Below are 144,179 nucleotides of genomic sequence, written 5' to 3' on the forward strand. Positions count from 1 at the left end.
GCTAGAGCCCGCCTCTTCTAAGCGATATCCCCACGCTTAGCCAATGATCCAACAATCTTGGAATCGTCACAATTTACAAGAGATACAACAAATAGATGTGAAAAAAAAGTGCTCTCAAATAGAGCTGATTAGTACAATTGAAAAAACTAATATACTTCAAATATCAAAAGAATGAAACAAGAAGCTCAATATAAATATCACTAGTTTCCTTCTCTTGAATGTAACCAATAATTCTATTTGTAAGCTTTAGAGAAGATGTGAAAAGCTCAGAAATTTCTCAAGAAAATTGCAGCAAGTCAGAGCTTAGAGCTTATAGCAAGATTGCTTTGAATAAGAGAGCTTTTGAAAGATTGTTCAATGCTTATTATTTTTGTGAAGATCATAAACCATGTATTTATAGGCATGAAATCCTTCTTAAACGTGCTGCCCAAGTTTACTTGGAGTGCCCCCCAAGTTTCCAAAAAAAAAAAAATAGGGTGCAAGTAATTTAATTTTTGAAATCAGGTATTTTCAAAAATCTGTCTGTTGTCGAACTTCGGTTGCCTAAAGTGCAACTTCAGTCACCTGAAGTCACTTCAGTAGCCTGAAGATATAGGGTCAGGCGCCTGAAGACATACTGTTTGTCTTAATTTTATTCAAAAAAACTTCGGTCGCCTGAGGTTTACACCTCGGTCCCCTGAAGTTATCTTTTTCTCATTTTTCTTTTCTTTTTCAAAGTATTTGGCTTCCCTGCTTTCTTGCTTTTGAATTATATTTTCTGGGGTTTTAAAATAAAGTCTTAAAATCCACATCAATTTCCTAATGAGCTTCTTTTCATTCACAGTAACATTTTTACCTTTGAAATACTTATATGAAGATTTCTTAAAAATATAAAAACTTCTTGTTCTTTACAAACTTCATGGTTATCTTTGAGTTTTGAGTTCATTCCATATTTAACTGTCTTTGAGCTTCCCTTTTTGATCACTTCATAACACATGATACACCTTTGAGCTATTGGTGATCTTTTGATAGTTCCTTCGAAGCTTTGTTGGTTTTGGCTTTTTGAGTTTCCTGAAACATCATTACTTAAACAAACAACACATTAAACATTTCCTTCATTTGTTATCATCAATACAAGAGGTGAAAGCCCTATTAGGCTAACAACGCTGGTGGAGATCAGCGAAGTTGATTAAGGAATAGAGATCTGATTAAGGAGCAGAGATCGGATCCAGTGCCAGTGATGTGGAGTCAATTCAAGGAGTTGTTCTTTGAGCAATATATCCCTGCTATCATTCAGAATGCAAAGGCAGTAGAGTTCATGCACTTAGCTAAAGGGTAGATGATAGTATCACAGTACACACCTCGATTTATTGACTTGTCTCGGTTTGCCCCACATTTGGCACCGGAAGAGGAGAAGAAGGTGAGAAAGTTTGAAGAAGGCCGGAGGCAGAACTTGTTTGAGCATGTTGTTGGATTTCAGGCTCAAACTTTTATGGAGGTTGTGGGTAGGGTTGCGGTTATTAAGAGTGGCATGCAAAGAGGCATCATAGCTCAGAATCAGAGAAAAAGGCCCACACATCAGGGTTTTTAGGCGGGTTCCATTTGGGACTCATGGAGAGGAGACCGTTATAAGGGAGGTCAGGGGCAGATGATGAGATCTCGTGAGAATTAGGGTGTACAGACCTACCCTGTGTGTCAGATGTGCTGTAGGCGACATTTGGGTGAGTGCAGGGCTGGGAGAAACATCTATTATCATTGTGGGAGGCCCGACCACATGGCATGAGCATGCCCAGGACCGCCGATCCAGGTTCCAGCTCTCAGACCCCTATTGAAAAGGTTATCAAGCGCCCCGTGGAGGCCAATAGAGGAATGTAGCCCAAGAGAGGGTTTATGTAGAGACCTGAAGGAATTATATTAATTAAATAATATAAGGATAAGAGAAATAGAAATTGAATTTGAAATGCAATAGGGATCTCGTTAACAAACGCAGCACGTTTGTTGACTAGCAAGCTTGAGGGGATCGTTGACGGGGACACGTGTCTCATCAACAAGAAGTTACCAAGAGGCTATTTTCAACTCTAAATTTCGTTGACAAGGAATAGCCACTTGTCGACGAACTTCCTTCGTGGCCTTGTCGACAAAGTGACGTGGCTCGTCGACAAGTGCAGGTGTTTAAATAGCCTAAACTTGATTTTCTCTATAGAAATCACGCGAAAACTTTCCCTCTCTCTCTCTCTCTCTCTCTCTCTCTCCCTCTCTTTCTCTCTCTTGTTCGTCCCTGCCCCCTTCTCTCTAAGATTTTGGGTTGGTTTTTTGCCGGTTCTACGATCCGAGGCCGCCACGACACTCTTGGGGAACTTCTCTTCAAACCTGCTGGAGTGGATCATTGGTGGGGCTAACTTGAACTCCATCCCAAATTCATGGTAAGACTTTTATTTAGTATTTGGCTTTCCAATAGTTGTAGAAAATGTTATACTCTAAGAAATACTGAAGTTTTGTTCAGGAAGATATTGTTTTTAGGGTGTTGAACGGGGAATCCTGCGGGTGTAAGACTAGACATTGTAGGGGCTTTTTAGTAGTCAGATAAGGGAGTAAATTAAAGTAGTAATTTTTCATGAAAATTATTATTATTTAATAGCATGTTTTTGTTTGGAAAGCATGTATTATATATAAGCATATTTGTGAAAATGTATATTTGGGAAAATATTGTTGTTACACAGGAATTTGTATTTTTAGTACGAAGAGTTAGGAAATGTGATTTTAGAACAAAATTCATTATTTTATTCAGTATTGTATGGCATGAATATTATTTTACGCATGTTGTATTATGTTAAGTCAATTTTACAGAAAAAGCATGTTTTAGTTATTTTCAGGAATAACATGATAAAATAGGAAATTATTATTTCAGAATATATGATAAACAGTACTTATGCTCAGTTCAGTATTTATGATATGTTCGGCACAAGGCCGTGATTGATAGCAGCCGCAAGTCCACAATTATGCATGTTTTTGGTGCAAGGCCACAGTTATGAATGTAATTTGCGCAAAACCGTAATTATTAATGTTATTATAGAATTCAAAAGTGCTATCAATCTATTTATGTTTAAACAATATATTATCATGTATTATATGTTATCAGAACTCGGATGATAGTTCAGATCAGTTATTAGGAGCACGGTACCGTAGCTATACAGTTTAGTTTAGTTCAGACTTGTGCTACTCGCCCCTGCTAGTAGAGGGGATGAGAGATGGATATTCGATGTGACTTTTAGTGTAGAGTTGTAAATGTCCACCTGACAATCCGGACCAGGGTGTGGCGTACCCATTGTACTTACAGACTTTTTTGACTCGACAGTGGTCAGCCAGCCATTGTCGGGTCCCGCCTTCAGGCTGCACAACCTGTCATGGGGGGTAATACATGACATTAGCTAGCTTTTCATCCCTGGTAATTTTCAGAATTACTAGTTATAGCAGATGATTTTATGAATAGTGGTCAGCCAGCCATTGTCAAGTCTCGTATTCAAGCTGCATAACCCGTCATGGGGGATAATACATGACATCAGCTAGTTATTCATCCCGGGTAAATTTCATAATTACTAGTTATATCAGATGATTTTATGGACAGTGAAATACAGTATGATTTAGTAAACCATGAAATTGTATGTTTACTCAGTTATGTTATTATTAGTGTTTCCAAGCATGTGTCATGTATAGTATATTTATTATAGCACGTAAATATTCATGTTGTCACATAACTGTATTTAGTTTATTTACCTTACTAAGAGATGTCTCACCCCAGCTTAAACCATTTCAGGGAATGACAAGCCGATCGAGCCCGCTGTTGAGGCAGTTTATTACTACCCGGTTATGAGGGTAACTTTTGAGCTAAGTTCAGTTGGTTTTTGGTATTAGATCCTAATTTCATATTTTGGTGATTTTGAGAATTGTATATTTAAACAGTATATGGTGGCATGTAGGTACTCTGGTATAATGTGTTATATGGTTGAGTGGTTGAAATTTATGTCTACTGCTGCTTAGGTTTCCACTATGTATGATAGGTGTATCCCCATTACCCATGGGTTCGGGTTGACTTTACTATGTTTTAAGTTAATGATGTTTAATATGGTTGATAATGTAGTAAATTAGGCGGGTCGTTACAGTTTGGTATCAAAGCCGAGGATGCTAGGTTCTGTAGACTCTAGAATGCAGTAGTAACAATACTAGAGTATAGGATAAGAGAATTTAAGGTTTGGTTTGTAGTCTAGATGCGGGACTTCTGTGATGGTTTGTGTATCTTTCTTGGGGTGACAATTTCAGGATAGCCATGGTAAATTATCATCGGGTTTGGTATCTAAGTTGCAGGATTGAACCTTGAATTAAGATCAGGGATGATGAATTAGTTAAGGATATAATATACTAACTAGATGGTATGTTATGGTAATATGATCCTAAGTTAAGTTTATTCTCTTTTCAAGATGGACCCTAGAGGTAGTAGCGCCCATGCTAGTGGTAATGAGGGTGTTGGGCCCTCGGGCATTGCGGGTGGTGATTCAAATGCAGTACTGCGCAGTGTGACTTAGCAAGTCATGGCTGAAATTGCTAGGGACTCTAGAGAGTAGGGTGGTTTGTCTACAAGTCACGACAGCCTGATTGAGAAGTTTATTAAAATGAATCCTCCGACTTTCTCAAGAGGAACTGATCCTGCAGTCACTGAAAACTGGATGCAGGAGATTGAAAAAGTATTTGCAGTACTACAGTGTACTGAGGAGTAGAGGGAACTATTCGCTACATAAAAAATTGACTAAGGAAGCCTAAAGATGGTGGACGACAGTGAAACTGCTTGAGCAGCAGAGGACAGTGCCTATAGAGTTGACATAGGAGCGATTTAAGGAGATATTTTTCAATAGGTATTTTCCAGCCTCATCTAGGGAAGCCAGGATTGAGGAGTTCTTGAATCAAAAGTAGGGATAGTAGACAATGCAGCAGTACACGGCGAGGTTCATTGAGTTATCTCGCTTCGCCCCGTACATTATTACAGAGGAGATAAAGAAGGTAAGAAAGTTTAAAAGAGGTCTGAGGAGAGAATTATATAAGCAAGTGTCAATACTAAAATTGCAAGATTTTGTCGAGCTGGTAGATAGAGCAACTATGGCAGAAGCTGGAGAGCGATTGGAGGCTAAGAAGCAGAGATAGAGGAAGAGATCCATGCTTTCTGGTTCCTAGCAAGGGTTTGGTCGTGGTTCATGGAAGAGAGGTGGCTACTATAGAGATCAAAGGTAGGAGTTGACGATTCGTGGGTTTCAGGGTATGTTATCTTTTTTAGCTTGCCCGACTTGTGAGAAGAGACACCCGGGTGAGTGTCATGCCGGAAGAGGTATTTGCTACCGATGTGGGGAGCCAGGGCATATGATAAGAGACTGTCAGACTTAAATTGGTGCCGCTCCTACTCCTAGACCTGCTCGGGGAGGCTATCAGGCGACACGTGGAGGCCAGTAGAGGAATATGGCTCTAGCCAGAGTTTTTGCTTTGATGCCAGGTGATGCTAAGATAGCCGATGATGTGGTGATAGATATGGTTAGCATGCTTTCGTTTAAAGTTATTGTATTATTTGATTCAAGAGTCACACACTCGTTTGTGTCTATAAAGTACACTAGACTATGTGGGGCAGAAACACAGTTATCAGACACCGAACTATTAGTAACTACACCGACCGGGTCAGCAGTGAGGTGTAGTAGGGTGCTCTGAGGCTATACAAACAATATCTAGGGGAGAATTTTGTCTACTGATTTGATAGGGCTGGACATGCACGGGTTTGATGTCATATTCGGCATGGATTGGCTAGCAACTAACTTTGCCAGTATAGATTGTCGTTTAAGAGAAGTGATATTTAGACCTCCAGGAATACCAGAATTCAGGTTTATAGGGTTGCGAGTGCAATCCCCGCCTCAGTTAGTTTCAACCATTCAGGCAAGGAGACTGCTCCTGAGTGGTTGTCAAGGGTTCATGGCATTTGTGAAGGAAATGACAGGGAATGAATTGAAGCTCACTAGTACTCCAGTAGTAAAAGAGTTTACAAATGTTTTTCCAGATGAGCTACTAGGCTTACTACCTAATTGTGAGATAGATTTTCCTATTGATCTGCTTCCAGGTACAGCGCCGACCTATAAAGCACCTTATCGAATGGCACCAACAAAGTTGGAAGAATTAAAGAATCAGTTACAAGATTTGCTTGATAATGGTTTTATATGACCTAGTGTATCTCCGTGAGGAGCTCTGGTGTTATTTATGAAGAATAAAGACAGGACCATGAGGATGTGTATAGATTATAAGGAAATTAATAAGGTGACAATGAAGAAAAAGTATCCTCTACCCCGTATAGATGATTTATTTGACCAGCTCCAAGGCACACAGATATATTCTAAGATTGATCTCAGGTTAGGTTATCATCAAGTGAAGGTAAGGGCAGAAGATGTATCGAAAACGGCTTTTAGGACCAGATATGGGCATTATGAATTCCTTGTTATGCCATTTAGCCTGACGAATGCTCCTGCAATATTCATAGATTTGATGAATAGATTTTTCCACAAATATTTAGATCAATTTGTTGTTGTTATTTTTATTAATAATGTACTGGTCTATTCGAGGAGCTATGAGGAGCATGAGACGCATTTGAGGCAGGTCTTACAGACGTTCAAGGAAAAAAAGTTGTATGCCAAGTTCAACAAATGTGAATTCTGGCTCGAGAAAGTTATGTTTTTGGGGCATGTCATCTCAGGGGATAGAATCTCTATGGATCCTAACAAAATTGATGCGGTAGTGAATTGGGTTAGGCCGAGGAATGTCCAAGAGATCAGAAGTTTCTTGGGGTTGGCTAGTTATTACTGTCATTTCATTGAGGCCAACATTTGCATGGCATCGTTTGAGGCGTTCTATGGTAGGAAATGTCATTTTCCTTTATATTGGGACAAAATGGGTGAGTGACGAATTGTGGGACTAGAACTAGTGTAACAAGTGTATGATAAGGTTCGGCTTATTTGAGATAGAAATAGTGCAGCCTAGAGCTGACAGAAGAGTTACGTCTATAACAGTCACAGGAAATTGGAGTTTGATATTGGTGATTATGTGTTTTTGAAAATAGCTCCGTTAAAAGTGGTTATGAGATTTGGAAGGAAAGGTAAACCTAGCCCTAGGTTCATTGGCCCATTTGAAATTCTAAAGAAAGTGGGGCCAATTGCCTACAGGTTAGCTTTACCACCTGTGTTGTCTAGGATACATGATGTATTCCATGTTTCCATTTTAAGGAAATACGTCCCAGACCTTTCTCATGTAATCAATTATGGTGAATTAGAACTCAGTGATTCACTAGTTTATGAGGAGGTACCAGTACAGATTCTGGACAGGAAATAATAGGAATTACGTAATAAGAAGATTACTCTAGCGAAAGTCCTGTGGAGAAATCATGTAATAGAAGAAACTTCTTGGGAGCTCGAGGAACATATAAGGCAGGAAATACCCACAATTGTTCCATGAGGTTCAGTTATAACCAGGTAAGGTGTAAATAGTTATGTAATATGTTTCTTTTGTAGATTAGTCAATGTATGTATTAGTTTAGTTAGTAAGTAATATTTTAGTTTTGGGTGAATTTTATTTTATATATGTAATCTCCTAGAACTTTGAATGTAACCATGATATTCCTTCGCCATAAGTGAGGGTAAGTAATAAGATAAGTAGACTATTCATCTTTAGGGGATGGTGAAGCATATGGATAGTAAATTTCGATGACGAAATTTTTATAAGGAGAGGAGAATGTAGAGAACCAAAGGAATTATGTTAATTAAATAATAGAAGGAGGAGAGAAAAGGAAATTGAATTTGAAATGCAATAGGGGTCTCGTCGACGAGAAGTTATCGAGAGACTATTTTCAGCTCTGAATTTCGTCAACGAGGGATAGTCATTCGTCAATGAACTTTCTTTGTGGCCTCATCGACGAAGTGACGTGGCTCATCAATGAGTGCAAGTGTATAAATAGCCTAAACTTGATTTTCTCTGTAGAAATCACGCGAAAACTTTCTCTGTCTCACTCTCTCTCTCTTGTTCATCTCCTCCCCCTTCTCTCTAAGATTCTGGGCCGGATTCTTGTCGGTTCAACGATCCGAGGTCGCCATAACACTCCTGGGGAAGTTCTCTTCAAGTTTGCTGGAGTGGATCGGTTGTGGGGCTAACTTGAACTCCATCCCAAATTCAGGGTAAGACTTTTATTTAGTATTTGGCTTTCCCACAGTTATAAAAAATGTAGTACTTGAAGAAATACTGAAGTTTTCTTCAGGGAGATGTTGTTTTTAAGGTGTTGAACGGGGAACCTTACGGGTGTAAGACTAGACATTGTAGGGGTTTTTTAGTAGTCAGATAAGAGAGTAAATTAAAGTAGTAATTTTTCATGAAAATTATTATTATTTAATAGCATGTTTTTGTTTAGAAAGCATGTATTATATATAAGTATATTTGTGAAAATATATATTTGGGAAAATACTACTGTTACACAGGAATTTGTATTTTTAGTATGAAATGTCAAGAAATATGATTTTAGAACAAAATTCATGATTTTATTTAGTATTGTGTGGCATGAATATTATTTTACGTATATTATATTATGTCAAGTCAATTTTACAGAAAAAAACATGTTTTAGTTATTTTTAGGAATAACATGATAAAATAGGAAATTATGGTTTCAGTATATATGATAAACAATACTTATGTTCAGTTCAGTATTTATGATATGTTCAGCGTAAGGCCATGATTGATAGCCGGCGCAAGACCACAGTTATGCATGTTTTCGGCGCAAGGCCGTAGTTATGAATGTTATCGGCACAAGGCCGTAATTATTTTTGTTATTACAGAATTCAAAAAGTGCTATCAATCTATTTATGTTAGAACAATATATTATCATATATTATATGTTATTAGAACCCGAATGATAGTTCAAATCAGTTATCAGGAGCACGGTATTGTAGCTATACAATTTAGTTCAATTCAGAATTGTGCTAACCGCCCATACTAGTAGAGGGGGTGGGAGATGGATAGTCGATGTGGCTTTTAGTGTAGAGTTGTAGACGTCTACCTGGCAGTTCGAACCAGGGTGTGGCAGGCCCATCGTACTTACAGACATTTTTTACTCGGCAGTGGTAGGCCAGCCATTGTCAGGTCTCGCCTTCAGGCTGCATATCCCGTTATGGGGGTAATACATGACATCAACTAGCTATTCATCTTGGGTAAATTTCAGAATTACTAGTTGTATTAGATGATTTTATGAACAATGAAATACAGTATGATTTAGTAAACCATGAAATTGTATGTTTACTCAATTATGTTATTATCAGTGTTTCCATGTATGTGTCATGTACAAAATATTTATTATAACATGTAAATATTCATTTTGTCACATAACTGTATTTAGTTTATTTCTCTTGCTGAAAGGTGTCTCACCCCAGCTTAAACCATTTTAGGGAACCCAAAATAACGGGCGGACTGAGCTCGCCGTTGAGGCAGTTTATTACTACCTCGTTAGGAGGGTAAGTTTTGAGCTAAGTTTAGCTGGCTTTTGGTATTAGATCCTAGTTTCATCTTTTGGTGAATTTGAGAATTGTATATTTAAATAGTATATGGTGGAATGTAGGTACTCTGGTATATCATGTTATATGGTTGAGTGGTTGAAATATAACTTTACTACTGCTTAGGTTTTCGCTGTGTATGGTAGGTGTATCCCCGTTACCCATGAGTTTGGGTTGACTTTACTATGTTTTAAGTTAATGATGTTTAATATGGTTGATAATGTAGTAAATTAGTCGGGTTGTTACAGTTTATGCTTTAACGCTGAGAGACACTGAGACTACCGTAGATATAGTGAAAGATACCTTTACTGTTTTACCATATCAAGTTATTGTCTTATTTGATTCAAGTGCCACCTATTCTTTTGTCTCTGTGGCCTATGTTAAATTGTCTAGAAACGAGACTTGGTTATTAGATGTGGAATTATCAGTAACGACACCATCAGGGTCAGTGATGAAGTGTCGTAGGGTGCTCAAAGATTACCCAGTAGAAATTCAGGGAAGAGTGTTACCAGCTGACCTGATTGTGCTAGACATGCAGGGGTTTGATGTAATACTGGGTATGGATTGGCTGGCAGCTAATCATGCCAGTATTGATTGCCATAAGAAAGAATTAATTTTTAGACCCCTTGGTGAGTAAGAATACAGATTTGTTGTTTCCCGTGTGCATGCCTCGCCACAGTTAGTGTCAGCTATGCAGGCGAGCAAACTGCTCTTGGACAGATGTCAAGGGTTTATGGCCTTTGTAAAGGATGTGTCAAAAAATGAATCTAAGTTTGACAATACATCAATGTTAAGGGAATTTTCGTATGTTTTTTTTCCAGAAGAGGTACCTAGGTTGCCTCCTAATTATGAGGTAGATTTTGCTATAGATTTACCTCTAGGGACAACGCCGATTTCTAGAGCTCCTTACCGCATGACTCCAGTTGAATTAGGAGAATTAAAGGACCAGTTATAGGATTTTTTGAATAAAGGGTTTATCAGACCTAATGTATCGCACTAGGGAGCACCAATGTTGTTCGTAAAGAAGAAATACGAGTCTATGAGAATGTGCATAGATTACAGGGAGATAAACAAGGTAACCATTAAGAATAGATATCCACTACTCCACATAGATGACTTATTTGATCAGATTTAGGGTACACGGGTTTATTCTTAGATCGACCTCAAGTCAGGTTATCACCAGGTGAAAGTCAAGGCGGAGGACATATCAAAGACAGCATTTCAAACTAGATACGGGCACTACGAGTTTTTAGTGATGTCATTCAGTTTAACTAATGCACCAGCAGTATTTATAGATCTAATGAATTGGGTGTTTCATCAATATTTAGACTAGTTCGTTGTGGTTTCTATTGATGATATATTGGTTTACTCGAGAAGTTTAGAGGAGCATGAGGCACACTTATGGCTAGTACTTCAGACGCTCAGGGAAAAGAAATTGTATGCCAAGTTCAGTAAATGTGAATTTTGGTTGAGAAAGTTGGATTTCTGGGGTATATTATATCAGTGGATGGAATTGTTTGCCTTACAAGGTTTAACATCCTATTTTGATGCTAACAAACAAGTAGAACTTAACATGCTTTGTTTAGTGATGTCTTTTCAGGACTCAGTGATGAATGCAATGTTAAAGAATTCATGAAAACTTGTACTTCAAAGAAGGATTATTATATCAAGCTTAAGGCATGGATTCAAACTTGAAGATCAAGAGATTATTGATATTAAAGAAAAAGCTTCAAGAATGAAAGCTCAAGTGATCAACATGGGAAGCTTAAAGATCAATGAAACTCAAAATCTAAAGCAATATATAAAGATCAATGAAGCTCAAAATCTAAAGTAATATTGAAAGTTCAAGAGAGATAAATCTTGAAAGCTCACATCAAATTCAGGATCATTGAAGCTCAACAATAAAGAGAACTCAAAGCAAAGAAGAGTCAAATGAGTCTTTAGGACAAGCTTTGTAAGTACTTCAAGTATGATTCAAGTATGAATTTTCATTTTGAAGCTCATCAAGCAAACGAGACTTAGAGACCTTAGTTTTAGATCTTGGAACATATTTTTAAAAGAAAAAAAATTGATATTCCAAGAAATAAGTAGGCAGAGAGAGAGAGAACAAAATTAAGTTTAAAACTAGATTTTTTACTTGCAAGACGACTGATTCCAGATGGACAGTCTATTGCTATGTTAAGAGTTTTAAATGAATAGACGGAAACATGACAGTCAACTGTATAGGACTTGACAGGCGACTGACAGTGTATTTTGAGATGACTGACTGAGTTTTGTTAGTCAACTATCACCCTTCTGCTTGTCTTTAAAAACTCAATTATTCAGTGACAGACGCCTGACCCCATGTTAATAGGCTACTGCCACCCTACTACCTGTGTATTTTATATGAGTAATGCATTGACATACGACTAACAGAAGCCTCACAATCAACTGCCATGCAGCAGAATTTAAAATGCATAATGGATATATTTTGAAAAATTCAATTACTCAAGGCTCAAACTTATTTAAATCTTGAACCCTACTCCAAGTAAACTTGGGGAACAAGTTAGTTACTTTTCTACCTCTATAAATACACCCAAGTTAAATTGATTTAATTACCAAGAATTGAATTCAACATTAAAATCTCTCTTAATTGCTCTCAAATTATCAAGGCTCTCTCTTGCTCTCAATTTGCACGAAGCTTACTGAGTTTTTGTTGATTCTCACTCACTGACATTGTGCTACAATACTAATTCTTTCATCCATTGAAAGAATTATACGCGAAATACTTTTAGAGCTTCAATCTGAATTTCATATTTTGAATTACATTGAAGTATATAGTTTTGAAATTGTACTAATCTGCTCTTTGTGAGAGTATACTTGTACACAGCTTGTATCTTGTGTTTCTTGTAGTTCTTTGACGTTCCAAGGTGTTTGGATGGTTGGCTAAGCGTGGGGTATCGCTTAGAAAGGTGTTGCTCTAGCCTAATTGAAGGAGTGACCGAGTGAGGGGATATCACTTGGAGAGGTAGGCTCTAGCCTATTGAAGGAGTATGTAAATGGTGTTGTTCCACCCGGAAAAGGAACTAGTTTAGTGAATCCTTTGGTGGTTTGCCAAAGGCGAGGACGTAGGCTAGGTATAAGCCAAACATCGTAAAAATCTCGGTCTCACTCCCTCTTTCCCTTACTCTCTTTATTTTCAGCACATATAAAACTGCGTGGATGTTTTAAATATCTAAATCATATACACTACATGGATTAGATATTAAATAAACTTAAGATTAATTTGTTTTTGGTATTACGGAAACCGAAAGGGAGTATGTTAGTTGATTAATCTTTTGTGGAAACTGTAAAGTAGTATGTTGATTGATTCAACACCCCAAGACTCTTTAACTTAAAGTTTATTTAAGGTCTAAGTATTTTGAAAGAGTGATTGGATGTTGTATTGGATATCAAATTAAGAGACAAATTTCATATATATATATATATATATATATATATATATAGGGCTTGATTCAAATTTATATAAACAGGGCTGCACACAAGTTGAAAAAGCTGAGAATTTCCATTAAGTTGCAAAACATATCTTGATTGAATGTTTTATGATTGATTGGCTTGGTTAAAAGAATTAAGTTGTTGTGCATTATCAACAAAAAGGTTAAGTTTTCATAAAAGGAATTAAAAGAAAATTTTAAAACCCAATTCACCTCCCCTCTTGGGACTACACATTTGTTTTTAGGAATTTCAGTGGATCCTAGTAAGATAAAGGTAGTGGTAAATTGGGAAAGACCAAGAAATGTTCTAGAAATTAGGAGTTACTTAGGACTAACGGGATATTGCCGTCGGTTTGACGCGACTGACTAGGAAGAATGTCATATTTGCATGGGATGATGAATGCGAGCAGAGCTTACAGAAATTAAAACAATGGCTTGTCACTGCACCAGTACTGACGATTCCATCTGGAGGTGATGGCTATGTAATTTACAGTGACACGTCTTTGAAAGGGTTGGGTTGTGTGTTGATGCAACATGGTAGGGTCATAGCTTATGCCTCCCGACAGTTGAAAGAATATGAAAAAAACTACCCTACTCATGATCTGGAATTAGCTGCAGTGGTACACACGTTAACGATTTGGAGGCATTACTTGTATGATGAGAGATGCGAGATATTCTCTGATCACAAAAGTTTAAAGTACTTTTTTATGCAAAAAGAGTTGAATATGCGGCAAAAAAGATGGTTAGAGCTCATAAAGGATTATGATTGCACCATCAGCTACCTCCCAGGTAAAGCAAATGTGGTGGCTGATGCACTGAGCCGTAAATTAGAGGGTATAACGTAGTTAGCAGCAGTAATTCAACACCCAATTCAGTTGGGACTTGGAAAGGCTCGGCATGGAGTTAATGGAGGATAGTCACCAGGCATTTATTGCCAGGCTGGTTGTGCAGCTTACACTATATGAAAAGATTAAAGCTGCTCAGAAAGAGGACCCAGAATTAGTAGAGGTAATAGTCAGAATGCTGGACAGACAGAGAGAGGAGTTCAACATTTTTATGACAGGGCTTTGAGGTTTCGCACCAGATCGTGTGTTCCTGCAGATAATGATATTAGTAGAACGATTCTAGAGGAGGCTCACAGATCTTTATACATAATTCATCCTAACAGTACTAAAATGTATAGGGATCTGCAAGAGAATTTCTGGTGGAGTGGCATGAAGAGGGAGATTGCTGAATTTGTGAAGCAATGCTTGACGTGCTAGCAGGTTAAGGTTGAGCACCAAAGTTTGAAGTATTTATTTGTATGGGGATAAGTGTGAGATTTTTGCAGACCACAAGAGTTTGAAGTATTTATTCACACATAAATAATTAAATATGAGGCAGAGGAGGTGGCTAGAGTTAATCAAATATTATGACTGCACCATCAGTTACTACCTAGGAAGAGCTAATGTGGTAACTAATGCTTTGAGTCGAAAAATCAGTGGGTTCATCAGTATCAGCAGTGGTGACTTAGCATCCGATTTAGATGGATTTAAAAAGGCTTGGTGTGGAGCTGGTTAAGGGAAATCACCAGGAACACATTGTTAATCTAGTACTTCAACCCAATTTACAGAGGAATCCATCACGCCCTTCTTGTCCCAGGTGTTATCAGAGGCATTGGGGTGATTGCCAACTCAGAGCGATTGTCTGTTACTAATGTGGTAGACCTAGTCATGTGGCATGAGACCGTTGTGCTCCGCCTATTGATGCGCCCACACCTAATCAATTATGGGGACACAATCAAGCACCCAGGGTGGCTATTAGAGGAATACTGTGTAACGACTTGCTATTCAACTTGGGGGTTTTTATTTTATTATATATATATACTGTAAAATTTACAATGCTCTGTTACCAAGCTGAATTAAACCCAACCATCAACCTAAGCAACGAGAAGCGAAAATCAAATAAACATGACCATATATTATTATATACAATACTAGAGTGCTAAAATGTTTCCCAAAATATACATATATGTCTATTTTCTAGAATACTCTTAATTAGCTAGAGCTATACAAAAATACTCCCAAAATACTCACACTACTGTCAGGCCAATGCTAAGGCCCCTCTATCTACGAGCTTGATTTGCTCGCCTACCTGAATCACTTGAAAAATGTTCAAGTATTGGGATGATCCAATGCTCAATAAAACGAAATATGCTATTGCTAGTGTGTGGCAAATGAGCTACAATACTATGAAAATCCGTTGCTATAAAAATCATGTATAACTGAACCTGTAAATACAGTACAAGTAATAGAAACCATTCCCATTTTCATGTTACTTAACATATCTATATTTTAGGTTTCTACTCAAAATACTTCCAATATAAATAAGTATACTTTCTGTCTCTGTAAATCTGTATATACATAATAGTAACTGAAAACTTCCCTATGGATAACTGCGTGTAACCCCTCATGACAGGGTTGTGCGGCTCGTAGGCGGGATCTACCCTAACTGGCCGACCAGGGTAAACCACTATACTCCCTCAATCAGATCGGCCACTCCTCAACCCATATCTAATAGGGAGCCTATCCACGTCTGGGCACGATTGACCTACTACCACGTATTATCTGAATAGGTGGTTGCACTCTGAAGTGAATATCTGTAGCTACGGTACTGTGCTCTGCTATATGGTCCAACAGGGTCTGATACTATATAATATATTTCTATATACAACTAACTGTTTTACCATGATTCTGTAATAACTGTATTAACCATGACACTGAAATAAATTGTAACTGTGTCAACTGTATCTTTGAACTGAACTGTAATTTGTAAGTCATGGTACTGAGAACTGTATAATCATGGTGCTGAAAACTGTATAATCATAGTATTCTATAATTACTATAAAACATATCCACTGATTATATAGTCTATAAAAACATATCCTGAAAATACTGTAAAATTTGCTTCTGTACTATATTTATATTCTCAAGCCACACAGTAATTTATTACATAATATTCATAATTAATAATCTGTATAATGTCTAGCTGAAAATAATAAACTGGTAAAAATAAACATTTCATAGTGGAAATCATTTTAGAACTACCTAGTATAGCATATTTCCCTTACCTTACTCCTGCTAAAATCCCCTACTGAGACAGGTCCTACACCCGCAGGGTTTCCTACTCGACACCCTGAAAATAATTTTCGCCAGAACAAAATGTCACTATTTCTACGTCGACAGCATTTTCTACAATTGCTAGAAAGCCAAATTCCGAATGAAAGACCTTACCCTGGATTTGAGATGAATTCCAACTTTGCCCCACCGACGATCCACTCTGGCAGACTTGAAAAGAACTTTGCTAGGAGCTTCGTGGTGGTCTCAAATCGTCGATCTGGCGACTGACAAGGTCAAAATCGAAGAGAGATGGAGGAGAGGCTGTAGGAGAGAGAGAGAGAGAGAGAGAGAGAGAGAGAGAGAGAAAAGAGAGCGGCGCTGATTTTTTGTGATTAAAATAAGTTTAGGGCTATTTGTACTGCGGGCTTCGTCGACGAGCCACATCATCTCATCAATGAGTCCTTAAGTAATTTCGTCGACGAACCTTACCCTTCGTTGACGAAATTCAGAGTAGCCCGAATTCTTCTCTCGGTATTTTCTCGTCGACGAGGTCCTAAAGAACCCTCGTCGACGAAACCTCTGTATTCGTCGACGAGGCCTGGAAATTTCTTGAAATTATTATTACCTCCAAAGTGCGATGTTGTCGACAAACGTTCCACGTTCGTAAACAAAGTCTACTACCTCCTTCAGTTCCTGTTTCCATTCTCCTCCCTTTTTATTATTAAAATACTATTATTCTTCGGGTCACTACATACCATCTAGGCGCGGGTGTATTCGCTTACACTAGGATATGCGGAGAACGCCAGCGATGTGGTGACGCATTCATTCATAACTCTAGAGTTTATAAAGTTATGTGGAGTAGAAGCTCTGGTATTGGATGTTGATCTATCAATGGCTACACCAACAGGAATTGTAGTGGTATGTAAGAGAGTACTTAGAGATTATCCAATCAATATTCAGGGAAGGACAATGCCTGCTAATCTTGTGGTCCTCGACATGCATAGATTTGAGGTGATTTTGGGGATGGACTGGTTAGCTTCTATTTATGCCAGAATTGACTGCTACAAGAAAGAGGTAGTGTTAATACCTATAGGTCATGTGTGCGCGCCTCTCCACAAATATTGTTAGTCATGTAGGCTAAAAGGCTACTCTTGGAAGGCTGTCAGGGCTACCTAACTTGTGTGAAGGAAGCACCAGAGGGAGAATTAAAACTTGGGGATATCCTGATAGTAAGGGAGTTCCCTGACGTGTTTCTAGAGGATTTGTCTGGGTTACCTCCCGAGCGTGAGGTGGAGTTTGCTACCAACCTATCTCTGGGAACGACGCCGATCTCGAAGGCTCCATACAGGATGGCTCCAGTAGAATTGAAAGAATTAAAGGAGCAGTTACATGAGTTATTGGACAAGGGGTTCATCAGACCTAGTGTGTCACCGTGGGGAGCACTCGTGTTATTTGTTAAAAAAAAGGACGAGTAGATGAGAATGTGCATTGAATGTCGGGAAATAAATAGGGTGACCATTAAGAACAAGCATCCACTTTCTCGTATAAATGATTTGTTTGACCAACTTTAGAGAACACAAGTTTTCTTTAAGATTGATCTCTGATATGGATACCATCAGGTGAAAGTTAAATAAGAGTATGTACCAAAGGCTGCTTTCCGAACCAGGTATGGCCATTATAAGTTTTTGGTTATGCCTTTCAGATTGACTAATGCTCCTGCTGCATTCATGAAACTGATGAACAGAGTCTTCCATAAGTATGTAGATCAGTTTGTCATGGTATTCATTGATGACATTTTTATTTATTCAAAGAGCCCTGAGGAGCATGAGAATCATTTAAGGATGGTACTTTAGGTTCTTAAAGAAAGGAAGTTGTATGTTAAATTCAAGAAATGCGAATTTTGGTTGGAACAAGTGGCATTTCTGGGATACGTAGTATTTAGGGACGATATTTCAGTGGACCCGAGCAAGATAGAGGCGGTAGTTGATTGGACAAGACCGAAGAATGTCCATGAGGTCAGGAGTTTCTTGGAATTGGTAGGATATTACCACCGATTCGTAGAAGGTTTTTCTAAGTTATCAGTCCATCTGACAAAGTTGACCAGGAAGGGTGTAAGATATGAATGGACAGATGAATGTGAACAAAGTTTTCATGAATTGAAACAATGACTCGTCAGTGCTCCGATTTTGACCATCCCATTAGGAGATGGTGGTTTTGTGTTTTACAGTGATGTGTTTAGGAAAGGGCATGGATGCATATTGATGCAATGGGAGAAGGTTATTGCACATGCTTCTCGACTGCTCAAGGAATACGAGAAGAATTATCCAACGCACGATCTGGAATTAGCAGCAATAGTTTTTGCGTTAAACATCTAGAGGCACTACCTATACGGTGAAAGGTGTGAGATTTTCACAAATCATAAAAGCCTTAAGTACTTTTTCATACAGAAGGAGCCGGATATGAGGAAGAGGAGGTGGCTAGAGCTAAGTAAAGACTATGATTGCACTATTAGCTATCACCCGGGGAAAGTTAATGTGGTAGCTGATGCGTTGAGTCAAAAGTCAGAGAATGCGTTAGTCTCGGCAATGATAGTTCAACATCAAATCAGGATGGATCTGGAAAGATTTGGTGTGGAAATAGTGGAAGGAAATCATCAACCTTTTATTGCTAATCTGGTGCTCCAACCGACCTTGTTAGAACAGATGAAGGCTGCATAGAAGAATGATGCAAAGTTGGTAAAAATTATAGGTAAGGTACGAAGTGGCCTAGGGATGGATTTTAATGTCTCAAAAGATGGAGTTTCAAAGTTTCACGCCCAATTGTGTGTGCTTAGTGGTATAGAGATAAAAAGGGCAATTCTGTAAGAGGCTTATCACTCTTTGTATACAGTGTATCCAGGAAGCACTAAAATGTATGGAGATTTGCAAGAATCCTTCTAGTGGAACAATATGAAGAGGGAGATTGCCCGGTTCATGAAGCAGTGCCTTACGTGTCAGCAGGTAAAGGCTGAACACCAGAGAACGGTAGGGTCATTGCAACAATTCCAAATTCTTGAGTGGAAGTGGGAGCATATATCCATGGATTTTGTTACGAGATTACCCTCATAACTACATGGGCAAAATGCCATTTGGGTAATCGTTGACCATCTAACAGAGACTGCCCATTTTATTCCAATCAGAGTCAGTTACTCCATGAATAGGTAGGCAGAGCTGTATGTGCGGGTGATAGTTAGACTCCATGGCGTACCAGTGTCCATTGTATCATATCGAGACCCACGGTTTACTTCCCAATTTTGGAAGAGTTTGTAGAGGGCCTTGGGATCTGAGCTTATTTTCAGTACAACATTTCACCCTTAGAGTGATGGAAAAATAGAGAGAACAATCAAGATATTGGAAGATATGTTACATGCATGTGTACTGGACTTCAAAGGAAGCTAGATTCAATATCTGCCGTTAATTGAGTTTGCCTACAACAATAACTACCAGACTAGTATTGGAATGGCCCCGTATGAAGCGTTATATGGTTGGAGATATTGATCTCTATTGTATTGGGATGAGGTTAGTGAACGAAGATTTTTAGGGCTAGAAATTGTTCAATAGACTTCTAAGAAAATCAAACTCATTCAGGATAAAATTAGAATAGCTCAAAGTCGATAGAAGAGTTATGTTGACACTCGCCGATGAGAACTAGAGTTTGATGTGGGGGATAAGATATTTCTATGGATTGCTTCAATAAAGGGGGTTATGAGATTTGGGAAGAAGGGTAAGCTAAGCCCTAGATATATTGGGTCATTCGAGATTCTGGAGAGGATTAGTCTACTTGCCTACATAATAGCTCTACCCCCAGCACTATCTAGGATTCATGACGTGTTTCACGTGTCCATGTTGAAGAAGTACGTCCAAAATCCTTCACATGTGATAAGTTACGAGTCCTTGGAAGTGAGTGATATGTTATCATATAATGAAGTGCCAGTTCGGATCCTAGACTGGAAGGAGTAAGAATTGTGTACCAAGAAGATCCTGTTGGAAAAAAGTACTCTAGCGTAATCATGCCATTGAGGAAGCCTTATGGGAATTAGAAGAGGAAATATGCCAGAGGTACCCACAATTATTCAACGAGACCCAACACTAGTCAAGTGAGTGTAACTGTTCAGGTAAGCTCTTGGTTTTTTAAATGTAAACATGTTTTGTGTAGGTTGTTTAGATAGGTTTGTTTGGTGGTAATCTATACGTTTTGGTTTAAACTTTGAGTGGTTCTAGGATAATTTTTAATTGATTACTTGTAATCTCCAGAGGTTGTTTATGTAACCACGGTATTCCTCTGCCATAAGTGAGGGTTATTAATAAAATTTGGGTCGGGACCACTATGTGAGTGGCCGCTGACTTTTCCTAGAGTCGGATAAACATTTCAGTGATTTCTTGATGTTGGTATTAGTGTTGGTTAGCAAATTTCGAAGACAAAAATTTTATAAGGAGGGGAGGATGTAGTGATATAATAATAATAATAATAATAATAATAATAATAATAATAATAATAATTTAAAATTAAATTAATTAATTAATATTAATTATTAATTAAATGATACAATATATTAATATAATATAATATATTATTATAATATATATATTGATATATATGTAAAGGAATGTCTTAGGAGCTTCCTGAGACATCCTTTCCTTAGAAATTAAATCCCCACCAAACTGTGAGTTCGCTCTCTCTCTCCCTCTCTCTTCAATTTTCTCGGCAAAACTTGTGCCGATTGAAGAACAAAAAATATTCTTGAGTTCCAATTTTGGTCAACATTTTAATCGATGAGATTTCGTGATTTGAGTGTCGTAGGCACCACTATTGGGATAAAGTAAAGGGAATATATTATGTCAGTTTTTTCTTAAATTTGAACTGATTAAACTTGAGTATATGGAATTGGGAATGTTATATATGATTTTCTTTAAGAATCAAACATGTGAAATTGACGGTTTTGATTATTATATGTATTTGGGGAAAAACCAAAGCGAGTAGGTTAATCATCTCTGTTTCCTAAAATATATATATATATATATATTTAGTCAAATAAAATTTTGGAGATGATCAGACCTAATTTCTAGCAAAAATATAATTTTCCATGCAGTTTATTGTATTACAACTTAATGTTCAAATTGTGTGGCATGAGTATGTTTTATTTTTATTACATAATTGAATTTGAGGATTTTTATGAAATTATACAGTGAGAATGTGTTTTATACTGATTTATGGAAAAATTGTGAATGCGGTGGAAATGTGAAATGACAATTTTATACCGAGTAGTGAAATGTGAAATGACAGTTTCATACCGGATTGTGAATGGTTGGAAATATTAGTATGAGATGTATGTTTTGAAAATAAGATTATGATACTATTTTTATTACTTAAATTGCACTATATGGTTTAAGAACCCTGAGGACCAGTTGTAATAAGAGTACGACACCGTAGCTACAGATAAGATAAATGAGTGCAACCACACTGTACTGCGAAGTGTTGGTAATGGAAGTCGATTTGGCCTACGAAGTGTTATGGACCGCCTCTGGAGTCCGGACCAGGCTGCGGTAGGCAAATCGTACTGCAGACAAGAAATTTTGACTTAACTTGGTAGTAAGTCAGCCAATGCTAAGTCCAGTTTTCGGACCGCACAACCCGATCATGGGGGTTTGTACATAATGATGATGTTGTTAGTCCAAAATGGTGGTTCCTTTATGCATATATGTGAATTTATGTAACTGGTATTATTTACTGAGCTGAACTATAATGTAAAGGAAAATGTGTATTTTCAACTGTATAGGTGTGAGTTATATTTTGCAAATGTCATACTTGTCAAATAAAGTAAATTAATGATTGTGCTAAATTTCACTGAAACTCATGTTAACTACACATTGACAATAATTTATTCCGTCTTACTGAAAAGTGTCTTACCCCAATAAATATATATCAACTTTTCAGGTCATACAGAAAATCAAGCCTAGGTGCTCCAGAGCGAGACTTAGATGATCTCACTGAGGGTGCGTGTTGGTGGGACCCTGGTTTGTTTATATGGATATTTTGGGTTTTCTGAGTTGTAATATAAATTTTGGGTATGGTAGATATAATAGTTGTGAGGTAATACTCTGGTATGTATAATGTATGGAAGGTTTATTTTTGCTTTCTTTGGCTGTTCAATGGTACAAATGTAATATTCTAGAATATTGTGAATATATGTAATATTGTGATAATTATGGAAAAAAAAAAATAGGGTCGTGACAACTGCTCCCGTGGACGTAGGCAGATTGTCAAATCACGTAAATTCTTTTGTCTTTTGGTTATTGCTTTCTTTGATTATCATCGTTGAGTGATTGTTAGGTTCGTATAGTTCATCATCAAGTATTTGCTTGCTTGTTCTATTAATTGTTTTCGTGAGAGTTCGTGTGAGTTCTTCTGTTGCGCATACTCGACGCCTACAATTAGTTTCTGAGCGCTGATTGTTGAGAACAACAATCAGTATCAGACTCAAGTGATTGTTGGCGTGTTGCACAATAAAAAAAATTGAAATCTACCCAAATTTCCCCTAACACTTTTGGATTGTTTCAAATTACATAAAACGATTAAAATTGGTAAAAAAGGAGTAGAAATGTCCAGAACGGGTAAGGAGATTTTTTCAATTTTCATGTCAAAATTTCAAAAATTTCCCAAGTTGCTCATAATTGTTTGAATATTTTGAAATCATGCAAAATGATCAAAATTGGTAAAAAGGTAACATAAATGCCCATAATGCACAAAGAGATTTCTCATTTTCGTGCCAAAATTCCAAAATTCTGCCCACATTGCTCCTAACCTTTTGAATTGTTCCAAATCAATTGGAATGATTGAAATTAGTCAAAAGAGAGAAGAAATGTCTAAAATGGGTAGGGGGATTAGGGCCAATCTCCAGTGCGAAACTCAGTTGATTTCGACAACTCAACAAAGAAATGACTATCTGTTATTAATTGGGATTGAGCCTTTAGCCTTATAATTCATTGTTGTGCTCCCAAATAAGAAGTTGATGGTTCAAGTCTATTGTCACTAAGGGACAAGAGAATAGTGAGAGGAGGGTGAGGTATTGCATACAATATGTTGAGTAGAGTTGTGAATCTATTTGTCTAGGAACATTAATTAAGATCAATGTGTAGGGTTTATTAAAAATGATATAGTAATACATAAACTATAATCATTTGACTCATTTTAATTAAATTCACTTTGAATTATATTAATGATAAAATTTTATATGTTAAATCATCTAATTTGAACTAGCTTCTTCTGGGCTTTTGATTCATTTAAAAGACAATGATCTCCATCTTGTGTTTTGTTGAAGCATTAATGCCTAAGTATTATTCATTTTGAAATGTCAATGATAAAATTTCAAATGTTAAATCGTCATATTTTGAATTGACTTCCATGCTCTTTGATTCATTTAAAATACAAGTATTTCCGTCTTGTATGGTTCTTTATTGAAGCATTAATGCCGGAGTATTATTCACCTTGAAATACATCATCAATAAAATTTTAAATGTTAAATCATCCTATTTTAAATTGGTTTATGGGCTCCTTGATTCATGTAAAAGAGAAAGATTTCCATCTTGTATCGTTCTTTGTTGAAGCACTAATGTCTAAATATTATTCACGTTCTTTTATCTTTTCATCTATTATACATAATTTGATTGCTTGGATAATATAATGATATTTATGTGTAATCATACATGATCTTGTGCTAATTCATTGATTAATCATACATAATTTGTGGGAGTTGATTAAAGTTTTAAAGACCCTTGGTCTTTATGCATGTATTGACGCAACATAAAAAATAATTAATGTGCTTAGAAGATGAATTAATTATCTTAATAAAAATTTTAAAAATAATACAATTAATACAAAAAATTTCTTTTTCACTTTAAAGATGAGCTAAAAGTAATTTTTAAACATAAATTTTTTTTAAAAAAATTAAAAACCATAAAGGTTCCATTTTGGCCACCAATTGCTTGACCTAGTGACCCAAGAAAATAGAGTTTTTTTTTCCCGTTTTATTAGTATTTTAAATTAAAATATTAAATAATACTTTATTTGGAAAAAAATTCCCCAATCTAATGTTTCAAATCTCGCAGGCTCGTAGGTTAGAACTGCGAGATTTAAACAAATCTCGCAGGTTGGTCTTGTGAGATTTGCATGAACACTTCTTCACGTTTCCTGCGCCTGCTCCATTGAGGCCGATATATGTTGAATGCCTGATACACATTTAGTTCTCTCCAAAAGCATTAATGAGAGAAGATCATTAGATATAGATGTGTCAGGGCAATGATGCAGAATGGGGGTGAGCTAGATTCCTAAATAGCTACAAGTAGGAAGCAGCATGATATGGGGTTTCTATTTTTTTTTTTTTTATTATTGAAAACATCATGTCAGCCATTAATTTCCTTTTCTCCAACCTCCACGACCATCAAGGAAGCCACATAATATATATATATATATATATATATATATGTATGTATGTATATAAAGAATTTGTATGAAATGTCAAAATAAAAAGAAAGGTATGATCATTTTATCATTTTTTGGGGATAAATAATCAAGTAATTAGTCAATTAAGTATATATTTTACATGTATGCCTGCTAGCTCCAGCTACATTTTAATTTCTAAGATTAGTGATCCAATGAAAGTTAATATATCTATCAATTAGTTTAGGCATATATATATATATATATATATATATATATGTTTTGTTGGTATATTATAAAATAGCGGAAGTAGAGAAGTAGAGAAACATATGCAAACTCTAGCTCTAATGATTTATAATTACAACAAACACATATGTATACGGTTTCATCTATTTCTTATATTTCTTACATGTTTTCATTTTTATTTTGGTTTTTTTATTCCATTTAATTTTCATGAATACATGGAGTAGGAGGTTAGATGTTTGAATGCTTGGTGTATTTTTAAAAAAAATTTTTTTAAATAAAATCTTTTATTCAAATGGATCTTTAAGTATACTTGGCGGCATTGAGAGATTAGTAAATTATACTATATCTTAGATAAAAAATTCAATTCTTTTTGTTAGTTAAATATAAAGTAAAGTATGATTAATTGGGCAATATCATTCATGTTAACTTCTACAACTCAATACCTAGTTGTAAAAAATAATTTTTTTTTTCATTTTTAACTTTTTCTATGACTATAAAATATCACTTGTTTTCATAAATTTTTAAAATTTGTGTAAAAAAATGAAAGTATGTTTTATTATCCTCCAAATTTTTTTAAAAATAATTTTTATAATCAGATCATAATTTTAAAATGAGAAAATAATATTTATAGTTGCTACCACAGCAATATCACTCCTGTTTTTGTGGGTGCAAATCCTTTGTTCCCTTCTGCTATTTCTTCCACCTTACTCCCTTGCACATACCTTTCTTTTTGTTTTGACTTTTCATACAAATTCTTTATATATATTATATTATTATATAGTTTCCTTGATGATGGTGGAGGTTGGAGAAAAGCAAATTAATGGCTGACATGATATTTTCAATAATAAAAAAAAAAAGTAGAAACCCCACATCATATTGCTTCCTACTTGTAGCTATTTTAGGAGTCTAGCCCAGGCCCATTCTTCATCATTGTCCTGACACATCTATATATCATTCATTGTATACTGAGAATGAGAGAAGAGACACAACCACACAGGGATCTTCTTTCATTAATGCATTTGGAGAGAACTAATTGTGCATTAGCCATTCAACATATATCGGCCTCAACGGAGCATGCGCAGAGAACATGAAGAAGTGCCAATGCAAATCTCGTAAGACTAACTTGTGAGATTTGTTTAAATATCGCAGCCCTAATTTGCGAGATTATGTAAGCATTAGAGTAAGAAATTTTTTCTCAAATAAAGTATTATTTAATATTTTATTTTAAAATAATAATAAAACGGAAAAAACTCCTAGTAAACATGCCAATTCCCACGTTTGGCCTCGGTACCAGGAAGTCGGCGAGCGTATCTAACCTCGCCCGAATCCTCCGCACTATCTTATCCTAATGTATTTGTTACCTGCTCACTATGCAAACCTATTTATATTTCTTCGATGTGTTTACTCTCTGGCTCCCCTGCGGCTACACCCGAACCCTAGAAACCCATTTGGTTCCAGAAAACCTGATTTACACCGGAAATCCTTTCTGAACCTGTAAAATTGAGCTCATGATATGTCGAGCGGCGTACCCGCCGTGTATCTCCACGTCGTCGATTCCGTTGTTGGTAAAATGCGGGACGCCTTCATCACCGAGAACGGTGACGACTCTGCTCTCGTGGAGCTTCAGGGGGTACTGTTTCTTGATGCTCTTCTTCTATTTTCTTTCCCGTTTTAGTGTTCATCTTCATCCGCATTTTGTTGCCAAGCTTGGACATATACATGAACTGGCTGTGGAAATGAAGATGAAACATGTGGAAATTTGTTGTTTCTGTGATTGCAATCGTTTTAGCCTAGCCTTTTGGACATATCAAGGTTCCGGAGATTATGATGTTGATATAAATGAGTTTTTGTAGTGAATGTTTTTCTTCCTCAGAAGAATCCATAATCAACTTGTGTGTGAGTTCTAGTTACTGGAATCACTTTATGTGGTCTATTGCTAAAATGCATGGGCATTGATGATGCATTGCTCTTTTGTCAGCATGGATTCTTGTAATTACATACATTTTAAGAGATGGAGGCGCCGCACATTCAATTATTGTAATTGTTCCAATTGTGGAAATTTGTTGTTTCTGTGATTGCAATCGTTTTAGCCTAGCCTTTTGGACATATCAAGGTTCTGGAGATTATGATGTTGATATAAAGAGAGTTTTTGTAGTGAATGTTTTTCTTCCTTAAAAGAATCCATAATCAACTTGTGTGTGAGTTCTAGTTACTGGAATCACTTTATGTGGTCTATTTCTAAAATGCATGGGCATTGATGATGCATTGCTCTTTTGTCAGCATGGAGTCCTGTAATTACATACATTTTAAGAGATGGAGGCCTCACACATTCAATTATTGTAATTGTTCCAATTTTGGTCATGACTAGTCTTGAATGGGCAATCAAAATAGCTTGATAACGAATCTAAATAATAGGGATGGAGGGACAATATGTAATGTTATGTTGTATGCGTAACTATTTTAAAGTGTTTATGCTAGAAAAATTAATTCCTTTCACCAAAGGTGGTCGAAGAAATACTTAACACCAGATTGGCAAGTCACAGCATGAAGGAATACACGCGTGTGGGGCTTCTGACTGGTTGGAAATTCAACTTACTTCACTTCAACCATGACCATAGTTACTGAATGATTAAGATTGAGGTGATTCCGTAATAGTTGTAAGAATTGAACATTCATGACTCATTTGGTTCGGTAGAATAGCTATTCATTAGAATAAAATGGAATATGACTTAAATTTTGGGAATCAAGGGAAAAGTTATTCCTTATATATTCCTAATATTTTTCATTCAACATATAATAAGAAGGGAATAAACATTGCCATGATAAAATTTGGGAACAGTTATTCCTTGTCTATTTCACGTTGTTATTTGCTTTAGAATAACAACATAATTTGTTATATAACTAATTGTAAGTAACCTATTAAAACTAATTTATTCTTGGGAATAGACATTCTACAAACCAAACGTAACCTTAGTGTTATACACTTTGGTGATTATCCTAAACTAGACACAAATGAACTGCTTGTAGGGGATATATTGCCAGCCTAGAACTAATTGACCAAGTTGGAGTTTCTAGTTATTACCTTGCTTTCTTTTCTAAAAGCTGTTTCTAATTCTCGTTTTTGATGGTCCGTCACTTAGCTGCATGGAGTGCTGTTTCTTTTATACTTTGCCTTGTGAACATGTAATTGTTCTACGCCCAAGTTAACCAATGTGATATTTAAGAGGATGGTAAGGCTTGTAGTGAAATACTCTCCCTCCCTTTTTTGAGAGGCAGACCTGGATGGATAGTAGATCTAGTGGCCCATCTTATGGTTGCCACAATGAATGGTAGATATAGTCTTTACAAGGTAGGGGAAAAATGGCATTGTACGGCACTGGGGGGTTTTTTAATTTTTGTTTATCGTTAAGGTATTTTATTGCAATTATATTTGTAAAATTCTAGGATATTTTTATCTGCGAAGCTGGCATTTGAGCTTATTTAAGTTTCTAAAATTAGTTTATTTATTTCCTATGTGACCCCATAAAAGGCCTCCTATGTATTAGTTTTATTCAGATTTAAATTAAAATTATTTTGGACGTTGGTCCTACATGGAGTTATATTAGAGATTTGATTCAACAGGACTATCATTCTTTGTCAGGGTTTGTGATTTTAACTCTAATTGCTGGGGCTGTCAGTGTTTGACAGGGTTGTTTGTGAATTTAACTTTCATTTGTGCTATGATTTTACGTTTTTAACTTAAATAAGCTTGTGTTGCTGCATCCACCATGTTCACCTTCACCAAGTTACCAACATCCATCTCTCCAGTTATATCCTTCATGATTGTTGGAATAAAAGAAAAGATCTTCATGCAGAAGCATAAACCCCTTCAATGGAGCTTCCTTGGCAAGCCAAAGCAAAAGAATTAAACAATAAAAATAAAACTCATTCAGCCCAAATACTGTGAACCCTAATCAGCCCCACATTGAACCCCAGCACATATGACCTTTAAATAAAAGTCAAGGTTGTTCGTGGTCCTTGTGTTTATCATAGTCATTTCTTCCATTGTGACACAGAATCAAAGCTCCATCATTGTCTTTGACGCTGGCTAGGAAATCATTCTTATTATGCAAGAGTTATCATTGTCATTCAACCACCGGTGTTCCTTCATGCACCACCTGAAAGCCAACCTGCAGCTGCTGTTGTAAAGTTAGAGATGGAGAAAAGAAGATAAAAAGAGATGAATAGAAGAGAAGAAGGAAGGAAGATAAAATATTAGGCAGTAATTTCCTGAAGCCTATGTATGGACCCAGGTCTGCTGTTGTGTATATTAATAATAAAAAATACCTCACTTACACAAGCTAATTACAAAAAAAACATATTCTCTTCTAACACTCCCCACAAGCTTGAGGTGTGTAAATACCACCTAACCCCAGCCTGTTACAACTATTAAACAAGGCAGGCTTAAATAAAGGCTTTCCAAAAACATTTCCACCATCCATAGATTTGATGAAAAGAGAGTCCTCAAGACCTTCAACACACATCTCTCACAAAATGACAGTCAACTTCATTGTGCTTTGTCTTCTTATGGAACACTAGATTCTATAAATGGCAGCTTGATTATCAAACATATCTCTTGGCTTTGTTACCAAGAATCCCATGTCTAACATAAGAGAATTTAGACACATAAGATCATTCATGGTGTGAGCCATAGTCTGATATTGTGCTACAATTGTTTGTTTCTTGTCATGCCAAGTAACAAGATTACCTCTCACAAATGTGAAGTATCCAATAGTAGACCTTCGATCATAAACACAACCAGCCCAATTTGTGTTAGAGTATCCTATGAGCTATGGGCAAATCCAAGTCATAGATGGATCTTTAGAACCAGAGATTGAAACAATGATGGGTAGAAGAGGCGGTTGCATGGTGGCAGTGACATCTGTGCTTGCTCATCATTGTTGTTAAACACTCAATTGTTTCTCTAGATTAGTAACTGATGGGTTTGGAAGAGGGATAAAATATTTCTCAAGAATGGCAAGGGTGGGAACACGAGGATCAATACCTGAGTGAGGGGTCTATAAATCCTTGATGGACTGAAAATAGATTCATCCAAGGAGGACCCAACACTAGATATTGCGGTATCCCCTTAAAAAGGGTGACATTGGCATATTCCCTATGAGTGTGGGATCATAACATCTATATTCGTTTTGAGTTCTCAAGTACTCGACAAAGAAACATTTAACAGGAGGAGAGAACTTGTCTTGATCAGAATGGGGAAGATGAACAAGACATGTGCACCCAAAGACACGAGGGACAGTAGAGCCCCATAGAACATTGCTGCATCTTATTGAGTAAAAAATATTCAGTCCAAAAGGTTTTAGGAATATGCATGTGAAGGAGTAAAGACTATGCAGTGTCAAGTAAATGTCTATTTCTCCGTTGTGCTACTCCATTCTTTGATGAATAATCCCTTTGGACAAGCAAATATTGAAGCTCATTTTGAACACATTCGAATGCATTATTAGATTGAAAATTTTGAATAGCAATGCCAAACTAGAGTTTAGTTTGCTGGTAGGATTCAGTAATACATTCAAAAATTCGAACTTGTCTTTTAACAAATAAATCCATGTCATAGGCGAAAAATCATCCACAAATATTGATGACCAGTCAAATTCTTGACTCTACATGGACCTTAAATATTTGAATGAATAAAAGAAAGCAATGATTTACTATGAGACTAGACTTTAGTGAGAAAAGATATCCTAATATGCTCTCCCAACTGACACATAGAACACTCAAAATGAGAAACCTACTTGAACATGGGAAAAACTTGTTTTAGTTTTGAAGGGATGGATGACCCAAACAAGCGTGCCATTGATCCAAAGAAACACCATGGATAGAAACTGAGGAAGCCGTATGACAATTGACAAGAACTGGATCCACCACGAGTCATCAAAATTGTGAAGGCCATACTTCTCAACCCCTCCACCAATATTCTTCTTGGTGTGAAAATCCTGAATAACACTTAAGGAAATAAGGTAATATAATGTTTATGAAATTTATATGATTGATTTATTGATAACAAGTCTTAAGGGAATTTAGGTACGTATAACATAGAGAAGAAAGGAATTGAAAGAAGATTGCTAAAACAGAAAGGTGTAATCAAACCATCAGCAAGAGTAATATTAGAGTGTAAATTATTTGGGTTCAAGGACTGAAACAATTTAGGGCTGTCTGTCATACGGCAGTCCCAAGGTGAGGAGGATGAAGAAACCAGAACCCTTGTACATCAATGGGCCACAGCAGCACTAGATGTAGAATACTGAGTTTGTAGTTGTTGGACCATGCAAACAAGATTGTTATACTTCTCTTGGGACATGGTTGATGTACTCAAGTGGCTAGGTGCATTTGAAGTATCAAAGGTAGAATCACCCTCAGCAAGAGACTTATTGGCCCAAGTTGGTTTCCCAAGGAGATCCCAACATCGATCAACAATATAGTTGTCCTTGCCACAATGAGTGCAAATGTGAGAATTGCCACGACGAACTTCCTGTTCTAACACATTACTGCTGCCATGGCTGCAATACAAACCTCATCCTTGTCCTCTTAAACTTCTCCTACCACGGTTAAGAGGCAGTAACTATGACTGAATTATCACAGGACAAACTTAAGAAGAAGTCAGGCAGCACATACTAGCACAAAACAGCACTGTAGAACTTCAAAGATCCAGAACTTACAGCACTTCAGAACTTCAATGATTCTGAACTTCAACAGGCAGCTATGACCATGGAACTGAGGCTACAATGTTGTAGGAGGAATTACTTAACCACGAAGAACAAAGCAGATCACAACAAAGCACTGCTGGTGCTTAATAAGCATCTTGGCTGCAGTACTGCCATAGGCAATTGGCTTGCAGCAGCTGGACGCCAGTGCAGGCAAGAAGAGTCATTGAACTCTAATAAAATGCCACCACAAGTTAAATACAAGATTGCAAGCAATCAATCACGAACACATGGAGCATCAAAACAGCATCATTAGCAATCCACAACCAGGGTACAACTGATTGCAGCCTGTGTGGAACAGCGAAAAAGCACAGTGTCACGGATCCCCAAAATGGGACTCAAGTAAGGGCCGTGTGGCACTCGTTGAGAGCTCTCCCTCGACAAGTTAGCCAACTCTCACACGTTCAAGCCTGCAAGCATGAGCACCAGGTGAGTCTCAATACTCAAGGAAAACAAGGAACAATAGGATGTCACATGAGCAATATATTCTTATACACCGAATAAGACTATAACAATCAGAGACATCATAATCCAAGGCAACAGAACACCACAATGAAAAGAACTACTTGTATTATTCATCTACAAGAGAATCACCATACAAGCGATAACACAGATATTCATATATTCATTCTAAATCCCTGAAGAATACAATTATAGCAGTATCTCACTCCCCCTTTTCCCCATTACATTGTCACACCCTAACATCCTCCCCCACTCAATTTATCGACGTCCTCGTCGATGTGTTGTAGACGGCTTTCTCACTCTTCTGATGTTGATGTAGATGTCGTTGACTACGAATTTCTGAAATCTTCAATCTTCTATATGGCATGCTGAAGGTTGTCTGCTGTTTCCCAACTATTCTCTTCTTCCTCCAGTCCTAATCACTGAACCAGAAATTGTTGTTGTTGACGACCTTCTAGATTGACGACTCTGTCTGCAATGATCTCCTGGACTTCTTTAGTGACAGGATGCCTTCTGGAAATTGTTGATCTCCTTAATTTTTGTCGGTGCGGATCTGCTTCATTTGTGTGGAATGGTTTTAAATTGCTTACATGAAACACGGGATGGACTGGACGTCTGTGGCTTTTCATCCACTCAGGTTGCTCAAGCCGATAAGATGCATGTCCCACCTTTTCGATTACTTTGATTGGACCTTCGTAACGACGTAACAGCCTTTTATCCTTGCCACGAAGAAAGCGAAATGTCTCCGGCGGCACTTTTACAAGAACCAGATCTCCAGCTTCAAATTGTTGTGGTCGTCTCCCTTTGTCAGCCCATTTCTTCATGCGCTTTGATGCTTTTTCTAACTGAGCATGGGTGACTTAGATGTTTTGCAACCAATTTTTCGTGAATTGGTAGGCTTTTGGGCAATTTCCTTTGTACGGACCATCCAGAGTGTGTGGGAGAGTCGGTTGTTGACCTGTCACAATCTCAAAAGGGCTTTTATTAGTTGCAGAAGATTTCATAGAGTTAAACAAAATTGTGCCGTGTCCATTAAAGTAACCCAATTCTTCTAATTGGAGTGAACAAAATGTCGTAAGTATTCTTCCAGCATCCCATTAAAACGTTCAGTTTGACCATTTGTTTGTGGGTGATAGCTCGTGGAAAGATTAAGGTTTGAACCCATCAAGCGAAAGAGTTCACCCCAAAATCCCCCCGTGAATCTAACATCCCTATCACTAATTAAGCTTTCTGGAACATCCCAATATTTCACCACGTGCTTGAAGAATAACTGAGCTGTCTTCTCTGCTGAATACGGCTTCGAGACTGGTACGAAAGTTGCATACTTTGAGAACCGGTCAATCACCACCAAAATTGTGTCAAACTCCTCTACTTTTGGCAACGAGGAAATGAAATCCAAAGAGACACTCTCCCATGGCCTAGCAGGAACTAGCAATGGCTCCAATAAACCTGAAGTTTTCTTTCTTTCTACCTTGTCTTGTTGACAGATCAAGCACGTTTTAGTATAACTCATCACATCATCTTGCATATTCGGCCAATAGTACCTCTGTGTAATCAAAGCATGAGTTCTTCGCCATCCCGGATGACCAGCCCACAACGTATCATGACACTCTTTCAGTAAGGTTTTCCTCAAGTTTCCAGCTTTAGGCACATAGACTCTCCTGCCTTTAGTCATTATCAGTCCATCTTCTACCCAGAATTGTCGTGTCTTCCCTTCGTCTATTAGTTTGCTTAGTGACTGCGCCTGCTGGTCTGTACTTAAATGTTCCTTGATAAGATTCTTCAAAGGTAGCGCCAGCCTACTAGTTGATAGATGACTGATGATTTTCAATGCTGCCAATTTAGTTTTTCTACTTAAAAGCGTCGGCCACTTCATTCGTCTTCCCCACTTTATATTTTAAAGCAAAATCAAATTCAGCTAGCTTCTCCTGCCAACGGGCTTGTTTTGACGTTAGTCCAGGTTGTGACAAAAAATGAGTAACTGCTACATTATCGGTTTTTACCACAAATTTGGACCCCAAGAGATAGTGCCTCCACACCCGAAGACAGTGTACCACTGCGAGAAGCTCCTTCTCTTGTGCTGTATAGTTCCGTTTGGCACCCGACAATTTTCTACTTTCAAAAGCAACTGGATGCCCTTCCTGCAAGAGAACTCCCCCTAATGCAAAGTCTGAGGCATCTACTTGCACTTCAAATGGTTTTGTCACATCAGGAAAGATTAGCACAGGATCTCCTACAATCTTTTCCTTTAATTCAAGAAATGCTGATTGGCACTCTTCTGACCACCCCCATGGTACCCCCTTCCTTAGTAAATTCGTTAACAATACAACTCTTCTAGAGTACCCCTCTATAAACTTTCGGTAGTAGTTGGCTAGACCCAAGAAAGATCGCAGTTCTCTAACGGATGTAGGTGCTCGCCACTCCTTGATAGTTTTTACTTTAGCTGAATCCATCCGAATCTGGCCCTCCTCAATGATATGCCCCTAGAATTTAATACGCTTTTGAGCGAAAGCACACTTCTCCCCTTTTACATATAACTGATTTTCTTTGAGTTTTGAAAAACCTTTCGAAGATGATCTTTATATTCTTCTAAGGATGCGTTGAAAACCTAAACAACCACAAACTGATCAAGGTAGTCCCGAAAAACCTAATTCATTAGAGAACAAAAGGTAGCGGGTGCATTTGTTAGCCCAAAAGGCATGACAAGGAATTCAAATGCTCCATACCGTGTGACACAAGTGGTCTTCGGTTCATCTCCCTCAACAATGCGCACTTGATGATATCCCGACCTCAAGTCCAGTTTCGTGAAATATCTAGCTGTACTTAACTGGTCAAAAATATCAGCAATCAGTGGAATGGGATACTTGTGGCGCACGGTAACCTTATTAAGAGCCCGATAATCTATACACAAGCGCAAACTACCATCTTGTTTCTTCTGAAATAACATTGGGGCCCCAAAAGGTGCTTTTGAAGGCCGGATGAACCCTGCTGCAATAAGATCATTCAGTTGCCTTCTAAGTTCAACTAACTCAGGCGGCACCATTCGATAAGGGGCACGTGCTGGCGGCTTTACTCATGGCAAAAGTTCAATTTCGTGGTCAAAATGTCGTCGAGGTGGTAAAACCCTCGGTAGCTGTTCCGGGATCACCTCCTTGAACTCTTCTAAAACTTCCTTAATCTCAAGTGGATATTTCCCTCCTTTTGCATCTTCTGAGACTATTGGTAGAACCACGAAAGAAGATTCTCCCCTTTTTACTCCCTTTTTGAATTGGAGGGCTGAAAGCAACTTCCTCTCATCGAAATTGTTGTAGGCTGCGGGGACCGCACAAGGTGCACTTCCCATTATCACAAGACAATCCGCAGCTGGGATCGGCATTGAGCGTGTCACTTTAAGAAAATCCATCCCCAATACCACATCAAAGTCGTCAAGGGGTGCCACAGTGAAATCAACTGTTCCAGACCATGATCCCATTTGGCATGCCACTTTAGGTACCACCCCCACCGTGGTTAATGCTGTAGAATTCACTGCTTTTATCTTGCCCACATCTTTATCTACTTGCAATTCTAACCGTTGAGCTTCAGAATCAGCAATGAAATTATGGGTGGCCCTTGTATCAATCATGGCCCTGATTTTCTTTCCATTCAAAAGTAGATCCACATACATTAGTCCCTTCTCTTGAGACTTGTTGTTAATTACTTGACGCTCTAATGCCCCCAAAAATCTCAAGGCTCTCACCATATTCGGTTGTTCTTCTGGAATTGCTGTCGAGGTTTCGGTTTCCCCTCAAAGGGCCTTTATAGCATTCAAAGCCTTACGATCGGGGCACTCCGCCACTCGATGTGGTCCTATGCAAAGAAAACAAGAGATCGGTCGACGCTCTCCACCATGGTTCGAAATCGCGGTCGCGGGTAACGTCGCGAAACGGTCGCGGGTGTCGCGGGTCGCGGGAGACGCGGGTGTTACGTAACGGGAAGCGGGCGTAACGGTCGTGAATTTTTTTCACACATGCACAACCATGCCAAATTTAAAAAATAAGCATGAAATCCATTAATACATGATTTTTAATGAATTTTGCAGGCTTTCATTCACTCTACAAATGCTTTTTAATAGGCATTATGATTTTTATATTAATTTTAGTGCGCTGTTTAAAAAAAAAATCATATTTTTTTATAGTTTACATTAGTTTAATGAGTAAAAAGATGTAGAAATGTAAGAATCAATTAATTAAAGTCATAAAGTTACTAAAAATGAATCAATACTCAATAGACTTAATACTCAATATACACATTACAGTGATTACATATACATGAATTTAAAAAGTGATTAATATCAAATATCAATAAATAGTTGAAAATACATGAATACAATATTACAAATTTATAACATAACTCATGTCACCACCAAAAAGAATGACGTGGAGGGTCTTCATAATTTGCATCTGTATCTTGAGATTGGGATGGGAAATTATCTCCCCATCCTTGTGGAAATACATAGTTAAATGAACCCAAGTTTGCGTCATTTTGTTGTTGCTCTTGAAAATGTACTGGTGATGAAAATTCTCCTGAATAATGTCTATAAGTTGGGGCAGGGGCTGGCTCTGGGTAGTGTGTAGAAGAAGACTCACTAGATCCTGAGATTCCTGATCCACTGGGATAAAAATGTGAGTCACGAGATGCATAATGTGGATATGCTGGATGAGATCCATATGATTGTGATGATGAACCATCTAAACCAAAGTCGCCAAAACTACGAACCACACCATATGAATCTTCAGTAGAATCGCTAGGGTCACCACGAGCACTCCTTCTCCTGGGTTGTGAAGATTGGTTCCCTGGAGGAATACCCAAGTCATAATTTTCAGGTATGTCATGTAGTCCATAAGGATCAGAAGGATATATATCCCTTCCAAATGATGTCCCTGTATCATATCCATAATTATATTCTACACCGCCGCCTCCACCACCACCACTGCCACCCCCCCCAACCCCAGCTCCAGCACCACTATTACCATCATCATCACTTGGTGGGCTCAAACCAAGATTGTCATCACTTTGTGTGCGTTCAGGACTTGAACTTGAATCATCATGCGCGTTTATTGGTGGTTGATCACCTCCTTCTGTAGTACCACCAACCTCTTCATTTAACCAATTTGAATTGTCCTGACCGTCGAGTAGTGGTGTCTCTCTCTCCTCTAACCATTGACTTAAAGGATCATCTTCTTCGAAAATGTAATCCAAATTGATAGGATTGAAACCCTCTTCAATTTCTCGTTGGCTTCTTCTCATTGTACGTCTTAACTTTAACCTCATGTTGTAATGTACGAAAACAAGTTTTTGTAGTCTCATGTACTTTAATCTATTTCTTGTTTTCGTATGGATGAGGCTAAAGGTGCTCCAATTACGCTCACAGTTCGAAGCTGATGTGGTCTGGCTAAGAACTCTAATTGCTATTCTTTGGAGCTCAGGAGCACACAAGCCATAATGAATCCACCATTCAGCTGCATGAATAATTAAAAAGAGTTTTATGTTAGTATAGCGTATTTCAAAAGTCAAATTTGAACACAAAGAGAGAAAATAGAGTAATTCTCTATTATTTAGCTATATAGCCATATTTACCAGGATTTGTTTGTTTTACTGCCCTTTGAGCCAACGGGGTTCCAAAAGTCTCTTGCCTATCTCGATATAGCAACAACTAAAAAAGGATGATTGTGAAATATAATTAATTAATTAGATATATTAATAATTATTCTTAAAAGTATTATTAAATACTAGAACAATTCATTATTCAATTTAATGGAACCAATACTTACTTGATTAATAGCCCGAATTTGAGTATCTATATCGGGTACCAACTTGGTTATCACTTTTTTAACTCCATCCATGACTTCTCTAGCAACTTCAGGAGAGGGTGGGGCACCATAAAGAAATTGTGGGTTCAAAAAATACCCTACAATTAAATTTAGAAACATATTAATCAATAGTTTTCTAATGCAACCATGCATAATTTAAAAGTTAAAATAATAAGAAATTGTATTTGATTTACACTTACCAGCAGCGTGCAAATCTTGGTGCAACTGAAAACTCCACCGGTTGTCAATAATTTTCCAATAGTCTTTGTAAAACCGGCAATCTTTTTGAATGGCCAACTTCGCCCTATCAATTGCCTCGTATATGAAGCCCATGGTTGGTTTTTCATCACCATCAACCAATTTAAGAACTTTCACCAAGGGTTCTTGCACTTTAATTATATCAGAGGCCTTTTGCCAAAACTCTTTGCCTAAGATAATTTTCTTCGAATCATATGCTGGGCCTGATTTTGCCATTCCAAACCTTGAGTTTTTCCAAGCATCAGATGTAAACATTTCCCTTAGTGCTTGTTTATGCCTGACAATAGTCTCCAAAGCAATGAAATTTGTGGCAAATCGAGTGATGGCAGGGCGAAGTAACTCTCTATTATTTGTGAATTTCTTCATGAAATTCACTGTCCATGTGTGGTTGTAAATAAATGAGGTTATTGTTCTTGCATCTTCTAAGACCTTCTTCACGTTACTTTTCTTACCAATATCTTCAAGAATAAGGTCTATGCAATGAGCTGCACATGCTGTCCAATAGAGATTGGGCCTCTTCTGCATTAATAATTTTCCTCCTGCCTTCATTGCAGCTTCATTATCAGTCACTACTTGGACAACATTCTCCTCTCCAATTTCTTCAACCACCTCATCCATTAATCTGAAATGAAATTATAAATTCAATAATTACTACTATTTAATTAAAAACATGCAAGTCCATAATACTATTTGCATATACAATTAAAATTAGAAAATTACCTGAAATAATATTCAGCTGTTCTGCTTGGCACATCAGAGGCATCAACTGATTTATGAAACACGGTGCCTCTATCGCAATAAACTAAAAAGTTTATAATGTGTTTTCTAGTTGGTCCTGACCAACCATCACACATAAGTGTTACACCTCTTTCCTTCCAAATTCCAGCAAAAGAAGCTATATAATTTTTCATTTCTTGATACTCTTGCTCCAAATAAATTTCAGATATCTCATAGGGTGATGGACCCTTCACCCCCTTTCCAACCTCTGCAGCAATATCAAGCATAGGCTGCATAAATGGAGAGTCAGCTACATTCGCTGGAATCCGATTATAAATTAGGAATTTTCCAACCGCTTTTCCTAATTTACTTCTTAAACCTTTCAGTAACTTTGTGTTGAGTTTTGGTTGTTTCGCACTCTTGCTTCTTTCTAAAATAGGATCCATTGCCTTTAGTCTAGCTTCAGGGGCATCAGGATTGATCCATTGTCGTCCACTACCTCCAGCTTCTCGACCACTATAAGATCGAGCTCCTGCTCTATTGAAACCACTGGTAGCACCACTGCCAGAGCCACCTCCCTCTTCATAAATATTACCCCTTCCAGTTGTTCTTGCTCGAAATCTTTGTCTCTCTTCCCATTGTTGTTGTGATCGCATGCTTTCTTGTCGAGCGAATCTCATACTTTCTTCTTCCAAGTCTTCTTCATCGCTGAAATTCTCAAAATCTCCTCTAATTTGGGCTTCTGCTTCTTCTTGCCTTTTTTGTTTATCTCTTTTCTTCTCAGCATACTGTTGTAGATGTTTCATCATTTGTTCTCTTACTTGTGTGGTCACATTTGAGCATCCAGCTACTTGACCCTTTTTATGTGCCAAGTGTTGTTTCAAGCGTGTAATGCCCCCTTTGATTATCTTCCCACATAACTTACACATAATAACATGTCTATTACCGTCTACCGCAGTACCAAAATGCCATCCAATATCTTCACTAGGTAAGTTTTCATTTCCTCTATCACGTGACATATTGATAGACTTAATTTGATGATCTCTACACAAAATATAAAGAAAATACAAAGTTACAACCTTCCTACAATGACAGGAATAATATAATTAGTAATTTAGTAAATATTAAATAATAAGTACTAAATAGTCCTAATTTTAAATACTTATTACGTAAAAATAAGTATAATATTTGATTAAAAATAATAAGTAATGTTTATTATTTTTATATATAAATAAACAAAATTATAAAATATTAGATATTTTATTACAAAAAAAATATATTCCTTTATCTTTAAAAAGATATTTTCATTATTTTTTATAGCTTGATTTTATTTTCATTTATAACTATAAGAAATTAACAGGTGAAAAAGATTTTTGCTCTACTTTCATATACATCATAGCATCACAAATAGAGATCCATACATTACAAATTGACTATTTAATTTTTTAAACATTTTCTCAGTATATGGATTAAAATATTAGATATTTTATTACAAAAAAATATATTCCTTTATCTTTAAAAAGGTATTTTCATTATTTTTTTAACTTGATTTTATTTTTATTTATAACTATAAGAAATTAACATTGTAATTTTAAAGGTGGAAAAACTTGCTCTACTTTTATATACATCACAGCATCACTAATAGAGATCCATACAGTATAAATTTTCTATTTAATTTTTTAAGCATTTTCTCAATTTATGGATTCAAATAAAATTTTTCTACAAATTCCAGTAGTAAACTAGTAATTAGCAAAAATCTGAATTATTAATATATTAACTATTAGGTTAAAATGTTTTTTATTAAGTTATCAATTTTTACTTTATTTGATAACTGAAAAACAAAAAATAGATCATGTAACGATTTATTTTACCTAATTTTAAATTTAACGTCAAAATGATATTTTAAAACTTAAAAAATATTTATAAATAGGAAATATGTGATAAAACTAAATTTTCCTAATTACCTTTCAAAAAATATAAGACAATTAAAATATTTATAAATTAAGAAAATTTTATTTTACATAATTATTACTATTTTTTGATTTTTTACTCTATTAAATTACTCTTTTTTTAATTCAATTTAACAAACATAATTTACAACAAATTATAATTAAAAAAAAAACATAATAAAAAGTTTAAGATGTGGGAGATTTCTGATCTTTGAAAAGAAAAAAAAAACAAGAGCTGCATCTATAGGCAAGGCATAAGACTAGAAAAGAGTATTTTTTGTACTAATGTTGTATCTTGGAAGTCTGTAACCATAATACTATTAGTCTATTTCTAATGGTGTCAGCTTTCAAAAAATGTTAATGCGATACCATATAAATGAAATTGATATTGTATATGAATATAATAATTTACAACAAAAAAAATGCTGTTAGGGGAAATAATTATGCAAAATGTTGTTTTACTCACAAATATAAAATTGCATAGAAATAGAACATGAGAAATTGTCCACTCCATATTTTTGGAATGCCATGTCATAGTCATTTATTTTAAAATAATATATATTTTATATGCAATGAAACCAAAAGGAAAGAAAGAATACGTAAAGAATGAATAAAAGTATGTTAATCAAAACAGAATATGACATGCTTGCATATTAAATGAATCTGAAATTTTAAAGCTTTTTACTCTATTAAATTACTCTTTTTTTTTTAATTTAATTTAACAAACATTACTTACAATAAATTATAATTAAAAAAAAAACATAATAAAATATTTAAAATGTGGTTGTGGGTGTTGAGTGTTATTGAAATAAAGCTTATCTCATACGCGAGATGAGCAGAGGGCAGAGAGTCTGAGACTCTGAGTGAGACCGAGAGAGGGGAGGCGACTCGGAGGATGGAGGAGCCTCGAAGCCTCGAAGCTTCGTGCGACGACTGGCGGAGGGCTGGCTGGTGGCTGCGAGTGCGACGACGCCGACGACTGGTAGAGGGCTGGCTGGTGGCGGCGAGTGCGACGACTGGCGGTGGCGGATGAAGCTGCCTTCGTTCGGCCACTCTCAAGCTTCGAAGAACTTTGTTAGGTTCAGGATTCAGGAAACGAAGGCTGCGAAGATGAGTAACTCAGGCTTCAAAGGAGTGAAGGCGTGAAGCCATCTTATAGCTTCAGCGGCTCGGCCAACAAAACTGCAAGTAAGTATTTTTGTTTTTGAATGTTAGATTTAGGTAGATTGAATGGTAGATGGGTGCTTGGGACTCGGGAAAGGGGGAAAGGAACGCTGCGCAGCAGAAAGCAGATTCTGCAAGTTGTCGGTATGTAACGGTCCGTAACGGACTGTTACGGAGTGTAACGTAGGGGTAACGGCTGTTACGGACCGTTACGGAGCCGTAACGGCCGTTACGGCTGTGAATTTTTTCCGAACCGCATTATCGGCCCGGATCGGTTTCGGAGTCCTTGATTTACGTTACGTATCGGCCGTTACGTTACGTAACGGCCGTTATTTAAAACCATGCTCTCCACCCCCCGTTCGTCCGCCCCTCCACTCCCTATTCATGGGCACTCTTTTATCTTTCAAAGAACTATTTGTCTCCCTATCCCTTCCCCCATTTGTGGGCTTATAGACTTTGTTGGGACGGGAATCATTGTTGGCGGATGTAGGGAAGTTTCGCTTCTCAAAATTATCTGAAAAATCATCCAACCGTTCAGCAGCAGCGAGGACAGAAGAGAGATCACCAGCACCTTGCCGACGTATTTCATTTCTTGGCCATGTCTTCAAACCCCGAAGAAAATGAATCAGTTTATCCGATTCAGTCATGTCTACAATGTCCAACATCAAGGCTTGGTATTCCCTTACATAACTCCTTAATGAGCCCGTCTGTTGCAATTCCATTATTTTGCACTTTGCTATATACTCCACATTTTTTGGATAGAATTGGGCCTTCAACGCCTGTTTCAACCCCTCCCATGTGTTAATGACACGTCTGTTGTGCTGAATATCATTCCATTTAGTTCTCCACCACAATTTTGCATCCCCAACCAGGTATACCGTTGCCATATTGACCCGGTCCATTTCTAAATCCACTCGGGAGCACGTGAAGTAGTGTTCCATATCAAAGAAGAAATTGTCTAACTCCTTTGCATCTCGTGTACCCCCAAAACTTTTAGGTTCTGGTACCTTCCATCGAGAACTCTCATTTGGATGTGCAACTGGCCATCGGGCTAACTGTGCCACTGTATTCACTTTCGCAGTGATCTCTTGTAAATCCCTCTGGACTTGGACCACCGCACTTTGGACATTGCCCATCTCCTTCAAATCTTCCTTCAAAGCAGTAATGGACACTTTAACATCTTCTGTAAGAAAATCAAGATTATCCGTTAGCTCCCGTAAGGAGGCCTCAAGCTCTATTGGCTGACGAAAGAGATGGCAATATGCCCTCAATATGTTGTAGCCTGCTCTCAAAGGCTTCCAACTGCTCGATACTCTTCTGGAAGGCCTCAAGCTCTCTTGGCCGTTTCTCCAGGGATTTCACACTTGGAATGAATTTTTCAAGTTCCTCAAGTCTCTCTACGACTTTTGATACCCCATCGAGATTTTCTCTAGGGTTTTCTTCGGCGGCCTCAAGTTCTGTTGACACGCCTTTCTCTTTTATCAATGTTGCCACCAACCCTTGGAGGTCACCGCACGTTGTCTCCAGGGTTGCAAGTTTTGTCTCAAGCGCCTCAATGCGCTTCACTCTTCCTGACTTATTTCTCATAATCCCACGCAAGGTGCTCGCACACACTGTGCTCTGATACCAACTGTCATGGACCCCCAAAATGGGACTCAAGTAAGGGCCGTGTGGCACTCGTTGAGAGCTCTCCCTCAACAAGTCAGCCAACTCTCACACGTTCAAGCCTGTAAGCACGAGCACCAGGTGAGTCTCAATACTCAAGGAAAACAAGGAACAATAGGATTTCACATGAGCAATATATTCTTATACACCGAATAAGACTATAACAATCAGAGATATCATAATCCAAGGCAACTGAACACCACAATGAAAAGAACTACTTGTATTATTCATCTACAAGAGAATCACCATACAAGCGATAACACAGATATTCATATATTCATTCTAAATCCCTGAAGAATACAATTATAGCAGTATCTCACTCCCCCTTTTCCCCATTACATTGTCACACCCTAACACACAGCAGTATAGTAGAAACAGAGCATAACTGACTTCACACCTGTAAATCACCATGAAAACACACAGATTCCTACCAAGGATGCTGCACAGGCTAACCAAGAGGAAGGGTGTCCCTAAATGACTCTTAAATTACCTGGAAAATTAGATTTGAGAACTGATTTTGGGAAGATTGGAAAAAAAATTGAAAAATGGGGTATCAAATCAATTCATATAAATCAGATTTGGGGGAGATCAAAGTACCCTGCTGTACAGTTAGAGATGGAAGAAAGAATAAGAGGAAAAAAGAAGATGAATTCATTAGATTGGGAAGAATGTGCACAAAGGAGAGTAAGAAATCGTCCTAAACAAAAAAGAAAAAACAATAAGAAAAAGAAATAATAAGATAAAACAATAATTAAATTAACAAAGCTAGCCGATAAGAATCTTGCTCCTTTAAAGCAACCAGCAGCAGCACACCAATGCAAGGCTAAAAAATGGATCTTATTTCATACCAGAAAGAGAAATTAAAAAATTTCCTCATAAATATTCTTGCATTTTACTCCAGCTGCACCCCCCACAGGGCTGCAAAAATTGCACATCTCCATGACACATCTGCAACTCTGCTTCTACCAAAACCAGAAAATGAAATGACCAATAAATTCTCCACTTATCCTGAACAAATCCAATTCTCTCCTAATAGACCCAAAATCTTATTCCAATTCTTCCAAGCGAAGGCACCGTGCAAAAACATTAGAGCAGCTGTTTCTAAAATATCAAAACATAATTAACGCACATAAAAAGAAAGTGTCCATGAAGGTATCCTCCTCTGCAAGTTGGTGTTAACTCAATTAAAAACAAACAACCAGATAAAACCCTTGATATTTTAAGGAGCTTTGGCCTTCCAAATATTTTTATGGGGCGGAAAGGAGATATTAAGGCTAGTTGAAAGATCAAAGAAATATTTGCAATAATAAACCCCCGAAGATCTAAGAATATGCAAGAATAAACCCCTGAAGAATCTAAGAACATGCAAGAATAAACCCCCGAAGAATCCAAGGACCAAGAATGTGCCCTAAAGGAAGGACGACAATTTTCCAACAACAATAACAAAGAAGAAAACTCTTCCACCGTTCTATCATTTAGAGCTCTATGAAAGTGGAGATCCCAAGAAGACGTATAACCATTAGAAATAAAAAAAGAGGAAAAAACATCATTATGCCCTAAAATCAAGCAATTTCCATGAGGAAAGATGTGGAAAATGCATTATTACGTGTCCAGATATCTTGAAAATGAATTCAAAACCATTACCCAAGAACAAAATTTGCATGAGGAAAGAGGGATATGACATTGCTGCTATTGTCATTTAGCGTCAAGAACTTGCAAACTTCACTATTTGATAGAAATGCTTGTGTGGAGTGCAAGAAGAATAAAACTAGTTGCCTAAGGCCTCACGTAAAGAAAAGAGCAAAAAGAATCAAATTGAACTGGTTAGCTCATATGTATGAGTGGAAAGAATGAGCGGACAGTAGATCCATGAATTAATATCTCAGGTAGCTTCTGCCAATTCTCAAGTTGCCACTTCTTCAAAATCAAATTGTCTCTAAATTTGGTAAAAGGTTTGATGCCCTTGACTCCAAGATTTCCACTTTCTTGAATACTGTTTAATTTATCATGGAAACAAAAAGGGACTTGTGGACGCTGATGTTCCTTCTTGTAGCCAAACACAATTCATAGTAAAAATAATGTTCCTACTCCGGAGCAAGTTTCTGGCAAGTTGGATTATGGAGTCAAGGTCACTTTGTTCAAGTTCACAGGAGATCTTTCAACTAAATAAAAATATGTTTCCCTGTCAAAATGTAATGTAGGATGAAAAGGCTGGCATGGCTGTTATTTGTATCTAGGACTTCACATGCACTTGGTTGCATTGTCTAGTTCATCAACACTGGCTTTGGACGGAAGCTCTTGTTGGGAAAATGAATTTGAAAATAGGATTCGATAAATAAAATTGAGAAAACTTATCAGTTGAGGCGTGTGTAGCATTGTCTTTAGGGAAGATTTTGCCCTTCAAATAGGGTGTAGAAGGCTCATTGGTGTCTACCCTAGGATACAATGACCCTTCTGATTGGCGTGCACTCACCAATCGGGAGAAAGAAATAGCATGATTTGCTTATCCTATGTTGAAATGTGGAAAAGAAAACTGAATATTCCACTAACTTATGAAAAAGATTACATTCCCTTTAAATAGATGATAATTCTTATCTAATTACTAGGGATATTTACAGCCTACTGAAAATAGAATATCCTATTTAAAATGGAAAGCAATAAAATAGGGAAGACTATCCATAGAATCGGGTAACATGCTACCCAAATCCCCTAGGATTGTAGAACCAAAAATAGCTAACAAATTAGTTGATTTTTTAGCTGTAAATCTCTTAAAGATAAACCTCTAATAAAGGCTGACAAGATATCTAATAATTCTACACTCCCCCTGAAGTTGGACTGTAAATATTGATTAGGCCCAGTTTTGAACTCAGATCATCAAAATTCTTTCTTGGTAGAGCCATGGTAAGGATATCTGCTGTTTGGAGACATGTAGGCACATTTTGATTATTCCTTCCTCTATTTTTTCTTTTATGAAATGTCGATCAATCTCGACGTGTTTTGTTCTATCATGATGCACTAGGTTCTTTGCAATGCTGATGACTGACTGATTGTCACAGAACATCTTCATAGGTTCCTCACCTGAAATCTTTAATTCCTTTAGAAGCCTTCTTAGCCATATTCCTTCACAGATGCCGTGTGCCATTGCCCTGAATTCAGCTTCTGCACTGTTTCTTGACACAATTGATTGCTTCTTACTTCGCCATGTAACTAGGTTTCCCCACACATATGTGCAATAGTTAGAAGTTGACCTTCGATCATGTATTGATTCTGCCCAATCTGCATCACTGAATACTTCAATATCTCTTCTTTGATTCTTCTAAAAAAATAATCCTTTACCTGGTGTTAGCTTCAAATATCGTAGGATTCTATAAATTGCCTCTATATGTTCTTCATTGGGATTGTTCATGAATTGACTCACCACACTAACAGAAAAGCCAATATCAGGTTGGGTGTGAGACAAATGTATAAGTTTTCCAACTAGTCTTTGATATCTGCCTTTCTTCACTAGTGCACTGTCTTCCTTGGCTCCTAGTTTGGTTGTTGAATTCATAGGAGTATCTACTGGCTTGCATTCGAGCATCCCAGTCTCTTTCAAAAGATCTGGAACATATTTCCTTTGGGAGACAAAGAAACCCTTCCTTGACCGAGCCACTTCCACGCCTAGGAAGTATTTGAGATTCCTAAGGTCCTTGATTTTGAATTCTTTGTCTAGAATACTTTTGAGACTACTCATTTCCTCCTTATAATCTCCCGTTAGAATGATGTCGTCCACATATACAATGAGGATAGAAAATTTTCCTTCTGGAGAGTATTTAACAAATAGTGTATGATCTGATTGACATTGAGAATAGCCATACCTCCTGATTAACTTTGTGAATCTCTCGAACCAGGATCTTGGGGATTGCTTGAGCCCATGTAAAGATCTTCTGAGTTTGCAGACTTTGTTGTGTGTAGCTTGTGTCTTGAATCCAGGAAGAATTTCCATGTAGACTTCTTCAGCTAGGTCTCCATTGAGGAAGGCATTCTAGACATCTAGTTGGTGAAGGCCAGTCTAAATTTGCCGCCAAAGATAAGAGGTCCTGCATTGTATTTAACTTGGCTACAGGGGCAAATGTCTCTTCGTAGTCGATTCCATATGATTGAGTGAATCCCTTTGCTACCAACTGAGTTTTGAATCGGTTAACACTTCCATCTTCGTTGTATTTCACAGTGAATATTCGTTTTCCAGTTGGTAATTCTGTGATCTCCCATGTTCCATTCTTTTCTAGTGCACTGATTTCTTCCCAGACAACAGACTTCCATTCAGGTGTACCTAGAGCCTCTTGTATGTTATTAGGAACTTGGATTTTGTTGAGGTTGGCAACAAAAGATCTAAAATTTGATGACAACCCCTGATATGACACAAAAGTGTATATTGGGTGTTTTGTGCATGATCTCACACCTTTTCTCACAACAATAGGACAATCACTCTCATCATTAGTTAACTCATTATGGGAAGTCTCGGGATTAGAGTTACCTGGTGGATTTTCACTTGATCCAGGGCTCGGATCAGAATTTTGGATTTGCTCAAGGGATGCTTGTTGTTCACTCCATGGATGTCACCTTTTTTGAGCAACAACCATATCACCCCAAATCTGAAATTCGGGGGGAGATTACGCAGGAATTCCAGCTTTGGGATATTGAAGAGTTATGTCACCTTTTTTTTGATTATGGCCCTTCTCACCTATCACAAATTTCTGAATATATTTTAACTACCGACTCCATTTCTCCTTCACATCCCTTCTTAGAATCTTTGTGAAACATCAACATCTGGACACTATTCAACCAACAAAAAATGATGAGTTGATTACCTATTCACGGAGGAGAAGGAACCAAAAGGAGATAGAACAACAAGCATCCCTTGAGCAAATCCAAGAGTCTGATCCGAGCCCTAGATCAAGTGAAAATCCACCAGGTAACTCTAATCCTGAGACTTCCCATAGTGAGTTAACTAATAATGATAGTGATTGTCCTATTGCTGTGAGAAAAGGTGTGAGATCATGCAAAAAACACCCAATATACATTTTTGTGTCATATCAGGGGTTATCATCGAATTTTAGATCTTTTGTTGCCAACCTCGACAAAATCCAGGTTCCTAATAACATACAAGAGGCTCTAGGTACACCTGAATGGAAGTCTGCTGTCTGGGAAGAAATCAGTGCACTAGAAAAGAATGGAACATGGGAGATCACATAATTACCAACTGGAAAACATCCAGTAGGTTGCAAATGGATATTCATTGTGAAATACAATGAAGATGGAAGTGTTAACCGATTCAAAACTCAGCTGGTAGCAAAGGGATTCACTCAATAATATGGAATCGACTACGAAGAGACATTTGCCCCTGTAGCCAAGTTAAATACAGTGTATGTCCTCTTATCTTTGGCAGTGGATACTCCCATGGATTCAACAACCAAACTAGGAGCCAAGGAAGTCAGTGCACCCATGGATAAAGGCAGATATCAAAGACTAGTTGGAAAACTTATATATTTGTCTCACATCCGACTTGATATTGGCTTCTCTGCCAGTATGGTGAGTCAATTCATGAACAATCCCAATGAAGAACATATAAAATCCTATGATATTTGAAGCTAACACTGGGTGAAGGATTATTTTTTGAGAAGAATCAAACAAGAGATATTTAAGTATTCAGTGATGCAGATTGGGCAGGATCAATACATGATCGAAGGTCAACTTCTAAGTACTGTACATATGTGTGGGGAAACCTAGTTACATGGCGAAGTAAGAAGCAATCAGTTGTGTCAAGATGTAGTGTAGAAGCTGAATTCAGGGCAGTGGCACACGACATCTGTGAAGGAATATGGCTAAGAAGGCTTCTAAAGGAATTAAAGATTTTAGGTGAAGAACCCATGAAGATGTTCTGTGACAATCAGTCAGTTATTAGCATTGCAAAGAACCCAGTGCATCATGATAGAGCAAAACACGTGGAGATTGATCGACATTTCATACAAGAAAAAATAGAAGAAGGAATAATCAAGATGTTGTATGTGCCTACATGTCTCCAAACAGCTGATAGCCTTACCAAGGCTCTGCCAAGAAAGAATTTTGATGATTTGAGTTCCAAACTAGGCCTAATCAATATTTACAGCCCAACTTGAGGGGGAGTGTAGAATTATTAGATTTCTTGTCAGCCTTTATTAGAGGCTGATCTTTAGGAGATTCACAGGTAACAAATCAGTTGATTTGTTAGCTATTTTTGGTTCCCCGATCTTAGGGGACTTGGTTAGCATGTTACCCGATTCTGTAGATAATCTTTCCTATTTTACTGCTTTCCATTTTAAATAGGATATTCTATTTTCAGTAGGTTGTAAATATCCCTAGGAATTGAATGAGAATTATTATCTATTTAAAGGGAATGTAATCTTTTTTATAAGTTGCCGGGATATTCAGTTTTCTTTTCCACATTTCAACAGTTATCATAGTAACCTTTTGTGTGCTCAAATATGCATTGATCACCTACAATATTGCAATTACAAAAATGTACAACAGTCTCAAACGAATAATTATAATAATCTAAGAAAGTTATACACACCAAGCTTTCAAATCCCATGAATTTTTAAACCAAGAATTAATGCATATTGAATTGAAAACCCCATCAAAAAAAATTATTGACCTAACTGGCCCTAGTTCTCTTGCTCATATTTACCTTACTTTCTAGCTGTTAAGCAATTAAATAAATATTGACAATATTTTCCTCCCAATTTTTGTGTCTAAATTATCAATAAGTAGAAACTGGATCAACTAACATTAGGATCAAATGAAAATGATAACACCAGCTACGGTTTGTAAATCAAAATAACAACCACGTAGTCAACAAATTAAACTACTACAACTTGTAAATCAATTCAATCCCAAGTCACAACAAAACAAGATTGTTTTACTAGTGATGTTAAAAACAAATATTTTTTTCTAAAATTTAGTGGAAATGTGACAAATTGTACAATGTTATGCTATTTTAATGTTATACTCCAATTTGTCAAAAGAAAATATTCAAATATCTTCTGGTTTTTCCATATAGGGTAATGATGCAATTAAGGTATACAGATTTATGCTATTTTTATCTTATAAATGTTAAACTCAACATACACCCAATTCATTTAACACTACCAAATTCAATCATACACTAAATCCAAAAAAATAAAATAAAATTCATTAAATAATTTGCAAAAATGAATAAAAAATATATTAATATTCTTCCCTAAGATTGTTGGAAAAATGAATATGAAACTAGAATGCGATAAATAAAATTAAGAAAACTTATTGGTTTAGGTGTGTTTAGCACTGTCCTTGGGGAAGATTTGCCTCTCCAAGACAATGTAGAAGACTAGTTAGGATCTACCCCCAAGATACAACAGCCCTTCCGATTTGCATGCACTCACCAAACAGGAGACCAGAACAACATGGCTGTTAACCCAGATAGATATATTTCAATGACGACCACATGAAAGAGATCATGATCGAATCAACAATAAAAGAATTTTTTAGATAGAAGAATTTGGGTGTTGTGGAGTAAAACATTGATTTCTCAATAGGATAAATTCTTTTGATTGTATGATGGACGGGGTCTGCTGAATAACATTGATGCATGTGTAAACGAGGGGCTCTACCTAACTGAGCTATAGCCCTTGCACTTGTGATATGCATTTTATCAAGTAGATAATTTCTTGTCAAGATGACTGTTCCATGATCCAATATCATAGCTCTTTGATCTATTTGATTGGTATTGCTTATAAGTAATATTACATCTATAATCCATCCATGAGATGGATCCCATTTGTTTCTCTTTGTTTGTGATGATAATTGACCTACTCAGCAGATAGAGTATTGTTTTCATATGGCAGAAGTCATAGGTTCAAATCCAATAACACCCAAAAAACTATTAAAAAAACAGTTAACAGTCATAAAACGGTTAACAAAAATGGTCCCGAAAACATTTAATAACAAGAGTCTCAAAGCATTCACATAAATGGTAATGACTGTTTTTATAACTATTAAATAAAATTAAATAAATTATTTAAACAGCCGTTAGAGGAGAGAAGTAGTAACGAATTTTGAAATACTGTTTTTACAAAATACCAACTGCTCCAATATCTAATTGGGGTCTTATGAGGCATATGTTGGAACAAAAATTCATCTTGATCAATTATGAGAGAGTGATATGTGTATTCATTGCCTCAGCTCACTTGATATGTACATTGATATTCTTTTGATGAAGAGGAGCTTAGGTACATTGGGGGACTTCCTTATCGATTATGCGTTGCATTCAATCCTACAATTTTAACTCTGCGAATCAAGTACTAGGACAGTTGAGAAAAAGAACAAATATTTGATGAATAATTGTAAGAAAATAGTAATTCTACTTGAGCTTCCTCCTACTCTCACCAAATTGCTTGGTTCAAAGATGTTTGAGCACTTTCTGCTTGACTGTCATAATTGTGGACAACAAGAAAGACATTCTTATTGAATTTCTGTAATAAGACTTGTATTGGCATAGTGCAAATTGCTGGCTGTAAGGAGGACGAGCTTAAGACAGAAGAGAACTCAACTGATGATTAGATTGCGGTTTGTGATTGCACTTGAATATTCTGGGAATGAAGACAAAGAAGGTAATATTAGCTAGTGTGGTTGTTTCTTTAACTCGAGGTCAATTTTTTCCCCAACTAGGGGAGATTGACACAACACCATATGAGGAATAATTTTATTTTTTGTTTTATTATTTAGAATATTTTTGGGGATCATATCTTTAAGATTCTAGGATATTTTTGTTTAGTAAATTAATATTTAAATTGACTTAGGTTGCTAAAATTATTTTTGTTATTCCCAGGCAAGTAAGCCTATGGCCTTCCATACACTAGTTTTATTCAGAGTTGAAATATATAACTATTTTGTGTTGGGCACTGGTCCTGCATACTGGTATAAGAGCAGGCTCTGATTCTAATGACTGTTGGTGTTCTTTAATAAGGTTCTTTGAGCAGAAGCTGAAATCTTTTCAACCATGCTGTCCCACCAAGAAAAAGTGAAAAGGTGGGACAAAAAAGGAACTTGTGCAGCTCAAATCCCACAATCCCAAAGCAACCCCACATTGAAACCTCAACCCATATCACTGACATAAAGTCCAAGTTCTTCACAGTCCTCATGTTTGTCCCAGCTGTTCCTCCGAGTCTACATGCAGCAAATCAAAGCTCCATCATTTTCTTCAATGTTGACTAGCAATTGTCATCAATAACCTACTGGCTGCAACACTTCTTGTCTCTCTTGCTTTCTTTCTGCCTCTCCCTTTGCCTCCTCCATATCTTAAGCTCTTAACTAAATCATGTGAACCTTAATCAGCTAGGATGCAGCAAGGCTGCTGCCATTACAAAAATGGGCTTAAATATATGTCATGATGCCCAATACACTGCATTGCATCTGTCATTTGAAATCTAATCTAAGTAACAATGGATCTTTTTGAAAGATCGGAATCTTGTGCTGGAATTTTTGTGCTAATCTAAATGGGAAGAAAGGGCCTATAATAATGATGATATGATTCATATAGTTTGATTGTACTATGTTTTAGCTTTGGAGTGAGGATTTTTATTCTGTTTAGAAGTGCTTATTCTAATGTTTACCTAACATGCAAATCTTATATGCCAGCTATGGGAGCTAAAAATGATGCAATGTGGAATTATACAAGGTCCAAATGAGAGAAACTCTTCCTCTGGGGGTACAGGTGTTCCAACACCTGTACATGATCTGAATTTGCCTTATGAAGGGACTGAAGAATATGAAACTCCAACAGCAGATATGCTCTTTCCACCGGTAAGAGTTTTTTGACTCCCCCTTTATGTGGATTTGGGAGAGAGGTTGGGGGAAAAGCAAAAACTCTTTGTGCATATTTTGTTGCCCAGTCACCTTCATTGTACTGTTTATGAAAGTGTAATGATTATAATATGTTTATAAATAATTTGTAACTAAAAACGAAAAAAACAAAGGAATGAATTCATTTACATCAGCAGGCTTTGATTTTCATTTGGCATCTTTTAACGAATATATTGTTAAGGGCTGTATGGATGAGCAAACAGTCAATTTGATGTGTTGCAAAGTTTTCAAGGATCGCTGGTTTTGTGCTAAATTTGCGTCTAGTGAGTTGAAGTTCTTAATTATTATGGCCTTCTCCTAAACATGACTTAATCATTGACATTTGATGCTCTGTTCTTCTCTTTTGGCTGTTATAAGAACATTTAAACTCTTAGCAAAATGAGCACATGTGCAAAGACTCTCTCTCTAATAGAGAAACAGAAAGGGAAAGAGGGAGAGAGAATTTGAGTAGGAAATTGCATTTGTTATTAAGGACTGTGGAGGATGTATAGCTCATTAAAATGGTTAATGCATTTTATATAATGGAGGTGTTAAAAATAGTGAGGATATTTGGTGTTTGCTTGAAAACAAAAAGCTCCGAAAGTGTTTCATCAACCAAAACAGAAAATTGTAATAGGGCACTACTACAATAGGACAAAATAAGGTTTTAAAAAAGGAAGTAAAAAGTTGAGGAGAAAAGAGGATTTCACTGAATAGATTTGCCTTGACAGAGTCTTACTCTCGAGACAGGAGGAGTGTCACTAACATGAAATTGCAACAAGTTCTCCATTCAAAATGTGTTCATTCTTATCCTATTTTGGAATGACACATGATGAGATTATATGGAGTCGAGATTCGATTGCCACAGTGGATGTTGAAATATTATTTTTAAGGTTCACCAGTGGAATTGCCCACTAAGATTAAAATTTGCAACTGTTGGTCAAGGTGCGCCAAGCAATCTGCACACATGGCAGATGCTTGGGGTGTGGGTCAAGTCTGGGTCAAACTCTGGCAGTCACACCCTTGTACTATTTGAAGAGATTTAAGTAGCATTTCAGCTGTAGCTTTTGATGCAGTGGCAGGCACTTGATCATAGAAGCAGTTTTGGAGCCAATGTCATGGGTTTAATTTCATTGTGCTAGGGCTAAGGTGGAGGGGTTGTTGGCCTAGCTGTGGCCAACAATTTGTCTGCATGGCAGAGGCCTGGATTGTGGTGCTTGGGCTGCTGTGCACTATAAGGGATTTGAGTGTCACTCTCACTATTACTTTAGCTTTTGGTGGCTTGGTAAAACTTGTTGTCTTCATATTGACTATTGAGTGTGTGTCGGACAACCACACTATATGCCCCGGGCTGATGTGGATCACACAATAGGATTTTTTTGTTTACCATAGGTTTGACCTTAATATAAGATTTTGTTTGTTGGATTTTATTCTGTAATTTTTCAGTTTTTTAGGGATTCGATATTCTTTCCTAAATTGTTTTTGATAGAAAAAGAAAATTCATTGACGTATAGGAGAGAGAGTTACATGGAAAGGAGGATAAGAAATCCCTATAACACGGAAATAATACAAAGATAAGAAAAGAATCAAAAGAAACAGTTACATCAAATCTCCTTTCCAATCCCTTCAAAGATCCGATAACAACATTCCTTGAAAGAAACCCAAATAATGAGCCCTGAAAGTAACTATCCAAAGGAAAAGCACTTATTTTTTCCCCATTGAAGATCCTTGCATTCCTTTCAATCCATCATGTCCAAAAAATGCCAAAAACTGCACATCTCCATAAACCAATACATACGGAGAAAAGAAAAGCCCAAAGCTGCCTAGTCACCCTACAATGTAGAAACATATGATCGCTAGTCTTGCTGGCTTCCAAACAGATGACACAAATATTTGGAATTATGGCATTGTAGGTCTCCTCATTTGCAGCAAATCATTAGTTATGAATAAGAGTCCACATAAAAGCCCTGATCTTACAAGGAATCTTGGCCTTCTGAATAAAGTGGTTCAAGGGCAAAAAAGAAGGATTTGGCCATTTCAACAATTGGGCAAAAAATGATTTTGTGGAAAATGAACTAGAAGAATCCCCAATCCAAATAATCACCACTCATTCGAGGAACAAAAGAATCCAACATTTGCAGCAGCAACAAAGTCATATACTCGACCTCTTTCTCATTGAGATTTCTAAAGAATTCTTTCCTAATTTTGTTTACTTATTTAGTTTCTAGGAGAGACGCCTATATAAAGGCTCCGTTTTTGGCACAGCTTGCATAATTGAGAATTGAAAACCTGAATTGAGTTTTTACCTTTTGCCTTTAATTTTCTCTTATATCCTGTTTAATTCCTTAATTTCTCTCTCCCTCCCTCTCTCTCTCTTTTCCCTTTTGTTTTCCTGTTGTTTTCTCTTTTGCCAGTTGCTCCCACGTCAACTAGTATCAAAGACTAACTATGATTCACCATTTCTGCTTCATCTCTGTCATCCACACTAACCATTGAATGACCATCTTTCTACTATCTCACCAGCCACAACCCAAAATCCGATCATTCTAGTCACAGCTGCCGCAGCCCTAGCCTATTGTTTCATCACACTTGCAGACACCTATGCTACTCAAATCCTACCCTAAAACCATTTTCCTTGATCATCATCGCTAGATAGCCAATTGGTCCTTCATTGATTTCATACAAAAAAGGGAAGAAGAGGAAGTCATGCTGCAACTGAAGAGGAGTGGACGCTGCTGTACGTGGCTGAGAAAAAGAATGGTTAAGCAACCACTTCACCCAAATGTTTAAGTTGTTAGGTTATGTGCGAACAATATATATCAAACCTAAACAATCCCTTGCACATGTAGCCTGATTGCATATGGAAAGGTAAACAAACAATGAACAGCCCCCACCATGGGGAACAGCAAAATTTTTTCACGAACAAATGATAAATGCGGGCAACAAGAATAGAATTCTAGACCTCCTGGTAACATGGCTCTAATACCTTATACCATGTTGAGCAATTTACCAAAAAAATTAAACGGCTATGTTGTGGGTAAACAATGTACATCAAGCCTTAACAAGAAAAGAAAAATACATTGTTGCTGCTGCGAATTGCAGAGCAGAATAAGAACTAGAGGACATTACTTGCAGTGACTGAAAAACACAAGTAGCCAAAAACATATGTCAAAGCTGATTCTATTGTGTTTGAGAAAAACAGCCCTGGTGTATCTTCTTCATGCTTCTTGTATTGGGAGAAGAGCTACACAGATGTGTCACTGCTTCCCTTTTTTGCAATAAGAGATGATCATAGTCCTAGGTGTACATTTTCACCACAAGGATTCTTAGAGTGCTCTAATATCCATAAAACATACATGAATCTGCTACATTTATCTTTTAGTTACTAAAAGCTCCAACATCTTCAAAAAAAGAAAATCCTAGGTTTCAAAGATGTGCAAGGACAGGAGATTCACCATCCTCATTGAAATAAAATCCTTCAACAGCATGATTGAAGGGGAGTCCATCGATCTCCTTCGAATCACAGAGAATAATAAGGGTAGAAGAACCTCCATCTTTTCGGACAAGGGTGAAATAGAGTGGATCCCCTTGGCACTTGATGATTTCTAGGCTTGCTAGAGGGAGAAGAGTCCTCAACCCTCGTGGAGGAATTGCGTTAGATCAAAGGAAAAATCCCTCCTTATTGAGTAGCTCGAGAACATGATCGACAAGTTTCTTGCCCTAACTGAGAAGAATGTTGGTGGTTGGTGAATTGTTGCCTCCTTGAAGGCTTTGATTTGAAAGATTGGAGTAAAATCTCTGGAGCCATCTCCATGTTAGGTAGCAGAATCTCTTTGCCCCGCCTTTTGCTCTAGGCCTTTAGTTGAACTTCCTCGTCCTCCCCTCCCTCATCTAGTACCTCCAAAGGCCTCTTCTCATGCCTGTCCTCATTGCGGCGGTTATTTGAACATCGCAATCTTGAAGTTGCAGCCATTGGAGTCAGCGAGTATAGGCACATGCTCCAATACGAGTGTGATTCATCATATTTCATTTTTTGAACCTCTCGGGCCTCTTCCTCCTCGACCCAAGCAGTTCACTAATATAAGTGATATCAGTATCTTCTTGCGATAGGCCCTCTTAGCCCCAATTCTCTCCTCTTTTGAGCTTCCTTCTAGCTGGGCCTCCCCTCCTCAGCCTCCTCCCAAGCTTTTTTTCCCCCCTCTTCTTGCATTGAACCAACCAAAGGTGCGGCCTCTCCATTTCACTTTGGCCCTTCTCCTCCTTAGCAAGTCTATTCCTTGTTTGTGCCTATTGCACTAGCAGAAATCACCCTAGGGGGAAGGCCTCTAAGCCTGGGACTCCCCCGGTTGGCAATCATCGTAGTTGAGGAAGCAGTTACCTTGCTTGCGAAAAACTATCTTCCACCTCTCCTTGAATGATCTTATTAAAATAGACTTTGGCGGACCTAGCTTCAATCTCCAGGTCTCCGATTGAGTTCTTTGCAAAATGCATTTGGTGAGTAAGGCAGTTGGTATTTCTTCTAAAGGATTCAAAGATAGAGATTTGTGTTTCTGCAAGGACATTGAATAAAGAAAAGAAAAGAAAAGAGGATGGTAAAACCCATGAGAAAAAGCAACAAGGCAGCATCCATAAGAAGGGCATAGGTAGGGACCTGAAGAGGCTAAAATCTTATGTGAAGTATGACAAAGAGGAACGAGTTTCAGATATGGGAGTTGCTAGTAGCAGTGGGTCTGTCACTGACTTATGTCGAGGCAAAAGGTCTCTTGGAAATTGGAATGTGAGGGGATTAAATTACAAAACTAAAGGAGCAGTTATAAAGTCGTTTCTTAATGATTAGAGAGGGACATTATTTGTTTGCAGGAAACCAAGATTGAATCTCTGAACAACTGGTTGGTGAATAGTTTATAGGGTTTAAAAAGCTATAGATGGATTGCATTAAAAGCCACTAGTTCAGCTGGAAGGGTTCTCATCATGTGTAATGGCTTGGCTGTGGAATTTTTAAACCATTCCATCAATACTTTCTCAGTGTCTGCCTTTTCAAGACTTTGGATGACAATTTTTCTTGGATTTTCATTGGGGTCTATGGTCCTTGTGAAGGTCCTTCAAGGCATCTTTTCTGGAATGAGCTTGTGGATATTAGAGAAATATGGGAGGCCCTTTGGGTTATTGAGGGAGATTTAAATTTGGTTTGTATTGCGAAAGGAGCGGGAGATCCTATGACTCTTCCAACATACGGGAGTTTCAAGGCTTCATAAATGATTTTGCTCTCATTGATCTTACCCCCATTGGAGGCTTGTTTAGGTGGTCTAACTTTGGAGAATTCCTCTCTCACTCAAGGATTGATAGATTCCTTATTTCATCTAATTGGGAGAAACATTTTCCCAAGGCTATTCAATCCTTACCCCCTAGGCCAATTTCGAATCACTTTCCCATCTTACTTGACACGAGGGGACTCAAGTGGGGTCCAACCCCTGTATGTTTTGAGAACACATAGCTTAATCATGAAGGTTTTGGCGATTTGATAAAGTTTTGGTGGCATTCTATACTGATTGAAGTGAAGGCCAGCTATATCATTGCCTCTAAATTAAAATTATTGAAAGAGAAATTAAAGTGGTGGAACAAAAATATCTTTGGTAATGTCAACCTAAAGAACAATGAGATCCTAAATGACTTAAAAGGAGTTGGATGACCTAGAGATTAGAGGGAGCCTTGATTATGAGAATAGATCTAAAAGAGTTGCCCTTAAAAAAGCCCTTGCTGAAGTTATCTTTGCCGAGGAAATATCTTGGAGGCAAAAATATAGGGCCATATCGTTGAAGGCTAGGGATAGGAACACCGGTTTTTTCCACTGAGCTGGTAACGCACATCAAAGATACAAATTGAAAAAAAAATAAAGTGGAGGGTAAGCTCTTGGTGGAGGAGGGGGCTATTAAAAAGGGTGTTTGCAATTTTTACAGGAATTTGTATACTGAGCTGTAACCTTGGAGGCCAACTGTAAATGATATTTCCTTAAAAAAACTTAGCTTCTCCACAACTCTCGAGAGACCCCCTACGAGGAAAAGGTAATTGTTTTAGTTCTCAAGAGTTGCAACAAAGACAAAGCCCCAGGTACTAATGGTTCAACTTGGCTTTCTTTCAAAGGAATTGGAACTCTCTCAAGCAAGACATATTTGAAGTCTTCAATGACTTCCACAACTCAGAAAATTTGTGGTTAGCATCAACTCAACCTTTGTTTCTTTGATCCCAAAAAGAGCTAGGGCTTTAAATATCAAAGATTTTTGTCCCATTAGCCTTGTTGGTAGCTTCTATAAACTCCTATCTAAAGTTCTTGCAGCTTGGCTCAAATTAGCAATTTCGGAAGTTTTTGGGAAACACCAGCATGCCTTTGTTGCAGGCAAACAGATCATGGATGCTGCCCTTATTGCAAATGAGGCTGTAGTCACCTATTTGAAGGGAAGAAATAGTGGTGTAGTGTGCATAGTGGTGTAGTCTGCACACTGGATATGGAAAAGTCTTTCGATTATGTGAACTGGAATTGTGTATTTTATATCCTCAAGAGGACAGACTTAGGAAAAATTTGGTGCAGTTGTGTTTGATAAAAAGTCAAACACCTTTTAAGGGATGGTGTGGATTTAGATGGGTAGATGGTGGATTGGTTGTAAATGGACTCGTTATGTCAACTCTCATCAAAAGTGCAAGGATAGGGATAGTATGAATTGTGTAAGGAGGGAGAAAAGAGGGAGGTGAAAAGACTTAGATCATAAGAAGTAAAGAGAGATAGAGAGGGAAGAGACTGAGGGAAGAAGAAAGTGAGAGATTAAAGGGATAAAAGGTACTGGGCTTGTTTAGCACTGGGTTATTGCATGATGTTTATTGAGTTGAGTTGGAGACCCTTCTTGGGTCAAACCTACATTAATTCTACATTTACAAACATAAATTCAAAATAATAGATCTTAATAACAAAGAATGTTTATAAAACATTTAATACCTAATCATATATTGGGATCGTTTCATAACATTAGAAGTCCAATTTATTATAGTTGACATGCTTGCCTAATACTTATCTGCCTTGTCGCCTGATAGTGACCATCATTGCTCGATGATTGCATGGTCTCTGTCGCTTGAGTGGCTACTTACAACTTCTATGTCGCCTGGGTGATAATCAATTTCCATCCCTTAGGTGGTTTGTGCCTCGCCTGCAGTGTTTGACTTACGTCTCTTCTAGGTGATTCTCCACCTAGTCACTTGGGTGAATAGGTGACGTGATTCACTCTGCCTAGACAACCTCTTTTTTAAGGCAACTATCTTAGTTGAATGCTCATCATCACATTTTGAGGAGGTGCATGAGGATGACAATCAAGTTGGATCAGTCAGTGCATATCCACAACCTCATTTTCAATGCTTATTAATGGCTGCCTCACAGAGTTCTTTAGATCTTCGCGTGGTTTGAGACAAGGGGACTGCTGTTAAGAAAGTCATTCTTGATTCTCCTTGAATATGTCTATTAGATTACCACTTTACCCTAAGATCTTAGCCCTACAGGTTGTGAGCCAAGAATGACAAAGCTTTAAGACTCCCTGCACGTGCAACCCAATTGTGCATGGAGAAACAAACAAATAAATAATAACAAAACCAATGACAAGGAATAAGATAATTTTAAATCATCACACAATAAACATAGGCAACGAGACTAGAACCTAGGACCTTTGATACCTTGTTAGGTCACCACTTTACTTAAAAAGATTAAGCTGTTAGGTTGTGGACCAACAACGTATATAAAGCTTTAACAAGGTCATTGGGATGCTGTCATTCGTATTTTGAAATCTGAAAGTGTATTTGTAAGAGGAATTTGTATCAAGATCAGGGTCAAGCTCAAGTTTAAGGTTATACATACACAAATTGGGCTGGGTCACCCTTTGACATTAAGGGCTGATTTGGGATGTAGGGCCTTGGAACATGGTACATGTGAACTGCTTTGGCTAAATAACATGTTGGAAGAACTTGGTTTTCCCCATTCTTAACCTATAGAGTTGATGTGTGATAATTAAGTTGCTATTCATATTGCCCCCAACCCAGTTTTCTATGATTGGGCGAAACACTTTGAAGTCAATTGTCACTTTGTTTGTGCATAAGCTCATTACAACCACTCATGTGAAGTCCAAATTCCAAGTTGCCAATTTATTCACTAAAGCCTTGTGGGCTGTTCAGTTTAGATCCATTTGTTACAAGCTAAAAGCATATGATATGATTGATATCTACGTTCCAGCTTGAATGGGAGTACTTAGTAGTTAGTATTACTATTGTGTGTTATTAAACATGAAGTTATTGTAATGTACATGACACATATTATAGGTAGAAAGGGGGACCCAATGCTATGATTTGATTTTCCAGTTTGCAGAACACTTCTTTAACATCCATAATACTTTTCATGTGTTGTTCCCTTTTCTCACATCTCATGAGTTCTCTCCGATGCACAGATCCACTTTGCGAGCTTTTGATTTGTCAGGATTTTAAATGAGTTTTGATGTCTAGATCAATAAGTGACAGTTTCTTACTTTGCTTCAAAGTATCTGCTTAGGATTTGTGTAATGGTTGTCTTGTTTTTTTGACGCAATGTTAGTTGAGTATTTCATTAGTATTATTATTATTATTATTATTATTATTATTATTATTCTCTCTTTTTCGCAGACACCTTTACAAACACCTGTGCCAACTCCCTTGCCACTGGAACCTGGACAATATCAACACTCACCTGATGCAGCCACAGATATCAAACCTCGAAGGCCAGTTCCTCAAATGGTAAATCATTTTGCTACCCCTAGCCTTCCCCAGCCCACACACCCAATTTGGAGGAAAAAATAAAAAACAAAAAAATCACAAAGAATAAATTTCCAGATGTATATGGGTGATTATGTTAGTTATTTTAAATGTTTGCAGATAAGTCTTGTAAGATGCCTTTATATCGTGTTGTAGTTGGAGTACAATTACCATAATTGCTTTGCTGTTCATTTTTCTTGCAGCAGCAGCCATCTCCATCAGTGAATCAAAGGCCTTTAGGTGTTGATGTTAATGTTGGTAAGTTGATGGTTGGTATAAATTGTATAATGAAATTTACTGTATGCTTTCTTTGATTTTTAATTTTTTTGGTACGCAATGTTTTTATTATGAATCAAAATTGTTTCTTTTCCCCCACTTATTTTTTTCCTCATCAGCCTATGAAGAAATGAGGAGGGAGGAAGGAGGAATATCTGGTCCACAAGCCCCTGTGAAGGTGATTTCATCATTTATATTGTAATAAACATCCATAAAATTATTTCTGTTTCAATAATTGTGATTATATAGATGCATTTTTTTGATTGGGTCTAGTTTGACCTTTTTGTGCCTGTGGATGATGTCAATGAATATTGGTAGTCTTTTTTTTTTTCTATTAAAATCCTCCCATCCCCTTTGTTATCTCATGGAGAATTAGCATAAGGTATTGTGCATGTTGCATGATAAAATGAGCTTTCACTGATTAGTGTCAAGGGTATATACTTCTTGTGGGTCTAATGTCTATGCAGTCAACATATGCTTAGTAATGTTCCTCTAATTGAATCATGAATTGCAGTTTGCAGTTATCTTGGTGTTTGGTAATTAAAAAATGCTTGTCCATTTTTGATAATCACTTCCTTGTCTATTTTCTGATCCGTGTCCATTTTTTTTTTCATTCGGTCAATCATTTTGCTTCCTGTGAAAGTACCTCTAAAATTAATTTTTTCTTCATGGAAGAAATTTCTGCTTGTCATTTGTAATTCAAACTCATTTTCAACTCCTTGATATGCAGATATTGATATCCCTGGGCTTGTCTTGCTGTGAAAACAGGTTGAAATTTCAGTCCATGATGTTTGATGTTCCATCCATTAGCTAGTAAGGTGAAATTTGTAGGTTTTAACCCATTGCATGGTGCAGTGGGACTCCAGATTTGATAGATGTGCATCTGTAAGACGATCTTAAGCATATCTTTTACACACACATTATAGGCTTACAGTTACACCAGAAGAGCTGCGTGTTTCTGTTGTTTAAAAATTAGAGAACATTTAATTTGGCATTCCAAAACTTTGAGATGGTCTACTGATTGAAGTATTTATTGTCTCTGTGCCAGGGGAAGATGCATTACTCAACTTGACTTGACTTGAGATGAATGTTAGAATACCACTTTACCTAAAAGCTTAAGCTGTTTGGTTGCGGGCTAACAATGTATATCAAACATTAACAATCCCTGCACATGCAGCTGGAATGCATGTGGAGAGACAAACAAACAATGATCATCCATAATGGGAACAAGACATTGTTTTCAATGAACTTGCATTAAACTTGGGCAAGAAGACTAGAACCCAAGACCTCTTGAAAACCATGGCTCTAATACCATGCTAGAATACTACTTTATCTAAAAGTTTAAGTTGTTGGGTTGTGGGTCAACAATGTATATAATCCTTAACAATAAATATAGAAAGTCAAGTGAACGTCGTGCTTCTAAGGAGATGCTTTTATCAACTTTATCATTTTCCTTTGCAATACCCTTAAAACTAGTTGATAAATGCACATTTTTTTAAAAATTTCCAATTTGCATAATAAATTTGTGTTCTTAGCTGACTCCAAATTTTAATAAGTATTGATAATTGGATAGCTAAAAGGAAGAAATATAGGAAGTACATTGATTATAAAGTAATGGGCAAAAGACACTCACCTCCCTTGAGGTTTGACAAAAAGATAGAGACCTCCCATGAGGTTTCAAAAATAACACAAACCTCTCATGAGGTTTCAAAAATGCCACAGACCTCCCCTTAGGTTTGCCTAAAAGACACAAACTTCCCCTAAAAAAAAAACTTGTCTTTTTACAAAATTCAAGGGGAGGTTTGTGGTCCTGGGAGTTTTTGAAACTTCAGGGGAGGTCCCTAGAATTTTTGAAACTTTAGGGGAGGTCATTGTCTTTTTGCAAACCTTAGGGGAAGTTTGTGTCTTTTGCCTTAAAGTAATCAAGCAACTTAGTGAGCATGCAGACAATGCTTTTCATCCATTTTAGTCACAAAGACATAAAAGAGGGTTTTGGAGCCAAAAAAGAAAACAAAGATTGATTAAGTTTATACATATCAATGGTGAAGAATTGGTTTTGGAACGTAAAATGAAAGAGGAGGAAACTGAAGGTGATAGACATCAATGATGAGACTGAGTCAAGGACTAGTTGAGAGTGAATGTAAAAGAAATTGAAGGAGAATTTTCTACTTTTTGTAAAGCATATAATGTTCAAGCTTGCTTATGTTCTGTCCACTTGTGTTTTTGTCTTTGTTAGATTACCACTTTACCTAAAAGCCTTACTATTTGGTTGTGGGCCAACAATGTATATCAGGCCTTAACACTCCCTGCATGTGCAGCCTGACAGAACATGGAGAAATAAACAACCCATTATAGGGAATAAAATAATTCTTAATTAACAAACAATAAATGATGACAAGAAGACTAGAACTGAGGACCTCCTGACAACCTGGCCTTGATACCATGTTAGATTACCACTTTACCTAAAAGCTTAAGTTATTTGGTTGTGGGCCAATGTATATCAGACCTTGGCTGTTTTCTTTGTTCAAAATCTGTGTGCAAGTAGATTAGATGTTGGATAAGTTGATGTGGGATTTTATTTGGTCTAGATTAAGTGATAATAAGGGAGACCCTGTTTGTTGGATAAAGGTTTGTAGGCTTACTGTAAAGGAAGTTTTATGTTTGGGTAACTTTGTGATCAAGAACATACCCTTAGCAGGAAAATAGTTATGGCGTTTTCCTTTGGAGCTGGGGTCCCTTTGGTTTCAAGTGATCGGTAGTAAATATGGAATGTATGTGAATGGTTGGGATTTTAGAGCTGGAACTATTACTACTCATGCAAGCCATTGGTTTCAGTTTAAGTGGCTTGTCTTTTCTTCCCTTCAGTAAAGTATAAAATTAGGATCAGGGAGAGGGTTCTAGGAGGATCAGTAAGAGCTTCATCTTTTCATGCTTGTCCCTATCTTTATTGTTTTTCCAATTGTGGCTACATTCCCTTTTCTAGCTTGTTGGTCTTGAAAGGGAGTACTATTACTTGGAATTTCAATTTTTCTTTAACTTTGAATGAGAGAAAGACAAATGACCCTATATTGTTGCTGAATGTCCTTGATTCTTTCCCTTATTTCTCTAAAATTGATAGAAGGATTTGGACTTTTTTTGGGGAATTTTTCCGGTATATAATTCTTTGTCAATTCATTTAAGATTCTACTGTAGACACTTTTCCTTTTCATTCTCTTGTTTGAAAACCTAAAATCCTTTTACTTTGGTTGTTGTCTTTAATTGGAATACTAATGACTTGCTTTAGAATGGAAGGTTCATTACTAGGAATGCTAACAAATTGCTTCAGAAAAAAGGCCAAAATAAAGATTTATCTCTAGATGTGGGTGTTATTTGCTATAAGAGTGGTGAGATTAATGCTAGCATCTTTTTTTCCATGACCCTTCTTCTTGGTACCTTTTAAAAGTTGTTTGAATTTAGCAAGCATTTGGTTAGCCCTTCCTCTATATGGGGCTTCTTTCTTCATAAATTTAAATGCTTTTTTACTGGTAAAGGCAGGAGGGGGAATATGCTTTTGAAGTGTGCTGTCTTTGTAGTTGTGTGGTGTATTTGGTTAAGCATAATCATGGACCAGGCTGGTGACCAACTAGGAAAAGCCACAAGGAGCGGTTGACCTAAGTTTGCATCATTTTAAGTTTCAGATCATCACTTGGGATTGGTCGGTCTAAGTTTTAGAACCATGAGCATAATCCTACAATCTTTTAGGGGTGAAGTGATTTATTTTGGTCTATTATGGAGTAGAATAAGGCTTTTTGATTGCAATTTTGTGCTTTGCAAATGGTGTTTTCAAGGGATAGCAAGTTACCTTTCCGGTCAGTAAAAAGAAAAAAAAAAAAAACACATGTTGCTTGAGAATCTGGAAGGTCTATACAGCCCTCATCTCTCCTCTCTCTCTCTCTCTCTCTCTCTCTCTCTCTCTCTCTCTCCTGATACACATCATTCTCAAAGAATAAAATGCAAAATTAGGAATGGCTCATCAAGATCACTATTCGAGCCATCATCTCATGCACCTGCTTTCAAAATCAGATAAAGACAGTTTGGGGAATGAAGAAGTTGGCCAAAGAAAGAGGAAGGCCAAGAGACATTGTTGGACAAACTGCTCGCATGCGACATCAAGATTTTCTGGTCTGGAATTTGCAGATTAAGGGGCTTCAATCCTTTACCTGTGATTCTGTATTTCTCTTGAGAAAATATGTTCCCATTATGCGTATAATTTTTGGCAAGGCTTGAAAGGCGCATATTCTTCTCTTGGGCGTACACCTAACAGAAAAAAGCATATTGCTTTTAGGATTTGCATCTTGATGTATTTTGGCCTAAAAACGCTTGCATTTAAATCGCCTTTTAAAACATTGCTTCATATTAAAAAGAAGAAGGGAATTCTTAATAATTTCTCTGTTTGTAGAAAAAAACAAACAAACAAACAAACAAACAGACAAAGCATAGACATGGATGGAAGATAACAAGTACAGTAATTTGGAAAATCTTAGAAAAGTAGGATGCAAATATAAGATGTGCATAATAATAAGTAAATAATAAGTTTTAATGCATAAATATATGTTATAGATATTAAAGTTGTGTTTGGTAGGAAGGGAAAGGACAAGGTCCATGGGGGAAGGGGAAGCGAGACAAGTTTGTGCTTTTGTTACCCTTGTTTGGTTGAGTGAGCTAAAGTACTTATGGTAAGGCTTGATATATATTGTTGGTCCGCAACCTAAAAAGCATAAGCTTTTAGTTCAAAGGGGTAACCTAACATTGTATCAAAGCTATGGCTGTCAAGAGGTTCCGGGCTCTAGTCTTGTTGCCTGCATTTATTGTTTGTCAAAAATTATCTTATACCATGTAATGGGCGTTATTTATTTTTTGTTTATCTCTCCATGTGCAATCAGGCTGCACATGCGGGGGAGTGTTAAGGCCTGATATACATTGTTGGCTCACAACCAAACAGCTTAAGCTTTTAGGTAAGCCGGTAATCTAACAACTTACTTTCATCAATTACATTAATGGGCAAGCTTCTTCTATTTCCCTCACTTTTTAACCCAACCCAAACTAAAGAAACTTATTCAATGGTCGCGGCTAACCAATTTTGGTCCCAAATTTTTGGGGTCGTTTTTTCCAATAAACATTGGTTACAGTGGCAGGATTCATTTAGAGGGGGAAGATCCTTTTACCTTAGTTTCCACAATACCAAAGGAAAAAGGACTTTCCGCTCACTTTTATTTCCTGCTTTTTTATTCCCTGCATTTTTCCTTCTCGTGCAAAATGTAAATTTTAATTTTTTTTTTCTTGTAAGAGATTTTATATAATTAAATTATTAAAATTAGTAGTCACGCAAGCTATCCCAATTTTAGTTTTTAAAAACGAGTATAAGCTATGATAAATATGTACCGATAAATTATAAATGTGCCATGGATTTTTTGGTTGTCTTCTAGGTGTATCCCTCGATTCTCCAATCTGTTAGATTTTTGTAATTTATTTTTCAGCTATAAGATACTATAGGGTTGATGTAGAATGCATTGAGCATGGTTTTAAATAGCGGGTAGCAGATTGCATAGCATAACGGTGGAAGCAAAAGTAGCGGTGTTACATAGCGAGAAGTGAGTGTAATGACTATGAACTTTTTTCAGCACACACAACATTATGCATATTTGTATATTTTATGCTTTAATGTAGAAATCCTGAGTATCTTGGAGTGATTTAGGGGATATTTATGTAGAGGATTGTATATTATTGAGAGAGATTATTTTAGGAGATTGTTTTCATATTTAGAATACCCGATTGTATTATAAGTGTTGTGTATTGGCTTGTACAAAATTATTCAAGAAATACAGAAAATATGATTTCATGGTATCAGATCTAGGGTTTCTATAATCCTAGTTAACGATGGCAGAAGGAGCCATCAACAGCAGAGGGTAGAGCACCTATGAAGCTCTCGACGGCGAGATTGAAGCCACCTCCACCTTGAGTTCGAATGGTGGAGAGATTGAACGGAAAATTTTTCCATGAATGGGCTCAGTTGATCAAGCTCGTGATTTATGGAAAAGGAAAGTTGTCTACCTTATCGGCCAGAGGAAGAAGCCCACCTCAAACGACGCTGCAACTCTACAGAAGTGGAAGTCTGAGAACTCCATGGTGACTGCGTGGTTGGTGAACTCCATGAAACCTTCAATCAACAAGACCTATTTGTTCCTACCGACGGTGAAGGATGTCCTGGATGCTGTCCAAGAGACATATTTTTGAGATTAAGACTCGGCTATGGTAGATGTGGCAAGGAGAGAGAGACGTCACTAACTACTATATGGAGATGACGAATCTCTGGCAATAACTCGCCCTGAGCATTGAGGAAGAATGGGAATGCCCTGGAGACAGTACCTGATACAAGAGAAGACTTGAGAATGAACGAGTCTTCGAATTCTTGGCCGGACTCAACCGAGACTTGGATGAGGTGCGTGGGAGGATTCTAGGCCGACGTCCTTTACCTTCAACTCGAGAAGTCTTCGCGGAGGTGAGGCGAGAGGAGAATCGTCGCAAGGTAATGTTGAAGGAGCCGATCGAAAATAATGGGCCCTAGATGTTTGCCCTAATTTCGAGGACTCCTACAGGTACAAGTCAAAAGGCGCAGAAAGGGAGACCTTGGTGTGAGCACTACCACAAGCTGGGCCACTCAAAAGATAATTGTTGGGAAATATATGGTAAGCCTGCAGATTGGAAGCCGAGACAAGATCAAAAAAATTGTGGCTACCAAGCTGCTATTGATAACCCAGCTGAGAAATCACAAGGTGAGAAAAATAACAATTCCACTTCAAGTGGCGCATTCAGTCCAAAACAGTTGGAGCAACTCTATAAAATGTTCTCTACCATTCAAGCATTGGGTCAGTCTTCCACAAGTATTCCTTCTGGTTCCTTAGCCCCCCGAGGTAATTTTTTGACAACCTTAAATACCATCTCTAATTACAAATCACCATGGATGATTGATTCTGGTGCCTTTGATCATATGACTGATTCTTATCATTTGTTCTCATCCTATTCACCTTGTGCTGGAAATTTGAAAGTTAAAATTGCAAATGGATTTATCTCATCTGTTGCAGGCAAAGAGAGTATTCGAATCTCTGACTCTATAATTCTAAAATTTGTCCTAGATGTCCCTAGGCTGTCTTGCAATTTTTTATCCATTAGCCAGTTGACAAAAGATTCCAATTGCTCTGCTAAATTCGTTTCCTTTCACTGTGTTTTCCAGGACCTATCATTGGGGAAGACGATTTGGTAGTGCTAAGGCGTGTGAGGGACTCTACTACTTTGAGGAGGCAAATATGAGTGGACAATGTAAAATTGTTGTTTGTGATTCTGCATCTGTTTCTAGGGATAGTGAAATTTTGTTATGGCATTCTAGGATGGGTGATCCAAAATTTCACTACCTAAGACATTTATTTCCTTCCATTTGTTCAAATAAGACGTCCTCTGAATTTCAGTGTGAGATTTGTGAACTTGCAAAACACCAACATAATTCCTTTCCAAAATCCACACACAAACCATCCAAGCCTTTTACAATGATTCACAGTGATTTATGGGGGCTTCACGCTCTCTTAATCGCACTCACACGAAATGGTTTGTTACTTTTATTGATGATCATACTCGTATTTGTTGGGTTTACTTGTTAAAAGATAAAACTGAAGTTCGTTTAATTTTTGTAAGTTTCCACTCCATGATTCAAACACAATTTCAAACTCACATTCAAATTTTATGTTCTGATAATGGTACATAATATTTCAATAATATCTTGGGAAATTATCTTCAAGAAAATGGAATCATTCATCAAAGTTCCTGTGTGGATACTCCTCAACAAAATGGGGTTGCTGAACGCAAAAATAGGCATATTCTTAAAATAACTCGAGCATTGATGTTCACTACAAATATGAAAAAATATTTTTGGGGCGATGCCTTTTTAATAGCTACATATCTCATTAATAGAATGCCTAGTCAGATTCTTTCTTTTGCCACTCCTTTCCAAAAATTCCAAGAATGTTTTCCCAACTCTCAGCTCAACTCCAATCTTTCCCAGAAAATTTTTGGGTGTATTGCATTTGTACATGTTCATGCTCACAATAGGGATAAATTGGAACCTCGTGCCATTAAGTGCATTTTTATTGGTTACTCTCCTACTTGGAAAGGCTACAAATGTTATGATCCTATCACAAAAAAATTGTTTGTTAGCCTTGATGTCACGTTCTTTGAAATCGCTCCTTGCTTCTAGAGTGAAGATCGGTTCTTTGATTTCTTTGTTGATGAATCTGTGCCATATATTGAGTCTGCCATTATTTCATTCTCTGACCTGTCATGTACAAAAGACCACTTAAACTCAGGGGGAGAAACAAAAAAACAAAGTAACAAGGAAATACTTGTTTACTCAAGGAAGCCAAAAACAAAGAACAGGGAGAATCTCATACCTGAGGCACCAAGAGAGTTGGAACCGGTGATAGCTCCGAGCAACCATGAGTTCACTCCTAATCCCGATCAGGTAATAGATGGTCATGAGCTTCCTTTTGATAAGTCTGCACTTGATGACATCAATTTACCCATTGCAGTCAGAATTCAAACTAGGTCATGTACTCTATATCCTTGGTTAAAATACACGTCCTATAAAACGTTGTCTACAGGGTGTCGTGTTTTTACTTCTAACCTTGATAGGATAAAAATTCCAAAGAATATCCAGGAAGCCTTGGAAATTGCTGAATGTAGGTGTAACGCCCCGGACCCGCCACATGGGGCCCAGAGTGTTATGAGACCGACACGCGTCTCTGATACCATTCAGCGAAAATAATAAAATAACCTCAACAAAATATACCATAGTTCTATAATTATACATGCAGATCCACAATAATTACAACCTCACCCTTTATATTACAAAACCTGAATAAAATATACATAACATAAAAACTAAAAACATAATCGTTTTGATACCACTCACAACACTGCCCAGCCCTGCAGCTATCTAAGCTCGATTACCTGGATAACCTGAAAAGATTTAACCAACGACAGGGTGAGACACCTCTCAGTAAGGAAGAAATAGTTTACAACAGTGTGTGGCTGAAGTGTTCAATATATAATTAAAATATCCATCCAAATGTGTTCACGATCCACAAGCAGCCAAAATATCACGCTCATAACCACAACATGGTCAACGTCTTTGTCATCCAATCACATGCCACATACATGAATATTTTACCTGATAATTTTCGAGAATAGGGAAGTCTACTTGCCCATATAAGTAGATTCCCTCTGCTCTAGTGCTAACACTAGGGCACTCACCTTTCTCAATAAGCCCTTGGGTTATGTATTCAGGTAAAGTCACCGAGAATAGGGAAGGTCACCCGCCCATACAAGTGACTTCCTTTTACTCTGATATCCACAAATAATTACCAGAGTACTCGCCTTCCTCAGCAAGCCCTCGAGTGGAGTAATTTACTTTACCATAAATACTTAATTAATTAAAGTCACACGTAGCCAATCATATTCGTTTCACAGAACTCTACACATATATGCATATCACAATCAATCCACATAGGATAATCATACAGTCTTCAATCATACCCACACAGGGTCTACATCCACACAATATATATTCGTCAACACAGGACTAACACACATCATACACGTCCACACAAGATTGTCAATTACGTCATACATGTCCACACAGGACTGGTCCACACATGACTAACCAATCACATAGATTACACGGTCCACACAGGACAAATCAGTCACACAACATACATGTCCACACAAGATTGGTCCACACAGGACTAATCAAACCACACAGGTTAAAAACAAACACTTCGTTCATGGTAAATAGGTAAACAACCTCCTCATACCAATGCCAATATTTACTACCATATAAATGCCCATATAACGACCTCCTCATACCACTGCCAACGTTATATGACGGTTATATTAGGTACGATATAACGACCTCCTCATACCACTGCCAACACTATATCGCAATTTACATGAACCACAACACAAATCAATAGCAACCAATCATTCAACACATTCACAATTCTACCACAATATACACAACATCAATATCCACAATCAACCAGTATATTCAACTAGGTAGAATTCACAGTCAAACAATATTCGCAGTCTCACTGAATCATCATTTCACCATGCTCACAATCATTTAATTAACAAGAATGGTTTCAACCACACGATTTTTCCCAATATAATATATATATATATATAAAATCAGTATTTTCAATACTAGCATGTTTCAGAAAAATTATACCTGGATATGTAGAAATTTATACTCAAAATTAGTTGTTTAAAATTATTAAAAAGCTATTATAAAATATTTCCCCTTACCTACTCCTCGGGATTCGTGCCTAAAATCGACAAGACGAGACCCTGTATTCCAAAAATTCCAACTTCCTCAAATCTCAGAAAAATATCCATATAATACATCCTAGGCTCTAAATAACAATATTTGCTAAGAAAGTTCCAAAATAACACACTTAACCTGGTTTTGGGATGTTTCCCAAACTTCTCAAATCGAAGATTCGCTCCGCCTACATTGCAAAGAATCTTCCCAGGAGTCTCGTGGTAGCTTTCGATTGTCGAACCGAGCTAAATCCAGCTTGGAAACGAAGAGAGAAGGTAGAGGAGCCGTGGGTAGAGAGAGAAAGTGAGAGAAATAAAGTTTTTGCTGAAAATTTGATTTCTCCCTATTTATAAGCAACTTGCCACATGGCCTCGTTGACGAGACATCTGGACTCGTCGACGAGCCCAAATACATCACTCGTGGATGAGAACGGTATTTCGTCGACGAAATTCAGGTATTCAAAACCCTCTCTCGGTAAACCCTTGTCGACGAGACATGCATACTCGACGACGAGGCTTTGAAAACTGCTCGTCGACAAGGAAATCCAGCCCGTCAACGAGCGCCTTCCTATTTCCTTTTCCAACTTTTTTCCCTTTTCTCCTATTTTCCCTTTTTCCTTTTATTACTTTTCTTATTATTTTAAATAGTCAAAATTTTCCGGGTCGTTACAGTAGGGAAGCTGTCATGGAGGAAATGTGGGTCCTAAAAAAGAATAGAACTTGGGACGTTATGAATTTGCCGAGAGGGAAGAAGCCAGTAGGCTGCAAATGGGTCTTCACAGTGAAATATAGAGCTGATGGGACAGTTGACCGATATAAAGCCTGACTTGTTGCAAAAGGGTTTACACAGAGCTATGGCATTGACTACATGGAGACGTTTGCACCAGTGACAATATTGAATAAAAATTGGGTCCTCCTAGCCTTGGTAGCCAACTTGGATTGGCCACTAGAGCAACTCGACATTAAGAATGCATTTCTAAATGGCGAGTTAGAAGAAGAAGTCTACATGACGATACCCCCAGGTTTCACTAAGAAAGGTGAAGAAAACAGAGTATGTAAACTCAAGAAGTCCCTATATGGACTCAAGCAATCTCCTAGAGCATGATTCGACAGATTTGTGAAGGTGATAAAGAACCTAGGATATCGACAAGGGCAATCAGATCACACTGTGTTTTTCCAACAGTCTAAAAGTGGTAAGAAAACAATTCTGATTGTGTATGTTGATATAATTTTAACTGGAGATGATACAGTGGAGATGGAAAGATTGAAGAGAGTCTTAGCAGTTGAGTTTGAAGTTAAAGACCTAGGACCAATGCGGTACTTCTTGGGAATGGAAGTTGCTAGATCAAAAAAGGGTATCAGTGTCTCTCAGCGAAAGTATATCCTTGATTTCCTAATCGAAACTGGCATGCTTGGATGCAAACCTAGTGAAACTCCCATTGAAGCAGTAAAGAGAGTTGAAGACTGCGAAATATCAGTTGAAAAGGAGATGTATCAGAGATTGGTTGGTAAACTAATCTATCTATTACGTACCAGACCCGACATTGCATTTGCAGTAAGTGTGGTAAGCCAACACATGCATTCACCAAAAAAGACTCACCTAGATGCTGTGTACAAGATCCTTAGGTATCTCAAGGGCTTTCCGGGCAAAGGACTCTTCTTCAAGAAGTGTGAAAGTAAGGAAGTAGAAGTTTTCACAGATGCGGATTGGGCAGGATTAGCGGAAGATAGAAAGTCTACCACCGGATATTGCACCTTTGTATGGAGAAATTTGGTGACTTGGAAGAGTTAAAAACAGAATGTAGTGGCTCGAAGTAGTGCTGAAGCTGAATCTAGGGCAGTTGCACAAGGGATATGTGAAGGACTGTGGTTATGGAAACTCGTGGAAGCATTACAGATCCCAATGAAATTCCCTATCAAACTCTACTGTGATAATAAAGCAGCCATCAGTATCTCTCCCAATCTAGTTCAACATGATAGGACTAAACATGTAGAAGTGAATTGACACTTTATCAAAGAGAAGGTTGAAGAAATGAACCATTTGTATGACTTATGTACCTACCAAGGAACAAACAGCAAACATTTTTACCAAAAGGTTAGCCCGACAGAGTTTTGATGATTTCATTTGCAGGTTGGATATGATCAATATTTATGATCCAATTTGAGGGGGAGGGTAGAAATCCCTAGTATCTTGGAGTGATTTAGGGGATATTTATGTAGAGGATTGTATATTATTGAGAGAGATTATTTTAGGAGATTGTTTCCATATTTAGAATACCCGATTGTATTATAAGTATTGTGTATTGGATTTACAAAATTATTCAAGAAATATAGAAAACCTATTCTGATTTCATTTAAGCTCTTAGCTCTTCTTAATAGCATTTTTAGGTAGTCTTTGGGAGCATGGATTTTGGGCCTTGGATTTGAATTTGGATTTGTATGGATTTGAAAGAAATTTAATACAATTTTATATTAAGTTTTGTTCAAATCCATTCAAATCCAAATTCAAGGCCCAAAATCCATGCTCCCAAATGTAAAGCTAGTGCATTTTGGATCCTCTAGTTCAAATGTTTAACTTACTTGCATTGTTTAGTAAGGATAACAAATTGAACATTGGTTTCAAATTGCTATTGATAGGAAAATTATGTATGTATGTATGTATGTATGTATGTATGTATGTATATTGTCACTATTCGTTAATCATATGTGTGATATATTAATTAATGAAACAATATATATTATACACTCCATTAATCTATTAGGCACACAAGACATGCAATAAATTAAACAAGATTGAAAGTTAAGGAGTTGTCCCAAGAGGGGAGGTGAATTGGATTATTAAAATTTCTTTTAATTCTTTTTATGAATTCTTTGACTTCTGATTAATTCAGCTAATACCCAGCAAGACTTAGTTAATTATTCAAACCACAAACCAATACTTAACACAACACAAGTAAACCGAAAACTTAAACAATCAACCAACAATCAATCGACAACTTTAAATTAAACAACCAAAGATACCAACTTAAGATATAATGTGCAGCTTCTTGGGAATTCTTAGCTTTTACAAGAATTCAAGATATTTGCTTTTTTGTAGCCCTGTGAATATATGTAAGCCCTGTACTGATTGATTTGATTTCTCAATATAGTGCTCAATATGTAATCCAACACTCTTTCCAAAAACTTAGACCTTAAATAAACTTTTAGTTAAAAAGTCTTGGGTGTTGAACCAATCAACGTACTCCCTTATGGTTTCCGCAATTTGTATTGATCAACTAATGTACTTCCTTTCGGTTTCCGCAAATTCCTAAAAACAAATTAAGCTTTAGTTTATTTAATATCTAATCCATGTAGTGTATATGATCAGAAATAAAACACAACCACACAGTTAATATTTGCAGGAAATTAAAGAGAATAGGGAAAGAGAGTGACACCACGTTTTTTACGAGGTCCGGCTTATCCCCAGCCTACGTTCTTGCCTTTGGCCAATAGTGCCAAAGGATTCCACTATATCGTTCCTTTCCGAGCGGAACAAACCTTTTACAAGTGATACCCCACGCTTAAACACTCCTTAAGTAGGCTAGAGCAACGCTTCTCCAAGTGATACCCCACACTCGGTCAACGATCCAACAACCTGAAATCGTCAAGAAACAAGAAACAATAGTTGCGTACAAGAACACTCTCACATAAACCAGATTAGTACAAATTTAATCACTATGTACTTCAATATTAAATATAAATATGAAATACAATGAAGCTCAAGAGAATTTATCACTGAGTTCCTTCTAGATGAGAATTAGCAATTCAGAACTCAGAAGCTGGATGGATCAGCACTTTAGAAATTTAGCACTTCAGTTGTGCAAAGAGTTGAGCAAGAGAGAGCTTTGATTGCAAAATAGCTTTCAGTAGATTTTTCAATTCTTTCTTTCTTAGATGTAATTTGATTTGCAAAACTATGTATTTATAGGCTTAGAAAAGTAATTTTTGATGCCCAAGATTACTTGGAGTATCTCCCAAGTTTTCATTAATTTGGGGGCACAAGAAACCTTTATTTGAAATTTAAAACATTTAAAATTTCTAGCCATTAATAGTGTTCAGACGACTGAACTATTGGGTTCAGTCTTTTCTGATGTTCCTTAAAGCACTGGAAATTATAGTCTAGACATAGGGTCAGACAACTGAACTGTACGTTCAGACTTCTGAAGTCCCAGCTCAGATGACTAAACTGAGGGTTCAGTCTTCTGAGGGTGTTCTGCCTGTTCTGTGTTTCAACAAATAAATCTTCATTAGATTGAACTAATTCTTCATTCTTCTGAAGAGATTATTCAAACGTATGAAGTAAAACTTCAGTCGTCTAAGGTACATCTTCAGACTTCTAATGGTACACCTTAGTCGTCTGGGCAGACCAACTTCAGAATTTTCATTTTAGTTTTCAAAATCATTTGTGCTCTCTTGCTTTGATTTCTTATAAAGCATTTTTCGGGTTTTGAAATAAGGTCTCTAAGTCCATAATTAACCCTAGAAGAGCTTTCAACATATTTCAAAAAGATATTTAAATACGAAGTACTTACATAAAGACTTCTTATGACGTTTGGCATTCTAAACACTTAAGTCTTCATGCTTGTCTTTTTTTGAGCTCTCTTGTTTTGTCTTCCTTTGACTCCATCTTGTCTTCAAGTTTTAATATACTTTAAGCTTTTAGCAAGACCTCTTTAACATCCATGTTCTCATAATCTTCAAGCTTTATTAGATCATCTTTAAGTCCATGTTTTGACTCTTTAAGCTTCATTTGATCATCTTTCTTTGGAACATAAGCTTTGAATGAAGTACTTATGAGCATTTGACCTTGTATTCACGTGCTGAGTCCTGAAATATTATCACTTAACCAAATATGTTAAGTTCATCTTATTTGTTATTATCAAAACAAGATTTTAAGCCTTGTAAGGCCAACAAAGATATATTAAGCTTGCAAGATGGGTACTTATAAATGTTATCTAACGTTGTTGATGTATCATATTTATTTCCTCTAATTAGTTGTAATATGCTTAAATTAATTATTTTATTAGGTGCAATATCCTTAAACTAATGCTGTTATTGTTCCTCAGGATTTTTTAACGATGCCTGCTGGCAAACGGAAACGAGAGGAGTACCCTTCACATTTCTTTCCAAATGAACATATACCCCAGCAAGATGGATCAGGAGATGCTTCTTTTAAGGACTGTTTTCATCAAAAGGTCTGTAGTACACAGCCTTAATTTTCAATAAAATTTTTCATTATGAATACAACAACAACAACAAGCCTCAAGTCCGGGGCTGCATGAATCCTTTTTCGCAAATTCACTTAATCGAGAGCATTTTCCCCCTCTTGCTTAAGAGCTATTAAAATTTTCCTCACTACCTCATTTCAGGTTATTTTAGGTCTACCCTTGCCCCTTAAACACCAAAAACGATAACTAATTCACTCCTCATAGGTGAGCTACTAGGTTTGCATTTCAAATGCCTAAACCATCTAAGCCACTCTCCTTTATATTGTCTTCGAGTTGTGCTATGCCTAGTTTATTTTGTATATGTTCATTCATTACGAATATTTGTTTATTTTTTATAGAAGATATATTGAGAATTTGTGAACTTTATTTTCCTACAAGCCCATGTTAGACCCTATGCAACTGCTGGACATGCACAATTACACAACGCTAAATGATTGGAAAATGAGCATCTAGCATGCAAAATAACTTTTTGTGAGGTATCCCCTCAACAATGGCAGATTTTATGAATGTCACATTTGCCAAAGAACTAAATAAGTTGAACATCAGTTACATGTTTTCTATCCTAAAATTTAGATGAAAGAAAATGTTTTGTGTTAGTTATTTGCATTTGATACTTGCAATGCCAATATTGTGAGCTTTCCTTTTCAAGTTTCAATTGGAAGTGCTGATGAAAGAACAGATGAAACTGATATTTGTTCTGATAAATTGTTTCACTTAAAGCAGTTACCGTCTGATGATTGATTGCGCCTTTAGAGGCAAAGAGAGAGGAACTTGTACGACCTCCTGCCTTTTATGTTTCCCTTCTTACTCCCTTTCCTCACATGTTGTCAAATGTTCTTTGTCAGATTACCACTTTATCTAAAAGCTTAAACTGTTAGGTCGTGGGCCAACAATGTATATCAAGTTTTTAACACTTCCCATCATGAGCAGCCCGACAGACATGGAGAGATAAACACACAATAAATAATATCCATTACAGGGAATATAATAATTTTTTAAACCCCACATAATAAATGCGGGCAACGAGACTAGAACCAAGGACCTCCTGGTAACCAGCTTTGATACCATGTTTGGTTACTACTTTACCTAAAAGCTTGAGCTATTAGGTTGTGAGCCAACAATGTATATCAAGCTTCTAACATTCTTCGCATGTATCCTATTGGATATGTGGCTTGAATTGATTAGTAATGCAGAGGTTCACGCTTGGCAGTATCTTTGTGTTTACCACAGGCCTAGGTAATGTATAATTGAACATTTTTTTGTTAGATTTTATCATGTAATTTTCAGTTTTAGAAATTTGGTATTGTTTTCCAAACTAGTTTTGGGAGAAAAGCCTATGTAAAGCCATGTCAATTGTCATGTTATGTTTGGGATAGTTTGCATTATTGAAATTGAGAACCCTAGCTGTTTCTTGCCTTTTTTTTTTCCTATTATTTTAATTTTATCTTTGTTTTCCAATTAATTCCTCTTTATTTTCTTTTATTTTCCTGTTACTTTTGTTTTTTCCAATCTTAATATCTTCAATCTCCAAGGAATCTTAGTGCTAGGCATGCTAAATGGGTTGAATTCCTCCAAGAATACTCCTTTGTTTTTAGCCATTAAATCTCTTAGTTGGGTTGTAGCACTCTTACACCAAAGTGTTCAAGTAGTGGGCTTTCAGCGCATAGAGGATGAATAACCTTTGTATCCTGGTATCATTATCAAAGAGGTGCAAGATGATTTCAGTCATGCATACATCAAGGTTGTGATAGGGATGACTGCATGTTTAGAAGGAGAAGATTATGACTTGGTATCTACATGCAGGTGGCCCTGCTGCCTGCTGGCCATTCCAGTATGGATAGGGTTGCTCTTCTAATGGAGGATATGTTCTATTGGTCTGTACTAAAGAAAGATGTTGCTTAGATTGTGTCTCGATGTTGTACCTTCCAATAGGCAAGGCTAAGAAGCAAAAGAATAGCCTATGGATTCTGCTTCCACTCCCACACACACCTATTCAGTCTGGAATTGACTAGGACTATTAGTCTCTTGATGTCATTCTTGTCGTGGTTGATAAGGATTAAAAAATGGCCCATTTCATTTTGTGTAGCAAAACCTAATGGTGCTTCACATGTAGCTAACCTCTTCTTTTGCAAGATTGTTAAGAGAGCATGGGTTGCCCATTTAAATCATGCATGAACTTCGCTAGTTAGTTCTAGAAGACCTTGTGGAAATTGTTTGGCACCAAGCTAAAGCTTTCAATTTCAAACTTATGGCCAAACAAAGGTGGTTAATTACAGTTTAGGTGACTTAGGTGCAAAGTGTCATAGGTCAAACACTTCACAGCATGTGAAGGGCCATACAACCATAGTTATGGCACACAAATTTAACTAGTCAGTCAAAGGTTAACCATTAATACGCTACATGAACATGTTTACTAGCATTGAATACAAAATAGGCAGCAAGTGGTAAGCAAGCATAAAGTAAACAAGAGAGTCTTCTAGCAAAGCAACGACATAATTACATCTTTATAGGCAACAATTTTTTTTTGTGGAGGAGGCGAGTAGGCTAAACACGAGTACAATAGCTAGTGAGTATGATTGATTGATATTGACCCTCCAATAAAGAGCTTTCTGTATAAATCTCATTCTCATACAAGAAACATCACTACGACCGAGGAGTCTTACTCACTCTTCCAAGGCGGAGGATTTGCTTTGTAAAAGGCCTTCCTGACTTTGACTAATCATTCATATTTGTGAAGTAGTCTTCTATCTCGACCTACTAATAGGATGGAGTTTAACAAGCTCCAAGTTCCCACTTGAAAAATGCAACAATCTTCTTTCTTGATCTGTTTATTTCTTCATCCGCTTAGTGGCTGGTAAGCTTAGGAAACCTCTACATTCTTTCTTCAGTATTTGGTGAAGATGTATGATCTCGGGCTCTTTCCTTTGTAATTATCTACTTTATGAAGTCAAAACAGTTGTAACAAACTCAAAAGGACTCTTGTTAGTAGTTGACCTCTTTTGGGCATTGAAACAGAACTGATCCAAGTCGAGTAGTTGCATCCAATTTTTGTGTTTGGCATTGTGAAATGGCATGAGTACTCCTCTAGTAGCACATTGGATCTCTCAGTCTAGCCATCGGTCCACGATGATAGCTTTAGGAGATATCTAGTTGTGAATCGAGTATTCTAAAATGTTCTCACCAAAAGTTTCTTGTGAATCTAGAGTCCTGGTATCTAATGTTGTCTTAGGAAACACCCTAATACATCATGATGTTCTTGAAAAATAATTATGCTCTCACCTTTAGCGGCCAATACTTAGGTGCTATTACAAGTGTCCTACTACAAAAACCCTACCACAAGGATAGATCCCATGTCCTCGACTCTAGGCAGGTTACTTATGAAATCAAGTGAGACTCCACGCCTTCTTGGTACTAGAAGGGACTCCTCCGTTCAACCTTATCTTTCTAATAGATGAGACAAGTTTGAGTATACTCAACCACCTCATCTCACTTGTGTGTGGCTATTAGTACCTTGTTTCAACAATGCCAAAGTCCAATTCCATCTTGGGTGGCTTGCCTTCATGGTATCATGACACTATCACAACAACATCTTTCTAACTTCACTTGCTCAAGAAACAAAGTCCATCTCTCCGCAGTAAGTCGTCCTTTGACTTGCCCTCTTTCACCAACTTCATGACATTTTGGGCCATTGGACCTTTGATAGGGTTCCCCTTAATGCACTCCACCATTGTTTTTTTGGCAACGCTACTTGTCATCAATTGGGCTACCATTTGAAGAGTTGCAACTTGCAAGCCCCATCTTCTTGCTCAATATATCTACAACTTGATTCATTCACCCTCCCCTATCCTCAAAGAAGAAACTAGAACTTTGGTTGAAATGCTTGCCAACAAGCATGTTTAGGAATAACTTAGGTTGTGATGTTGTGCGAAGAAGTGGCTAACAATCAAATTATTTGTCTTCACAACAAACTTTGAGCCAAGTAGGTAATGGCACCACACTTGAAGGCTATGGATTGTTGTGAACATTTCCTTATTTTGAGTTTTTTACTTCCCTTCAGCTTCATCAGGGGGGGTTGTTTGGTGTCATTTATGTTTTTTTTTTATTTTTTTTATTTTTTCTATATTTTCGTTGTTGTATAGTGAAAAAAACAAGTTATGACAATGTATGTTTGTGGTGCTAGTTTTCAATTTCTATTATCAGTTTTTGCAAAAGCTAAAAACCAAATTTTATGTTGTTGTGGCAACACAATACTTTAATATCCATAATTAACTTATAAAGATTAAATTATTAATTAATTTTATTCTATGAAAATTTAAATTAAAATTTGAATAAAATGAGCTGGTGTATTAAAAACATAATTAAAATAAAATATCCATAAATTTTATTTATTTTTTTTTAAATCATTTTTGCCAAATTTTAAAGTGTCATGTACAATAGGATTGTTCATGGAACACTAAAAATGAGTTTAAAAATATAATAGCTAAAGAAAGTTATTATTATTTTATATTTTTTAATATAATGCCTTTTAATTTTTTTTTTTTTTGCATTTTAATGATTTTAAGCACGTTTTCTAATTGTTATTTGGTTCAAGAAAAATGATAAACATAAATTCAATTAGGTTTTTAATGTATTTTAATTTTCAAAATATAAACCTAACGGGTTACTAGTTTACAATTTTTAGTTTTAGATCTACTTTCTAGTTTTCATTTCCATAATTTATGACATTGATACCGAACAACCTCTAAGATTATGGCTTTTTTACGCAACTATAACAAGACACAACTGAGGGCATAATCGGATACACTAGTCTCTACTTCAAAAGGCTTTGTGATATTCAAAAGAAGCAAGTAATGGTAATCACTTCCTTCAAGTTGTCAAAGGCTCCTTGCATTCCTTGACTTTCTTCAACACTTTGATTAATGAGGTAGTCCTCCTCATGCAACCCACAATGAGTTTGGCTTAATAGTTGACGAGATCAAGAAAAAAAACGCAGATTTTTTACTTTTGTTGGGATCTTCCAATCTTGAATAGTCCTCTCCTCCTCTAAGTCCACCCAGATTTGGCTTGTTCAATCATATGGTTGACGAACTTGATACACTTCTACACAAGGGAGCGTTTCTCCTTCTTCACATATAGGATGTTATCCTTTGGACTACCGAGCACCTTTTGTAGATGCTCTTCTAGGGTAGAGCTATAGACAACGTCATCAAGATATGCTACAACAAACTTGTCAAGATAGTCATGAAACACATGAATTATCTGCATGTAGAAAGTCACCTGCGCTTAGTCAACTTTAAGGGCATTTCTTACCTGTACCGCATCACACAGGAAGTCTTCTACTTACCACTTTTTGCTATCCTCCCTTGATACTGGCTTGATGGCCAGTCAAGTTTGTGTAGTAATTTGCATGACTAAGTTGATCAAACATATCTATGATTGGAGGAGTAGGATACTACTTGTGCACAATAACATTGTTAAGTGCATGTTAATCCATACATAATCACATGTTCCCAGTATGTTTGTGTTTGAAATAACTTTATTGCTCCAAATGGTGCTTTTATGTAACTTGCTTCTAGCAAGTCATCAATTTGTTGTCATAGTTCTGCAAACTCTGGAGATCGCAGTGGCAAGTTGTTCTATAGTTATTGACATCACAACTTGGTATTCCTTTTAACACATCTTGGATGGCAATAGGTACCACCTCATCCTACATCTACGCCTAGTAGCAACAAGGCAAGGTAAGTTGGTGTTGGGCTTTGTGGAGCCTAGTTATGTTTAATCCATGGAGCGAAGGCCCAGGCCTGGCCAGAAGCATTGAGAGTCTCGCCCAAGTGCTTGACCAGGAAGATCTTGAAGGGCGACGAAGTTGAGATTCTAAGATATCCTGAAGGACGAGATCTTGAGAGGCTCGACCATCATCTCGACCAGCAAAACTTAATGGTGCGACTAGGTCGAGGATGTTGAAGTTCAAGATTCCTGATTTCCTGCGAGGCTCGACCAGGTTGCGACCGTGGGGAACAGGGGTGCGACTAGGTTGATGGCAACGATCTTTTGTGCAAGATTTTGGCAGAACTTTCCTATTTCGAAAGTTATGATCTTGTAAACCCTAAGATATATATTTCTAATGTTCATCTATGTGTCGTGGGCGGCGTAGAAGTGTGCAGCAATGTGGAGAGTGTTGTGAGCTCTTGTGTGCACGATCCAAAGGTGTTCACTTTGGTGTTTAGGGTGTGCGCACGTTGTTTCTTCCTTGTTGAGAGTGAGAGAAACTCTGTAATTGCTGCACTCTATATACTTCCCTGATAATAGTGAAATCCCTGCAGATCTGTGGACGTAGGAAAAATTGCCGAACCATGTAAATATTGTCTTGTGTGTGTGTGTGATTATTTTCTTTAGCGTGTGCTTGTCTCTATCTTGTTTCTCATAGGTTTTGTGTTCTGGGAATTTCCGCGTGTTTGTTTATTCCCCTTGCAGTTGGTTCATCAATTCTCAAACTGTACTTGAAGTTGCATGGTGGTGAGGAACTTCTCATCATCTCCTTTCTTCGCGACAACTTGAACCATGCATGGGTGATCGTCAATTAAGTAGCGTGATATAGCAACATAGGAACTACAATAGTCTCCCACAAGAATTCCATTCCTAGTATCACTTGAAGTCATCCATCAAAGTGACAATAAAATTCATATGTAATTGCATGCCCTTACCACCAAATGTGTTGGAAGCTCAAGACAGGGGCAAATTTTTTTGAAGATCTTGCCTTTGGCTCCTCCACTCTTGGATTTTCCCTTCTTCAAAGATTTTCCACTGTTTCCACCCACACACAACTCTCCTTAGTCCAGCATAGTCAGTCAAATATTCACAGCAAAATGTGCTGTAGACAAGTCTTGAACTTTTTTTTGATGAAGTTTAGCCATTGCTCACTATTTTAAACCTTCAAGGAAGTAGAATAGTTTATCCTTCTCTAACATGTACTGAATATCCAACACCAAAGCAAAGAACCACTTCACATGATCTCTTACTCTCTTAGCACGCTTAAGATCTCGTAAGTTGCATTGAGCAATGCACTAAAAATTTTCAGGAAAGAATTGAGTCATAAGCTCTCATCTTCCCAAGTATCATCGTACACCTACAGCTATGAATTTCATCGTACTTGGTATGCCACCATAGTTAGGAATTTCTACACAAGTGCATCGTAGTCATGGATCCTTTCGTCTCCTCCGAATCCATCCTAACCACAAGAAAGTATTGTTCCGTGTCAAAAAGGAGGTTCTCAAACTCCTAGCATTGCACGCACCATTAAATGGTCATGGTTCTTGCACCCTTGCTTTACCATATTCCAACCCCATAGAATTGACATTTCCCACGGTACAAACTCAAAGGTTCACCTTGGCGGTGAGTGTTCCTATCCCATGTAGTAAAGTCACCCTATTTTATAAATCTTCCATCAATTCATTACTGCAACCTTGTTGTTTTTGGGACCCTTCTAGACAACAGTGTGTTCCACAAGTTGGATCATCTCTACAGCTACCTCGTTGACTTTCTCGACTTAGAACTCTGAGACACCAAGTCTCTCAGTATTAATGCGCAGCATGGTTCTCATGTAGATGCTTCGCACAAACACACAATCCAAAGGGAACTAAATTTGAAGCAATGAGCTTTAATATTGGCTTTCTTGAAGGGCCGTGTGACACTAGTTATGCCACCAAACTTAAATAGTCAGCTGAAAGTTAACAGTGGATGCACCACATGAACACATTTACCAGTGTCAAATACGAAATGTGCAGCAAGCTGTAAGCAAGCATGAAGGAAACAAGATCATAGAGTGAACAGCAACGTAATTACATCTTCATAGGTAACGTGTGTTTGGCAATGGAAGAAAGTAGGCTAAACACGATTATAATAGTTGGAGATGGTGAGTTATAAAATAACTAGTGAACACTTATTCTTCCCTGAACAGATTTCTATACATCTCACCATGGGACAAGAAAACATCACTATGACCGAGAAGTCATACTCACCTTTTTTTCTAGGGTACTACTCAGCTTGAAAGTCTTACATTACTATTTACATAATGGTTACTCACTAAATGGGCACAAGACAAGTGGCCATTGGCAAGCATAAAGTCCTTAACAAGCTTGGCCCATAACACATATTGGGGGATAAACCTGGATTTGTTGTTGCCTATTGCAAAGTTTGCCTCTAATGATCAGCATATTTAGAGAGAACCCTTTCAAGATTCTCCATGGTTTTTACTATGGTGCCATGATGATCTTATCCCATTGCCATGCCCACTCAACTTTTTTAGTGGTCCTTTGCTCATGATCTTCATGCTAATATTTGTGAATGGTTGTTCTAAATAACATAAAATATAAGAATTCTCACAATTGGCATGTTGAATTTAATGAGGGTGACTGTGATGGCACATGCATGTCTTGAATAGTTGCCCAAGGCCCAAAAATTCTTTTAAGAAATTGCATGCCGCTTGTCCTTTTTGCATTAACTGTCATTTTGGCCTAATGCTTTTGCACTTGAACTTCAATTTGAGCAATAATCCTATTCCTACATTGAGGACTAGCCACCATACTAAGGCAGATTTGAGCATCCCTTGTCCACGGAGATATCTCCTTGTGGCATGGCTCCTTCATAAACTCCGGTTCTCTTCTATTTTCTTCTACAATTTGTGTTAAGAGTAATTTAAAGGATGAATGTTGCATCTACAAGTGGTGGTTATAGAAGATACCTCATGAAGTGAATCAATCAATCAATAGCTTAGTTTCAACTCCAATGGGTTACTGAGGATGAGTTGTGCTTGACATTGGGCTAGATATCTTGGAGCAGAGCATCTTTTCCTTGCCAAATGTGACAGGATCACACATGATGAAATCTTCATGTTTACTGTAGGCATGGGCGTAATTTGGGATTTTGCTTTTCAAATTTTATTCTATTATTTTCAATTTTAGGAATTTGACATTATCTCCTAAATTTTGTTTTCTTGTTTGGCTTTAGGGATCGCTTGCATTATTGAAGTTCAGAATACTAATCGTGTTTTGCATATTTTCTCCTTCTCTTGTACTTTTCTATTTTTTTTTTTAAATGATTCCTCTTTATTTTCCATTATTTCTTGTTTCCTTTCCCTTTTGCCAATTGGTTCTAAATCACCTTTACGCATACGATATTTGAGACAATGTTCAAGATTGCAAGATTTTTTATGTCAATTATGCAAAGTGTAGTAATAGATAGCTTAAGATCAAACTATTTGATGGGAAAATTTTATGGGTGTTTGGCATAGCATTGTGAAGGATGTTTTTAGGAAAAAGAATAGTAAAGTTATTGCATGGGAAGAAGCGGAAGAAGAGAAGTATGGAGTTTAGGGGGAACCTTAGGTGAGGTTTGTTAAGTTCTACACAGTTATCCCTTGGTAAGTACTCCAATTGAAGGTTAGTAGTGATATTTTGGTAGTAATTATTGAATTATTTGGTAAATTGGAAGATCTAATCACAATGATAGGCTGCTTCCTCTATTTACAATATATATCAAGTGCATAACAATGACCACAATACCCTTACTAACTCATGGCTTCTAATATAGCAATAACAAATGCTAAACAACCAAAATAACTAGTAAGACTCCCCCTCAAGCTAGAGCATAGGTATCATACGCTCCTAGCTTGTTATAAATGAATTTAGCACAAGCACCCCCAAGGCTTTCGTGAATAAATTATAAATATGCAAGTTGGAAATGGTGCAAGATGTCATCCTCCAATAGACTGGCATACCATATCTCAATTAATGAAAAAGATGGATTTTTGAGTGAATCCAATCATAACATATGCTTAGGATGAAAGGAGATAGAACGAAAAACATGTCACAAATGACCTGCAGACGCTTGGGCAGCCTTAAGAAAGGATGTCATCCTCCAATAATACACTAATATGGCATATCTCAATTAATGGAAAAATGGATTTTTAAGTGAATCTGGTCTTGAAATATGGCTAGGATGGGAGGAAATAAAAGGAAAAACATATCACAAATGACACGCAGATACTTGAGCAGCTTAAGAAAAGGCTGAGGGGTAGGGAGCCCCTTTAGCGAACCCTGCTTTGATCCCACAAGACAAAACTCTTTAGAACATCTGAAGATTGGGACAACGAGAATGGTGGAGACCCCACCACATGTCTGCATGTCCTATCCCAGCATGCGCTGCCAATCTTGACCTCCTGCAAGAATGCAAACGTAATGAAGTTAGTAATTAATTCAATTATTATGAACATGCGAGTTTGACATTGATCAATTCCACAATCTAAGGGCAAAAGGGTAATTTTCTCATTTTCAATGTTTTTGTGGAGTAGGCTTTGGCCAAACCACGGTAAATAGTTTATTTTATTTTGATTTTCCCTCAACATTTTTTTTTGTGTGAAAAACTAGACTTGATAATCATTCTTGCTTCTATTCTGTAGATGCTCTGATATTAGAGCCATGAGGATCCTAATAGTATTTTCTGTATTAGTGATGCTGATATGAAAATTATAATTTCTAGACGGGATAAATAAGAAAATGAAAAACAATAAGACTCAGAAATCTGCTGAAAAATACACCCAAGGGTAACAAAGCCTCAAATTACTGTAAAACCATTGACTAATATTCTCTAGTTTTACACCAAATGAAACAATCTCTCTCATGTCTTTGTGGGACCAACTTTAATATTTTAATTGTGCTTTTTATCTCTGATTTTAATGGTGGATATGCCATTGCTGTATTGCAATTGCTCAGGAATGTGAAGGCCTTGCTAAATTTGTATCTTTTTCACACACTTCTCATATTCAGGTTCTAAGGGCAAACAATTCATCAAATTATCCCAATCCCAAGACTTTCCATGGATCATTGGAAGTTCAAGAACGAAGGAAAGATGATTCATTGATTTCTTCAATCAGTAAAATGAAAGAGTGTACTCCAATAATTCCACAGTGCGATGGGTTCAATGATGGTTATGATGATGTAAGTAGTAGATTTTTGACAGTCCACTGCAGTTACTGATCTGAGTTGAGTTCTGATGCCTCTTCTTGTTCCTATTTAAATTTGGGGGAAAGGTTTTACGCACTGAAGACTATAATACGCCTTCTTCTTATGGTAAAGCTTAAAGTGATATGCTTCGACATTTACTTCATTAAATTTTTCGTAGTGCTTTTCAACAGCAGTTCGAAGGTGAGCCTTAAACAGAATACGTTTACCGTTTTACAGATGCATTACCTGGAAATGATGTGGGAACTCCCAAACTACCAAACAATGAATTCATTGAAGAGGATGAGCCACCTTTAAATGAGGATGATGATGAGTTAGATGATCTGGAGCAGGCAAATGAGGAGCCCAGTATAAATGATCTGGTGTTGGCACAATTTGAAAAGGTATGCCTTTTTGGCTGATATCAGTGAAATTGCAATTAAACTACACATTGCTCAATGTAATTGCTTTAATGCCAATGAAACAAGGTTTTCGTTTTGATTTCAACTAAATTTTTGAGGCTTCAAAAATATAGAAATTGGGATGGGAATTTTGATTTCAGTGTCAATTTCAATTCTAAAAAATAATGGAAATTAGTTGTAAACTATTGGATTTTTTTTTATGAAACTTTCATAACTGTTAATAGGCATAGTAATGAATGATTCTGAAACCTATAAATAAAATCAATAAATGAAAAATATATGATGTATAATATGCTAATGTGACTTATTAAAGCTTTATTGAACCTTCAAATACTTAAAAATTTCCATCTAAATCAAGAGATTTGTTCAATGAATTTCTTCAAATTTGTCAAAACTTGTGCAAGAATTGGCAAATGTTCACAATTTCCATTAAAGCTTTGCAAAAATTGTGCTATGTTGAGTTTAATAATAGAGGGTTCAGAAACTCTTTTTCAATTCAATGATTTTTGTTCCATGGCCCTTTAGAAATTTCATCAATAACTGTGTCTGTATGTAATGAGTTTGGTCGAAATTTTGAGATTCTGAATATTTGGTAATAAATTTTGGGTGATTGATGGAAATTTAGAAGGAAAAAGATTTCTAGATCGGAAATTGGATTCCTTATTTTGAGGGTGGTGGAAAGCGAAAATTGTGATGGAAATGTCGACAATCTTGCCAAAATTGAAGGCCTTGCAGTGAAGTAAACAGTTCTATGAATCTTGATGAGATCATTTTACGGTTTTGTGTTCTTGATACATGCTCAAGATACTCTTTAATACTACATGTTTTTTTCTTTTCGGCAAGTAAAGTGTAAAGATTTTATTAGAACAAAACAATAACAACATGAAAGGGACATGAAACAGGCCACAAAGCACCCCCAACTACTGCAAACTGATTTCCAACCAACAAGCTAAGAGAGCAAAGCCTACACTATGTAAAAGACTTTGTTCCAACAGGAACATCATTTTAAACCTTACTAATAATTTCAAAGCTCCCTAAGCGTTTATTCCTGAAGATTCTGTCATTCCTTTCTATCCTGATGTGGTACATAAAAGCGGCAAATCCGACTTTAAGATCGGTGCCTGAATCTCCACTTCCCCTGCAATTTATCATGGTCCATTTCACCTCTGCATCCCACCCAGCAATAGTTCTGTTCATACCTAACTGAGCAAGCACCTCAGCACGCGGCAATCTTGTTTTGGTACACCCAAACAATGTGAGCAGCATCTTTTGCTAGTGCCTCTGCTACGTAGAATATCTTGATGTTGTGAGAAGTCTGCCCCTCAAAGCAAGTCATAAAACAAAACTCCGCCGAGGAACTGCATCTTTATTCTAAACTCAGCACTTGCCGGACACCAAAGGCAGATGTCTGTCTTAACCTCTCCCAAGCTTTCTTAATGCTCTTAACTATCAAAGTATTGTGTGAATGGCCGAATGAATTGGCCTTGAGTTCTGTATATTATTTATAGACTTTACAAGAATGCTATACATGGAAAGTAAATAAGGCCTAGCGTGATTCTAGCCCTATACATGTAAGCTATAATCTGTCAAGCCCTATACATGTAAACTAAATATATGCTAACTGTACAAAATAATGAATTGAAAAATAAGGAAATAATTGTGGGCTGAAGTAAGGAAAGAAATCTTTTGCTTTGCTGTTTGCTGTTCCGTTGACAGCCCCCCTCAAATTGATGTGGGTTGATCAAAAAGCATCAATTTGCTACTTAGGAAGCAATGTCGATGACGAGTGAGAGCCTTGGTGAAGATACCTGCAAGTTGTAATTTAGTGGAAATGTGTGGAAGAGTGATAACACGAGCTTCAAATGCTGCATGGATAGAGTGACAAATGACTTCAATATCTGTTCTCATGATAGATAGGATTGGCCATGATCTGGATAGCACTCGTATTATCGGCATGTAGAGGTGTAGGATTAGTCTCAAAAAAATCTAGCTCAGCAAGCAAACCTCGAAGCCAAATAATTTCAGAACAAGAAAGAGACATCGCCCGGTATTCAGTTTCCGTCACTTACTTAGAAACTCTGTCTTGCTTCTTACTCTTCCAAGAGATCAATACATCACCTAAGAACACACACCAACCAGTGATGGAACAACGTGTATCCGCACAACCAGCCCAATTAGCATCGCTATAAGCAGCAAGGCGAGTAGAATTGCCTGCAGGGAAGAATAAACCACTAGCGGAAGTGCCCTGAACATAGCGTATGATCCTACGCACAGCAGCCAAATGAAGATGACGAGGAGTCTGAAGAAGCTGGTTTACTTGCTGTACAGACAAAAGATATGTCTAGTCTAGTAATGGTGAGATAGACAAGACTACCCACCAACTTCTGATATAAACTGGGATCAACAAGTAAGTCACCCTCCTCTTTGCGAAGCTTGGCATTTAATTCCATGGGAGTATCAACAGAAGTACCCTTCTGAAGGCTAGCTGTGGCCACCAAGTCACTAATATACTTATGTTGATTGAGTGAAATACGTGAGGGACTACGATTCACCTCAAGACCAAGAAAATATGTGAGAGACCCAAGATCTTTCATATCAAAGGACTCTGAGAGATGAGTCTTGAGCTGAGCAAGTAAAGCAAAATCGGAACCAGTGATCACAATATCATCAACATAAACCAAAAGAACAACAATACCCATGTTTGATTTCCGAAGAAACAATGAAGTGTCATAATTGCTCTGCTTGAATGAAAATTGTAATAAAGTGGTTCGGAATTTATCAAACTAGGCTCTCGGAGCTTGCTTGAGACCATAAAGAGAGCGATGAAGCTTACCCACATGTGAAGTCAGAGAGGGAAACAAGCCCACGGGTGGCTTCATATAAATACACTCTTTAAGATCCCTGTGAAGGAAAAGCATTCTTGACATCCATTTGATGTAGTGACCAATCACTGGAAGTAGCAGTAGCCAGAATCGTACGAACAGTAGTCATCTTAGCCACAGGAGCAAAGGTCTCTTCATAATTGACACCATATTCTTGATTATTCCCAAGTGCAACAAGGTGAGCTTTGTAACAATCCAGACTTCCATTAGATCGGACCTTGAATGAGTAAAACCATTTACAACCTAGAGGAACAATGGTGGGAGGACAAGGCTCAATGTCCCAGGTGTGATTGGCCTCTATAGCGGCAATTTCTTCTTGCATAGCTCGTCGCCAACAATCATGCTTGGCAGCGTGTGAGTTGGATGTGGGAATATCTAAATTGGACAATGCAATAGTAAGAGCTAAAATAGAATTGCCAGAACTTGAAGAGGGAAACCCATACCTATCCGGGGGTACAGACACTCGAGAAGAGCGACGTACCAAAGGTTTTGGAGGTGCTGCAACTGAATGAATTTGGAGCATGGTAGGATCAGATATCAGATGAGCTACCGAAAGACACTGTGGGCGGGAGCCTCGCGTATACACAATACCTGGTTTAACTTGAGAACTAACTTGATGAGGATGAGAGAACTGCTCCTCAAAGGAGGGGAGAATCACAGTAGAAGAGGAGGGTACAGAGGACACAGGAAAGAAATGTTGATTTTTAAAGAATTAACTTGAGCAAATAATTTATGTCGCTCATGAGGAGGTGAATGAACAAAACATACACATCCAAAGGTACGGAAGTTATCGTAACTAGGTTGCTTAGCAAATAAGCGGAAATAGGGAGACTCCATAAGTAGGACTTGAGAAGGTAAACAATTAATCAAGTAGGAGTTTTCAGAGCCTCAACCCAGATCAAAGATGGAACAGAGGATTCCAGCAAGAGAGTACGTACCACATGTAGTAGATGACGATTTTAACGTTCGGCTACTCCCTTCTGCTGGGGAGTAGCAGGACATGAGCGTTGATCAATAATACCTTTAGAAGCCAAAAATGCCTGAAACTCAGTAGACACATATTCACCACCAGAATATGTGCTTAATGTCTTAATAGAAGCAGAAAAATGATTGTCAACATACGCTAAAAAATCAGTGAAAGTACGAAAAACCTCAGATTTAGAGCGAAGAAAGTAGACCCAAGTAAATCTGCTATGATTATCAATGAAAGTCACATAGTATTTAAATTTTTCATGTGAACTAATCGGGGAAGGTCCCCAAACATCACTATGGATAAGATCAAAGCAACGAGAAGCTCTACTAGCATGCAAAGGGATGAGAAGAGTTTTATTTTTACCAAGTTTGCAAGAGGCACACTCAAGAGATGAAGAACGTTCTTTATTACCAAGTAAACCAGAGTTTAATACATGAGATAAGATCTGAGTATTGGGATGACCTAAACGACGATGCCACACCATACTAAGATCTGAAACATTATTACAAGCAAAAGACTTAATTAAAGAAATTGGAGAACGTGCTGGAACAGGCAAAAATAGTGGAAACAAGTGCCCCACTTTAGGTTTCTTCGCGATCGGCTCCCCCGTTACTTGGTCTTGCACGACACAACCATTACTAGAAAAATTAACAACACAATTGTTATCAACTAATTGATCAATAAAAATAAGATTCGTGGAAAGCTGAGGAGCAAGAAACACATCAGTAAACTTAGAAGAGGCATCTCTGATAGCAGCTATTGGCAAAGAACTGCCATTGGCAATCTGAATAGCAGATTGATTAGCGTAGGGCCGAATTAGTCTGAATAGCACCCAAGTCCACATACTAGAGTTTAGGAGAATTGTTACCTTAGAGCCCCATTGTTGATAATTCCAAAATTAGCATCTGTTGCACCATTTCGAGTGCGTAGTAATTCGTTGTAGGAGGTGTAGGAACAGAGGAGTCACCTGAAGAAGAGCCAGGGGCTGCAAAAGTCATTGTGGGTGGTACACTAACAAGAGTTTGTAATGCTTGGGCCTGACGATTTCGCGGACGGATATGACAGTCTTTGATAATGTGACCCTTCTTCTAACAATAAGTGCAGAATTTCTTGGAACAATTAATAGCTATATGCCCAAATTCTTTGCAACAAAAACACTGCAAGGTGCTATAATGCGCAGGCGGTCCTCGTCGTTGAGCAGCATAAGCCAAAGGGACAGACCCTGAATTATCATGAGATTGTGCTAGAGTAACTTGAGTATTAAGTCGTCGTTCTTCACTAAGTAACTCACCAAAACAAACATCAAGAGAAGGAACAGGAGAGTGATTTAGCAAAGGCAAGCGAACAGATTCATACTCGGGGCGGAGTTTCATAAGAAATTGATCACGATGACTAGTCTTGTGAAGACGTTGAATAATGGGAAGAGAGACAACAGGAACATCCTTAGTAACCAGATCGGAATATTCGTTCCAAAGAGTCAGAAACCCTGAATAATAGTCTTGGATGGAACAATTGTCATGTTGAAACATGACAATCGCATCCTCTAATTGAAAACAACGGGCACCGTTATCTTCATGATATACAATTTTTAAATAAGTCCACATGGATTGAGTGGTACGATTAGGTTGCAAGTTGGGAATAATATGTGGCTCAACCGAGCCAAGAAGCCAAGAAATAATCCGAGCATCAAGCACAGCCCATGAAGGACAAGCCGCTGAATCCTTGGCACCAAGCACAGCCCATGAAGAAGAAGCTGCTGACTCCTTGGATTTATCAGGATTGGGTGCACAATCCGTGCCACCAATATGACCCCAAAGATCTTTTCTTGTAAAATCCCACGTAGAAGAATTCTTGCCCATAAACTTGGCACACACAGGTGTGGAGTCCATGCTAAATAAAGGAGAAAATCGCGGAACCAAAAAAAAAAAACTCTGCCGAAAGAAAAAGGCCACCCGAAAATCTAGAAGCCCAAAAAACAAACAATGCAGGTACAAAGAAAACCAAGAACAACCTGCCTGCACTAAAAAATAAATCTTGAACCAAACAAAAAACCTACCGTGCCGAGAATCACAAGGATAGAATCCTGCTGTGCCAAGACAGAGAAGTACCAGAAACAGCAATAGAAAGCTGTTGCCTGCTTGTCGAGAATCACAAACAGCCACAGAAAGTTGTTGCTTGCTTGCCGAGAATCACAAGGACAGAAACCTGCTGTGCCAAGACACAGAAGAACTAGGAACAGCAACAGAAAGTTGTTGCCTGCTTGCCGAGGATCACAAACAGCCACAGAAAGCTGTTGCCTGCTTGCCGAGAATCACAAGGACAGAAGCCTGCTGTGCCAAGACGGATAAAAACCAGGAACAGCAACCGAAAGCTGTTGCCTGCACTAAAATAAATGGCAAACCAGAAAACCTGCTGTGCCGACAGCCACTCAGCCACAGAAGTACCAAAAGAACACACAACAGACAATTTCAGAAGAGAAAAAAGACCATAACGGCCACAAAACCGAGAAGACAAAAAAATTCGAAGGGGATTTAAAAAACTTAGCAGTCGGCTGGCTCTGATACTATGTTTAAGTATTGTGTGAATGGCCGAATGAATTGGCCTTGAGTTCTGTATACTGTATATAGACTTTACAAGAATGCTATACATGGAAAGTAAATAAGGTCTAGGATGATTCTAGCCCCTTACATGTAAACTATAATCTGTCAAGCCCTATACATGTAAACTAAATTTATGCTAACTGTACAAAATAATGAATTTAAAAATAAGGAAATAATTATGGGCTGAAGTAAGGAAAGAAATCTTTTGCTTTGCTGTTTGCTGTTCCGTTGACATTAACATCCCAAGATTCCCAACTACACTGAATTTTATTTTTCATCTCCATATTCAGCAGGGAAAAAGATTGAACAAATTGGCAATTGCCAAAGCTCAAGCTGACGATGTCACTATCTTAAATCTGGCAGTGTGTTTTTTTATTTGATTTATGGCATAAGACAAGTCCTCAATAAATGCTTTTTGGTGTTATCACAGGTAAGTAGGACTAAGAGCAAATGGAAGTGTGTTCTCAGGGATGGGATGATGCGTTTGAATGACAAGGATATATTGTTCACGAAGGTGCATATAAATTTGTTCCCACACTTCCATGTTCAATAGTTGTTTTTCTTTCATCTCCAATTTCTGACCTTCTAACAACAATCACCAAGCTGAATATCATGGCAAATACTTTTCCATCTGTAACCTTTGACTTCTTTATAAAAGAATTTGTCAGTTGTATGGTATGTCTTTAATTTTGATATACAAGTTCTTAAGGCTAATTGAGTATATTTGGAGCCGCGAGACAAAAGGCTGACCTTCAAGCAAAATATTTTTTTTGGAGTTTTGGGCGGTCCCTTGCTTCATGCATTCGGACTTCTGTTTGGAATGAACACACCTAGGTTTGATCAGTCATTCTCACTCTTGGGAAACCCAACCTGACCTTAAGGTTGCATTTGGGAATGTGTAATAAGGGCATTGTTTTTGGAGCCATCTGGATTGGACTAAAACAATTGTTCAGTCCCGCAGTATTCCAAATTTAATTCTCCAACTTGATGTTCTCAAATGCAGCATTAAATTTGTAATTTTCTGTAGCACTAAATTCATTGATTTCAAGTGGAAATCCACCAATGTTTTTTATCGACAGTGGAAGTGTTTATTAGTTATGAAGTGTGTACGATTTGTGTTGCATAGTTTCAATAAAGTTCATATACGACATGAGTTCTTTTGTTGGCTGGAATAGCACTAACTGTGGCATTAAACAACTGTCCCAATCCAATGTGAAATAATGCATCGTTTGAGCCAAAGATCACACAAATCCTCGCTGAAACCATGAAAATCTGTTCTGGAGGTCATCTTTCATGGATTTAACATCAACTGCTAGGAATCTGCAATTAACAAGTAATATATAAACTGGTTTTTTGGGATATATATATACACACACATAGTCACACACACAAATATGTCTGTTGATTCTTTCTTGATTGACACTGCAGGCAAATGGTGAATTCGACTTCTGAGGCTATTGTTGAGGTTGGGTAAGGTATTCCCCCACAGCACCCCCCAGCCCCCCTCTTTTGAACCATTTTTCTTTCCATTACTGATTTTTTGTGCATTTTTATTGCATGCTACCTGATGAGATTAAATCTGTTAAAATTATTTTGTTGTTAGCTTTAGACGCACTGGTATCTTAAAAGATTTCATCAAAGCAAGACTGCTTTCCAAGTTGGCTTTATTTAATGCTTGTCAAATATTTGTAGGATAATAATTTTATGCACCTTCTGCTGGAAATTTCGCATACTGAAAAATGAACATCCTTTACCACTTCCTACTGGTTACCCAGACGAATACTTTTTTTGTTTTTTGCATCCGTTTGGTTGTTGCACTGTCCAAGAGAGTACACACGGCAAGCCTGCCACTGTTATCAGTCAGTTGTAAATACAAATATCATCAAGGATATTTTATTTGGTCAATCTTCTGGTAATATTCAGTGCTTCGATGCTGCAGTTTTCTAGAAATCTGGCTTAGAGGGACTGAATAGTTTATGAATATGAAATCTGGTTGGAGAAGCCCCCCAAGTTTGTGAATTTTTTCCTCACTTGCTCGTCTGCAACATATAGCTATTCTGCTTTGAATATGAATCCATTAGGCCAATATTTCTCTGCAAAATGGCATTGATTTCAACCTTGATATTGATGTTTTAGCGAATTGATTTGAACCTTAGTTTGCAAATTGTAATCATGAGAAGTGCTGAACCTTACATTAGTTTCAGCTATGTACCCGAATTGTACCTAGGAACTTGAAGAATTCGAGTTAACAGTGAACAAAATTCTTTTATTTCAGCGTGTACCAAAATTCCTTTTTATTACTCTGATAGAAGTGTTGCATGATTCTTGGTTGCTCATGTGATGGTTGGTCGGCATTGAAAGGGAAAATGCTACTTTTCGTGGGAAATTTTTTGCGAGCCATGTTTGGATTCCTGGACAGGCATATGACATTAATAGTTACCATGTGATTTTATGAAGCCGGGTTGGAAGTGGGACGACCTTTGTCCGTACGCTTTTAATTCTTTACCATCACATGTGAAGGTTTGGTAAGATCTTTAGTGTAATTCGCATTGTGGGCTCTTTCCAATTTCCATACGAGGCGCATGCGTTCGCCTCTATCTTTAGTAATTACCCTCGTTTAATTTTATCGCGGTCCCTCAACCTCTCTCTTTTGATTTTTTTTTAACACTTTTAATGGTCCATTTGGATCAAAATAAAGAGGGAAATTTATTTTTTATTGTATTTTTTAATATTAAATTTTATTTAAAATAAAAGTTTATTTTTGCATTATTAAAATTGAGAAAAATTAAATATTGATGTGTAAAGTTAAAATTTTGTTAGTGAATTTAATATATATATATATATATTTTTTTTATTTTTATTTTTAATTTTTTTTAATAATTAAACATGAAAACATGAATTTCTTGATATTTTTTTTCGTTTTCGTAATATATTTTGAGTTTCAAACGTTATACTATCATATCCTTGTTAATTTTGAGCTTTTAAAAGTTTTGAAAATTAATTTTCAAAAGGTAATTCCTGGATGGGGAATTCTTTCCTAGTAGTGCAGATCTCGTCTGCTTTTTAAACGGGAAGAATTGGAAATAGTATCTCTTTTTATTTTTTTATTTTTTGGGTGGAAAAGGGTGGGGAGGTTCATATGTCCAGCTCTTTTGATGGCGACAGATTGAATGACATTTTTCTCAACTCATCTACTATTTTTAAATTGAAAAAATAATATTAAAAAATTACACTAAATTCCACAGCTTTGTTGTTTCTCCCTTTTAAATTTGCATTTGGAAGAGTTGTGCAGCAATTAACTAGTCCATTCTCATCATTATTACCAATAAAAACAATTGTGATCATTATATAGTTAAGTTAGGCTGAATTTAAATTTTTTTTTGTTATAGAAATTATTTTTGTTTTTAAATTTTTAGTTTTTAAAGAATTATAAAAGTTTTAGCATATTATTTTTTGATTTTCAGAAATTTGTATTAAAAGTAAAGAAAACAAAGAGTATGCAAAACAAGTTTATATTTTAAATTTATAGATTTTAAAATAATTATAAAAAAGATAATTTATTGTCTAATTTTTCAAAATCTATGTAAGGTAATATTTGGAGTCGTGGACTTTAGGGTTGAATTTGGATTTATGTAGATGTAGAAAACACCCTACACATAATTTACACGAATTACATTCCAAAATTTGAACTCCCAAAATAAGAATTAAAACGTTAGAAGACTAATAAATTTTTTTTTTTAAGTGCAAAAAACAGCACTCTAATGTGACGATCAACCACTTTTAAGGTTCACTTGATCGCCTAATAGCCAACGACTATTTTTTTAAAAAGAGAAGGGATTGGTCGACCGCTTGTATGAGCTAGTTGACCACATGCAAATCAACATCCATAAACATAAAACATTCCATTTTTTGATATTCAAACATGTTTTTTTTTTTTTTTTTTCCTATGCAATCAAAATAAAAAACTTGTTCTACTACTTCTAACAAGCATCTTCCATATGAATAAAAGGAGAAATCATAAAATATTGGTCATAATATTCAAAGAATTTTTAATATGGTTATGTTAAAATTTATAAAACAAGTAAAAATGAATGAGATGCTTGATTTTCTCTCCTTTTCTTCTTTCAATAGAAGTTTTTTTTTTTTTTTTGACCTTATAAAAATCCTTAGAAATCTCACTTTGCCGAACTTGGATGTATCAATTTCTTTTTCTCAAGAGGTCCTTTTATAGACCTCCAACGGAATGGTATTTGAATTTGAGTTTTGAAAATTCAAATTTAAAAATAATTAACAAAAACTACCAACGACCAACTATAATATCATTATTTGATGTGTGACACTATTGTAGTACGTGACAAGTCCAAATTTCTTAACCAATTATTTGAAAATGACTAAAAAACTCAAATTTTGATGGGACTGGCCGATCTTCTGTGAATGGTGCCAAACATTAGAAATGGAGGGAAGGCCAGTCGATCGCCCAAAATAACCAATCAATTGCCTAGTAAAAAATTTCCTTTTTCTTCTATTTATTTTTAAAATTTTTTTTATATCTTTATTTAAGTTAAAACTTGTTTGGTCAAAAAAATGACTATTAAAAAAGAAGTTGCTATTAGATGGAGTGAAATTAAAATAAAAAAAGTATAAAAATATTTCTACTATTTTAGTTGATGGATTTCAACTCTGTTATCCTTTTTGATAGTTTAGGGGAACTAAGTGCTGCTTTTAAAAATTTAAAGGGGCATGTATGATTGATGATATAGTTTAGAAGAAGTGTACTTTTTCATATATTTAATGTGTTTAGATTGTAAAATATTATATTCAACAAAAGAAAATTTTAGATTATGTTTGAGAGGATAGGTTTTAGTTTTTAAATTTGGATTTCTATAGATATGGATAAAATTTATTAAAATTATATATTGTATTTTATTCAAATTTACAGAAATTTAAATCCAAGATTTGAACTCTAAGCTCCCAAATATGAAGCTATTTTTCTTAAAATACTCCTATACATATTTATTTATTTATTTATTTATAATATAATTTGATATTGAGAGAAAATATAAAAAAAATGAATTTATTTTTTACTTTCCTTCCTTGTAAATCCTTGAGTCAATTGGACCTTATATACTTGTGTTGCATATACACACACACACACACACATGCGTATGTGTATTTATTTTAAACATTTCTTTTAGCTTCCGTTTGGAACTTGAAAAATATTAAAAAAAAAGAAAGGACAATAACAAATAATTTACATTTTCACGTTTGATTATCAAGAAAAGTGAAAAAGAAAATTAAAATATGTCAAATCCATTACAAAATTTTGATTTTTCACATAATTAATATTTAGTTTTTTTAAAAAAAAATTAGTCGTATTATATTTTTTTTTTATTTTTTATAGTATTTAGTAGAGAAGAAAAGTATAATCGAAAATAAAATTTCCTTTTAATTTTCCTTTATTTTCCTTTTTCTAAACAAAATCTTTAATACAAATGAACCCTTAAATTCACAATATGGAACAGATCATACCTTTTAATTAAACTAGTCATGTAATAAATAGTTTATGATTAAAGTGTTGATGTTTATTTTTAAATCTGTATTTTGATGATATCATGCTTTTATATTATTGTGATGATAAAATCACATGACTATTTAAAAGCCTATGGCTTGTTATATTATTTAAAAATTTTAGTTTAAAATTGAATATGTCTTTATTAAATATTATAAATATAATATTTTAGTTGTTTTGAAGAAAATATAAGTACATGCACTACTAAAAAAAAGTGGTTTTTAGTAATGTCCACCTGACATTACTAAAATTAGATGAGACATTGTGAAATATTTTAGTAACGACAACCTCAATGTTACAAATATTAATGTGATTATATCTTTTAGTAACGTCAACGCAAGAATATGGTAACGTCTAGATAACATTACAATACGCCCACCTTTTGGCAATGACACAATAGGATTCTGGAACACATTTGGTAACAACAGAAATTATTTTTGGTAATGTCATGGTGATGTTGCTAAAAATACCTTTTGTAACGTTTACATTCTAACGTTATCAAAAGTGAGTTTTAGTAGCATTATCTTGATGTCATGATAAACTATTTATAATAAATTGTTTTGGTAATGTTATGAAGAGGCATGTTCCTATTTTTAATAATTTCTTTATTTCAAGCTAATTTTTCAATTAAAGTTTGTACCTGTTGCATATTTAAAAAATAATAATTACCCAAAACTCAAATTAAAATCCAAAAATTTTAAATAAAGCATTATACTTATAAAATTAACCATCCATACAGTAAATAATACCATCTATACAGTTGATATGCCCCAAACACATCAGCCTTAAAAACAGTCCATCTATCATAAAGAGCATTAAGAAGTAGCCACAATTAGGGTCATTATCGCTAAAGGGTAGCTATTATGGAGGAGTCAACACCATGCACACCCAAGCGGTCCACGCCTGCACCACTGACAGCTGTCCTCGGCTCCATAAAGGTCATAGCGATTTGTGCCATAACTAGCAAATAAATGGCCATTCGCCCTCGGGTCAACTTCAACCACTATAAGAAGGGACATAGAGAAGAGACCAAGGTAAGTAATTCAACACTCATTCTTACTGTTGCATTTAACCTCTTTGAAGCATTCCCCTTACTTAGACATTAGAGTGATTCCCCGGAGTACACCCTGAGTCCTCCAAGCCTTTTTGCTTTCATCCTTTTCAAGTCAATGGAGGTCTGAGAGCAATCTCGCTGGTCATCGCTGATTTTATCCCGTAATAGTTGGCGCATTCTGTGGGAACTTCTTTAGAGAGGCACTCATCTTACTCTTGACCTCTGACGTTTAAAAAATGCCAACACACACGACTCTAGCTCCGGCCCTGCCACTGGAAAAGAGTCACCCCTGTCCATTCACTCCACACCCTCCAAACCTTCAGGAGTCACCAGGGAAGAATTTCTTGCTTTCTAAAAGAAAATGGAGGATATGTTCAACCTACTCTTACAATAAAAGAGTCAGGAAGGGCATGTCTCCCACCAAAAATAGGTGAGTCCCGATCCACCCAAGAAAGTAGATAAACCAAAGGAAAGTGAGGAAAAAACCCACCTCATTAAGAAGGTGGAAGATGCGAATAGCATGGGTGTCAATAAGCAAAGATCCACCGAGTTGGAAGAAAGGATTAAGAAGATAGACCAAATTAAGAAGATGATGAAAGAAGGCAAGACCAACCCTTTCTATGGGGAAGCCTCTCTAAGATCTAAAGAGCCGCCATTCACCAAATAAGTAATGGAGGTCCCGCTACCTAGCAAATTCAAAATGTCGATCTTTGAAAGGTACGAGGGTTTGTCTGACTCGGTCGATCATTTGGACACCTTCAAGGTGTTGATGCAATTGCAAGGCGCTCCTGATGCCATCATGTGTTGAGCTTTTACAGCAACTCTAAAAGGTAGTGCCAGGGAATGGTATCGGACCCTGCGACCTAGATCAATCGGTTTCTTTTCAAAGATGGAGCAGCTGTTCACTGACCACTTCCTCAGTAGTCGGAGAATCGTCAAAACATCGACCCATCTAATGACCATGGTTCGGGGAGAAAGGGAGACACTAAAAAAGTTTATACACCATTTCAACACTACGCCCCTGGAGATCCAAAAAATAGATGTGGGGGAGGCTTTGGTAGCTCTAACCATGGCCCTCTAGCTTGGAAACTTCCTATATTCACCGGGGAAGAAGCCACCGACTGATATGGGAGAACTGATGGCTAGAGCACAGAAGTACATCAACTTGGAAGAAATGATGGACACCAGGGAAAATCGGATCGAGTTGAAAAGGAAGGGTGATAGCCGGCAGAATGGCGAACCTTCTAGACCCACGAAGCGATAGGAGACCACCGCACTACACACCAGCTCTAAGACGAGAGGGCAACCCAATAGGTTCTCCACCTATACACCACTAAACGCACCACAGACTGGTGTGTTTATGCATATAAGAAAGAAGGAATATGTCTTGTGGCCCAAACCTATGCGAACCCCCTCATATAAACGGAATATGGCCAAGTTCTATCAATTCCATAGGGATCACGGACACAATACAAAAGAATGTATTCAGCTGAAGAACGAAATTGAAGCCTTGATAATAAAAAAAAAGGGATACTTGTCGAGATTCATAAAGAAAGGAGATCGACAAGGGGAAACTCATGAGTAGAAAAGGCCGAACGGGGACGAGAAGGAGGAACAAATCATAGGAGAAATCACGGTAATGTTTGGAGGGTTCGCTAGTGGCGGAGAGAGCGGAGGTGCTCTCAAAAGATATTCAAAACAGGTACTCTCAATGAAGAAAAGGGAATCAAGCGGGAAAAGGAAAAACAAGATGATGTTATCGTCTTTGATAGCGAAGATGAAGGAGTACAGCAACCACATGACGACGCTCTGGTAGTCTCCCTGCTAGTGGCAAATTACAGAGTGAGGCGTGTGCTGATAGATAAAGGGAGCTCGGCCAACATTATGTTCTGTATGGTGCTCGAGGGGATGAAGATCAGTAGGGAACTACTCAAGCCAATCTCCACGCCCCTGGTTGGGTTCGGATGAGATGTCGTACATCCCGTGGGAACTATTACACTCCCGGTAATAATGGGGACAGCCCCACAGCAAATCACTTCGTTGATGGATTTCCTGGTGGTCGACTGGCCATTAGTATACAACATCATACTAGGCCACCCCTTGCTCAATGCGGCCCGAGTCGTAACATCCATGTATCATCTCAAGATGAAACTCCCTACTCTACATGGGACAGGGATGGTTAAGGGAGATCAAGCAGCGGCTCTGAATTGCTACGTAATGGCTCTTGAAGGTAATACGAAAGCAAGAGAGATCTTGACTATAGAAGACCTGGAGGTAAGGGGAGAATACCCTCAAACTAGCACATTGGATGAAGACCTTACACGTGTGCCTATAAACGACGATTAGGAGGGGTGCGTGCAAATTGGGAGTCACCTACCTGACGCTTTGAGAGTAGAACTAAGTGAGCTACTAAGCGAGTTCGAAGATGTGTTCGCTTGGTCGGCTGAAGATATGTTGGGGATTGACCCTACAATCATGGAGCACAGGTTACAGGTAGACTCCAACCACAAGCCCGTAAAGCAGAAAAATAGGAGCTTTGCGATGAAGCGAATCAAAGTAATAGATAAAGAAGTGAGGAAGCTGGTGCAAGCCAAATTTGTCAGGGAGGTCCACTATCCAGAGTGGTTAAGCAACGTAGTTCTGGTAAAGAAACTAAACGGGAAGTGGAAAACGTGTATTGATTTCACAGACTTGAATAAGGCATGTCCAAAAGACAACTTCCCTCTTCCTTGAATCGATCAGCTGGTAGATTCGACCTCTGGACATGAGTTATTGAGTTTTATGGATGCCTACTTGGGATACAATCAAATCCCAATGCATCGAGCAGACGAGGAGAAAACATCTTTCATCATTGAGAGGGGGCTCTATTGCTACTTAGTAATGCCCTTCGAGTTAAAGAATGCGGGAGCAAAATACCAATGGCTGGTGAATATGATATTTAAAGATTAGCTCAGAAGAATGATGGAGGCCTATGTAGACGACATTCTAGTGAAAAGCCTAAAATTAGGGGAGCATTGCAAGGATCTAAGGGAGACATTCGAATTGCTGCGCAGGTAACAAATGAAACTAAATCCTACAAAGTGCGCCTTTGGTGTCTCTACAGGGAAGTTTCTCGGCTTCATGGTGATGCAAAGAGGGATAGAGGCCAACCCTAACAAAATAAGGGCGCTGTTGAAGATGGAGGCCCAGAGAATGAAGAAGGAGATCCAAATATTGGCAAGAAGAATGTCCTCCCTCAATAGATTTGTCTCCTGTTCGGAGATAAGGGTTTACCCTTATTTTAGGCATTGAGAAAGAAAGGAGGTTTTAAATAGGGGGAGGATCGAAGTAAAGCCTTTGAATAGCTCAAGCAGTATCTTGGCTCCCTCCTGCTACTAACAAAGACAAAGGTGAGAGAGGACATATACCCATACATAGCTTCGACTCCATATGCAGTTAGCTCGGTCTTAGTTTGAGAGGAAGAAAGGCAATGCAAACCCATATATTACACCAGCAAGGTGTTGAGCAGAGCCGAGAAGAATTACAGTATAGTAGAGAAGGCAGCCTTCTCCATCATTTGTGCTACACAAAAGCTAAGGCCCTACTTTCAGGTGCACAAGATAATTGTGCTGACAAACCTACCGTTAAGGCAGATTCTCCAGCGGCCAGAGAGTTCGAGAAAGATGATGAGGTGATCAATCGAGTTGGGGGAGTTCAACATACAGTACCAGCCAAGGCCTGCCATCAAGGCTTAGATTCTAGCTAACTTCACAATCGAACAATCCCACGCAACAATAGAAAAATCGGAGGTATGGGCGTTGCATGTCGACGGGTCGTCTAATGCAACCAGAGGGGGAGTAGGGCTTATCCTCACGGGTTTGATATAATTATGGGTATGGATTGGTTGGCAGTTAATCATACTAGTATCAATTGTTCTTTAAAAGAAGTGATTTTCAGACCTCTAGGTGAGCAAGAATACAGATTTCTTGGTTCACATGTACGTTCTTCACTACACCTTGTGTCAGCTATTCACGTGAAGAAACTGATTCAAGAAAGCTGCTAGGGATTTATTGCCTACATAAAAGAATTGCCAAAAGAAGAACTGAAACAAGCTGATATTCTTGTGGTCAGAGAATTTTCAGATGTTTTTCTAGATGAATTACTTGGTTTGCCACCAGACCGTGAAGTTGAATTTATTGTGGATCTTTTATCGGGATCAGCACCAGTATCTAAAGCACCTTACCGAATGACTCTAGCCGAGTTAAAAGAACTAAAAGATCAATTGCAGGAATTGCTGGATAAAGGATTTATCAGGCTCAGTGTGTCGCCCTGGGGAGCACCAGTTCTATTTGGCAAGAAGAAAGATGAGACCATGAGGATGTGTATAGATTACAGGGAGATAAATAAACTGACAGTTAAGGATAAATATCCTCTTCCTAGGATCGATGACCTGTTTAATCAGTTTCAGGGGACCTAGGTCTATTCTAAAATTGATCTTCAGTTGGGTTATCATCAAGTGAAAGTTAGGGCAGAAGACATTTCAAAGATGGCATTTCGAACGAAATATGGGCATTACGAGTTCTTAATGATGCCATTTGGGTTGACTAACGCACCAGCAGTATTTATGGATTTAATGAATCTGGTGTTCCATCGGTACTTGGACCAGTTTGTGGTTGTATTCATTGATGATATACTGGTCTACTCGAGGAGTTTTGAAGAGTACGAGCATCATTTGAGGCTGGTATTGCAAATATTGAGAGAGAGAAAGCTATACGCGAAAATCAAGAAATGTGAATTCTGGCTGAGGCAGGTTTCTTTTCTTGGCCATGTGATCTCTGAGGCAGGTGTATCAATTGACCAAGTAAGATAGAGGCAGTAGTGAATTGAGTAAGGCTAGGGAATGTCCAAGAGGTTAGAAGTTTTCTAGGTTTGGCTGGCTACTACCGACGCTTTGTTGACGATTTCTTCAGTTTATCAGGTTCGCTGACGCGACTCACAAGAAAAAATGTGAGGTTTGAATGGATTGATGACTGTGAGCAGAGCTTTCATGAATTGAAACAGAGGTTGATCACTGCTCCGGTGTTGGCTATTCCATCAGGGGAGGACGGGTTTGTGATATATAGTGATGCATCTTTGAAGGGTCTTGGATGTGTGTTAATGCAGCATAGAAGAGTCATTGCCTATGCATCTAGACAGCTTAAAGAATATGAAAAGAACTATCTTGTGCATGACTTAGAATTAGCTGTCGTGGTTTATGCTTTAAAAATTTGGAGGCATTATCTATATGGTGGGAAGTGCGAAATCTTTACGGATCACAAAAGCTTAAAATATTTCTTCACCTAGAAAGAACTGAATATGAGGCAAATAAGGTGGCTAAAACTTATTAAAGACTATGACTGCACTATTAGTTACCACCTAGGGAAAGCGAATGTGGTAGCAGATGCTTTAAGTAGGAAATTAGTGGGACCAGTACTGGTAGCTATAGAGATTCAGCACTCGATCTTGATGGATTTGGAGAGACTTGGCGTAGAGCTACTAGAGGATAATACTCAAGAATTTATTGACAGACTAGTTGTGCAGCCTACGCTATATGAGAAGATGAAGGCCGCTCAAGGTGATGACGCATAATTAGTAGAGGTAATAGCCAGAGTACGAGATGGTCAGGAAGAGGAGTTCAGTATCTCTGATGACGAAACTCTGAATTTTTGCACCAGATTGTGTGTGCCTATAGATGATGATATTAGAAGAACAATTTTAGAAGAGGCTCACAGATCACTATACACAGTCCATCCTAATAGTACTAAAATGTATAGGGATCTACGAGAGTATTTTTAGTTTAGTGGGATGAAAAGGGAAATTTCTGAATTTGTACAGCAGTGTTTGATGTGCCAGCATGTTAAGGCTGAACACCAGAAACCGGCAGATCAGTTGCAGCCACTCTTTATTCTAGAGTGGAAATGGGATCACGTCTCTATGGATTTTATTACTAGGTTACCACCAGTACGACGAGGATTGAATGTTATTTGGGTGATCGTTGGTCTTCTAACGAAGACTGCTCATTTCATCCCCATTAAAGTCAGCTATTCCATGGACAGATTGGCAGAAATATATGTTCAGGAAATAGTTCATGTCCATGGTGTACCGGTATCCATAGTCTTAGACTAAGATCCTCGATTTACTTCACGATTTTGGAAAAGCTTTCAGGAGGCTATGGGTACACAGTTAGCATTCAGCACTGCTTTTCACCCTCTAATAGATGGTCAGATTGAGAGGACAATCCAAATATTGGAAGATATGCTTCGGACGTGCGTGCTAGTTTTTGGGGGTAGCTAGACCCAGTTTATGCTGTTAGTTGAGTTTACTTATAATAACAGTTATCAGACTAGAATTGACATGACACCTCACGAGCCACAATATGGTAGAAGGTGTCGTTCTCCTCTTTTCTAGGATGAAGTAGGTGAGAAGCGAGTTTTGGCTTCAGAGATAGTGCAGCAAGCGTATGATAAGGTCCGACTAATTAAAGAAAGAATCAGTACAGTTCAGAGTCGGCAGAAAAGCTATGCAGACACTCGACGTCGGGAGTTACAATTTGATGTAGGGGATCGAGTATTCTTGAAGGTAGCCCCTCTGAGAGGGGTTATGAGGTTTGGGAAGAAGGGCAAGTTTAGCCCTAGGCTTGTTGGCCCTTTTGAGATACTAGAGAGAGTGGGGTCAGTTGCCTACTGGCTAACTCTGCCACCAACCTTGTCCAAGATACATGACGTATTCCATATTTCCATGTTGAGGAAATAGGCCCCAGACCTGTCCCACATAATTAGTTATGCAGAAATAGAGCTTAAAGATTCATTAGTCTATAAGGAAGCACCAGTACAAATCTTAGACCGAAAGACACAAGCACTGCGCACCAAAGAAATTCAGCGGGTGAAAGTTTTGTGGAGAAATCATGCTATAGAGGAAGCTTCTTGGGAGCTCGAGGAACATATAAGACAGAAATACCCGCAATTTTTTCAAGAGATTTAGTTATAACCAGGTAAAATGTAAGTAGTTAGGTAATATTTCTTTTGCAGGTATATGCATTAGTTTAGTTAGTAAGTAGTCTTTTAGTTTTATATGTGTAATCTGTGACATCCTCAAATTCCTTAATATACAATGAAACATAATAAATAGAAAAGTCAACCCGAACCCATGGGTAACAGGGACATTTGTCAATCATAGCGGAAACCTAAGAAGCAATAAATACAAATTCTCAATCATCCCACCATAAAACATAATACCAGAGTTTACTACATCATCAAAATATTGTATTTATATACAACTTCCAAAACATTAAAATAACCCTAGGATCATACAACAAAAATCTCCTGATCCTAGATCAAAATCTTACCTTCCTAGTAGGGTAACTCAATAAGCTCAACGGCGGCCACGACCCGCCGGTCTCTCAGGGTCTCCTGAAAAATTAATTATATTCGGGGGTGAGACACTTCTCAGTAAAGGAAAATAAATTAAATACAGCTGTGTGGCAACATGAATATTCAAAGCAATTATACATATACAGTACATTTCATATTTCCGTAAACATTCATCATATCGTACTGAATAATCATATACTTTCATATTTGCTAGTAAATCATATCGTACATAAAACATATGTTATAACTGATAATACTGAAAACATACTCAAGATGAATAGCTAGCTGATGTCATATATTACCCCCTATGAGGGGTTGTGTAGCCCGAAGGCGAAACTCGACAATGGCTGGCCGACCATTGCTGAGTCAAAAATTCCTGTAAGTACGATGGGCCCGCCACACCTTGGTCCAAACTGCCAAGTGGACGTCCACACTTTACTGAAAGCCACACTGACTATCCATCTCCCACCCCCTCATGGGATGGTTAGCACTAGTCTAATCATAAATATTTGATCTATAAGCTACGATATCGTGCTCCTAAACTGAACTAAACTAACATCCGGGTTCTGATAACATATAATACATGATATTATAGCATCTTTCATAATTTCATAAATATGGTGTAACGACCCAAATAAAAATGAAATTTAGATAATAAAGAGGGAGGAAAACTAGAACCAGGAACGGAAGGAAAGCTGCCAAGCTTTGTCGACGAACACAGGGTTTCGTCGACGAAGGCTTTAAGGATTTCGTCGACGAACACAGGGCTTCATCAACGAGAAAATACTGAGAGGGTGGTTTTCAGCCAAAGAAATTTCGTCGACGAGGATTGAATTTCATCGACAAAATTTGTGAAGGACTCGTCGATGAATGACGTGGCTAGTCGACGAATCCTCTGCTCTATAAATATGAAAAATCCGAGTTTATCTTCATTATTAAGCAAGCTTCACTCCTTTCTCTCCTCCCTTCGGTTCTCTCTCTCTCTCTCTCTCTCTCTCTCACATCATTTTTGGCCCAGATATACATCAACAATCTGAAGTCACCACGATGCTCCTAGCGAAGTTCTCTACAAGTTTGCCAGAGCGGATTGTTGGGAAAACGAAGTTGGAAATCATCCCTGAGTTGAGGTAAGGCTTTTTAAGCCAAATTTGGTCTTGTAATAGTTATAGGAAATGATGTACGTATGAAAATACTGAGGTTTAATACTGGAGATTTTCAGTTTCAGAGTATTGATCACGAAATCCTACGAGGGTCAGGCTAGGATATTTTAGAAACTTTCTTAGTAGTCAGGTAAAGGAATAAACTAAAGCAGTTATTTTCCATGCAAATTATTATTAATTATGAGTAAATCTATTTTTAGAAAAGCATATGTTATTTCTGTTTATTACGAATGAAATGTACGATTGGGAAAATACTGCTATGATGATTAAAATGTATATGTATGTATGAGATGCCATAAAATCACGATTTTAGAATATGAAGTATGACTTTTAACAGCACATGTGTGGAATGAATATTATTTTATGTGAATGTATTATGATATGAAAGATTTTACGAGCAAAACATGTTTTTCAGGTATTATGAAAAGATGAGTGATGTTGTGATGATTTTGATAAATGATTTATTTTCAGAATATATATACCTGAAACGATACTGGCACGAGGCCAAGTATTTATATTATCTGCACGAGGCCGTATTTATGATATTGGCACAAGGCCTTATATATATGTTATGTTTGGCACGAGGCCGTAATTTATGCTATGTTCGGCACGAGGCCGTAATTATGTTATATTCAGCACGAGGCCGTAATTACTATACTTTCGGCACGAGGCTGTAATGATTTTATATATGATCATGTATTATATGTTATCACAACCAGAATGTTAGTTTAGTTCAGTTCAGGGGCTCGATACCGTAGCTATATGTAGATCAGATATCTACGTTCAGATTAGTGCTAACCATCCCACGAGGGGATGAGAGATGGATAGTCGATGTGGCTTTCAGTAGAGTGTGGATGTCCACCTGGCAGTACGGACCAGGGTGTGGCGGGCTCATCGTACTTACAGATATATTTGACTCGGCAGTGGTCGGCCAGTCATTGTCGGGTCCCGCCTTTGGGCTGCACAATCCGTCATGGGGGGTAATACATGACACCAGTTAGCTATTCATCTTGGGTATATTTTCAATATTACAGTTATAACAGATATTTTATGTATGTTATAAATTATTAACAAATATGGAATTATATGATTATCCAGTATGATATGATGAATGTTTACAGAATTATGAAATGTACTATATACGTATAAGTGCCTTAAATATTCATGTGGTCACACAACTGTATTTAGTTTATTTTCCCTTACCGAGAAGTGTCTCACCCCCGAATATTAAATGATTTTCAGGAAACCCAGAGGGACCGGCAGGCCAGGGGCGTCGTTGAGTGATTGGAGCTTCACTACTAGAAGGGTAAGTGTTGAACTAGGATCGAGAGTTTTTGTTATTTGATCCTAGTGTTATTTTGACTTTATGAAGGTTGTATATAGTAACAGTATTTTGATGATATAGTAAACTTTGGTATTATGTCTTGTGGTTAGATGTTTGAGAATTTATTTTTACTACTGCTTAGGTTTCTGCTGTGGATGACAGGTGTCCCCGTTACCCCTGGGTTCGGGTTGACCATTTATTCATTATATTACATTTTATGTTAAAGAAAATTAGGGTCGCTACATATGGCCTCGTGCCAAACATTTCATAAATACGACCTCATGCCGATCGTTTCATAAATATGGCCTCGTGCCAAAATCATACATAAATACAGCCTTGCGTCAAAATCATACATAAATACGGCCTTGCGCCGAAATCATTTCATATATGTATATCATTCTGAAAATAATCAATTTATCATGTATTTTCAACATCATAATGTACTGTATTCTTTCATAATTTCTCAAAACATATTTCATTCATATCATTGTCATACCATGATATTTCCCTACGTAAAATAATATTTATGCCACACATTTGCTGTATAAAACCATACATTGTATTCTAAAATCATAGTTTTTGACATCTCATACATACATGTTGGTCTTACAAGGTTTAAAATCTTGTTATTTTATTTTGATGCTAACAAACAAGTGAAATTTAATGTATTTGTGTGAATAATGATATTTCAGGGCTCATATATGAGAAAGTAAGGTCAAAGTGCTCACAAGGATCAAATGAAACTTAAAATAGTCAAAGCATGGATTTAAAGATGATATATTAAACTTTGAAGATTATGAGGACATGAATGAGTTGTTGAAAGCCAAGGAAGATTAAAGTCAAAAGGGCCAAAGAAAGGCAAAGTGAGAAAGCTCAAAGAATATGGAAGCTTAAAGAAAAGATGGACTCAATCCAAGGATGAAGCATGAAGACTCAAGAACCTAGAATGTTAATGTCTTAGAAGTCTCATGTAAGTGCTTTAATGTTTAAAATATCATTTGAAATATGTTTTGAAGCTCTTTCAAGAGATTATAAAATCTTAAAAGATCTATTGAAGTTTTCTGAAACAAGTTTTGTAAAAATCAAAAGAGAGCAAAAAGGTTTGTAAAGAATTTTTTATAATAAACATATTCTTGAAAGATCAAATGACTGAACTTCATGTTCAGACATCTTAAGATTAAGTGCAGACGTCTGAAGATTTTATGGAGCAAAATAGAAAGAGGCAATATCAGTTCAGACGTCTGAACTCGCAACTTCAGACATCTGAACCTGGAACCTCAGACGTCTGAACTCTGACTTCAGACATCTAACCCTATATATAGTTCTATTTTTTTAAGGGTTTCAGGAACTTCAGACGTCTGATCTCGAAACCTCGGATGTCTGAACACTGTTCAAAGGGCAAAATTTTAAAAATCTTATTTTTTAAATTATAACTGTTTGAACGCCAAATTTTCTAACAACTTGGGAAACTCTTTAAGAAAACTCTTGCAACATGGAAACAAGTTTGAAAGCTTATAAATACATGGTTTTGCAAATCAAAATACATCCAAGAATTGAAAAATCTATTTTGAGAAGCTGAAAGCACTCTTTTTCTTCCAAAGTTCTCTTCCTCACTTATTGCAAATCTCTTTTGCTGAGATATTCTGAAGTGCTAATCCTTCCTTCTCTGAATTCCTACTTCTAATCCTCATCTAAGAAGGATATTGGTGAATTCTACATTTGAGCTTCATTATATTTCATATTGATATTTTACATTGAAGTATATAGTGCTGAAATTGTACTAACTTGCTATTTTTAGAGAGTGTTTCTTGTACATAGCTATTTTTTTTTCTTGTAGATTGACGATTCCAAGGATTGTTTGGATTTTTGGCTAAATAAGGGGATATTGCTTAAAGAGGTGGGCTCTAGCCTAAAGGAGTGATCGAACGAGGGGATATCATTTGGGTAGGCGGGCTCTAGCCTAGTGAAGGAGTATTTAAGCGTGGAGTATCGCTTGTAAAGGTTTTGTTCCACCCATCAACGGAACAGGTTTAGTAAATCCTTTGGTGGTTTGCCAAAGGCGAGGACGTAGGGTGGGTATAAGCTGAACCTCGTAAAAATCTTCGTCTCATTCTCTCTTCCCCTATTCTTTATTTTCAGTGCATATTTAAATTGCGTGGATGATTTAAATTTGAAAATCAAATAAACTAAGTATATTTGGAAATCAAACAAACTTAAGGTTTAATTTTGATTTGGGTTGCGGAAACCAAAAAGGAATACGTTGGTTACACCATATCTTGCGGAAACTTTACGGGAATACGTTACTTGGTTAACATCCCAAAGATAAATTTACCAAGAGTTTATTTGAGTTCTAAATATTTGGAAAGAGTGATTTGATTCATTTATACAGAGCTTTATATCAGCAAGAATAAATTCTCATTCACTACAAGGCTTGGTTCAAATTCATATTAACAATAGGGCTACACACAAGCTGAGAATTCTTATAATTGTTTGGTTTGATTATCATTGTAAATTGATTGGTTTGGTTGAAAAGTTGATTACTTGTTTGGTTAAACAATAAGTGTTGTGGTTGAAGATTGAATGTTTACTTAGTTCTTGTTTGATTGATAAAATAGATAAACAAGTAAAAGAATTGGTTAAATATTAAAAGAGGTTAAGGACTTTAAACAGAACTAAAACGAAAGTTTTAAAAGCCAATTCACCCCCCCTCTTGGGAAGCTATTCCTAATTTCAATTGATACATGATATGATTCAACATTTTACATGGGATGAAAAAAAAGCAAAATTAATAACAAAACTAAATGTATTAAATTCAGGGGGAGTGTCATGAATCATTAATCAATTGATATCATGAATTAAATTTTAAATTTTAAATTTTAAATTGGTATCTTGAATAAATGTTGTGAGCTACACACTACCTTGAGTGTGTACATATGTTTGGAATACATGGTTATTGATATGCTTAAAATGATTTGTATTTCAATTTAAATCATTTCTTTTCTTTTTGATTGATGTCAAAAGGGGGAGAAGTTGTGAAGTAAAAATTGAGCATAATTGAGCATGAGCATAAGATCTATTCAAAAGAAGTATTTAAGTATTTAATATTGATTGAAAAAGCTTGTAAAATCAAAAGAAAGTGATGAGCATGATTAATGAAATTAATATTAATCTTATTAATATGAAGCTTATTGAAAGGGGGAGCCTTTTTAAGGCTTACTCACATTTTTGCTCCTTGTTTGTCATCATAAAAAATGGGGAGATTATTGGCCTTACAAGGCTTAAAATCTTGTTATTTTGTTTTGATGCTAACAAACAAGTGAAATTTAATGTATTTGTGTGAGTAATAATATTTCTTATATATAAGAAAGTAAGGTCAAAGTGCTCACAAGGATTCAATGAAGCTTAAAAGAGTCAAAGCATGGATTTAAAGATGATATATTAAACTTTGAAGATTATGAGGACATGAATGAGTTGTTGAAAGCCAAGTAATATTAAAGTCAAAAGGGTCAAAGAAAGGCAAAGTGAGAAAGCTCAAAGAATATGGAAGCTTGAAGAAAAGATGGACTCAATCCAAGGATGAAGCATGAAAACTCAAGAACCTAAAATGTTAATGTCTTAGAAGTCTCATGTAAGTGCTTTAATGTTTAAAATATCATTTGAAATATGTTTTGAAGCTCCTTCAAGAGATTATAAAGTTTTAAAAGATCTATTGAAGTTTTCTAAAACAAGTTTTGTAAAAATCAAAATAGAGCAAAACAATTTGTAAAGAATTTTTTATAATAAACAGATTCTTGAAAGATCAGATGACTGAACTTTTCAGTTCAGATATCTGAAGTGGCAACTTTAGATGACTGAACTTCATGTTCAGACATCTAAAGAATTACTTGAGACATCTGAAGATTAAGTGCAGACATATGAAGATTTTATGGAGCAAAATAGAAAGAGGCAGTATCAGTTCAGACGTCTGAACTTGCAACTTCAGACATTTGAACCTGGAACCTCAGATGTCTGAACTCTGACTTCAGACATCTGATTTGTATCTAGTTCTATTTTTTTAAGGGTTTCAGGAACTTCATACGTCTGATCTCGAAAGCTTAGATGTCTGAACACTGTTCAACGGATAAAATTTTAAAAATCTTATTTTTTAAATTATAGCCGTTTGAACCCCAAATTTTCTAACAACTTAGGAAACTCTTTAAGGAACCTCTTGCAACATGGAAACAAGTTTGAAAGCCTATAAATACATGGTTTTGAAAATCAAAATACATCCAAGAATTGAAAAATATGTTTTGAGAAGCTGAAAGCACTCTTGTTCTTCCAAAGTTCTCTTCCTCACTCATTACAAATCTCTTTTGCTGAGATATTCTGAAGTGCTAATCCTCATCTAAGAAGGATATTGGTGAATTCTACACTTCAGCTTCATTATATTTCATATTGATATTTTACATTAAAGTATATAGTGCTAAAATTGTACTAACTTGCTCTTTTTAGAGAGTGTTTCTTATACACAACTATTTTTTTTCTTGTAAATTGAAGATTCCAAGGATTGTTTGGATCGTTGTCTAGGCAAGGGGATATTGCTTAGAGAAGCAGACTCTAACCTAAAGGAGTGACCGAACGAGAGGATATCGTTTGGAGAGGCGGGCTCTAGCCTAGTGAAGGAGTGTTTGAGCATGGGGTATCGCTTGTAAAGGTTTTGCTCCACCCGTCAACGGAACAAGTTTAGTGAATCCTTTGGTGGTTTGCCAAAGGCGAGGACGTAGGCTGGGTATAAGCCGAACCTCGTAAAAATCTTCGTCTCACTCTCTCTTTCCCTATTCTTTATTTTCAGTGCATATTTAAATTTCGTGGATGGTTTAAATTTGAAAATCATATAAACTAAGTATATTTGGAAATCAAACAAACTTAAGGTTTAATTTTGATTTGGGTTGCGGAAACCGAAAAGGAGTACGTTGGTTACACCATATCTTGCGGAAACCTTACGGGAGTACGTTACTTGGTTAACATCCCAAAGATAAATTTACCAAGAGTTTATTTGAGTTCTAAATATTTGGAAAGAGTGATTTGATTCATTTATACAGGGCTTTACATCAACAAGCATAAATTCTCATTCACTACAAGGTTTGGTTCAAAATCATATTAACAACAGGGCTACACACAAGCTAAGAATTCTTATGATTGTTTGGTTTGATAATCATGGTAAATTGATTGGTTTGGTTGAAAAGTTGATTACTTGTTTGGTTTAACAATAAGTGCTGTGGTTGAAGATTGAATGTTTACTTAGTTCTTGTTTGATTGATAAAATAGATAAACAAGTAAAAGAATTAGTTAAATATTAAAAGAAGTTAAGGACTTTAAAAAGAACTAAAACGAAAGTTTTAAAAGCCAATTCACCCCCCCTCTTGGGAAGCTATTCCTAATTTCAATACATATTCACTTCAACATATTAGCAGTATTTTCCCAAATGTACAATACATTCGTAATATACAGATATAATACATGTTTTTCTGAAAGTAAATTTACTCATACATAATAATAATTTTCATGAAAATAACTGATTTAGTTTATTCCCTTACCTGGTTACTGAGAAAGCCCCTAAAATATCCTGGTCTAACACTCGTAGGGTTTCCTACTCAGTACCCTGAAAATGAAAACTCTCAGTACTAAACTTCAATATTTTCATGTGTATATCATTTCCTATAACTACCGTAAGACCAAATTTGGCTTAAAAAACCTTACCTCAACTCAGGGATGAATTTCAACTCAGCACTACTAACGATCTACTCCAGCAGATATAAAGAGAACTTCTCCAAGAGCATCGTAGTGACTTCAGATCATTAAACCAGCATAAATTCGGCCTAAAATCAAAGAGAAATAGAGAGAGAGAGAGAGAGAGAGAGAGAGAGAGAGAGAGAGAGAGAGAGAGAGAGAGAGAGAGAGAGAGAGCAGAAGGTATTCATCGACAAAGTCGACTTCCTCCTTCTGTTATTGTTTCCATTTCCCATTCTCTTTATTATTTAAATCCCATTATTATTCGGGTTGTCACATAATCTCCCAAAACGTAGAATGTAACCATGGTATTCCTCTACCATAAGTGAAAGTAAGTAATAAAATAAGTAGACAATTTTCTTGAGAGAATAGTATATGGTACAAATAGTAAATTTTGAGGATTAAAATTTATAAAGAGGGAAGAATGTAGAGACCTAGATAATTTTCATAATTTAATAATAGGAGAATGAGAGAAAAGGAATTAAAAATTTTAAAATTAAATAGAGTCTCGTCGAAGAACACTAGGGTTTCGTCGACGGGCACACATAAGGGGCTCGTTGACGGGGACGTGTCTCGTCGACGAGAAGATACTAAAAGGATATATTTCAATTTTGAATTTTGTTGACGAGGATAAGCATTCATCGACGAATTTCCTTCTTGACCTCATCGACGAAGTGAAGTGGCTCGTCGACGAAGGCTAGTGTATAAATAGCCTAAACTTCATTTTTCAGTTGGAAATTTACACACAAAATTCCCCTTCTCTTTTATGTTCATCTCTCCCACCTTCTTTCTAAGTTTTCAGGCTAGATTCTTGCCGGTTCGACGATCCGAGGCCATCACGAAACTCCTGGGAAGTTCTCTTCAAGTCTGCTGGATTGGATCGTTGGTGGGGCTGCCTTAGATTTCAACCTAAATTCAAGGTAATACCTTGTATTCAATATTTGGCTTTTTCATAGTTATAAGAAATGTAGTACACAAAGAAATACTAAAGTTTTGTTCTAGGGGATGTTATTTTCAGGGTGTTTAATGGGAAACCCTGCGGGGGTAGGACCAGTCGTACTAGGGGCTTTCCAGTAGTCAAGTAAGGGAAATATGTTATGCTAGGGATTTTAGAATGTATATCAGCTTATTGATAAGTTTTTCCAGAATATTATTGTTATTAGCATTAAAGTAGAATTACAAAAATTGAGCATGAGATTTTAATTACTTAACTGTATGACATGAGTTTATTACAGTTTAGTATGATGATTATACAATTTTACAGATATCCAGCTATACAGTATATTAGCAGAAAGTATGATTTATAGTATTTTTCAAAATGACATGATTTCTGAAACCATAACACTAAGACATTACAGATTATTCAAATAAAAATTTCAGATAGATATTACAATTATTTCAAACAGATATTATAGATATTTCAAATAGATATGGATATTTCAGTTCACATCTATAGTGTTATGGTTATTTTGAAATCATGTTAAAACAACAAGATAAATATATATACATATATATTAGTATTACATAGTATCAGATCCCTGAGGAAATATTCAGACAGCAAAGCACAGTACCATTGCTAATTCAGATAGAGTGCAATCACATAACTCAGATAGTATGTAGATTCCGTCTAACCACGCTAAGAGAGATTGCAGTCTCCCCAACAAGCTGGGTTGAGGTGGTCAGTTAGACGAGATAGACTTGGAGATTGCCCGGAAAGACTGTAGTGGGCTAGATTGTCGGTTGATAGAGATATAGATTGACTTGCCTAGTAGGCCAACTAGATTAAGTCCCGCCTACGGGCCGCACAACCCTATCATGAGGGGTTAAATCATGACATACAGATCCCAGGGTATTATCACATAAGTTCCTATTTATATACAGATACATCATACAACAGCAGTTATATTATAATATTAGAAGTATGTATGATTAGAAAACTCAAATACACAGTTGTATTTTAAATTATAATACTTGTGATTTGTACAGTATATCAACCTAACTGTTTTACAATATCAGTATCATATCTATATATTAAATGTGTAACTCAGCCATCACACACTAGTAATAGTATGAGCATTGTCTCATCCCAGTAACTTACTATTTTTTAGGAGATCCAGCTAGGCGAGCTGATCAAGCTCGCGGGCAGAGGACTGTTTACACTGTTCTTACTGGAAGGGTAGGTGTTTATATGGTGCCATTGGTTTGGGGTAGATCCCAGGTTTTTGATGATGTCACGGTATTTTGTGATATATATGTATATACTTTGGGACTTATAGTTTTTTGGTATTGTATATAGATGTTTACAGTTTCTTGTACACCTCTGCTTAGGAATGTGTGGAGTATAAAGTTTCCTCAGTACTCTTTTGGGCCTGAGATGTTTTCAGAAGTATTACAGGCAGATTGACTTTATATTAGGAAAAAAAATGATATAAGTAGCAGGTCGTTACACTCCTAGTCAGATAGGTAAGGGAAATATGCTATGTTAGGAATTTTAGAAAATTTATTAGAAAATTATGTATATATCAGTTTAGTATTCGGTTTTCTAGAATATTATTATTATAGTAGGAGTTGCTGATTTTAGCGCATGAGAATTTAATTACTTAATTGTGTGGCATGAGTTCATAACAACTTAGTATAGTATTTATACAGTTTTATAAATATCATGTTTTACAGTATATTAACAGAAAATATCAATAGGCAGTTTTCATAAAATATGATTTATAGTATTTCTCAGAATGCCATGACTTTAGAACCATAACACTCAATTATTCAATTATTCAGTTAGAAATATAGATTATGCAGATCAGTTTAAAATGTTATGGTTATTTCAAAATTATGGTAAAAACGTTAAGATAATTACAAATATCAGTACTGAATAGAATCAGACCCTAAGGAAATATTTAGTCAAATTCAAACAACAGAGCACGATACCGTTGCTATTTTCATATCAGAGTGCAATCACATATCTCAGATAGTACATGGATTTCGTCAACCGTGCCTATGGAGAGATTGCAGTCTCCTCAATATTCTAGGTTGAGGAGGCTGGTTTGATAAGGTAGAGATTAGTTATCATGCCCGGAGAGATTGTAGTGGGCCAGACTGATGATTGGTAGAGTTTCAGATTGACTTACCTGGTGGGCCAACTAGAGTTAAGTCCCGCCTATGAGCCGCACAAACCTGTCATGAGGGGTTAAATTATGACATTCAGTTCCCAGGGTGTTATCACAGTTGTTTCTATATATACAATTTTACAGACAAAGAACATGTTTTACAGTATTTTCAGGATTATGTTTTACAAAATATATAGACAAAAAACATATTCCCAGAATACCATGATTATACATTTTTACAGTACCATAACATTCAGATTTACAGTTTATTTCAGAAATATAGTTGATACAAACACAGTTTATTACAGCGTCATGGTTAATACAGTTATTACAGAATCGTGGTAAAACAGATAGATTTTATATAGAAACGTACTATATAGTATCAGACTCTAATGGACCATTACAGATACAGTTTACAGAGCACGGTACCGTATCTATATACAGTTCAGAGTGCAACCACATATTCAGATAATACATGGTAGATATGTCAATCGTGCCTATATTGTGGACAGTCTCCCCATCAGATAATACCGTATCTGACTGACGGAGTATAGTGGTTTGTCCTGATAGGCCAACCAGTGATAAATTCCTCTTACGGGCCGCACAACCCTATCATGAGGGGTTAAATCATGACATACAGTTAACCATCCAAGGAAGTTTTTCAGTTATTATTATGTATATACAGTTTTACAGAAACAAAAAATATACTTATGTACATTAGAAGTATTATGAGTAGAAACCTAAAATACGGATATGTTAAACAACATAGATATAGGTGGTGGTTTATATTATTTGTACTGTATCTACAGATTCAACTGTACATGATTATATAGAATCATACTTTTATAGAATTGAAACTCATTTGTCACACACTAGCAATAGCATGTTTCGTCTTACTGAGCGTTGTCTCATGCTAGGCGAGCAGATCAGGCTCACAGATAGAAGGGGGTTACAGTGCAGGTCTGTCAGTAGGGTGAGTCTTTTGGGGAAGGGAGTACTTTTGTATAGTCCTAGTTCAATTGTATATGTATATTTTGAGAGCATTTTAGCACTCTGGTATTGTGTATTTATGATTATGATTATATGAACTCAACTCCTCGCTGCTTAGGTTGATGGTTAAATTTAAACTAGAAGGTATCAGAGCAGTGTAAATTATAGTATCGTATATATGTAATTTAAAAAAAAAAAATAGCAGGTCGTTACAGATAGGGTCCTTATATTATGTTCTTCGTCTTTTCAGGATGGACCCAGGGAGCAGTGGTACAAATGCTGGGGGTGACGGAGCATAACCTTCTAATATAGGAGGTAGAGATTCTGAGGTTGTACTGCGTAGTGTCACCCAACAGGTGATGGCTGAGATGGCCAAGAGCTCGGGGGAGCGTGGCTACGTGATCGAGTAGTTTACGCAAATGAAGCCCCCATCTTTTGCTGAAGGAGCTAACCCGATTGTGGCTAAAAATTGGGTTCAGGATATTGAGGAGATATTGGCGGTGCTTTCATGTACAGATGAACAAAAAGTGTCATTTGCATCATTTAAATTGACAGGGGAGGCAAAACTCTAGCGGAGATCGGTAAAGCTGATAAAGGAAGAGAGGTCGGATCCAATGCTAGTGACGTGGAGTCTGTTCAATGAGTTGTTCTTCGAGTGATATTTCCTTGCTATCGTTCGGAGTGCGAAGGCAGCAGAATTCTAGCATTTAGCTCAGGGGTAGATGACAATATCACAGTATGCAGCACGATTTATTGAGTTGTCTCAATTTCCCCCACACTTGGCACCAATCAAAGAGAAGAAAGCAAGGAAATTTGAGGAAGGTCTAAGGCATAATTTTTTTGAGTAGGTCAACGGTTTTTGTGCTCAGAAATTTGTGGAGGTGGTGGGCAAAGTTGCTGTTATCGAGAGTGGCATGCAGAAGGGTGTCGCAGCTCAGAGTCAAAGGAAGAGGTTCACGCCTCAGGATTTCTAGACTAATTCTAGCCGAGGGCCATGGAGGGGAGACCAATATGGAGGAAGTCAGGGATGAATGATGGGGTGCAGTGGTCCTCAGGGTGGACAGACTATTCCAATTTGTCCTAAATGTGATCGGAGGCATCCAGGTGAATGTATAATGGGAGAGAACGTTTGCTATCATTGTAGGAGATCCAGGCACAAATCTTGATCATGTTAGGGATTCTCAGCCCAGGCATAAGCCCCCAAACCATTTCGGGGTGATTAACAAGCGCCCTATGGAGGCCAGCAAAGGAACATTGCACCAACGAGGGTCTCTGCATTGACGCCGGGTGATGTTAAGGCAGCTAGAGACGTAGTTACAGGTACCTTTACCGCTTTTTCGTATAAAGTTGTTGTTTTGTTTGACACAAGTGGCACACATTCTTTGAACTTAACACTTCCGAAGTGGCGGTCTCCCTCTCCTGGGTCTCTCCATACTTTTTTTCGAACTCAACCCAGATTTCCTATGCACTCTTACATGCCACAATCTTAAGCAAAATATTAGAATCTAAAGCACAATACAGTAAGTCAATGGCATGTTAATTTGCATGCATCAAACTATTATCATTTTCTACTAGCATACAAATTCCTTTATCAATCACCTGCCAGACCCTCAAGTCCATAGATTTTATAAAAATGCTCATTCGAATTTTTCAGTGGGTGTAATCAACACCACAAAATAATGGAGGACTAGAAGGTGATCGTCCCTCTTTGAATGGGGATACACCAATGTGAGCCATTGCGATCTTTTGTAAAGATGTTTTAAGTCAATGCAACGAGGCTTTGATACCAATTGTTGGAATTGGTGTATTCCCAAGAGGGAGGTGAATTGAAATTTTAAAACTTTTATTCCTAGTTTCAACTAAACCAACAGCAGTAATACACAACCTAGGGTCTTTCTAAGTATATATATCAACTGTGCAGATTAAAATAATATGCGAAAATTAAATCATGCACATCATTCACAATATATCGAATATAACATACATGTGCAGAAATATAAAGTGCTAGAAATTAACAGTAGACACACAATATGCTATTGGGATTTGGCCAATATTGCCTACGTCCTCACCTCAGCTTGCAAGCCCGAGGATTCCACTAATGCTTGTTTATCGGGTGGAGTGACACTGTTTATAATATCAGGTCAAATTACCAGGGCTGACCTCAACCTTTACAACCTCTCCTTAATGGGGCAGAGAAGACCCACCTCAAGTGATGCCTAAATTACAACAATGGAAATAAATTTGTGTACAATTCAAATGCTTCTCAACTAAGCAAGTATGTACCAATACGCACAAACAACAATCGATGCACTCACAAATAATAGTATTTATGTTCAAGTGAGATCTTGAAATTTTAATTCAAGATAATATATTCAACGAGTGAATATTCAAGGTTACCTCAAAACCCTAATCAAGTATCACACAAATATTTTATCAAATATAATCACAACAGATACTTAGGGTTTAAGCTTGCAAAAGATTTATCAAATATAGTATGCAAGTTCTCAAGTCTTGCAATTTGAATGCAAAGACTAGGAAGCTGAAAATAAGTTATTCCCAATCAAATATTTATATACAAAATATTATGGGAATAAACAATCAAGTAAAACTCTCAAAAAGGTTTTTCAAATATGTATGAATATGGGAGAGTAATGCCAAGGAAATGATTTGAAATATGCACACAATAAAACAATCAAATCTTCATACACCTTGCAATTGATTTGCAAGTGAGGAGAACTAGAACAACAAACTCTCTATTTCAAAATGATATTTGCTAGTAAGTATGTAAGAGAGTATGAAAAATATGCTTGAAATATTGAGTATATAGCAAAAGAGGTATAAAAGATTTGAGAGAATTTTTCCTAATTACTTTTGCTAATCAATGTTAATCAAGGCAAATGATGGGGTATATATAGATATCCCTTAAATTTTGACCGTTGAGGACCTATTGGGAATTTTAAGATAATTTAATTAAAAATTAACCTCAATTACCGCAAATAAAAATGTGACAACCCAAGAGTTTCGGTCGACTGTATTTTAAGTTTAGTCGACTGTATTGATAAGTATGGTCAACTGAGGCACTCTTGAACTACAGATATAGTTGACTAAATTAAAGCGATTTTGAAAACGTTTAAGGTTCTATCGACTATATTTGAAATTCAGTTTGCTATTCATATGGTTCGGTCGATTCAATTATAAATGAACTAAAAGTTTGGTTGGGCAAACAGTTGGGTGTCAAACACGTGCCAATTCAGCCGATTGTGGAAGATACGTTCAAAAATGTTCAGTCGACTGAACCTTGGTCAAACTGTTGACCCCTGAATGGTTTGGTCAACTGAGCTGAATATAACCAGCTGGGTTCAGTTGACTAAGTGACTTTCGGTTATTATTTTAGGTCTTGATTTTGAGTATAGCTTACCCCTGTTTGCAAAGTTATGATTTGTAAGATATAGGGGATTTGTGCAAGTGATATGTAGGGACCTATGGTTAGTCTACGGCCTAGGCTTTTTAATTAAGCCTAAAAACGTGGCGTTAGAAGACCTTTCTATGATCATCGATTTTCCTATGGTCAGACTATGGCCTTTGAGCATAAACCTATCATGCATGCAGATGCATTATTACAGACCATAATAATTATTACAGACTCAAGAATAATAAATGCATTTACAAATAAAGATGAATACATCTTCTTCTTTGCTCTTCATATTTCCATGGAATATGTCAGGAGTATGTGCTCATTTAAGGTCTTTCTGGCTTCCACTTCACTTTTATGTATGTGATCTGAATGATTAACCTTTTTAAGTACTTAAGCACACACATTAGTAACTTGTAACTTGTCATTATCAAAATCAGAGATCGAACTCAAAAAGTCAACATGGCACATCTAAGTTGGGTAAAGTGAGGGTTTCAAAACCAATGTACGGGTTTCATGAGGTTTTCTATTGAAGGAGAGAAAAAAAGATTCCATAATTCTTTTTTTTTTTTTTAGCAAAGGGGCTTTCAAAGTGTGATTCGAAATGAAAGGTCTTCCACTTTATCTGCGAAATATTTTTATTCAAAAGGATCAGTGTCAAACCTTTTGTTCATTTTTATGCGTTTGATTGATTTTGGCATGTTGAAATTTTTTTTTTTCTTTGAACGTTATGATTTGTGCTTCATGATTAATTTCTTTACTTTTCTATATCAAAAATACAAATTTGAAGTAGTAGAACATGTATCTATCATGATTGTATATGGAAACACATGCTATGATATCAAAGCGACATGTGTATATTGAGATTCTTCTTCAGGCGATTGACCACCCTATGCAAGAGGTTGATCAACCTCTTTTTCTTTTGAAAATGCAGTTGTTAACTTCAAGTGGTCGACCAATCCCTACATGTGATCGACCACCAAATCCCAAGAATGCATAATTCACACTCTCCTTTGATTTTCTTTGGGATTTTAAGTGTGGTAATATCTCTAAACATGGTAGAATATCTTCCATTAACATAGATTGATATTTCCCTCTAAGTTTTCACGATTAATCTATATAAAAAATATTTTTTCAATCAAAAAGTACTGCATTTGTATGAGTTTTTCTTTAAAAATAATATCAAAATTTTGATCGATTCGATTAATAAATTTTTTTAATTAAAAGTTTTAAATTAATTTAATTAATTAATCAAATTCACGGAATCCATCAACACAACATACTCTCTCTCTCTCTCTCTCTCTCTCCTCAGTATTTTTTTTAATGTAATGCCGTGCCTCCATTTCCATTCAGACCACATCTTCCAATGGCGAATTGATTTTAAGAGTGGAGTAGGCCCACTCGGCACACTACTACTCTACTGGCTGTAGTTGAAAGCAAGAAAGGAGAAATAAAGACAAAAAGAAAGTGCTCTTCAATTTTCAAATGAGCATGAATGCAAAGTCTCTTCTCAGCCAGAAAGTACTGTGTTAAAAGTCCTTTTCCTGACCAATGCTTTGTCCCGTTTCTTGTGCAATCCATTTGGTTTATTACGACCATTCAAAGTGGCTCAATAATCAATGGGGGGCCGTTGCTTTCTAGACTCTCGGCATCTTAGACCACTGCTCTCACCATTATTTATTCATTGTTATATTTATATGCTGCAATACTTTGGAACTTGTGGAGCCTTGGGAGAAAAATAAATTATGATAACCCCTAAAATATTATCTCATTATCACAAATAAGTTGACCCAAGCCACTCGGTGAGTATCCAATCTAAACCCGCCTAACTGGTTTATTAAACAAATCGGGTTCAGGTTGATCCATTTATAAATAAGTCATTTTTACTAAATTTGAACTCGATTTCAACGAGCAGGTCACGGGTCACCCGTCGAGTTCCAACCTACTCTACCACCTCTTGATTAGTGAATTATATATAATGATTAATGCATCATTTGGGTTAGGGTTGCAAATTAATCGATTCATTTGGCCACCCATAACCAATGGAAAGAAATTTTAAATAGAAGTGATGAGGTTTTTGAATTATTGAAAATTTGATTTGATTTTTTTTTTTCTTTTGCAAGTCGTAAGAAATAAAAATGATAACGAAAAAATTTATAAGGTGCTTAAAATGTTTGAGACGAGGGAAGCCTATATTATTTTAGGAGTTGCGTATAATTAATGCACAAAAGAATTCGTAACACTTAATGAAAAATAAATGCACTTGTACAAATACAATTATTGATTTAAGAAAAAAGTCAACTTCTATCATTGATTAGATGCAGCGGTATATCCTAAACTTAATTAGAGATATATCAATTACATAGTAATTATTGTGCCGGACATCCACTTGTACCAAACATCAATACTACAACTAATGTTATTGAATATATAAAAAATTAAAGTAATGTATAAACTAATAATAAAAGAGAATAAAAAAATAAGACAAAAATTTAACAAGATTCAGTACAGAATTACCTGTCTTCCCGAGCAACCTCCAAAAGTTTTTCAAATCATTGAATTAAAGAATAAATCATAAGTTAGTTTGAACATTATCAAAAGAAAAATTATATGTATTGTCTAAATTAAATTCAATGACATTTATGAAACTTTTCGAAATGTAAATAAAATATTGAGCTAAGAATGAAATGAAAGCGGCTTTCATATTTTTCTATGTTTGTCATATAATTTTTATTTTATTCCACCCTTCAAATCATCCCATTCTAGTATCAAAAATCAAATTAATCATTATGAACTTACCCTAAAGATTTTTATAGCAAAAATAATCAGCCATTAAGTGACAAATTTTAATTACATAAATTTACTAAATACAAGTCATTAATTATACCCATTGTAAATAGGGTTTAAAATGATTTTCCTAAACTAAATTATAAACATGAAGTAAACATTTAATAGAGAAGTTTGAACATTATTTATCTCAACTAATATTATGACCCTAATTATGATGAAATCATTACATGTATTTTTCCCCAAATCAAACAATTTATTAATACATAAATTTGAACAAAAGTAGCAAACAAAATTTTATTAAATTTTATCAAATTTTATGCAACTGCAAATTTTTAAAATTTGACCATTTTCTTAGAAACGCTCTTTCTGACAAATTCGTCGTCCAAAGGATTATCTTTTCCTGCAAAACAAACAGAAAATTGCACAATACTTCTTCTCATTTTTATCCATCACATCAACCAAACAAAGGGATTAATGAACATTGTCAAATCAGTCTAGTCCGACGCTTCATAAAATTCAAAATTTAAGCCCCATGAATCCACAATCAGAGAGAGAGAGAGAGAGAGAGAGGGTATGAAACTATGAACAAAAGTTATTACTCTATAAAATTTGCAAAATAAAAAAGTTTGTTAGATCACAAAGAAATCCTCCAATACACAAATCGACAGATGTAAGTTGTAACGACTATTAACCACAATTTCTATCTACACGGGTACAAACGGCCGCACCACCGGCGCCGGCTCGTAGTAGAACGGCGCGGCCGGGTGCTGCCATTTCTTGAACGCAATGTTTTCTGGCTCCGCCGCCTGATGCTCCGGCCGCGACTCGTCTCTGGACTTCGCATCCGCCGCCCGATTGTTCCTCTCCGGCAGCGGCTGTGGCGATGTGATGAGCGGAGACAGGAGGGGGATGGCGCTTTTCCAGTCGGAAACGGGGCTGATCTGCAGCGAAGCGGGCGCTCGCCGCTGGAGGCGGCTGGACTGCCGGCTGCCGCAGGCAACGGAGGTTCTCGGCGGAATCTCGGCCATGGATCGGATTCTACGGAACGAGAGAGAGAGAGAGAGAGAAGGGAACGGGTGGGTGTGTGAACGCAGGATTGCAGTGGGCTTGTGGGGTTGCGGCCTGCGGGTGGTGGGCATATATACGGGCACATGGGTTACACGGATGGAGCTGACAGACAGGATCAAAAAGACCACAGTTGTCACCCGCGTCGGCATCGGCTCGGCTCGGCTCATGACCTTCCTGGTCTTCGAGCTTCGAATTTCACGGAGTCGCTGTATTCAGCTATGAGCTATCTACAGTACATTTCTCTTGACTTCTTAATTTTGACCGGACCCATTTCGCTTTTTTATTTTATTTTTTATTTTAAATTTTGCTGATAATTGTAAAACTTTTTTTTCTTTTGATAGAAAAAAAATTTCTGCTTAGGAAAAAAGGCCTTCCATTGATTTGGGTCAAATTGGTCAATTCGGAGATATTTTGAATAAAATGTAATATAAAATTGTATTAAAAATCGTCCAAATCCAATCGAATCCAAATTTAAAATTCGAAATTCATATCCCCAAATTAGTATATATATATTTTTTAATTTTGTGAAACCACAAAATAAGTGCATGCATATATGACTTAATTGTTTTTTATACTTTATAAATAGTGATGAGATAGAGCACTATGTATATGGTACAATTATTTTAAAGTGTGAGTAAGAAAGAAGTGATATTTGGTAGGTAAGTATAGTACTACACTAAAATAAAATCAAAACCAATTCGCATTAACTTGTGTACTATTGTGCGATGATATAAAAATTTATACGTATTCAATGTGTCGATCGAAGGGGCATATATGTCATTCCAAAGATAAATGTTATAGCTTGATTTAAGATCAATGTGTTTAGTAATTAAAAATTTACAATAATTTTTTCATTAAAAATACTATTTAAAACACAACTAAATTTATAATTTTCTTGTATAGTGTGCATGTTGATTTGAAATTAAGAACATTAGCTCTTTTAATTTTCTATCTATTTGTATTTTTAGTAATGTATAAAAATACTTATAAACGGAATGTAATAGTTTTTAATGTATAACTTCTATTTAAGAGTGATTTAAAATTTAAATAAATAGTGATAACTGATAAAAGAAAGTTTGCACTTCATCTTTTTGAAAAATAAAGAAAACAAAAATACCTTGATGACCTACAACAAGAGAGGTGGGTTCGGGAGTCTGATTATATGTAAGGAAGGTAGAAAAATGGATATATTTATTGTGTATCTAAATCAAATACTATTAATAATGACATTTCGGACAAAAGTGATAACCTATTGTCTTTATTGTTAAATTGCATGTCTTTATACGGAAGGAATTCAAAAATAAAGAAGGAAAAGGAATATTTCCTTATGTGCTTAGACAGACACCAAAAATGGTGTAATGGTGTACTTTCAAGATAGAAGAGATGACTCATAATTTATTACGTAGTCGACCTTTCTATGGTCATTGATTTCCCTATGGTTAGACTATGGCCTTTAAGCATAGACCTATCATGCATGCAGATGCATTATTACAGACTATAATAATTATTACAGATTCAAAAATAATAAATGCATTTACAAATAAAGATGAATATGTCTTCTTCTTTGCTCTTCATATTTTCATGGAATATGTCAGGAGTATGTGCTCATTTAAGGTCTTTTGGACTTGCACTTCACTTTCATGTATGTGATTTGAATGATTAATCTATTCAAGTACTTAGGCACACACATTAGTAACTTGCAGTTTGTCATTATCAAAACTAGGGATCAGACTCAAAAAGTCAACAAGGCACATCTGAGTGGGGTAAAGTGAGGGTTTCAAAACCAATTTACGGGTTTCATGAGGTTTTCAATTGAAGGAGAGAAAAAAAGATTCCATAATTCTACCTTCTTTTTTTTTCGCAAAGGGGCTTTCAGAGTGTGATTTGAAATGAAAGGCCTTCCACTTTCAGAGTGTGTTTTAAATAGTATTCTATACGTCTTCATTCCAAAGATAAATGTTATAGCTTGATTTAAGATCAAAGTGTTCAGTAATTAATAATTTACAATAATTTTTTCATTAAAAAAATACTATTTAAAACACAACTAAATTTATAATTTTCTTGTATAGTGTGCATGTTGATTTGAAACTAAGAACATTAGCTCTTTTAATTTTCTATCTATTTGTGTTTTTAGTAATGTATAAAAATACTTATAAACGGAATTTAGTAGTTTTTAATGTATAACATCTATTTAAGAGTGATTTAAAATTTAAATAGATAGTGAAAACTGATAAAACAAAGTTTGCACTCCATCTTTTTGAAAAAGAAAGAAAACCAAAATACCTTGATGACCTACAACAAGAGAGGTGGGTTCGGGAGTCTGATTATATGTAAGGAAGGTAGAACAATGGATATATTTATTGTGTATCTAAATCAAATACTGTTTAATAATGACATTTTGGACAGAAGTGATGACCTATTGTCTTTATTGTTAAATTGCATATTTTATATGTAAGGAATTCAAAAATAAAGAAGGAAAAGGAATATTTCCTTATGTGCTTAGATAGACCCCAAGAATGGTGTAATGGTGTAGTTTCAAGATAGAAGAGATGACTCATAATTTATTACGTAGTCATAAAACTTTAAAGAGGAAAGAATTTACAAGCGAATGAAATAAAGAAAGTTTTAGAATTCAAATTTCTAAAAATTAAAATGGAGAAAGGAAAGTCATTAAATGACATCCTTTTTATAAAGTCAATTTGAACAAACTTCGCTTATGATGCACTTAATGTCTTAATTTTTTCACACACAACAAGTTCCAAGCTCGAGTAAAAGAGGAGGGTTGCGTTAGGTAGTTGATAGCTAGTGTAAAATTTTTCAGATCACTATGATATGAATCCTTACCGAATATTTGTTGGGGCGTCCCCTACGAGTGACGCTTTGCACTTGTACCACCCGAGTGTAGCAAAAAGTGGGAGAGGGTGGGCTAGATCGTCACTCAGGTACGATGTCAAATATGCGAGGGTTCCTGTATCATTTTGGACGTGGGCAGGTAAAGACGTTAGTTCAGGAAACTAGGATTAGATTAGAACTTGGAATATAGGGACACTTACGTGTAAAAGTATAGAAATTGTGGACACATTGATCATAAGAAGAATTAATATAATTTGCCTTAAAAAATTAAGTGTGTGGGGGAGAAAGTTAGAGAAAATGATAAATCGGGATTTAAACTTTGGTACACTGGAAAAGAAAAACATAAGAATGGAGCAGGAATTATTATAGACAAAAACTTAAAATATAGTGTTGTTGATGTAAATAGAGTAAAAGATAAAATTATAAAAATCAAGATGGTATTAGGACAAAAGATAATAAATATCATTAGTGTTTATGCTCCTCAAGTTAACTTAACAGAAAATCTTAAGAGACAATTTTAAGAAGATATGGATAGTATTATACAAGGCATACTAGGGACTGAGAAAATATTTATAGGAAGGGATCTAAATGGACACGTTGGAAAGGATAATAAAAAATTATGAGAGGATACATAGAGGATATGGATATGGAAACAAAAATGAGCCTGTGGAGATCATCTTAGACTTCGCTATATCATATGATTTTAGTATAATGAATACTTGATTTAAGAAAAGAGAAGAACACTTAATAACCTTTAAAAGTGGACAAAATAGAAGTCAAATAGATTTTTTTTTTTTTTTTTTAACTAGGAGGGTAGATCGTTTATCATGCAAGGATTGTAAAGTTATTCCAAGTGAAAGTCTAACCGCACAATATAGAGTCTTAGTGTTAGATATATGTATTAAAAAATGGAAAAAATATGATAAAATAAACCAATGTAAGAGAACTAGATGATGAAACCTAAAAGGAGAATATATAATAAAATTTAAAGATAAAATGATCAAAGATGGGGATTGGGCTGTGGAAGATGGGATAGATACAAATACTCTTTGGAGTAAATTAGCTAACTCTATTAAAACGATAGCAAAAGAGGTTTTAGGTAAATTAATGGGAAGATTCTCGAATAACAAAGAAAGTTGGTAGTGGGATAAAGATGTACAAAAAGTCGTAAAGACAAAAAAAATTTGGTATAAAACGTGGCAAAAATGTAGAAGCAAGGATAACTTTGAAAAGTAAAAGAAGGCAAGAAAAGATGCAAAAAATGTCGTTAGTGAAGTTAAATACAGATCATTTAATAGTTTGTATGATAGGTTAGATACAAAAGAAGTGGAAAGATATATATATTTAAACTTGTTAAAGCTAGAGAAAGGAAGAGTAAGGACTTAGGAAATGTAAAATATTTAAAAAGTGAGGATGATATTGTCTTGGTTAAGGACGAAGACATTAAATTAAGAAAGATTGTGAAGTTACTTTAGTAAGTTGTTTAATGAAAACCAAATAGAAGGCTTAAAATTAGAATTGTCAAATGAGGAAAAGACTAAAAATATCAGATTTATTCACAAAATTAGAGTTAACAAAGTTAAGTTTGCACTAAAAAAAGATGAAAAATGGGAAAGTTATGAGATCAGATAACATCCTAATTAAAGTTTGAAATGCTTAGGTGATAACGGAATTATATGGTTAACTAATTTATTTAATATGAAAATTGAGGTGTAATCCCAAAAGGGGGGGTGTATTGGGTTATTAAAATTTTCTTTATAAACTTTTTATGAATTCACAACCTTTTTAGCAATCACACAATAATACGTATATATTTAACCAATCCACAAACCACACTCAATCTCAACACAAGCAAACAACAACCAAATAATCCAATCAACACAATAAACAAGATGCAGCACTTTGTTGATTCCAAACACTCAAAGTAGAGTTTGGTTATAGCCTTGTTGTGAATGAATTTGATTCAAGCCCTATTATGAATGAAATTTGTTTGCTTTCTTTCAACTAAGATTTTCGCAAACGATCAACGTACTCTCTTTAAGGTTTCCACAAAAGATCAACTTACTTTCTTAAGTCAAAAGTCTTCTCAATCTCGGTTTTGGCTTCTTGCACTTTGAATACACACCACACAATTTATATATGCAGAAAATAAAGAGAAAGGTTAAGAGTGAGACCAATATTTTTACGAGGTTCGGCTTATCCCCAGCCTACATCCTCGCCTTAGGCCAATACCACCTAAGGTTTCCACTATATCGTTCCTTTTCAAGCGGAACAAACCATTACAAACTTCCTTAATGGTAGAGACCCTTCTCCAAGCGATACCTCATGCTTGGTCCAACGATCCAAACAACCTTGAACCGTAAAAAACTACAAAAAGAAGATAAAATATTGAAAACTAAGGTGTACTCCCAAAAGGGGGGGTGAATTGGGTTTTAAAATTTTTCTTTTAAATCTTTTAAGGAATTTTTAACTTATTGTTGATTCTTCAAACTTTCAGTAAAAAACTTATTTCTTTATTTAATCCACAACCACACAAACATTTAATCATTCAAGTAATCAATCAACCACAATTTGAAAGCAAACAACCAAACCAAAATTAAGATATACAACACTTTGGGTAATGTAAGAACTTAATATGGTTGTTTGTTTATATAAGTCCTATAAATATAAATTTGAACCAAGCCCTTTAGTGAATGATAATTTATACTTGCTGATATAAAGCCCTGTATTAATGGATTTGCCTCTTCAATATGATTTTCAATAAAGCACTCACACTCTTCCCAAAATTTATAATTCAAATAAACTCTTAATTAATTTATCTTTGGGTGTTAACCAAGTAACGTACTCCCGTATGGTTTCCGCAAAGTATGATTTAACCAACGTACTCCCTTTCGGTTTCCGCAACCCAAATCAAAATTAGACTTTAAGTTTACTTGATTTCCAAATATACGTAGTATATATGATTAAGGAATTTAAATCATCCACGCAATTTATATGTGCTGAAAATAAAGAGTAAAGGAAAAAGAAAGTGAGACCGAGATTTTTACGAGGTTCAGATTATACCTAGCCTACGTCCTCGCCTTTGGAAAACCACCAAAGGATTCACTAAACCTATTCCTTTACCGGGCGGAACAAACCTTTACACACTCCTTCAGTAAGCCAGAGCCCGCCTCTCCAAACAATGTACCCTCGTTTGGTCACTCCTTAATTAGGCTAGCGCCCGCCTCTCTAAGCAATATCCCCTTGCTTAGCCAACGATCCAAACAATCCTTGGAATCGTAAATCTACAAGATATAAATCAAATAGATGTGTACAAAGAATGCTCACACAAAGAGCTGATTAGTACACTTTGAAAAACTAATATACTTCAATTTAAAAATACCAAAGGAATGAAGTAAGAAGCTCAATGTAAATATCACCGATTATACTTCTCTTTGATGAGGATCAAGAACTTAGATCATATGCTTCAGAGAAGATGTAAAAGCTCATAAATTTCTCAAGAAATTCGCAGCAATTCAGCACTTAGAGCAGATTGCACAATAGCTTTGAGTAAAAGATATTTTGAAAGAATGTTCAATGCTTGGTGTTTTTGTGAAGATCATAAAACCATGTATTTATAGAATTGAAAAACATTCACATTTGTGCTGCCCAAGTTTGCTTAGAGTGCCTCCTAAGTTTCTAAAAGGGTTGGGGCGCAAGTCAATTAGATTTGAAAATTAGAAGTTTGAAAAATCTGCCCATTGCCGTACTTCGATTGCCTTAAGTGCAACCTTAGCCTGCTAGAGTGGGTTCAGGAGCCTGAAGATACAGGGTCAGACGTCTGAAGACACACTGCCTGTTTAAAATTTCTTCATCAAAATCTTTGGTTGCCTGGGTTTTCACCTCGGTCGCCTGAAGTTATCTTTCTCTGATTTTTCTTGCCTTTTTCAAAAATATTTGACTTCCTTGCTTTCTTGCTTTTGAAAAATATTTTTCAGAGTTTTTAAAATAAATTCTCTAAGTCATTTATATCCCCTAATGAGCCTCATTTCATTCACAATGACATTTTTACCTTTGAAGTACTTACATGAAGATTTCCTAAGAATATAAACATTTCTTGTTCTTTTAAGCTTCATGGTTATCTTTGAGCTTTGAGTTCCTTCTATGTTCAACTGTCTTTGAGCTTCCCTTTTTGATCACTTCATGATATATCACGCACCTTTAAGCTTGTTGGTGATCTTTCGAAGCTTTGTTGGTTTTGGCTTTCTAAGTTTCTTAAAAACATCCTTACTTGAACACACAATGTCATCAAACCTTTCCTTCATTAGTTACCATCGAAACAAGAGGTGAAAGCCTTGTTAGGCTAACAAATATGTGTGTACAATGAATGCTCTCGGATAGAGCTGGTTAGTACAATTTGAAATCACTAATATACTTCAATCAAAATATCAAAAGGAATGAAGTATGAAGTTCAAGAATTATTTCATTGGTATTCTTCTCTTGATAAGATTCAAGAGCTTAGAATTTTTGCTCAGAGAAGAAATTATAAACTCAGAATAATCACAGTTGATTAGTAGCAATTCAGTAGGAAAGAAAGCTTTGAGAGTAAGAGAGCTTTAAAAGATGATTTTCAATTCTTGGTATTATTTGATTTCATAGACCAGGTATTTATAGGCTTAGAAAGGGTCTTATTCGTGCTGCCAAGATTACTTGGAGTGTCCCCTAAGTTTCTAAAAAGTTTGGATCGCAAGAAGTTTAAATTTGAAATTAAAACATTTAAAAAATATAGTTGTTGTCAAGGTTTGGTCGCCTGAGCCTTCAGCGCGCTGTTTTATTTCTCTATTGAAAACCAGGGTCAGGCGCCTGAGGTCCAACTTCAGTCGCCTAAGGCTACACTACCTCTTTAGAATTCTTTCAGGAAAATCTTCAGTCTCTTAAGGTTTATTCCTCAGTTGCTTGAATAGATAAAAAATCTATTTTCTCTTTGTTTTCAAAACCCTTGGCTTTCTTGCTTTCTTACATTTAAAATATATTTTTAGGGGTTTTTTAAATAAGGTCTCTAAGTCCATTTTATCCCCTAATGAGCTTCATCTCATCCAAAATAATATTTAGAGTTGAAGTACTTACATGAAGCTTCCTAAAACTTAAAAACTCTTTTTGTTCTATGAAGTCTTCATGAATATCCTTTCTTTTTCCTTGAGCTTGATCATTCTTTGAGCTTCATTTGCTTTAACTATCTTGAGTCTCCATGAGCTTCCACTTGATCACTTTGTAAATGTAGTATGACTTTAAGCACTTGGTGATCTTTGGTCATTATTTCTTGATCTTTTTGAACTTGTCATTTTAGAGTTTCTGAAATTTCATCACTTGAACATGAATTAGTTAAACCATCCTTTATTTGTTACCATCAAAACAAGATGTGAAAGTCTTGTTAGGCCAACATAATACAATTATAAAAACTAAGAAAATGTCAGATGAATGGGGTAAAAACACTTTAATACCTATATACAAAAATAAAGGAGATATTCAAAATTGTAATACCTATCGTGGAATTAAACTTATGAGTCATACGATCAAACTATAGGAAAGGGTAATTGAACAAAGATTAAGGTTAGAAACAAAGGTCTCATAAAATCAATTGGTTTTATGCCTAAGCGATCTACCACATAAGCTATATATCTTTCAAAAAGATTAATGGAAAATTTTAGGGAAGAGAAGAGAGACTTGCATATGATATTTATTGACCTTGAGAAAGCATATGATAGGATACCTAAGGAAGTTCTATGGTGGGTTTTAGAAAAAAAGGGTGTGTGTAGTAGGTATATTGATGTCATTAAGGATATGTACAATGGAGTAATGACTAGTGTAAGGATTATATATAAAGAAACTAGAGAATTTCCAATCACCATAGGTGTACATCAAGGATCTGCTTTGAGTCCTTTTCTTTTGGTTTAGTGATGGACCAATTAACTAAGAGTATTCAAAAGAAGGTTTCATGGTGTATGTTATTTGCAGATGATATTGTATTAATTGATGAAATTAAGGACGAAGTAGAGGCTAAGTTGGAATTATGGAGAGAAACTTTGGAATATAGAAGCTTTAGGATAAGTACAAATAAGACAGAATATATGAAATGTAATTTTAGTAATGATAGGAGGAATATTGGAGACAAAGTTAAACTTGATGATAAAGAAATAAATAACACTTGTAGATTTTGATACCTTAGATCTATTATGCAAGCTAAAGGAGAAATTGAAGATGATGTAATGCATAGAGTTAAAGCAGGTTGGCTAAAATGGAGAAGTGCTTTAAGTGTGCTCTATGATTGTAGAATACCCTTAAAATTGAAAGGGAAGTTTTATAAGACAACTATAAGACCAGCAATGTTATATGGATCAGAATGTTGGGTGACAAAGAAACATAATATCCAAAAAGTAAAAGTTGCCGAGATGAGAATGCTTAGATGGATGTGTGGTATAATATTGAAAGATAAATTAAGGAATGCACATATATATTTGCGGTAAGTTAGGTGTAGCTCTTATAGAAGATAAGATATAGGAGGACGACTTGTATGATATGAACACTTGCAACATAGGTCACATAGTGCACCAGTGAGGAAGAGTGAGTTAGTTACTATGGGGGGCAATAGAAGGGATAGAGGTAGACCTAAAATAATTTGGGAGGAGATAGTGAGTAAGGATTTAATATCCCTAAATCTGTCAAAATAAATGGTCTATGATCGCATAAATTGGCGTAAAATGATTCATATAGCTAACCCTACCTAGTGGGACTTAAGGCTTGGTTTTTGATTTTTATTTGTTATTATTTAGTTAGAAATTATCAGGAAACTTGTTGGATATATGGCTCATATTGAGTGGAACACATGCGTCTAGAAAGCATGGTGAAGCAGAGAACAATGAAGGAGGCTGCAGGAAGAAACCATCGACGGTTGCATCGGCGGTTTACTCTCAGGAGATAACCGTCGACGGTTTTAGTCTTTAGGATTGGCCTTGACATTAAACCATCGATGGTATTGTTCAGTGCAGATCACGGATTTTGAATCAGAAGATCATTAGATTGGGAGATTTGGAGGATTTCCCTTTGGAATTTGCTACAAAAGTGTTTTAGATGCATTTTAAGTCTTCTGTACGCACAGGGTTAGAAAATAAACAATATTTTGTAACCCTTGATGTAAGCTTTGATGATTGATAGTGAAAATCAGCTGTTTGCTCCTGTGGATGTAAGCACATTGCCGAACCATGTAAATTATTGTGTCTTTGATTTTATTGCTTTCCTTTATTCTCTTTGTGATTGTTTGTTTCGTATTTTTCATCATTGGTTGTTGCATTGCACGTTCCGATTCAATTTGTGGTTTCCGTTGTGCATTGGCATTCAACATTTTGCACAACAAATTGGTATCAAGGCTATTGGTTGCAATGGCTGGGATTTCTTCAATGAAGTTCGATGTTGTTAAGTTCGATGGAACAAGAAACTTTGGACTTTGGAAGAAGAGGGTTAAGGACTTTTTGGTGCAGCAAGGTATGGTGAAGGCTTTATACGAAAAACAATTGAAAGGCACGGACGACATGAGTTGGAAGGAGTTGGAAACGAAGGCTGTGACTACTATTAGACTTTGTCTGGCCGATGACGTGATGTATCATGTCATGGATGAGGAATCTCCGGTGGCAGTTTGATTGAAACTTGAGAGCCAATATATGTCCAAGTTATTGATGTATAAGTTGTATCTTAAGCCAAAACTCTATGGCCTTAAGATGATTAAGGGTTCAAACCTGAATCAACACATAAATGTATTCAATTAGATCATCAGCGATTTGAAGCAAGTTGATGTAAGGACGAAGACAAAACATTAATGAGGCTGAATTCCCTACCTACATCTCCTACATATGAGAATCTGGTAACGACTTTGACATGAGGGAATGAGACTCTAGAGTTGGAGGATACCACAAGTGCCCTGTTGAGTTTCCATCAAAGGAAGAAGGTCAATGATGAAAATATTCAAGATGAAGGGCTCATGGCGAAGGGTGATCAAGATTGTGGGAGAAGCAAGTTCCAGAGTGGTCCGAGTAACAATAAGGCTCGATCCAATTCCAAGAAAAGGAAATGACGTACAATATTTTAAGTGTGGGAAAAATAAGGCGGTATTTACGGACCTAATGAACAGGGTTTTCCATGAATACCTATATCAGTTTGTAATGATGTTTATCAATGATATCCTGGTATACTCTAGGAGTTCGAAAGAGCACGAGAACCATCTAAGGTTTGGTACTTTAGGTACTACAGGAGAAGAAATTGTATGCTAAGATGAAGAAATGTGAGTTTTGGCTGAATCGGGTTGTGTCTCTAGGTCATGTCATGTCGAAGGGTGGTATCTTAATTGATCCTAGTAAGATAGAAGCAATGGTTGACTGGGTGAAACCGAAGAACGTGCAGGATGTTCGGAGTTTCCTAGGACTAGCTGGGTATTACCGGCGGTTCGTGGAGGGATTCTCTAAGTTATCTGGCCCTCTGACAAGGTTGATGAGGAAGGATGTAAAATTTGTTTAGAATGACGAGTGCGAGTAGAGTTTCCAAAAGCTGAAACACCGACTGGTCACTGCTCCAGTTTTAGCCATCCCATCTAGGGATGGTGGTTTTGTGATTTACAGTGACACATCGCTGAAGGGGTTGGGATGTGTGCTTATGCAACAGGGGAAAGTAATTGTTTATGCTTCTCAGCAACTCAAGGAGTATGAGAAGAATTACCCAACGCACGATTTAGAGTTGGCGGCGGTAGTATATGCTTTGAAGATTTGGAGACACTACTTGTATGGTGAACAATGTGAGATCTTCATGGACCACAAGTGTAACGACCTGCTACTTATATAATTTTTTTTCCATTTATATACATATAACATAAATATCATCTATCTGAAATACTACTGATAATATCCTAGACTCAAAGGAGCACTGAGGAAACTCTGTATGTCATACACCCCTAAATTGCGGTATCCAAGAAACTGTAAATTATTATATACACAATACCAGAAAGCTATAATAATCTGAAGTATATCTACAAAACAAAATACCTAGTGAAGTCATCTAAACCTGGGATCTACCCCATAACATTGATACCAGAGAAACACCTACCCTTCCAATAAGGGCAGTGTAAGTCGTCCTCTACCTGCGAGCCTGATCTACTCGCCTAGTTGGATCTCCTGAAAAATGGTAAGTCACTGGGATGAGACAATGCTCTGTAAGTGGAAATATGCTATTACTAGTGTGTGGCGGTTGAGTTATACATTTAATAAACTGAAATAATACTGATACTGTAATATGAATAAGCTAATAAACTGTATAGAACATATGTAATGTAGTTTAAAATACAACTAGGTATCTGAGTTTGTTATTTGTACATACTGCCAATATGATAATATAAACTGCTGTTGTGTGATATATTTGTACATAGGAACTTCTGCTATACCCTGGGATATGTATATCATGATATATCCCCTCATGATAGGGTTGTATAGCCCGTAGGCTATACTTACTCTGGTTGGCCTACCAGGTAAGTCAGTCTATATCTCTAACATCCGCCAATCTATATCAATTTGCCCATTGTAATCTCTCCGGGTAATCTCCACCTCTATCTCGTCTAACCGGCTACCTCAACCCAGCATGCTAGAGAGACTGCAATCTCTCCTGGTACAGTTAGACGGAATCCACATACTATCTAAGTTATGTGGTTGCACGTGTCTATAATGGCAACGGTACCGTGCTCTACTATATATCTCTATCTATAATATCCACAAGGATCTGATACTGTGTAATACTATATATATATATATATATATTTATCTTGCTATTTTAATATGATTTCAAAACAACCATAACATTGTAAATCTGGAATATCTGTAATTTCTATCTGTAATATTTGTAATTTATGTCTGTAATATCTGTAATTACTGTTTGTAATATTTGTAATCTATGTCTGAGTGTTATGGTTTAGAAATCACGTTATTCTAAGAAATATTATAAGTCTCATTTTCTGCTAATAATCTGTATAAATGAACATCTGTAAAGTTACATAATCAATCATGCTAAAATATAATAAACTCAAGCCACACAACTATGTTATTAAAATCTCATGTCTCATATCGGTAATTTCTCTAAAATAATAATACTCATGATATTCTAGAAAAAAAACTGATCATCATGCTTGTAAATATACATATATAATTTGCTGTTAAACATTAGCATAGCATATTTCCCTTACCTAAATTCTGAAAAGCCCCTATTGTACTCTGGCCCTATACCCGCAGGGTTCCCTGCTCAACACCCTGAAAATAATATCCCTCATAACAAAATACCATTATTTTTCTATGTACATCATTTTATATAACTATGGTAAAGGCAAATACTGAATAAAATGTCTTACCCTGAGATTGGGATGAAATTTGAATCACTTCCACCATCGATCCGCTGCGGCAGACATACAGAGAACTTCCCCAAGAGCATCGTGGTGGCTTTAGATCATCGATCCGGCAAGAGACAGAGCTGGGATCAAAGAGAGAAGGGGAGGGGAACGTTTTAGAGAGAGAGAGAGAGATATTCCTGCACTGAATTTCAGTCAAAAATCTGGCTTTTAGCTACTTATAGCCCTAGATTTGTCAACGAGACACGTCATCTCATCAACAGGTCCTGAAGAAAGTCTGTCGACGAACCTGCACCCTTCGTCGATAAGTTTCAGACTGCCACAAACCCCCTCTCGGTATCTTCTCATCGACGAGACATGTCCTTGTTGACGAGGTCCTTATGAACGTTCGTCAACGAAACCCCTGCGTTCATCGACGAAACCCTAATTAATTTCTTGGGTTATTACATTCTCCCCTCCTTATAAAATTTCGTCCTCAAAATTTACTATCTTTGTTGAACACTATCCATACAATTTATCATCCCATAGAGGCAAATAGTCTACTTATTTTATTTCTTACCCTCACTTATGGCGGAGGAATACCATGGTTACATTCTAAGTTCTGGGAGATTACACATATAAAACTAAAAGACTACCTACTAACTAAATTAATACATGTACCTGCAAAAGAAACACTATCTAACTATTATACTATACCTGATTACCACTAAACATCTTGGAACAACAGTGGGTATCTCTATCTTATCTGTTCCTCGAGCTCCCAAGAAGCTTCCTCTATAGCATGATTCTTCCACAAAAATTTTACTAGCTGAATTTCTTGGGTGCGCAATGCTTGTGTCTTTCTATCCAAAATTTGTACTGGTACTTCTTCATAAGCTAATAAATCTTTAAGCTCTATCTCTGCATAATTGATTATGTGGGATGGATCTGGGATGTATTTCCTCAATGTAGCAACATGAAATACGTCGTGTATTCTAGATAAAACTAGCAATAGAGTTAGCCTGTAGGCAACTAACCCCGCTCTCTCAAGTATCTTAAA

At 36.6% G+C, this 144,179-nt stretch overlaps 3 protein-coding genes across 23 annotated transcripts; 1 reads left to right on the forward strand and 2 right to left on the reverse strand.

Annotated features, from left to right (window-relative positions):
• Positions 1 to 26,161: 26,161 nt before the first annotated feature.
• Positions 26,162 to 98,518, forward strand: LOC131150724 (uncharacterized). 21 transcript variants are annotated; one of them, XM_058101619.1, is made up of 12 exons: positions 26,162 to 26,509; positions 53,401 to 53,565; positions 62,293 to 62,403; positions 62,625 to 62,679; positions 62,817 to 62,875; positions 78,207 to 78,335; positions 89,192 to 89,362; positions 89,455 to 89,494; positions 89,606 to 89,769; positions 96,673 to 96,756; positions 97,671 to 97,717; positions 97,935 to 98,518. In XM_058101619.1, the coding sequence occupies exons 1-11, from the start codon at positions 26,393 to 26,395 to the stop codon at positions 97,692 to 97,694; spliced, it is 1,119 nt and encodes a 372-aa protein (XP_057957602.1). In that variant the 5' UTR covers positions 26,162 to 26,392; the 3' UTR covers positions 97,695 to 97,717; positions 97,935 to 98,518. The 21 variants fall into 21 exon arrangements, with proteins under 21 accessions (XP_057957602.1, XP_057957614.1, XP_057957615.1 ...); XM_058101617.1 differs by having other exon boundaries at positions 26,174 to 26,509; positions 97,671 to 97,712; XM_058101618.1 differs by having other exon boundaries at positions 26,174 to 26,509; positions 97,671 to 97,712; positions 98,182 to 98,518.
• Positions 36,345 to 42,332, reverse strand: LOC131150723 (uncharacterized). The gene is made up of 5 exons (XM_058101613.1): positions 38,933 to 42,332; positions 38,155 to 38,834; positions 37,916 to 38,052; positions 37,722 to 37,797; positions 36,345 to 37,603 (listed from the first exon to the last, which is right to left on the reverse strand). The coding sequence occupies exons 1-5, from the start codon at positions 39,946 to 39,948 to the stop codon at positions 36,501 to 36,503; spliced, it is 3,012 nt and encodes a 1,003-aa protein (XP_057957596.1). The 5' UTR covers positions 39,949 to 42,332; the 3' UTR covers positions 36,345 to 36,500.
• Positions 98,519 to 129,382: 30,864 nt separating the features above from the next.
• On the reverse strand, positions 129,383 to 130,024 carry LOC131150727 (uncharacterized protein At4g14450, chloroplastic-like). The gene has a single exon (XM_058101636.1). The coding sequence runs from the start codon at positions 129,945 to 129,947 to the stop codon at positions 129,513 to 129,515; it is 435 nt and encodes a 144-aa protein (XP_057957619.1). The 5' UTR covers positions 129,948 to 130,024; the 3' UTR covers positions 129,383 to 129,512.
• Positions 130,025 to 144,179: the final 14,155 nt, after the last annotated feature.

The sequence above is a fragment of the Malania oleifera genome, chromosome 3 (genome assembly GCF_029873635.1).
Source record: "Malania oleifera isolate guangnan ecotype guangnan chromosome 3, ASM2987363v1, whole genome shotgun sequence".
NCBI classification, from domain to species: domain Eukaryota; kingdom Viridiplantae; phylum Streptophyta; class Magnoliopsida; order Santalales; family Ximeniaceae; genus Malania; species Malania oleifera.

Excerpts from the sequence above, each read along its gene's own strand:
- LOC131150727 (XM_058101636.1), bottom strand. The coding sequence starts at position 129,947 with ATGCCCACCACCCGCAGGCCGCAACCCCACAAGCCCACTGCAATCCTG.
- LOC131150723 (XM_058101613.1), bottom strand. The coding sequence starts at position 39,948 with ATGTCACGTGATAGAGGAAATGAAAACTTACCTAGTGAAGATATTGGA. Across the intron at positions 37,798-37,915 it reads AAATTCGGGCTATTAATCAA|TTGTTGCTATATCGAGATAG; the intron begins GTAAGTATTGGT and ends ATCCTTTTTTAG. Across the intron at positions 37,604-37,721 it reads AGTAAAACAAACAAATCCTG|CTGAATGGTGGATTCATTAT; the intron begins GTAAATATGGCT and ends TTATTCATGCAG.
- LOC131150724 (XM_058101614.1), top strand. The coding sequence starts at position 26,393 with ATGTCGAGCGGCGTACCCGCCGTGTATCTCCACGTCGTCGATTCCGTT. Across the intron at positions 26,510-53,400 it reads CTCTCGTGGAGCTTCAGGGG|CTATGGGAGCTAAAAATGAT; the intron begins GTACTGTTTCTT and ends CTTATATGCCAG. Across the intron at positions 89,363-89,454 it reads TCAATGATGGTTATGATGAT|GTTTTACGCACTGAAGACTA; the intron begins GTAAGTAGTAGA and ends TTTGGGGGAAAG.